The sequence below is a fragment of the Oryx dammah genome, unplaced genomic scaffold, assembly GCF_014754425.2.
Source record: "Oryx dammah isolate SB20612 unplaced genomic scaffold, SCBI_Odam_1.1 HiC_scaffold_29, whole genome shotgun sequence".
Lineage (NCBI taxonomy): Eukaryota > Metazoa > Chordata > Mammalia > Artiodactyla > Bovidae > Oryx > Oryx dammah.
In genome coordinates this window covers 91123556-91263285 of record NW_024070213.1, presented here as the reverse complement: position 1 = coordinate 91263285, position 139730 = coordinate 91123556, and the positions used below count along the sequence as shown (strand labels likewise).

The following is a 139730-nucleotide window of genomic DNA, read 5'->3' as shown; positions in this document are numbered from 1 at the left end:
AGCTCTGGGAAGTGCTCTGCATCTCTAATGAGGACATTTGCATATATAACGAAGAGCCTTCACAGGTGCTGGGGAGGCCACCCCTCCTCTCTTTCCCTTTCTTCTCTCCCACCAGCTGCCACCATGACCTGTAGCTCTGGGGACCGGCATGAGGGTCTCTGCCCACTCAGCTGGGGGATGTACCAAGGGATCCCAGGCACAGGCAAATTGCGGGAGGGCTCCCCTCTCTGGGTCAGAAATTGGCAAGGTGAAAGCCCGTTGCGACAGTGTACTTGGAGGGGGCCGGATACTTGTGGACACGAGTGGACAGAAGCCTGTGCACACGCACAGGGACAAGGTCAAGGTCAAACCACCCATCTCTGCCCAAGGGCACTGCAGCAGGCGGTAACGTACCCAGGTCAGCGCAAGTATGCAAGCCACGTCCCAAGCTGTACCCACGCGAGGCGCCTGCACATGGCTGCCAGCACACGCTCCTTCACACTTATGTCCTGGCACCAACACAGGCAATTAGAGAAAAATGCACCTGTACCCACACTTCCTCCATCCAAATAGCACTCGCTCCCTCCTTTCCTTTCTCCCTTCCAACCCTAACCTCAGTGTTTCTCATAGGGTCACCAGCCCTGTCCAGGCCAGAAAACGACCCCTCCCACTCCTGCATGCTTTTACAGATCTATTAAGCACACAAGAGGCCATTTTCCTCTTAAAAAAAATACAAGAGTAAGAGGGGCCCTGCACCCTAGATAAGTGGTACTGGAGGAAGAGCGGAAAAGGCAGGGCAGGGGCGGCTGGGAGGGTTAAGGACTGGGGGAAAGTGGAGGGTATCTAGGGAGGAGCAGAGGCTGGGGGCTGAAGTCCCCACAAGGTCATTCTCAGGCTATATCCCCTATAGCCCTGACTCTCCAGCTGCTGATCAGCCAATCCCCAGCCCCCACAGCCTCCCCCCACCCTCCTGTTGGTCCGGCTGAGCCACGTGACCCTCCCCTTCTCTGGCAGCTGCCCTTGATGATGGATACAGCTGCTCAGCTGTACCTGTTGGGGGACAGGGACCGCACAGTTCCTAATTACCTCCTTCTCGAGCCTGGGCTGGGGGCAGGGCTGGGCAGGGCTGATGGCTCCACACTTGCTTGCTCCACTGGGGCTGGGCTGACATCCTGAGCCAGAGCCAGGCCTGGAGGCAGGCATTCCCAGAGCCATTCTGGGGTGAAGGACGTGAGGAGGCACTGGCTGGGAGTGTGGTGTGGCGGGGGGTTTCTGGAAGGCTGACAGAGGGAACAAAAGCACATCACCGCTGTAACATCGTGACTGGGATAGGCCTTTGGATAAATGACCTTTCTCCAAGTCCACCCCACTGAGGGCAAGGTTCAGGTTAAACATGGAGGAGAACTTCCTGGCAGGCAGGGACAAGGGACATTTGTGCACAAGTCAGAAATGTGGAGGCAAAGGTTTGGAAGACTTCTTAGAAGGCGAATGAGATCATCTTTTTCTGGGCTGGTGGAAGGCTCACAGCGAACAGCTGCAGGAGAAGATGGCTAGAGTTAGAGCAGCAGGGTTGGAGGTAGAACTTGGAAGGGCTTCTTGGAGGGGTGGGGCTGGGTGACCTTGGACTTGGACATTTGAGGAGCTTGTCACAGATCAGTGGGGGAGGCTCTATGTCTGGGCTGGCCTGGGGAGGGGTGGGGAAGACCTTGGGGTTGTAAAGAGGGCAGAGCTCCAGCAGTCTTCACAGTGTCACCAAGGTCTCGGCAGGGTGGGGCACACCTTTACCGGAGCACCGCTGCAGAGCATGCCTGGTGAGCGCTAGCGCCTGGGCTGGAGGTGGGCAAACAGGTGGTCATAGAGGAAACAAGATTTGTCTTTTCAAAGTTGTCCTGCCTCTAAGACCCTATGAATCCCCAAATTAGGATTCTTCATGGGATTCAAGAAAGGAAACCAGGCCAGCCTCAGCAGAGCCAGTGAGTAGCCCCAGGAATCCTAACTACCAGCCCCCTCCACCTTGGGGCCGTGGATATGATGGTGTGGCTGTGATGGTCTCTGATCACTATTAATGGATACTGCAGGTCTCAGTAATGACAGCCCCACCAAAATCCATTAATCACAGTCCCCCCACCACTGGGGGTCTCTCAGCTAAGGGAAGAGAGGGAAGAGTTGGCCTGAGTCTCTGGCGCTCTGGGTCCCAAAGGAGGACAAAATAAAATATCTGTCCTGGTCCTGGTTAGACGGCTCTTCCCCTTGCTCTCCTTTAGTGCCTGCAGTGAGGACAGTGAGCAGAAAGGTCAGGGGTAGGTGGGCTCCCAGTGCCCCCAGTGATCACTTTTCTGAGTGGTCTCTACTTCTGTCTCTCTGGGTACTTCCCCGCTTCACTGTGTTTACATGGGTCCTGGTTGGCTGAACTGTACCCCACCGCTTGATTCTCACTGCCCTTCTGAGTTCATGGGTAGCTGAGGAGTCAGCTCTAGCCCTGCTCTGCCCTTTCCTAGCGTCCGGGGTGGCCTTCACTACTGTCATGAGACTCCGGGGAAGTCTCAGGTGAGGAGATGCTCCCTCTGTTCTCGAGTATCTCCTTCTCCAAGGGTTTCTTCCTGGGCCTGCTGGGTGCAGGCTCGTGGAGTGTCTGGGGGAGGTGGCCTATTTAGGGCAGTTACAAGGGAGACAGAAGGGGTGGGGAGCCGGTGATCTATCATCTTCCCAAGAGCAGACCAGGGCGGTTTTTGAAACCAGATTTTCCTGATCTTAGTATCACACTAACACGTGCACTCATGCACACACACACACACACTCACCCCAGAGACAGCACGCAGATACACTGACACGTTTTCTCCAGTAGTCTGGCGTGTGAGCTGCTTCCTGGGTAGATTCCCTAAGAAACTCCTTTGTGTGGGTCCCCTCTCCTGCCCTAGAGGAAAACCTTCCATGACTTCCCAGTGCCCATGGATGGAGGCTCAGACTGTCTATCCTAGTGTTCAAAGTCTGATCTGGTTCCAACCTGACTTCTCAACCTCAATGTCTCCCATAATCCGCCAACAGGAACATCTTCCTAAAGAAAGACAGGTTGTGTGAACTTACATTTCCTCCTCCTATGTGGATCACCAGGGCACAAGCCTTCTTCCCACTCCCATTTCTACTGGGTTAGGCCCACCTCCTCCGAGAGGCCTTCTTGACTGCCTCATCTTACAGCAACTTCCTTCCTTCCCATGTCCTTGACATTTAGGGAAGTTTTTCTGCAGATTGGGGTGGGGGGAAGGGGCCCACTTCTGAGCCTCTCCAGGCAAGGCCTGTATTTATTCATTTTTATTTCTCTGGTGCCAACATGGCACCTGGCATCTGTATGTGCAAACAGTTCAGAACCTGGCTCTGGGAAGAACATCTCTCTGAACTGGATCACGTCCCTGCTCAGACTTCCTGGCTATGTGACCTGAGCAAGCTTTTCCTTTCTGTGTCATAAGGAGGTTAGACCTCCTTACTTGAGGATTCTGTATTTCTGTTGTGATGAGGATGGAGACAAACATCCTCAGGTAGATGCAGGTATGGGCCCTTTCAGTAGAGTGGGTGAGGAGACGGGGGTGGTACCTAGCTCAGTGGCAATTAAACTCAAGGGTCCAGAGAGTTCCTGACCCAGGGAGAAAGCAGATTGGTGTCAGGTCTAGACAGATTCGTGCAATCTTGGACAACTTCCTCTACCTCTCGCACCCTCAGTTTATATGAAAAATAGGATGAATGTTTCAGGCTTCTTTCAGGCATTAGAGAAGATTAAGTAGGTGGAAGCTTAATTCATGCACTCAGAACGTCTAGGAACTCGGTTATCTGGGGAGTTGTGTGTCTGGGTCCCCTTCCCTTCTCCTGTTCTCTCATGAGGGTTCTGCTGTTTCTTCTTTCCTTGATCCTAGGGAACCCTGCTCATATCTCTTGCAATCAGCCGGGGGTACATGGCATCAGGCCTTACTAGGGTCTTAGTCTGGGCTGCAGAATGCCCTGGGGAGCTTCCAGTTAGCTCCTGGCCATGGGCAGGGGGTGAGGGGGCAGGGGGATGGGGGGGTGGGCGGGTATGGGGGGAGTCTCCTAGGCACATGCGCTATGCAGGGATCACGGGATTTCCCTCACCCCAGGTTCCCATAGTCCCCCGGCCACCCTGCCCCCAATCTGACCTGACCTCTGGGATCTCTCCCAGCCTGAGAAATGTTCCCCTTGCCTCCTCACCCTTCCCTGGGAATACTGAGGCTGGAGTTGTCCACAGTGGCCAGGAAAATTCCTCAGAAATGTGAGGAAGGGGGAGGGGTCTTGAGTGAGGACAGACCCCTGTCCTACATTATGGCCTCTGGCTCCCCTTCGCTTCCCACGTCACCCCTGGGAGAGGGTTGGATGAAGGCCCCAGAGTGCCCCCGCCCCCAAGCCCCCATGCCCAAGCCTCCACAAGAACTTAGAGGCATGAAGCTTTCTTCACAGGGCACTGAGAAGGAGCTGGGGTATGTTCAGGAGACCCCAGGGTCTGGCTTCCCGCTCTGTGATCTCCCAGGACCTCAGTGCATCCAGCCCCAGGAGCCGCTGCTCTGTTTATGGTGTGGGAGGTTTATTCTTACTGACATCTCTCCACCCAGGGCTCTTGAGGAAAGAGGGGATGGGACTGTGGGAACACTGAGGAAGAGGAACCAAGTTCAGCTTTGGGAGGAGTTTGGTTAGTGACTTTTCCCCTCCTTGGAGCAACTGGCAGGATTTAGTAAAATCTAGCACTTTCTCCTCGGGAAAGAGGACCCTGGAAAACAAGTGGCGGGTGGAGACCAAGGCGGGGAGACTGAGGACAGAGAAGGGTCAGTAGTTTGCGCGGCTGAAGCTTCTGGGAGTGAGAGCTAGTGAGCAGAAATGCCAATCAGGACACAGCGGAGGTTGGTTTGGTTGTGAATCGAGTATCCGGATCATTGTGAATAACTGTGCGAGGGCCCTCAAGCGGGTGGGGAGCTGAGTCACGATGTTTCATTTTTATGACCAGGACTGGCCTCTGCTTGTGGGAGGCCCAGAGAGGGTGGAGGGCTGGGCAAAGTCACACAGCACTCACCTCCGACCAGGGACTGTCTTGCCCTGGCTGTCTCTTGCTTTTAGTTGCCCAGCCACTCTTGATCTGATTTTTAAAATACATATTCCCCACTCTCCACAATCTCCCATGCTCTCTCCAACCCCCTTCCCCCCTAAATAGTTATGTATGAACTTTGACCCCGAGAAGCCGCTTGGGGGAGCATTTTGGGAAAACATGATAGAGACTCGTTAAGAATTCCGACAGCTTGCAAACAGCCTGTGCTAAATTGCCCCTCCAAGTGAAAATTAAAGCAAATGTCTGTTTTATGGACATGTTTTCTTGGGCTGCAGCTATGGCAGGAGTGTAGGCGGCTCAGAGCTGGGAAGCCTGGAGAGGGTGGAGGCGCTTGAGGGCGGTGTACACCTGGGCAGCCCTCTGGTCCACTCCCTACATCCCTCCCTCCTTCCACCCGGTTTCTGTGCAGACAGGATGTAGAACAACCTCATCACAGCAGTCTCTTTTCCTTCTTCTTCTTCCCTCAGTGGGGCTATTAAGAGTTTTTCCTCTCTCTGAGCTCCAGCCTCCCAGAGTGCCAGGGGCAGAAGCCCTGAGGTCATGGCCAGGGGCTTGTGACACCCTGGCAGGCCTCTGGGGTGGTGGCCAGGGCAGAAGGAGGGACCGCTGCTCGGGCTCCAGTCCACCTCCAGCTCTTCCACTATTTTCTCTAGACCTAGTCCACCTTTGCACATTAGGCATAGTGTTTGAAAAGTGGTTCTTAGGCAAGAATAGCAATAATAATAATAAATAAAAGAAGGAAACCAGTGGTCTACTCTAATACCCTCACTACACAAACGAAGACACTGAGGCTCAAAAGAACATTTTATGGAAGATCCTTGGAGATCGGCCCTGTGTGTTCTTTGGAATGAATGATGCTAAAGCTGAAACTCCAGTACTTTGCCACCTCATGCGAAGAGTTGACTCATTGGAAAAGACTGATGCTGGGAGGGACTGGGGGCAGGAAGAGAAAGGGACGACAGAGGATGAGATGGCTGGATGGCATCACCGACTTGATGGACATGAGTCTGAGTGAACTCTGGGTGTTGTTGATGGACAGGGAGGCCTGGGGTGCTGCGATTCATGGAGTCGCAAAGAGTCAGACACGACTGAGCAACTGAACTGAACTGAACTGGATTGGCTAGAAGGAAATCTGGGCTCTGACTCTGACTCAAGTTACTTCCCCTCCCTGGGCCTCAGTTTCCTCACTGGTAAAATGCAAGGATCAGATTCCATGAACTCCAAGGTCCTTTTCAGGCCTGTGAAGGCCTAGATAAATAAGTACACAATAATGTACTAGGATGTGCCAGTTCCTAAGTGCTGTGCATTTTCCATTTAAGACTCAATAATTTTATGAGATGTCATTATTCCCATGAGATCACTAAGGGACAGCGAGGTTAAATAACTTGGCTGAGGTCTTTCCATGGCAAAGTCAGATTGGACCCCTGGCAGTCCCTCTCTAGGGCCTGGGCACTCAGTTCACTACTCACTTGACAACTGGATCCAGATCAGCCAGCCAGTGAGTGGCAGCCCAGCCCCACTGAGCGCTGGACCGGTGTCAGTTCAGCTGGACCAAGCCACCTGTTTAGCCAAGGTGGTAAAAGCCTTACACTGTCTAGAGGCTGCTGGAGTCTGCTGAGCTCAGGCTGTGAGCTAATGCTCAGTGCAAGCCTTGCAGAAGGGGGCTTCAGGGCAGAAGGGGGCTTCAGGGCAGAAGAGGGCTTCAGGGCAGAAGGGGGCTTCAGGGCAGAAGGGGGCCTCAGGGCAGAAGGGGCCCTCAGGGCAGAACGGGGCTTCTTGAAGGAGGCTTTGAAAGGCTGAGAGGAGCTGTTAGATTTGTTGCAAGGGACTCTAGGGTTCTACTGCTGGTGACTCAGATGGCAAAGAATCTGTCTGCAATGCGGAAGACCTGGGTTCAATCCCTGGGTCAGGAAGATCCCCTGAAGAAGGGAATGGCAACCCACTCCAGTATTCTTGCCTGGAGAATCCCATGGACAGAGGAGCTTGGCAGGCTACAGTCCACGGGATCGCAGAGAGTCAGACACGACAGAGCAACTAACATCACAGTTGATTTACAATATCGTGTGAGTTTCAGGTGTTAGATTCGGTTATACATTTATTGTATATATCTATATTCTTTTTTGAAATTCTTTTCCATTGTAGTTTATTATAAAATACTGAATATAGTCCCCTGTGCCATGTAACACACCCCTGCTGTTGCTGTGAAGTCCTTGATCAGCACTGTATAATATAACAGAAAATCCCCTTCTTGCCTCTCACACAGTGGTTTGCCCACCTCGGAGATCTGCAATAGGCAGTCAGACTGGTCCAGCCTGCAGAAATTCGGTGACCCACACCCCTCCCCATAACCACCTGGTTATTCTAGCCTCTTCTCAGAAGCTTCACGGCTAGAAGCTGGATCTGGCTTCTTCCTCCGAAGACAATTTATGGCGACATGTCGGAGACTCTGTTTTAATGAAGTTGCAAAAGTAGGTTAATGGGCTGTGGGTGTTTTTCATTCCCCTCCCGCTGCCCCATCTCCACCCCTAGGCGGATGAATGATGCCTCTCCCAGCGCGATGCAGAGCCGGCCTGAGGATCTCAGGCCTGGACTCACGTGCTCACACACCTCTTCCTTGGCCTCCTGCTCAGCTCCTCAGATCTCCTCCTCCTTATAGCTGGGAAGGCGCTCAGAATGTCTAACCCCAGTCCCTCCTGCTGTCGCTGTGGCTCGGAAGATGCTCCAAAGTCTGCCCAGACTAGCATATTTGAGTGGCAGGGCCTAAGGCAAGGGCTTGGGGAGGGGTGAGACCCTGGGGAAGAAGGAAGCTAAATTTATGGGTGATGGACATCTTTCGGCTTGGAGAGGCATGGAGGTAGAAGCTTACAGAACTCTGCAAGTGTGAGAGGAGGAACCGAGCTTCTAGGAACCTCTCCAGTGGCTGTCCCTGCCTCCCTAATTCGTCTGTGTGTCCTGGTGCCTTGCGTGGAACATGGCTGCCCTGCGAATGGTTGCTGAGTGAATGATGGACACAGTGACGACTCCTCTCCGCTCACCAAGCCTCTGGGGCTAGAGCTCCCCTGATCCTTGCTCACCTCTGAAACGGCCCTCAGCCTGTTCCTGCTTGGAACCCCCTCCTGCCCTTCCCACCTCTCTGCCCAATCCTTGCCCCACACCCCCATCTCTCAAGAAGTTTTCTGTCACTAAGCTGCAAGAACAGTTTTCTATTTATTTGCCTGAGTCCAAGGTGAGGGGCTATCACCCTGGAAGACTGGGGTCTCCAGGAGGAAGGATCTATATCTTTTTCCTCCAGATTTTCCCTGCCTCAGTAACACTCAGGCATGGCCCTTGGCTTGAGAGAGGAGCTCAGAACCTGGTTGTTGTTGGGGACAAACACCCAGGAAGACTATCCGGTTGCCTGTGTCTCTCTCCTTGGTCCTTCCTCCCTACATGCCCTGTCTCTGGCCAACAATCACTCCTGGCCCCTCACTGTCAATAAATAAGGCTGTTGACCAGGGTTTGGGACCTGAGCACCCAGGTGGAGTGGGGAAGGGCCTCACTGCCTGCAACCTCAGATTACTCCCATCTGCTGGAAACTTGGGCCACCTCTGCTCCCTCACACCTGCCTTAAATTTTTTTTTTTAATAGCCTGAGTTCTCTGCCCTGTTCAGGCCCAAGAAGAAGCACGGGCTTTGTGGCCTTTTAGACTACCTTATAGAAATCCCAGAGGAACCCTACTGTAAAGCCCAGAGAACCCACCATAATCTTCAGGGAAACACCAATATCATTAGCCTTACACCAGCATCCAGAATCTATACACACATCTCCAAACCCATTGTAACACCAAGGACTCCCCGGCCCAGGCAGTGCTACTGTGCTGCCCCAAGCGTGGCACACCAGCGCAGGCCCCTGCAGGAGCACCTGAGCCTCAGGCTGGCCTTCTTGCTCCCCTGCACTTGTTTTCTTTCCTGACCCAGACAGGACATTCTTCTTGAAGACTCCAAAGTCTTCACTGGACCCTGCAAGCATAGTTTCACTGTGGCAGAGGGAAAGGTGGGTACGCAGGGCATGGGTGTGGGTTGGGTGGCTCATGGAGGATGTCAGGACTCAGCAGAAGGACCCAGTCATCTGCCAACTCATCCGATGTCTGAAGAGCTCAGGCAGGAGGCCTAGAGGTCGGACCTTGGGAGGCCTTGCCTGAATCAGTCGGGCCCAGGTTTACTCCCAGGTGGGTAAGCAGAATGAGGATGTGGTGGAGGAGGCTGCTGTTTTCCTTGCTCTCAGCTAAAGGACCCTGCTCCCTAGAGACATGGGGGAAGTAGGGGGTCTGGGAGGACAGCAGACCAGATGGCCCCGTAGGGCCAGGGAAAGCCAGAAGCCATGGGCGTTTACACCTGGGGCTTCTGTGGACACATCCACTGATATGAAAGGAGACAGGGCTTCTGGGTCCCCTGGACAGACATCTGTCCACATGCCTGCTGTACAAGTGTTTTGGGCCTAGACTGGGGGCAGGCATGGGAGGGCAAGATGAAGGGAGAATTGGGAAATGGCAGTTCAGAGGGAGGACACACAGGCCTGGTCTGTTAGTCTGGTGACAGGGGACACTCACATCTAGGACCTGATTTAGCAGGAACTGGAGGGAGGTGTTCAGTGCAAGGACAAACAGAGGAGAACCACGGGTTTCAAATCAGGAAGCCTTCACGGAGGAGGAGAGTGGGCAGTAGGGATGGAAAAGAAGGGAGGGGCAGAGCTGGGGAGGGTTCTCAATGGGAGTGAGGGGGAAGCAGATTTCCTGGCCAGGCTGAGAGTCCAACCTGCAGTCACCAGAGGTTAGAATCTGGAGGTAAAATTCTGAGAATGAGTGTGAAGGTGGAGGTGTTGGTACTCTGGGCTCTGCCCCTAACCCTTGACCTTGAGCAATTTACATGCACTAACAGAGTCTTCTTTCCCTAATCATAGGGGATAAAGCAAGCATTCTCGATATTTAAAAAACTTCTCTGGTGGGCGAGAACACCATTTGGGAGGAGGCTATTTAGGCCCTAGTTAAATAGATTTCAGCAGTCTCAGCCCCTCCTTGTAAGTGAGAAGGCGCGTTCTGAGAGGGCTAGGTCAGCTCTGCTGCTAGCCAGTCACTTCTGCAGCCCGAGTTCCCCTAAAACGAGGGGGCTTGTTCTGACAGATCACTTGGGCCCCTCCCTCCATCTGATATTTGTTTAATAATTTTCAAGGTCCTTACAAGAATCAAATGAGATCGTGAATGCCGAGAAGCTTTGCAGAAATATAATGCGTGTTCTCAATATGAGGGGTTGAGGGGCTGCCTGGGCTGGAGGGAAAGGTGCTTACTTTAGAGTTGGGCCATGGGCAGGGGTCCATCACTGGGGCTGGGACCCCTGGAAAGAAAGGCAGGGCCCCTGCTGGGTGTATGCCCCTCCCTTCCCACAGCCTCTGGACACCTGGTTCCATTCCCTTCCCCCTTCCTAGCCCAGCCCCAGGCTCCAGGGGCAATGAGCCCTGCTCAGGATGGGGGTGGGGCTCCCAGGGGCAGGGGCAGAGGGGTGGGCACCTCCCCTCTGAGTGGCTCCAAGCTGGAGCACAGCAATTACGCAGGAGGATTTATGTCCCTTTGCCTTTAATCGGAAACTCCGTGTCAAGAAGAAAAATCTGCACTGTCCTCTGGCCCAGCTTCCTGCTTTATCATTATTATTGGAGGAAGGTTGATTTGGAAACTTAAAGAAAAGTGGGGTTGGGGGTGGGAACCACCACGGAAGGGGAGGTGTGGGGCAGAGGGTAGCCTTCCTACTGTTTGTTCTGGTTCATCCCAAGAAGGGGACAAAGGGCGGGATGCTGGGGATCCTGGAGGGCAGGGGAGAGAGACAGCAGGTTCATTAGGGGACAGATGGGGTCTGGGGGTCATGGAAGGAAGGGGCATCTGGGGAGCAAGGGAGACAAGACGCCAGGAGGGAGGGAAAGGGTGGGCGACCATACGAGGCAACCAGGAGTTAAAGGGACTTGGGCAAGAGGACAAAGAGAACTAGGGTTCACGGTGGAGGGAAGGGGAGACCAGGTACTGGAAAGGCATTGTGAGGGGGTGGGAAGAGTGTGGAATAGCCAGCAGGGGGACCAGCTCTCAGGGAGCTGTGGGAGAGGGAGAGTATGGGGTGCCCAGGGGGATACAGCGTGGAGGGAAGAGAAGGGCTGGAGCCATGGAAGGAAGAGGCATCCAAAGCCTGGGAGAGGGTGGGGCAGGGTGGGGATTAGGGGTAACCAGAACCTGGCCTAGGGGTCTGGAACTCTGGCCAGAGCACTATACTCTACCTCCCAGAGAAATTGCTCCCAAAGCAGAAGTGGAAACCTGAGGCTTTGTGGGAGGGCAGCACCCTCCAGCCAGGAGACCAGGAGACAGGGGTCCAGTCCTGGTGGGGCGAGGGGAGGAACGGCTTTTATGGGGCCATGCCCGCAGGTATAGTGCTTGGGAATTTGCTGCAGAAATCCCTAGGCCCCAGGGAGACTGGGACTGAAGCATTGGACGGTGAGAGGCCTGCACCCTGGGGAAGGAGAGGGGCCCAGAAGGCCTCCCAGCACCCACATCCTTGTCCGGAAGGCCCCCTAGTGTCTTACCTGTTGCCCCTCCTGTTACCCGGATTTCATCTTCACCTGTGGAAAGGACACCAGCTCTGGGGTTGCTCCCTGGGAACTGACCCCCGGTGTGCACCTCTGAATCTGAGGTTTCTTATCCAACAACGTGGCGATGACAACATCTCCATGGCAGGCCGTTGTCAGGATTAGAGATGATTAGGCAAAGGATCCAGCACACAGTAGGCCTTCCAAACACACCATGCCCACCTGGGGTAGTGCACAGCATATGCAACCTCCTTCCTTTACAAAGACCAGGCTAATTCTCTGTGGCTCCTCATCAAGCCTGGGTGTGTGTCACTGAGCGACGTGCCCGAGGCCACACAGCACATCGTGGGAGCAGCCAGATGAGACAGCCCCATAACACCACCCGAGGGGCTTGAAGATCTTCTCTGGGTCTCCTCCTTCCCCCAAGGGCCCCACCCCCAGCCCCTTGTCCTGGGGTGCTCAGTGGAGTATCTCAGCTTCCGATCCTACTGCTGCCTGGCCCATGCCCACCCTCAAGTGCCTCCTCCCCAGCTCAACTGAGAGGTTTTATAGCCGTTTACGAGCAATTTCTGTCCATATATCACCGGAGATATATAGCCAGGCAAATATTAGGGACCCAAGCGGAGGTTTTAAGAGGTGAGTTTTACTGCTGCTGAAAGCAGGCGTGATAGGCAGCGTGCGGAGACCCACCTCCCTCTCGCGTGCTCCGCGGCGGCCGGGCGGTGGCAGCATGGACTGGGGTTCAGCGGGGAAGACTGCCTGTGAGCCTTGAGTGTTAGGCTGGCACCCAGGGGTGGCTGGCGGAGGGCAGTGATCACAGGGTGGAGTTCTGTTCTTCCGAGAGCCGTGAATGGGAGGAGGTGGGGGTGGAGAGCCGACCTGAGGTGCCCATCTGGCTGGGACAGAACACCTGCTTCAAAGCCGGGCAGGAAGACACTGATTCCAGTGGGTGCAACCCATGAACGGTTGTCAGTGAGGCACCAGGAAAGCGCTGCCCTGACACGGGGCCCCGGAAGGGGCTGCTGTGCGGCCTTTCACTGCAAGTCCTTAAAAACTGGATCTGAACAAGGAAATGGCTGGCTCGAGGCAGAGGGCCGGACACGTGGCCTCTTACCCTCTTGGGCCCTGCCCGATTGACCCTGGGGGAGGGCCGATAGGAGGCCTACCTTGACCCGCTCTGCGCAGGACCCCAGGCCTGGCCCACCTGGCCCCTGGCCCGTGTGGGCGGCTGGGTTGGGGTGAGCGCAGAGGGGTGAGGAGAGCCTTCTTGGCTTGCAGCATATGGTGAGAAGATGTCCCGGGGAATCCTCACTCCTGATTTAAGCAGCTCCGACAGCTTTATGGCGCCTCCTCGAGTGAGCCCCCAACGTTGGCCGTTTAACTTTTTAGCGTCGTTTAACGCTGAGGCTCTGGCGGAGAGGCAGGCCCCTCGGCCCCAGAGGCAGCAGCGCTAAATCAGGACACTCTGAGGCCCCGATAAATAATTTTTACAGGGCACGCAGCCCATAGATCACCAATGGGGTGGGGGGAGAGCGGCTGTGATATTTCAACCAAGTGTCATATATGACTACCCCGAGCTCTGATCCAGGTCGTCCGCATGGCAGCCAGCTTCATAACCACAGCCCCAGGGCCCTCCACGCAGGGCCTGGGAGGGGTGTGGGGAGATGGCGCCTCTGATAACCCCACAGCCAGCTGGTGACCTGGGGATGCAGGTCTGCTCAAACCTGTCCTAGTCTGCAGAGCACAGGGCTCTGTCCAAGCTGCCTCGGGCACTGCGAGAAGGAAGGGCTGGGGGCCGGGTGGGCAGAGAGGAAGAGAAGGAACTTTTTGTAACCAAAATGTCACTTTTCAGACCACCTTCCTGGTTTCTGCATCCAACTCCAAACCTGAGGGGCCCGGGAGAGAACGGGCAGCAGGCCTGCAGCCAGAGGGAGGGCAGAGCTGAGGGCTGGAGGGAACAGGAACTAGGCACCGTTGACACCTCCATTGATGGGGACCAGGGAGTGGAAGAAGAGAAGGGAACAGTGGGGAGGGAGAAGGCCAGGGAAAGAGGGACAGAAAGACGAAGATGCAAAGATGCATGCAGACTCGGGAAGAAAGAGAGAGTCAGAGGCAGGCAGAGACAGACAGAAACTTACCCAGAGAGGATGTTCCAACAGACAAGGTCTTTTCCTCCAGCCTGGTACCCAGCCAGAGAGATGGTGGTGCAGACAGACTGGGGAGGCTAGTGTCTGTCAGGCTGGCCCGTCGTGCCCTGGGAGGGCACCTCCAGCACCTAGGGGCCCGTTTCCCAGCACCAGCTCCATGCTGCTCCCCACCTCGCCCCCTCCCCCCCAGTGCCCTTGCCCCGTCCCCTCATCTGTAAGATCCTGGGATTTGTGGGGACACTTAATCCATATGGAGCTGATTCATTTCCATCTAAATCATCTCCATGAGCTTCCCTAAGAGCCCTCTGATGTGCCAGCCGCCATTCCTCTCCCCGGCGATGGCGGGCTAGGGGCTGCCCGTAAACAAACCTCAGCCGCCATCCATCCATCCTGGCGTCGTCCGTCAGTCCAGCCAAGACCATTCATCTCTCCAACCCTGCTTCCCTACCCGCCCCCTTGGCTCCTCCAGGCCTTCCTTCTGTCTGTCCATTTGTGTGCCCCTCCCCTTCATGCCCCTCTTCTGGAACCTCCACTTCTCTGCCTTGCCTAGGATCGCATCTTGAGGGGTCAAGTCGGCTATACCCCTGCCTGCAGACTGGAGACTTACCTGATCCTGGCCCATCAAGATGGGGGTCTCCTGGTTCACCACCTTCCAAGAGAAAAGGCCTTCTGATGATTTTACCGAACAGTGTTGACAACCCAGGCTCAGGGAAGTTCTTTCTTCCATCTAGTGCGCGTGTGATCACACGTTTGAACAGGAGTGAGGGTAAGATCGCACAGGGTTTGGTCTCCAGTGTTCGTAATGTGCGCCTCTCTAGGTCTCCTCCAGCGTGTCAAGCCCGTGCCGAGCACGTAGTAGATACTCGGTGTCCACTGGCCACGGTCTTCTCTATCAGTTTCAGTGAATCCAGGGCCCTCACATATGCCCCGCTGATCCAGTAGGTCTGTTCCAGGGCCCCGATCGTGGCACCTCTAGCCTGGCAGGGTTTGCAGGAAACACTAAGGAAATGTCTTTCTCTTCTGCTCTCCCACCCAAACTCCTTAGCCCCGTCCTGGGGGTCGAGGCTGCCCAAACAACTCTGTCTTGGTAAAGATGGTACTGAAGAGGAGGAGGGTGAGCAGCAGGTGCTGGGGGTCTTCCAATGCACCAAAGGAGAAGCCTCACATCTGGGTTTACACGCACTCATAAGGAGATCGTGGGGAGCACTGCTGCTCCCGGCCCCAGTCTTCGGCCTAATGACCCTTCCCTTCTCAGGTTCTTCACGTCAGCCTGGGAGGTGTGATCCTGGGAAGGGGCTGGGGATCTGCGGGGCTCTCATGAGAGGAGAGGGGAGCATTTCTTCTGGTCCCATCTCAGTTTCTCCATCCACAGCAGCTGTGGAGTCGGGGACTGGATCTGTCTCTGGAGTAAGAGACTCTAGCGGCCCTTCAGGGGCTGGTGCGGGCACGCATTAAAGGGTTTAATGCATGGTGGAAGTGGGCTTAAAGGTGGAAGTGGAGCCGCAGGAGGGGATGAGGGCAGCCTCTGTCCATTTCACAGTAACGGCAAGTGGGAGAGGCAGAGGAGGTGGGGGGCAGGTCTTTGGATGGCCTGAGCAGGCAGATGCTCCAGCCTCCCCCCACCCCCTCTGTTGCACCGTCAAGATCCGGGATACCTTGCTGAGCACCTGACCTCCCCCAAGGTCAGACCAGACCAGGTAGAGCATCCCACTGCATGAGTCGCTTCTCCCCAGGCGAGTGCCCAGCACGTTTCGCACTTGTTGTTGGTCCTCTCCAGGGAGCTGCTGTGAGTGCACAGAACAGGTGGGGCTCTCCCAGCTGCTATCCAGCTGGGAGGATCCTAGCCCAGGCCTCTCCCACCCTCTGCAGGGGAGAAGGCTCTAATTCTAGCTGGAAAGATGAGAAGGGTTGTGGTGGGAGAGAGGGGCCAGAGGGGGGCCATGGGGAAGCTAACCACTTGCCCCAGTTGTGTGAACATATGTGTGGGAGGGGAGGGGCCCACAGGTGGCAAGGCCCAGCTTAAGAATGATGGAGTGTTTCTTAGTTCTCTGAGCTAGAGACATATGGGGTATATAAGACCAAGCAAAACGAGAAATTATTGCTTAAGAGAGAGAGGACATGGGGGAATAAGAAAAAGTTCAACCCAGTGCCACCTGCCCCCTCAACATCATGACCTGACCCATCTGTGTTTGGCTGGATCAAAGTCCAAGGGGAGGGGGAGGCCTGAGAACTGACCCTCAGGCCTTTGGGGGGGCAAAAGCTGGTGCCCAAAATGTGCATTTCCCTGTTGTCACACAGAGCAAGGGGAGCTGGGAACAGCTGCCCAAATTCTCCAGGTGGGACTGTGGGTGGAGCTTGCCACGTGGCCTCCTTCCTGCGCCCGCCTGACTCCCCATCCCTCCCCCTCTCTGTCCAGTGGGGAACCAGTTCTCTCTTCTGTTGCCCTGTCCACTCATTGGCTCCCACCCTCTCTTTTTTCCTTTTTGTCTCCCCTTCCTGTGCCAAGCCTCCCAGGCTTTGTCTCTTCCCACATAGGCCCCGCCCCCCAAATCAAGTCCACTTACCTAACCTTGCGGCTGATGAGAGTTCTTCAGGGTCCACTCGTGGGCTGGTGTCTTGGTCCGGCGGGGTTGGAGTTTCTTTGATCCATCTGTCCTTTGTCACTCAACATCCACATGTCCAGTTTAGGTTGTGACCTCCACAAAGCCAGCAAGGATCCGAGTGTTTATGTGGTCACCAACATAACTCCGGGAGCAACCTGATTTTTGATAGAGTTGAGAGCTCTTCTTTTGATTCCATGAGGCAGAAGTATCTAGAAGGCTGTGGAGGGTCTTAGAGGACCACTGAGTATGACTGATGCACTGTCCCTGGGGAAGCCACCTCCCGCTATTGCAAGCAGTGATGGAGGCTGGACAGTGGGAAGACCTGAAGACTCTTGAGGCGGAAGGAAAGACTTCCAGGGTTTCCATGAAGCCTCTGGGGAGGGACAGCCTTGGCCTTTTCAAGCTTGGAGGGAGTCAAGGGGCCTGTGAATGTGGAAAGGTTTACTTCCAGCCTTATAGGATTGATCGAAAAGAGGGCTGGCCACTTCCTCTTCAGGACTCATTGTTCTCAGTGCAGTCCCATTCACAATTTCTCTGATAACTGTCTGTTCTTTGGCCAGAAATCTGGTTCTTGAATTCCCTCTCCTGTTCTTCCCCTGGTTTGGGAACCAACTCCAGCTCCATCTTATGGTGCCGGAAGAACAGAGAGGTAGAGCCCCTTCTGGACGGTGGCACAGCAAGCCTACAAGGGGCTGGGGGAGTGAAGGGAGAGGATGTGATCCCCAGAGAGGAAAGGGCAGGGTTGTCCAGAGCAGGGTTTGACATCAGCCGGAAGAGCACCCCCAACCAGTCACTGAGACCCAAATGTGCACACGATGGAACTGTCTTCACAGCCAAGGGCCCCCTCCCTCCCAAGGAGAAAATCCCACAAGTGGGAAACATCTGGATCAAACCACAACCATGAAAGCACAACATCAAACGAGGGCTTCAGAGTGACCCTCCCCACAGGCCCTGCTCCAAGAGAAACTGCAGATCTTTCTGCTCTAAGCTTTTAAGTGTCACTGAACCACTCAAGTTTGGGATCTCCCCTTATTCACCGGAGACAGATGTCCCCGAGTGAGCATGGTTGGGGGGTTGGGTTCGATTACCCCAGCGGGAAAAGGTTTGTGTGACCCGATCCAGGCCGCGTTGTGGTGGCGGGGGCGGGGGGGGGTAGCCTGGGAGTCAGAGCCGTGAGGAGGGGCACCAGCAGTTCAGGCTGGGGGTGGGGAGACAGAGGGGACAGGTGGGCCTTTTAAAACGTGCCTACATCAAAGGTTTGAGCAGGCTCCCTTCCCAGCTTCGGCGCCTCGGGGCAGGAAAGCAGTGATTTCACCACATAACTGCACGTAGTCCAACGGATCTCAGTCTGAGAACTTCTGGGGAATGTGGAGAGGGGAGGGAGGATGCTCCCCAGAGAGGAGGACAGGGCAAGGGGGGTTCCCCTTTCCAGATAGCCTACCCAGGCCAAGGAGAATGGGGCCAGATGCTGCCTCCCTCCCCCTGGGCCCCTGTGGAGGGAGGCAGAGGAAGGACATTCTTCTAAGGTGCAGGGGAGGGAGCAGCTGCGGCTGCGGGAGGTGGGAGCTGGATCCAGATGGAGAATGAGCGGGAAGCAGAGGCATGGGCTCCAAAGGCCGAGGGAAGAGCACGTAATACCAGGAGGCTGGTGGCTCTTCCCTTCCTGCTCCCAGGTTCCATCCACTCCTGGGACACTGAGCACCTCGCCATGATGCCAGCAGGGAGGGATGAGGGAGGGGTAGATGGGACCAGGAGGCGCCCCAGAGATGGCTGGGACCTCAGTCCACCTTTGAATACTCTGCCAAGAGAGAGGGCGGCTGAGAGGGTGCTGACACCCCTCTGTTTGGAAGAAGCCAAAGGTTTCTTCTCGTGGTGGAAGATAACCTTCAGTTGGGAGAGTATGGGAAGAAAAAGGGTACCACTCACTCTCAGTTCACATCAGCCCCCCTTTCAGGATGCCTTCCCTGCCCCCTTCTTCTCTTTGCCCTGAGAGGTTTAGGTGTGGGCGTGGTACCCCACGATGCCTGGAGGGGGTAGCACCGGTGTAGGGCCTTCCCTCACTGCCTTGTAAAGATCTGCTTCTGGTTTCCTTCCCCATCTAGACTGTCAGCCTTGGAAACATGGGCTCCTTCACTCTCACTGGGTTCCCAGTGCCTGGCAGAGAGTCGGTGCTTGGTGATGAAGCCCCATTCCAGCTCCCAGCTGGCGTGCATTTCTCCCACCACCTGCATTCTGGGAAACAAAGGGCACCTACGTGATGGTCCCTCCACAGTTGCAGGCCCTATGAGGGTCTCCAAGGGCAGCTCCTATCTGACATCCTCTGGGGGTCCTTTGGGGGGCCCCTAGCTGAGAGCACTCTCTCTCACCTCTGAAATGGACTGTGCACGAGTCTCACCTCCATGGTTGGGGCTATTACTGTTATGTCTTAATCTGGGATGGCTGTGTCTTTTTTGATCACATGAGATCCGATGCTCTCTGGAACCAGACTCTTTTCCTCCGACTCTCCACATGGCCCGCAGTGCCCAGCATGAAGGAGTCCCGTCAGGAGAGGCTGGCTGCGGACTGGCTGACTGTTTCTTCCAAGTCCTAGCATCTCAGCCTCTGATGTGGTGGCTCATCTCAGGCCCTGATGGCTGAGTGCCCGGAGCTGCTGAGTTGGGGATGTCCTGGCAGAATGGGGTGAACTGGACATGAAGAAGCTCGGTCCCAGTGAGGTAAGGACACGGAGTCTGAGTGACCCTGCACGCCAAGAGAATGCTTGAGGGGGATGCTGTGGAAATGACTGAGGTCAGTGGGCTTTATTCAGACTCAGAGAGGAAAGCTTAAAAGAGGGTGGAAGGGGAGAAGAGCAGGGCTGGCAGAGGATGCAGAAGAATATCCAGGTGGGATGGACTTTGCAGTGGGTAAGGAGGCTAAGGCAGCTTTGCCTGCAGGTGAGAGCCCAGGAGGGAAGGGCCTGGGCAATTGTAAATATTCACTCTACACCAAGGACCCTGACCATCCACCACTCCATGACCCACTGCCATCCCTCCCCAAACTCTAGGCCAGGAGTGATCCCACATCTCACTGCAGCTTCTAAGTCCAGGCTGACCTGTGTTCCAGCCACATCACCTGACGCTGAGCTTGGGTCGGATCAGCTTTGCTCCATACGCCCGAGATCTTCCCTAGGGCTGGAGCTGCCTTTGAAGTTGTGAAGAGAAGACTGGTGAGCTCTCTTCTGAGCCTAGATCTCCCAGCTGTCAGTGAGGGGAGGGAATCTCCACTTTGAGCCCTTCTTTTGGGGCTGAGTTGTTGACCCTTTAGTTGTCAAAATGTAGATTTTTCATCTGTGAATACTGGGCAAAACTGTCTGAATCGCCAGCGTCTCTGGGCTACAGGGTGGCATCACTGCTCAGCTCCAGGGACCAACCACTCACTGCACTCCTGGAGCACAACTCTAGGTGGCGCCATTCACATAGAATTTGATGTGCATGGCACCCGTGCCCCCAACCCACCCACAAGCTTGTGCGATGGTGGGCCACCATCATGCCCAATTCTGGGTCAGGACTTCCCTGGTGGCTCAGATGGTAAAGAATCTGCCTGCATTGCAGGAGACCTGGTTTCAGTCCCTGGGTCCCAAAGGTCCCCTGGAGAAGGGAATGGCTACCCACATGGGTATGCTTGCCTGGAGAATTCCATGGACATAGGAGCCTGCTGGGCTACAGTCCTTGGGGTCGCAAATAGTTGGACACTGAGGACTTTTCTATTTACCAACCCAAGCAAGTCAAGCTGAGAACCAATAATATTCGTGAGGCTTTGCCTGGGGACAGAAAGGTGGACAAAATGATCTCCAAAGTCATGTACTCATGAGACGTGGGCACCAGGAAACCGGAGTGTCTCCCAGAACAAATGCCCATGGAGCAGGATGCAGTCTTAAATTGATTGGGTAGCAGGGAAAGGAAAGGCAGATTCCATCCATCGAGGAAGGAAAACGGTCTTCAATTCAGATAGAAAACGATAACCTAGTGGCACTTAGTAGGTCTCTAGTTACTATGAGGTGAGTCAGAATCAGTGTTGACATTCCCGTCTCTAGGTTTGGAGTTCATGAAAGCAGAAAGGCCTAGCCACCACGGTGACACTTGTGTATGGGAATTTGCTGAAATCTGAAATGAGATTCTGACCCAGATGGGGGTCAGGAATTTGTTTCCTTCCCTTTTTCTCCTTCTTAGGGAAAGCTTAGTTTGCTATTTAGGATGAAAAATAACCACCAGACGAACAAAAGAACGATCATCAGAAATGATAAATAACACACTCCAGATGTGTCCAGAAAGAAATGCAACTGAAAGCACCGCTGCCTCTAAGTAGTCACCTTGGAGAAAACCCCTTCTTCCAACAAGGCAGCAATGATACCGGTTCTGTAGCTCCTCTCTGGGAACTGTCTTGAGGGCACGTGACTCAGTACCCTCAACTTTGACTCAGTTGAGTGACTCACTAACTCAGTCTTTGAATGTCCTTATTGGTGAGAAAATCACTTGCTTTTCTGGAATCAGTCAAAAAATAATTTGTAGCTAATCATGTTTGTCTTGAGTATTTGTAGAATGGCCACAAAGTCCAATTTAAAGGAGTCTTTGCCAAAGTGGTTAAATCAAGGGAGGTATAGATGTATGTCCTGCTGAGGTGACTGTGCTGAAGGACATCCTTTGTTCGTTCTCCTGCGTTTGTTTAAAGATGCTAATCACAGATACACATCCCATATTGTATTCTGTGTAATAAAATAATGTATCAGGATGTTGAAGGCTATATGCTAACAGTCTCCTCCTCCTCCTGCTATTATGACTTCATGCCTCTGCCTACAACGCACTTTTGCGGAGGGAGGCAGGGAATAGAGGAATGGGGCAGACTCCCGGGAAGAACTGGTGCCGTTATCCAGGGTGAAGGTTCGGATCCCCATCTACCCTCAAGAGTTGCCTAACTCTGCACTCCTTTTTGGAATAGCTCTATGTTCCCTCTCCCAGGGGATTTGGTCAACTGGGCAGAGCACTTTTTTCGGGGAGAGGGATTCATGTTGTAGCATGATTCCCTGTCATTCGTGCAAAAATCAGCATAATTTTAAGAGAGGGAAGTTGCTGGTTCATGAATTATGTAAAAATGTACTTTTCACAAAAAATGGAGGGGATGAGGTCAAAACACACCCACACAGCAACCTGTTTCTAACAATGATCAGTTAATCTAAATGAAGAACTCTCCAGTTGGAGGAGTTTTCGGGATGTTTGCTTCCTTTTAAAATGCTTTAAGGATTCTGGCTACGCTGGGTCTTTGTTGCTGTTTGCACTCTCTAGTTGCGGTGCATGGGCTTAGTTATCCCTTGGCCTGTGGGATCTTAGTTTCCCGACCAGGGATCCAACCTACGTCCCCTGCATTGGAAGGTAGATTCTTAATTACTGGACCACCAGGGAAGTCCCAGGATGTTTGCTTTCCTGAGGAAAGATCTGGAAGAAATGGATGAGCCCCAGATCAGGGAACCTGGGGGTCAGTCTTGGGAAGGCGCACCCACCTTGAGCAGTGGTTTTGGGAGAGATTCCAGTCCTTGGGCTAGAGCTGGATTTGTGGGGTGGAGGTGGGTGTGCTCGCCAGGGCTGGGGGCCCAGGGCGAGATGGCATGACCTCCAGGAGGCCTAGCCCCAGCAGAACCCTCAGCACTGCTGCTCCTTTGCTGATAGACCAAGCTGCAAATCAGGAATTTATTAGGAGCTGAGACTCATTTTCCCACCCTTTATAGCCCTGATGACTCAGAGCCAGACTCTGGCAAGGGGCTTCCTCATGGTTTTAATTAGACAATTAATTTTTTATTGGGTCGTTTGATTTCCGGAGCTGATTCCACTCTCCCCCTTGTCCCCCACCTGCCTTCCAGCTGTGAAAAGCCAAGGGGAGGCCGGGGGATTTGGGGAGCATGCAGAGGAAAAATGCGAGGCCTGCCCTGGAGCTGATGTGGAAATCAGTGAGTGAGGAGGGGTGGGAACCCCTCTGTCCTCCTCAGCTGGTCCAGCACCAGAGACACTGTCCAGAGCTCAGCCCTGGGCTTCCAGGGCTGCACAAAGGCATTCCTAGCTACTCCCCGCAAGCTTCTCCCAAGCTGTTGGGCTAATTAGTAACATGGGGTTGGGGGTGCAGACAGGGAAATGTGCCCAAAATACCCTAGCGGCATTTCTGTGGTTAATCGTGGCTACGCTTGGAGGCTGTTTACCCTCTACCCAGGGATTAGGAACCTGTTTGAGTTAGAAGGGCAGAGAGAGGCCAGGGCTCCACTCTGTCCTCCACCTGCTCGTAGGAGCTGGGCAGGGGCGCTGAGCCAGCAGGAAAAAAAAAGTGAGACAAACCTGTCTTCAATCTATCTCCCTTTATTGATCTCCCTGCCGCCCAGCTGCTGGGCTGCTTTGGAATCTTGATCCTCTCCCTGCCTGCCTCACCCCTCAACGCTGCCCTTGTGGTCAAATATCAACCTGCTTCAGAAAGGTGGGGATGAAAGAAAGAGTGGCAGGTGGTGTTTTGGCCGGGGGGATGGGCTCGGGTACGGAAGGGTCCCTTATAGACCATACACACTCTCTCAGAGAAGAGGGGAGACCCCTCCCAAGATTCCTGATCATCTCCATCCTCCAATGCCAAAGGAAACAGCTAGAGTCAAGGAAGAACTTCCTTTCATAGAGTTCCGTAAGAGCGCAAGGCCAGTTTCTATTGAGAGGTACATGGGTTGGAGGCCTTGAAATGGAATTGCAGGGATCAGAGGACTGTTTCCTCAGGTGCCCTGTTGGTGGGGACATTGTCACTTGTTCCTGCACAAGGACTCCCGAAAACGTGTGGTCACATGTGCTGACATAGCCACTCAGAGTCAAACTAACAAGCCCCCCCGCCAAACAAGCCAGGACACCATTCAAAGAGGGGACCCTCCCCGCCATCCACACTGTCCTCTAGAGGGAACGAACCCTGAACTGGGGCACGTTGGGCCCACCCAGCACCACCCCCACTGGGGGCCGAGGGAGCATGGGCTTCCCTTGGGGCCCAGGACTGGAATAGGAGCACATACTTACACCAGGTTTTGAGAGGCACAAAGATAAAAGGATCCAGAGATCAAAGAGCCCCTAGGAGCTCAGTGTGCAGACCTCCGGGTCTAGGATTTGTTCTGTAAAGAGATTCCCTTCTCCTTCTGCAAAAACTCACATTGAGGGGTCCCTCCGTTAAGGCTTGTGGTGGTTCCATGCTCAGAGCAAGGGGACAGCATGAGGTGGGCCCTGCTGGGACACAGGCCTGTCTCCCGCTGGGGCTCATCTCTGATCACCCAAGCCGTGCAGAACTCCACAGAAGGCGGGACAGGAAAGTGTGTATATGGGATTTGGGGGTGAAATGCAGATCAAGCCCAGATCATCCACTGACTCTTGTGCTTTCATGTGGCTCCAAGGTGGAAAGGATTCAGACCTTCCAGGACTCAGGGCACTGGGTTAAGGCGGTGCAGTGTGTGCGCATGGGGATCCTGAGCTGGGCACCTCTTGGCCAGTGAGAACAAAGGGGCCAGGGATGCAGGCAAATCCCCATCAGAGAAGTCACGTGTGTGTGAGCGTGTGTGGATGAGTGTCCATCTGCAGGGAGAGGGGAGAAAAAGAAATGGTGAAGAGCATAGGAGAAAGAGAAGAAATAAAATCAAAGGCACTGAAATACAGAAAGAGAGGGCAAGCTAGCAGACTCGCACAAAGAGAGGCAGAGAAACATCACAGGAGCCTGGGGACTGGGCAGTAGGAGGCGGGGAAGGGAGAGCCCCGGGAGGGTCAGCAGCCCTAATAGTTGGCAAGGCTCCTGCCCTGGAAGGTGGGCAGGGAAGGGAAAGGGAGGCAGAGAGAGCCCCCGCTTGCTGGGCAGGGCAGAGGCCATGGAACCCGCATCTCTCAGCTCCCAAGCAATCAGCCTTCTCCCCCTGCCCTTCTCCCCCAAGCCCAGGGCTGATTGACGGGCCTGCAGCTTCTCTAGGTCTGGGTGGATTTGAATAATTAAGTCATCTGGATTCTTATGATTTACCATTTTCAATGATAAATAGACAGCGCCCAAGCCAGCCAGTTGGCAAAACTCTGGCTGCTAGTTATAATTTGTCAAGCTGCCAGTAGATTCATGTTTCATGCTAATGGAGAGAGACTCATTGACTAGGGGGAGGCGGTGACCCGGTCAGCTCTTTCCTCAGGCACCCCAGAGGTCGAGAGGTCGGGGGAGAAAGACCGGGCGGTATGGATTTTCTGTAAGGGTCAGTGTAATTTTATAATAATTCAGCGGGTACACACGCTCTCACATACACAGAGGATCATGTATGCGGAGATGTGTTTGGATCTGTGCACCCGCCCCCCCCAACATGCACCTGCTCCAGTGCAGGCGTCTGGGTCCAGCAAACACAAGGCTGCTTCGGGAACGCTCGTCCAGCCCCTTGCACATGCACACCCTGCTGTCACCTTTAGGCATGTGATAACACCAAGGCAAACCCACAGACCTGTTCAGACGCCCAGAGAAACATGACAGCCCACCCCCCTCCGCCGACATCTCAAGGATGGGAAGGTACCTCTGGGTGACCCTTCTGCTCACCATCCCACACCCTTTATTCCACGGCTTCCATGGTTGCTGATTGCAGAGCACGACTCTTGCTCCTTTTCTAATTTTTCCAGTAGGGGAAAGAAATGAGCCCTAGGGCCATCTTGTTTTTCAGCAGACCGACTGGGTCTTGGTAGCTGGGGGCTGGGAAGACAGAGGCTCTGAGCCCAGGCACATGGAAGGTGGCAATCAAAATCCAAGCTTTCTTTTCCATCAGTTTGTTTATTTATATATTTGTCCATACGTATTGAAGCCTCACAGTGGCAGGAATCCCATTATTGACTGTCATGACAAATCTGAGATGGGGACGATGTTTTGCACATAGTAGGTACGAAATAAACATTGGTTTAACGAACAGCCGCCGTTACAGACTGATCTCTTGGTACAGCAAACTACCTATTTCCTTTCTCTTCCTCCACCTCAACAAACCCTTTACATCATCACTGGTTTGAGAGGCCAGAGAAGAGGTGTGGGGCTGGGTGAAGCCTCCTCGGTTCCTTGATTTGAGAAATCTGGGCCTTTCGTGTGATAACAATGCTGATTTTATACCAATGGAAGCAATCTGGTCTCAGTTTTGACCCTCAAATGCCCTTCAAATGGATCAATGAGCAAGGAAGGACTGAGGAAGGAGCTTGTGTCCTTCCTCCAGCCCAGAAGAGAATTTGAATTTGCTTGGAGTAGCTTGTGAGCAGGGCCGGAAGGTGCAGCTTAATACCATCCATCGGCAGCTTTAAGGTTTGGTGGGGGCGTGGGGAAGGACTGGGGGACCCAAGGAGAAACATTTCATTGCCCTGTCCCCCGAGATCCCGACACGACACAGAAAAACACAGTAGCAAACTGAACAGAGCAGAAGAGGAGGCGGCAGTGAGCACCCAACGGCAGGAGCTGCTTCCAGCGTCAGGCTCAGGCAGGAAGAAGTGGTCGCAGCTGTCGGCTCTGCCCCGGAGAGTCAAGATTCCGGATCCTGCGAAGTGAACTGGGCTCCCTCCTTCCCAGGGGGAGCCGGGCTGGGGGCAAGGAGGCTGTTCTGGACGGACAGTCGGCATTCCCTCCACCACCGCCAGGAATAAGAGGCCTCCTTTTTTTGCTGAGCTGCTATGGATGGCTGTGGGCCTAGCTAATCAGGGGGCATTCCTTGGAAAGACAGCCAAGAGTCAGAATTGACCAGCTTCTCCATCCAAGGGAAAGAGGCCCCCTAAATGCATCGGGAATAGGGAAATAAGTTTTGCTTGTTTAATAGTTTGAGGCTCTGATCTGGCATTACTGACATCACCAAGGTGAGCTCTTGTAGCCCTCACTCACCCAGGCAGAGCGACGGCCTCAGGGGCACTAGCAACTCCACCCCCATGGGCAGGGACAGGTTGACTGTGGCCTGCAGATGGGTGAGGTGGGGAAGGGTTTTCTGGGGGTAAGCCACAGGGACATGACAGCAATAATCATGATTGATACAGAAAATGAGTTACTTCAGTCTGCACTTGATTAGCAAAGCTTACTCCCCCATTTTGCCTTTCATCCTCCAATCCCAATATTTGCATCTGAGCAATGAACTCTTGAGGTCAGCGTACATGTTAGCTTGTCTGAAGGTCTCAGAATAAAGCCTCTGGGTATGAAGACACTACAAGAGCCCCAGCCTGGAGTAGATGAAAAGGGAGAGAAAGAAAAGGAAAGTACAGGAAGAAAGAAGGAAAGAAGCAAGCAGGCAGGGGTGGGGTTTGGGGGGGGAAAGGGAAAGATAAAAGAAGGAAGGAAGAGCCTTGAGGAAGCGGAGGAAAGCTAACAGAGCCACACTGGAACTGCTGGACTGAGGCCTCCCTGAGGGGAGCTGTAAGGTTTTACTGGGGATATGGCTTTCCTGTAGGTGGTTTGAGGGTTTCATCAAGAGTTGCGCTGTCCATGGAAGATGTGCTGAACTCCGTGACCTGCCTCATCTCACTTTGGGGAAACAAAGGGGTTACCTAATCGGCTTTAAGTGGATGGTTGCCACTCGATCCCATGGACAAGGTACGGAAGCACAGGCCCAAGAGGCTGCAGACACACAACCACCCCATGTCAATCTCTCCTACAGGCTGAATCTAAATCCATTTGCCAATTAATCTGTGTGTGTAAGAGTTCAGTGAAATATACTGCACACCGAAAGTCCAAATGCCCTGGGAAAGCATGTCCTCATTCTCTTTCTAGCGTGAGATGCTTTCGCTGGCTCCTCCAGTGTCTGCAAACCTTACACCAAGCTCCTTCTAAATTAATCTGACCCCTTCTGGCATGGAGAAATCCCTTGCCCTGAAAGGTAGCTTTCTGGGGCAGGGCTGGAGATGAGGCTGGCAAAGGAGGACGATTTTTCTTCTCACCAAGGGAGAAAATGAAGATGTCCCTCCTGGAATGGACTGGGCCTTACCCTCTCTCTCCTGTGCGCATACAGGCAGCCTAACCAAAAGGACAGAAGAACCCACCAGTGCAAAGGGTTTGCTTGACATAGCGACGAAACTGAGGTCCAAGGTCACAGAGCCAGAGCGTGGCAAAACAAAGCGGCCCAGTCTGCAGACAGCGGAGGTGGGTCAGGAGACAGAGCCAGGGCGGATCTGCAACTCGCGCCTCTCTGCAGCGCTTCTTCTGCTTCTGGCACTGCTTTGGGAACCAGGTCTTGACCTGCAGAGCCTCAAGGCTGGCCCAAGGCAGGTGCAAATGCAGGAAAAACTCCAGCTCTGTCTACTTCGGGGAGAAGCTAATCACAAGAGGCTGGCCTCCATCTCCACCTCCCCTGTGGCCCCGGCTGCCACCTTGGTGGGGAGGCGGGCACTGGGGCCCGAGGAGCTGGAGAGGTGCTGGGAGGTCAGGATCCACTCCCAGGAGGCCGGGGTACCTGGAAGCCCCCACCTCAGCTCAGGCCTCTCTCCTCACCCCTTCCTCTCCACTCCTTCCCTCCCTCCGCTCCTCCCAAGTCTGGACCTCCTTTCTGTTGACCCAGTTCCCTCTTTTCTTTCTTTCCCCTTTCTCTATGTATTTATTCTCGATTCTCCTTCCTTCGTTTGTTTTCCTCCTGCCCTCCTCTTTCCACTGTTTTCTCTTCTGTTCCTTCACTTTTCCTTCCTTCTTTCCTTTCCCCTAGCTTTCCTCCATTCCTCTCCATCTCTTTCTCCCATTCATTTTTCTTTTTTACTTTTTTAAACTTCTCTTTTCCTGCCCTTTTCTTTTACTTTCTAGCCTCCTCCTTTTGTTCGTGTGCTTTTCCTTCCTCTCTTGCTTTTCTTCCCTTCTCTCATACAACAAACAAATCTTGCTTCTTCATTCTGTCTTTTATAAATGTTCCTTCATTTCATCTCTCTTCCCTGCTCCCTCCCAAGTCCCCTCCTCTGCCCTCACTACTGGGGCTTTCTCAAATCTCTTCCCTCACCAGTCTTTTTGTTGTTCTCAGGTTTTTTTCCAGTCCTTTGTGCAGTTTCCCCAGCCTCCTTTCCATCTTCCATTGTTTATAAATCCTCTCTCTGAACAGGCAGAAGGCATAAACGTGCCCCCTCCTCAGGTCAGGGCTCTGTCCTGCATCAGCCTACCCACCCTTCACACCATTCTTTCTCAGCTTCCCTCAATGCGGGGTTCAGTTTCAAGGGCTCACAGACGAGGCTGTTCACCCCTAGCTGAGAAGTCAGGGCAGGGTCCACAGCTCCCCAGTACAGGCTTAGGGGATGCTCTGCCAAACTGTCCTCACTCCATCAATCCTAGTATAAAAAAGAAAAAGGAAGAGAAGAAAAGAGTAAAAGAGAGACAGTTCTACAGACTGTGTGCGTGTGGGGGGCATGTTGGTGGAGATGGGGGAAGAGGTGGGAAAAGGTCTAGATTCATCAAAGAGGGAGGGGGCAAAGTCCAGACCCAGGCGCCTTCTCTTAGCTCACCCAGAGCTGGGACAGCCGGTAAAAGAAGCCTCAGTCGGCTCCCTGTTAATTTTGGGATTGGGTGGGGATAAGACCTTCCATCCCATTCCTCTGTGCTAGAGAGGTGCACAGGGCCACAGGGTGGGAGGAAAGAAAAGGGCTTAGACTTGAATATCAGTCCCTTTCACTTCTGCCCCAGGATATGTCCCTCCCAAGGCCCATGTTCTGGAAACCTCTGAGTCCCTAGGTCCCCCTGTGGCTCTCTCAGACCTCTCAGCAGGCCCACTTAGGGGCTCCACCATGAGCAGTGTCGAGCAGTCCCTGGACTACCCGCAGAAAAACCTCGGGTGCAGTGAAAACAAACCTGGGCGGTTTGGCCACTCCCGACCAAAAGATGCGGGCCAAGTAGAGGCCAGAGACACTACTCGCTGGAGGTGGGAATTTTCTCTCCTGGGATCCACAGCCTCTCCTGGCTTTTTCCAAGAAGCTGTTCAAATGCTCCAGCCACATCCTGCCTGGCTCCTTGGGTCAGACCGGTAAACCTCAGCACCATGAAGACCCTCGGCCCTGGCTGGGCCTCCCTTTGGCGGGCTCTAGAGTTCCCTGGGTCCTGCTAGTGCACTTGCCATAGCCCCCACTCTCCCCGGCTTTACCAGACTGGGCTTGCCCACTCTCCACCTGGGCCCCCAAGTTCAGTCCTACTCTCTGATCCTACCGTCTCTGACTCCCTTTTGAAGAGTCGTTTCCTCCCGGGACTTCTCTTGGGGAGGTGGGCTGGAATCTCAGCCCCAGGGAAGGGGTAGGGGGTCTTTTCCTGACCCTCTTGCGTGGGCTGGAGGAAGTTGGAAGGTGGCTTTGCTGGCAGTGGGGAGGGGCGCTCCCCGGATTCCATCTTGGGGAAATGGGTCTCTGAGTCAAATTGGAGTTAAAAGGAGAAGAAGAAATCCATGTCATTCCTAACTTAAAATCAGCAAAAGGTTCCCGGGGGCAGCAGGGGCCCCGAGAAGGTCGAGAGCTGATGCTTTGGGTCGATACCCCGCCCCCTACCCGGGCAGACTACCGTTTGCGGCTGGTACTTCTCTAGCTTTCCTGGGAAAGCCCTTTGGGGATCTCTAAGCGCCTCTAAGAGTTTGCTGGGTGAGCAGGTTCGGGACCTGTGCGGGTTTTTATACATCCGTAATCAGCCGTGATGGAGAAATAAATGCATCCTTCCTCCAATATAAGAAGCAGGGGCCCTCTCTCCCACTTCAAACCTCAAAACCCAACCTCTGCTCCCATCTCCATCTCCTCAAAAAACTTTTCTGAAGTTCCTGCAAGTTGCGTTTGGGGAAAGAAGTGATCACCTTCAGACTCTACGGGTCTCCGAGCGCCCTGTTTCTCCCATTCTCTCGTTTCAGAACCATCCCCTTTCCTCTGACATTGCCACCTTAGTCCCCAAACTCGGGTGAGGAAAGCTGCTCTGGCTCCACTCCTCTGCCAATGGCTCCTCCACCTGCAGCCCAAATTCCACCGAGGTCGGGTAGATCAGGATCTGCCAGGAGGGGAGCCGGGATGAAGTGAGAAGGAGAGAGGCAGAGATAGGGGAAGACAGTTTTCAGGCTACAGCGCACCCCTCCCAGACCCAGCTCACCTGTTCCGGCGGGGCTCCTCTGGATTTTAATCCATTCAAAAGTTTGTCGGTCTCTCACATTGTCTGAGGAGGGGCGCAGACTCGGCGGTCGGGATGGGGTGGGCGCCCCCTAAGAGCGCAGGCGCCCGATTCAGAACGAGCCCCTGAGAAGCAGGACTCGGGTGCATCTTCCCCAAGGTGGGGGCCCAAGCAGTGATCCGGAGAGAGGACGCTCAAGTGCCCAAGGTACCGGGTCAGACTACCAGCTGGGGACCGTCCGGGGCAGATTGGGCGCTATAGAGGAAGAAGCCTGCGGGGCCGGGCAGGCTCGGGGAATTGGAAGGAGAGGGCCCTGGGTCCCTGGCGTCGTCCCTCTCTTCCTCCAGTTTGCAACCTCCCCGGTGTGTCCCAACCCACAACATTCCCCAAGCCCCTTCTGGGGCGACACTCAGGACCCGGACAACGCAGAGAGGGAGGGTGAGGGGGAAAAGTGACCCCTTTTCTTAGCCCCTCCCCAGGCCCCGCGCCACCGCTCCCCGCCCCCCACCCGGCCCTGCCCAGAGCCAAGGGACTTACAGAGAATTGCAACTAGAAATTCGATCGATTGGTACGAGGGACCACGTGGTCCGGTGTTGGCCAATGACCAGGCCGCCCGGGATGAGCTAATAATGGAAGCAATTTGTAACTTTCAGTAGCTCTCTAGGCCTGGGTACTGGAGGGAGGGAGGCGGGCGAAGGTAGGGAAATGGGTGCCCCTAGTCCTTCCACCCTCCTCATTCATGCGGGGCACCAGGATCCCAGAATCCTCTTTTTCCCCAACCCCGCAGGCACTTGCAAGGTCCCGCACCCACTTCTGTCCAACAGCCGCTGCTCGAGAGCAAGGTAAGTGGGTCCTCCATCCTTCAACCACCCTCTCCCCCATCCTTTCTGGCACCTGCAAAAAGCGTCGTCTTGCTTGCCCCGTTAGACAGTTTGAATATGATTTTGTTTTTCTCTTAGTTGAAAAAATATATAATCCTTTAGTATTTTTTTATATATAATTTCAGATTTGGGGAAGGATTAAGTTCAGGTTAATATACTTTCCTTAGAGGACGACTAGTACTTTTGGGATCAATTTTCTATTCTCTTCTTTTGGAGAGGAACATTCTATTTGAAGAGAGTTTACTTTAGAGATGAGTTACCCTTTTGTTTTTGCAAGTTTCACTTTTCTGATGATGTCAAGTTGGTGCTTTTCTCCACCCCATCTTCCAATTTCAGTATTTACAAAGAACCAGTTAACATATTTCACATTTATTCATTTGTTTTTCTCCTCCCTCATTAGTTTTCAGCTGCTACTGAATCGACCCAATGCTTTTTTTCCTCCTAGTGTGGACCAAGGGTTACTTTTGTGTTGATTTCTCTTTTTGTTTTGTAAATGAATTTATTGTTTGGGAAACTCTATGGGGGTGTGAATGAGGTCTCTTTGATTCATTCTGACCCCTCTTTTGAAGGACAATTTACTTCAAGTGTTGTATGCATTGTCTTCAATTTTTATCTTTCAATTTTGATGTAGGTTACCTCTTCTATTAATAAAAGCCTGACCTGTTCTTGAAATTTTAAATTTAGTTTGTTAAACCATCTTTAAAATTTTAATTTTATACACTTCACCATTTTGTGTATTTCCTTACCCTTGTCCGGCCCCCTTTGCCCTCCTGCCTCCTCCATTTCAGAACTCCCACCCCCAACTTCCACAATTCCCAGCATCAAATTCGATTCATCCTTGGGCAAGGAGGGATGTCTGATAAGAAAATGTCCTACTTGTGTCAGAGCTTAAACTCGAGGCTCTGGGCACCTCTAGTTCGACTCCCCAAGCCAGCAAAATCAGGGAAAACAGAACTGCTATTTGACTTTTTAGTTTGGGACCAAGCTCTTTCTCCTTGGCTCTATTCTGGGCAAGTCTTTGGGACACAAAGTTGAATTTTTAGTTCTCATCTTGACCCTGAATTCTAAGCAAAGTAGCAACAGAATTTTTTTCCTCCCTTAAATGTAAACTGTGAGCTCAGGGTCAGCCTCCTGGGACTCCTGCCTCCTGGGAGAGAGTCTCAGAAGAGAGACAGAACATGTAGTTCCCTCTTTTACTTCTGATTAAGGTGGAGGGGGCAGGATTGGGGGACCCCATTTTGATCTCTAGCTCTAGCTTTGAATGGACACAAAGAATGAGAGGGCTGGCCTGGGGACTAGATCACTTCGGGTCAGTGGGGTCTGATTTAGGAGAGTTTGGGGTAAATCCCAGCTCCGAGGACATTCTCTCTAGCATTACTGTGAAGTAAATCATCAAAGTAGTGTGATACAGTTGCAGCCTATTCCGATCCATTGCAGGTACCAAAATCAAATGATGAGAGAAATTTCATTTCCCGAAGCCCCACCTCTGCTGACTTTGTCTGTGCCTCTGAGGGAAACAGCCCAACTTGGCCAAAGTAACATTGTCATTGCTCCTCCCCACTCAGTCCCCAGCTCTGCCGTCACATTGACATTCTGGACACATTCGGCCCAACCCCCGTCTCTGCTTCTCCCAAGTATGAATCTAAATTACTATTAATAAGGGGCCGCTCCAAGTTAATTGGCATTAAAAGAATTCATTTCAATTTGTTAATATTAAATGAACGCTCTGCACTTTAGCTCCCTTCTTCGCCCTAGATTCCCAGATGAGTGATGGGAAGTGGGGGGCGGGAGAGGACGAGGAGGATTTTATTTCTGACTCCAGCGCAGTCACCGCGGTGCCTCCCCGGGGGCATGAGATCCAGGCGCAGTGGGGGCCTGATTGGGGACCATCTGACGGTCTTTTTAGGTGAAATTTATCTGATCCCGTTGGAGCTTTGGGGGAGGGCAGAAGGGAGTTGAAGGGGAGGGGTAGAAAGGTTTGCGATGTTGTGGGGAGAGGGAGGGCTGAGAGGCGAGGAGCGAGAGGAAGAGGCAGAAGTGAATGGGAGTAGTTGGGGCACGAGGTTGGGCGCTGGTGAGGAGGGTAAAGTAGCTTTGTGAAGGAAGGTGCTAGTAGTTCCAAAACGCCCTAGAGAAGGAGGAGCTGGGGGAGGGTGGGATGTGAAGCAAAGCAGCTAGGGGTTCTGAAGTAGCTATCTCTGTGGGGTGTTTGCGATGAGATGAAATACACGTACTGTTTCCACAATGCTTGGCACCTAGAAACTACCAAGAAACTAGTGTAGCGGCTAAAAGCACAGATTCTGGAGACAGGCTGCCTGGTTTTGAACCTCAGCCCTGCCTCATGCTAGCTGTATGACCTTGGGCAAGTTACTTAACCTTTCCACACTGCAGTTGCCTTATTTGGCAAATGGATTTACTTGTACCTAGCTCATAGGCTAGGTACAGCTCATAGGCTGTTTTGAGGATTAAGTGAGTTAATATGTGTGAAGTGTCTAGAACAGTGTTAGTTGTGTGGGAAGCACTGTACAAACTGTACAAAGCTAGTTGTTACTGATGTAGCTTTTCTGAGCTGGGGAGTTTGGAGATGGTCACGGAACCTCTTAGAGGGTAAGGGCTCAGTGGGTTCCCTGGGATCATGAATGGGTCAGCCCTCTCAGCCCCATCCCTGGATCTGGTCTAATAACGCGGGTGCATGTGGTGAGGGCAGGGGGAGAGTGAGACCTGGGGCCCTGGGAGCTGGGACACCTGAGTTCTTCCCTGGCCTCTGCTTTGGCTCTTGGCTTGGTGGTCCCCTCTCAGTGCCCACAGACTTCAAACAAAGGAAAGTCACTTCTTTTTCCTCTGGAGGGCTGTGATGGGAGGATTGTTTTCTTGGTCTAATACCTCCCTTTGGTAGAGAGTCAGTCCCCAGGAGTGTGGTTGGGGGAGACTGGGTCAAGCAGAAGGGACTGAAGTTTACTAAGTACTGTCTAACCAGGTACCAGCCTCCACATCCCTGACCCCGCTGGAGAAAGTCCAGAAAACAGAGGTCCAAAGAGATGAAGTAACGCACCAGAATCACAAAGCTGCAAAGTGGCAAAGTTGGAATCTGAATGCTGACCTGCCTGATGATAAATCTTAATTTCCTTCCATTGCTGCACATTTTCTGAACAGAGAGGTGGGACTTTCTGAAGGGTGAGGTAGGACACACGTAAAGTTGGGACACGGACGAGGCCAGGACCATGGGGCTGCTGGAAGATGAGGGTGGGGAGTGGGAATGTTTCAGTCAGGGAAGACTTCCTGGAGGAGGGAAGTACAGATCAGGGTTTAGATAAGAGGGGAAGGAAGATAGGAGGTAAAGAAGAGGGATGGCAGTGGTGCATTGGCAGAGCAGGTGGGGAAATACTGACCGTGCAAAGCCTGGGTGAGGCCAGAGGGTCTGGATCAGATTCACTTTTCTGGCACCAGGTACAATTGGTTACCGTTTCTTGGCACAGACTGTGCCAGGTGGATCTGTTACTCTTGTTTCGCAGCTACGGTGACGCTGACAAGTGAGCTGCTCATTCCTACATCAAGAGGAGTCAGCTGAGGCTCTGAGAACTGAATCCCCACCTCAGGTCATGCATGTGGTAACTGGGTCTGCCTGGCACCAAAACCATACCTGGGCGCCTGCAAAGCGCAGCTCCCCGGCCTGGTCTCTCCTTCTCTTCCGAGTTCTGGTCATCCTGCTGCCCACTATTTGTAGTCATAACAGGAGCTGGAGAATAAGGTGAGACGGGGGCGGGGGAGGCAGGGGGCAGTGGGGATGGAAGCTTTTCTCACATCTTTGTCAAGAAGATGGGTAATCTCCCTAGAGGAGGCCTCCAAGTCACTTCCTGGGACTCTGATCTTGGGGTGGATGGGGGGACTTTATTTGGCATCACACTGTCCTCTGGACAATGGCCTCGATTTCTCCTCCACAGAGGGAGGAGAGGGAGAAGAAGAGGGCCACTCAGCTGGGGGTGGTTTGAGCCCTGGATTCAGACTTGCCGGCTCTCCACTAAGCTCCTTCTCTTCTTCTTTTGCGAGGGCACAGAACCTCCCAGCTGGACACTCCACTGGCCAGAGGGGCCAGAGGGGCATGTAAGTTGAGGAATGGCATCAGAGCCTCAAGATGTTGGGGAAGTGCTTCTTTTTGTGAGCTGGAGCTGACGTGCCTGAGACTGTACAGTTGAGAAATCTCTAAGAGAGGGCGAAACCGCGGTAGGATAGGATCCCAAGGTCCTGATCGACCAGGTCGAGCAGAGCCACCTGCCGTCCAGGATGGCTCCCTTCCAGACCGTCATACGATAAATAAACATGTTTTCTATTTGTGACTGTGTTTGAGACTTTTTTTTTTTAAATAGCAGTTTTGCCATCATCCTTTTCCATATACCTTCCCTCCTAAGAACAGAGATGGAAGGGACCTTGGAGATCATCTATGCTCGGCGAAGCCCCTTCCTGTCACCAAGGGACCTAGGTATCTTCCACCCCCACCCTCACTTTAACCTAAGAAGTTCAGCAGGACACCCAAGTTAGATGTTGGGTTGCTACATAAAGTTTTATTTGGAGAAAGAAAACCAGTTTGAAACCCCCTGCAAGTTCAATCTCCTCCCCCTGTTTTTTTAATTACAGACAAGGCCCAGAGAGAGGAAGTGACTTACCTAAGATCACACAGTTTTTCTGTCATTTGCTGAATCCAGGATTGGTTCTCTAATCACCATATCAGCTTCCTCAACAAATCACAAGGACAAAAACACCCCAACCAGGCAGGGGGGCCTGCATCTCCTCGGATAAAACTCTGGGATGGCCAAGCCATAGTTCCCTGATTTCCCCTGTGTCCTCCTGTTGGATGTCTGCCTCGGAGCCCCACCTCCCTGGGCCTGGGAACCAACGGGCTGCATCTTTGCTCCAGCCGCCTTCTCACCCAGATGGTCCAACACACAGAGCAGAGCCGGGCCAGAGCCAAGCTCCCTGCCTCCCTCTAGTCTTTCCACATGTATGTCTCCCTCCTTCCCCCACCCCAGCCCCTTCCTAGTAGCCCACCAGGGAGGAGAAGGGGGAAAACTGTCATAAATTTCCCCTATTTATACAAGAAGACAGAATGTTTCTTGTGCCAGAAAAAACACAGAGAGGGAGCTGTCAGGGGAGAAGGGACCCAGTCCCATACCTCTGGGGCCAATTTATCTTCCTGAGTCGTGGCTTGGGGGCTACCATAACACTGCCTGTGCAATCTGCAGGCTTTGGCTTGAGGGGCTGCCAGGACAGACAGTGCCTGGGCTTCGTTTTGGCCTTCCTGCTCCATCTCAACTGCCCCATCTCCACTTCTCCCTTTCTTTTTTTAAAACAAGTTTCTTGGGATATAATTCACACACATCATACAATTTGCCATTAAAGTATATAGTTCAGTGGTTTTAATGGAGTCACAGATACGTGCAACTATCACCACAGTCCATTTTAGACCATTTTCATCACCTCTAAAAGAAAACTCATACACTTTAGTTAGCACTCCCCCATTTTTCTTAAAGAAAAATTTATTTGCCTGTGCCAGGTCTTAGTTGTGGCATGCAGGATCTAGTTCCCCGAATGGGGATTGAACCTGCACCCCCTGCACTGGGAGCACAGAGTCTTAACCACCAGACCACCAGAGAGGTATTTTATTGCCCTCTCTTTATCCCTCCATACCCCCTGCCAGCCGTGAGCGAACACTGATCTGCTCTCTGTCTCTATAGATTTCTCTCTTCTGGAATCTCATATGAAGGGAATCATAGACTATGTGGTCTTTTGTGACCAGCTTCTTTCACTTAGCACAGTGTTTTCCAGATTCATCTGTGTTGTAGCAGGTATCAATGCTTCATTCTTTTTTATGGCTAAATAATATTCCATTATATGGATACACGACTTTTGTTTATCCTCTTTTCTGCTGATGGATATTTGGGCTGTCAGGGAGACCTGGATTTGATCCTTGGATTGGGAAGATCCCCTGGAGAGGGGAAATGCTACCCACTCCAGTATTCTGACCTGAAGAATTCCATGGACTATATAGTCCCTGGGGTTGCAAAGAGTTGGACACGACTGAGTGACTGTCACTTTCACTTTCTACCTTTTGAATATTATGATTCTTCCTTAACTCTTATGTCTCTAGAGAGCTTGGACCACAGAGAATGAGATCTGTGGGCAAAAATGGGTATATATATATATATATATATGAACATTACTCAGCCATAGAAAAGAAAGAAGTCCCTTTACAGCAACATGGATGGGCCTTGAGATTATACTAAGAGAAGTAAGTTATATAAAGAAAGAAATATTATATGCTTATATGAGGAATCTACTACAAATAAACTTATTTACAAAATAGAAACATACTTACAGATGGAAAAACATTTAGGGTTACCAAAAGGGAAAGGGGAGAGGCTAACTACAGGTTCAAGGTTAGCAGATACACACTACTACATATAAAATAGATAAACAGCAAAGTCCTACTGAATAGCACAGGGAACTATATTCAATATCTTGTAATAACCTATAATGGAAAAGAATCTGAAAAAGTGTGTATATACATATAACTGAATCACTTGGCTGTGTACCTGAAACTAACACAATATTGTAAATCAACTCTAATAAAAATTTTTTAAAATGTGGAGGCATAAAATGATACTGGTTTTATTGTTAATTATTGGTAACAATAAAAATTGAAATTGTTCTAAAAAATAAAAACTCCAATTCTGAAAAAAAAAAAAAAAAGAACCTGGTATGTCTTACATATGAGAATCCCCAATATCCAGGAAGGCAGGATCCTGGGAACATGCCTTCTTCTGTGTTAATTACATAAATTGTAATTACATATACATGGCTCACACGGTAGAGAAACTGTCTGCAATGCAGGAGACCCAGGCTTGATCCCTGGGTTGGGAAAATACCCTGGAGAAGGAAATGGCAACCCAGTCCAGTATTTTTGCCTGGAGAAGTCCATGGACAGAGGAGCCTGGTGGGCTACAGTCCATAGGATCACAAAGTTGGACAGGACTGAACTAACGCACGCATGAGCCAAATATACATAAGCTGGCATTTTCCTCCGTCTGTAAGTGACTGAAGGAGAGCCCCTCCTTCCATTCTCTAGTCATTGTTTTCATAACATTGTTATTTGAGTCATCTGCTGTGCTCCTCAGAGTTGGGAACTCAAACCCTTCTCCGGGGATTCCAGAGACATGGAGTAGACGAATGGACTTCTACCCACTGGGGAAGAGGTTCCCTGAGTCGAGTCTCCAGTGATCCTCCAGTGTCTCGCAGCTGAAGGAAGGTGTGTGCAGGCTCCAAGATCAAAGGAACATTCTGTTCTGGGAGGAGTGATGGAGCCTAGAATGCAGGCCTCCTACCCCCACCTCCTTAGCCCATCTCAGTGTTGCACACCTGGAGCTCCACCCTTTCACTCACCTAGCAAATACGCACAAAGGATCCAGTGAACCCATGAGCCACTGCCCGTGCCCTCATGAACCATAATGGTGAGAGTAAGATAAATACAAGTGAGCAAAGTGACGAAGGTCTGTAAACATTTGTTGTAAAGCAAAGGTCTGTAAATAATTGTTGAACGAATGAATGAACAAATGATGTACTTACTATGTGCTCCATAACAAAAATGTAAACAAAGCAGAGTTGTAAATCACTTTTGCTGCCACCACATTTTGCAGTCTGGAAAACAGCACTACTTCTCCATCTCTCAGAGGGGTGGTGTACAAACAACACAAAATATCAGCTAATAACAACTACCAAATATTGGACTAGCCATGTACCAAGGGATTGATATATCTCACTGATTTCATCCTTTTTTTTTTTTGCTGCATTGTACAGCTTGCAGAATCTTAGTTCCCCAACCAAGGACTATACCCAGGCCATGATAGCAAAAACACCAAGCCCTAACCACTGGACTGCCAGGGAAATTCCCTTCAACTCTTTGAGTTACATATAATTAGCTCCATTTGGGGCTTCCCTGGTGGCTGTCAGTAAAGAATCTGCCTGCAATGCAGGAGACCAGGGTTCCATCCCTGGCTTGGGAAGATGCCCTGGAGAAGGAAATGGCAACTCACTCTGGTATCCTTGCCTGGGAAATTCCATGAAGAAAGGAGCCTGGCAGACTACAGTCCATGGGGTTGCAAAGAGTTGGACATGACTTAGTGACTAAACCACCACCATCCCCATTTTGAGGATGAGAAAAACTGACTTAAAGAGATTATGTAACTATTTGAGATCACATTGGTAGTAGTAAGTGGTAGCACATTTGTATTGGACTCTGGGATGGGTTTGTTTCCATTCCCTGCTCTCCAGGACAAAGACAAATACATTTCTTTCTGAGGCCCTGGCCCAGAGGATCTGGCCAGTCTCCCCTGTCCGTCCTCAGGCTGGCCCCTCCCCTCCCGCCCAAAGGCAAAGTGGGCTGACATGGAGGTGCCCTCTCCTCTCTGGAAACTTGTGTCCACTGGCTACACCTGCCTTGTGGGTAGGAAGGGAAGGACCAGTTTTGCTTTCAAAAGCCAAGCTCTTCCAGCTCTTGCTGTGTGGGAGGGACCGCGAGAGGTCTGGATGTTGTCAAGCAAAAGCTTTAACCACCCAAAGAGCTGATGATGTTGACAAGAAGGGGACCTCAGCAAGGCGGATAACCAGAGCCTGAGGACTGACAGCATCCCCCCACCCCTGCTCAATCAGGAACATAGACAAGCTTGACGACAAATAAAAACTCTAACAAGTTCTAATTTTCATATGCACTTGTTCACTTCTCACAGCAAACAGAAGTATCCAAGGCTGGACTTACTACCAAGAAAAAGTTTGTGAGGCTAGAACCCAAGTGTCCCAATCAATTTCACATAATGAAATTTATGTAGGGCTGACCACGGATCATGTATTCTGTTCAATATTTCATGGCTATTAAACTCATCTCTTGCCTACCACCATTCGAAGTAGGTATTAGTATTCTCCGCATATGTTTTTTATGAGGAAACTGAGGCAGAATCGTGAAGCATCTTACCCAAGGTCGCACAGCCGGCAAGTGGCAGGGCAGGCATTACGAAGCCAGCCAGCCGCCTGGCCCCCAGAGTCTGTGCTTAATCGCTCCACCAGGTGGGCCTGGTGCAGTGACTCCATTTGGGAACTTGAGTGTGTTTTCCCGGCTGCCTCCGCCCCCTTCCTCCTGCCTCCCTCAGTCTTTATGGCCCATTGGAAAAAGCAAGGCAGAGATGTGGCTCCCAGGGTGACGATCCTTCAGCTCCTCCTTGGCACTGTCACTCCTGTCTCCCATCTCTTGCCAGGGGCTCCAACCGGGAGTACCACAGACTGTTTGCCATGGATTAAGACTTCTCCGGAGAAAGCTCACAGGAAGGCTGCTGTGAGAAATGAAGTCACTTGCTGTTTCCCCAATTCCCTCATCAAGAGGAGCCAAATGAAGTCACGGCACGTTTGAATGGGGGCTGTCAAAGCACAGCCTCTGGCCAGCTCGGAGACAGACGTGGGCTCGGGCGGCCAGGGGCTGAACGGCTGCACGGAAAATCTGAGGTGGTAGACGGTTGAAATAACGCTCCTGCAGGAGTGTTATGTGTGATTCACTCACCAGGGCTTTCTGATGGGGGCCCAGGGTGTGCACATGAGCTGTGAATAGGCTTGTTCACTCATTTACTGGTTATCCCCTTATTGATTCAATGGGTTCTGATTATGTACTTCAGAGGCACCACGCTGGATGTCCAGGATGGACAAGACAAAATCCTTGCCCCAAAGGGGCTGCAGTCTGGAGAGGGGAGGCAGGGGCGAGATTACTGGTTTGTATCAAGCACTGAGTTGGTCTCATGTCACCATTTGATATCACTACCCCCAAAACTGCCCTCCTCCTCTCCTCGCCCTGCACTCAGTGCAGCCCCTTCCCTCCAGCTTCTTTCTGCCTGATTCCATCTTCCTGTGAGCTGGGTCCCTGTTGGGCTGCAAGCAATGACAAAAATGGCAGTAAAGCCACAGAGATAAGGCTTCAGTGTACTAAGGGAATCCGGTGAAGCAGGCGGGGTGATGGTGTTCGCCACCTTTGTTCTCTGGGTCGCCCTGGCCCCGGAGGCTGCTTGGTGCAGACGGCAACGCTTGAGTCCCTGACTTCTCAACCGGTCAGGCTTGGCCAGCAGGGGTCCTGGCAGGGAAGGGAGCGAGGAGCTGAGGTATTTGTCTCCCTGTCCCCTGCGATCTCGCCCGCCCACCTGCCTAAAGCTCTGGCAGGGGTTGTGGTTCCTCAACGGCCCCACCTTGGCTGGATGGCTGCTCTCCCTGACCCCATTTCAACTCTCCTTGGTACCTCACCAACACTTATTGGCTCCCTTCATTCCACCTGTGCCTTGAAAATTGTGTCATTAAAACTCTCTTCAGTGAAACCCTTTCGAGTGTGTCATGGATTTGCTGTTGGGACCTTGACTGGCTTGCCTGGGTGGAGGTGAGGGTGGTGGGGACAGGCAGGTTGGGGTTCCAGGTGAGCTTTCTTCTTCTTCTCCAAGAGCTCCCTGGAGGAAGAGAGAGTTTTGGACCAAGGAATGGGGGACGACTCTCTGTTGAGGGTTTTCACGGTTTTCCTCCGCTGAGGAATCACGGCCTGGAGCTCTCTGGAAAGCAGAATCAAGAGGTGGTGCAGGCAAGGGCAGCAGGAGGCCTGGTGGTTGGGCCAAAGGGAAGGAAATTATGACTGAGGACCAACCTTGGGGTGGCCATTGACAAGCGATTTTCTTAAGCTTTCATAGTTGTACTGAGTGCGTGCTTAGTCGTATCCGACTCTTTGTGACGCTATGGACTGTAGCCCGCCAGGCTCCTCCGTCCATGGGATTCTCCAGGCAAGAATACTGGAGTGGGGTGCCATTTCCTTCTCCAGGGGCTCTTCCCGACCCAGGGACAGAACCCCCGTCTCCTGTGTCTCCGGCACTGGCAGGTGGATCCGTTACCTCTGAGCCACCTGGGAATCACAACCCAGTGGCGGCTGCTCTGACAAGCTGTCTCCTTAAGCCTTCCTCACCACCTTAATCCCTTCAAGTGCCTTGTCCTCATTTTACAGGAGAGAAGCTTGTGGCCCAGAGAGGGAAAGAGGAACCGGAAAAGAGCGTCACTCCACTTCAGTTGCTGTCCGTCAAAGAGAAGCCTCACTTTGTAATCAAGAGATTGGCAGGGAGAAAAGTCTCGGGATAAGTGGCAGTGGAGCACTGAAATCCGGAGCCAGACTTTAATCTTGAGCATGTTACTTGACCTCTCTGTGCCTCTGTTTCCACAGGTGTAAAAATGGGGCTGATAATAACAATACTCCCTCATAGGGTTGTGGAGACAGTGAAGTAAGCTTAAGGTTATGAGGTCCTTAGGAAGAGCTTTCCTGACAGCTCAGTTGGTAAAGAATCCTCCTGCAGTGCAGGAGACCTGGGTTCGATTCCTGGGTCAGGAAGATCCTCTGGAGAAGGGATAGGCTCCCCATTCCAGTATTCTTGGGGTTCCCTGGTGGCTCAGCTGGTAAAGAATCCATGTGCAGTGTGGGAGACTGGGGGAGACCTGGCTTTGATCCCTGGGTTGGGAAGGTCCTCTCATGAAGGGAATGGCTAACCACTCCAGTATTTTGACCTGGAAAATTCCATGGACTGTATACCCCATGGGGTCACAAAGCGTTGGACACAACTGAGCAACTTTCACTTTTCACTTAGGAAGTGCAGATACATACTGTAGCACTATGTGTAAGTGTTTAAAAAAAAAAAAAGGAGCCTCAAGCTTTCTCCTTATTTTCTACCCCTTCTTATTGCCTGCCTTCCCTGCCATCCTAACAAGGTTCTAAAAAAGGGTGAACACCTACCAGGAGTCCATAGACAGGTCTGTTGTTCCCCAGCCCCTCTGTGGGCATGATTTTCCATGCCCTGGCCCCACATATCACCATTTTGGAGAGAACAACAAGAACCAGAGAGACCCAGATGGATCATCCACACCAGGACCCCCCACACCCAGTGGGATCAGCCTCTATGGGAGTGCAATGGCCTCCTCCCTCCAGCCGCCCTTAACTTCCAGAGCTGCGGGGGGCCTGGGAGCTCTTGGAAACAGCACATTAAGCCCTGGTTGGTTTGTGGGAACTTTAATTTAAACACAAATTAGAGAAGGCAAATGACTCTGGCAGCTAGATAAGCCATCCCGGGAGAGCAAGGAATAAGCCAAGAGAATCAGCTGAAGTAAGGCCTGAATTTAAACTCTGTAGACACCCAGAGGCCTGGCGTGGGCGGAGGCTGGAGGTCCTCGGGGAGGAACCCTGGAAGCCCCACAGCCGAGCTGCCTGGCTCTGGGCTCCATACCAGCCGCTTCCTCTTCCATTCTCTACATTCCTTTTTTGCACAATTCCAACCCAAGTCCTGAGTCTATCTCTACCCGCTCCCACCCTACTCTTGGGGAGAACTCCATTCCTTTATTTCATCTCTCATCCTTCTCTGTGACCGACTATTCTGAGAAAGTTCAGCTTGTTATCTAACCTCCATCTGTTCTACTACAGTTGGAGCCTAATGTATCCTGCTTAGTGGTGGCGCAGGGGTTTCTATTCAGGTGGCAAATGTAGGGTAGCAGAAATAACCTTAATGCTCAAAGGCCTGTGTTTATTTCTCTGAGTCTCCTTTCCTCATCTGTACAATGAATGTGTAAGAGGATTTCGAAGGCCCTGTGCGTTCCGATTTTTCACAGGAGAACTGGAGGACAAGAACATCCCAGGAAATATCTATTGTTCTATAACCCAGGAATTCCCCACTGTTCTAGAAACATTGGTGGATATTAGAGGTGGGTGGGGAGAGCAAGAGCAGTCAAGCCTGCCTACTGCTCTGTGGGTGGACTCTCCAGGCTTTGCTTCCATCCCTTGGCACACAGTGAAGACCCAGGCCAGGCCCGGGAGAGGGGCTGACTTTCCAGTTCTGTCAGGGCCTGCTGAGCCCAGCTCTGTGGGGCTGTGTCTGCTGAGATGTCGTCACTGTCCTCAGGGGTGGAATCGACATATGTTCCCTCTGTCACAGCACCTGTGAGGGTGGCTGAGGGATGGCAACCCCCAAGAGGGCGGAGTTCCACCCTCTCTGGTTAACCTTGAGAAACCTTACTATCCTGCATTTCTGGGAGGTGTAAAGTGAAGGCAGAGGGGGCATGTAATTAGAGCCCAAAGCCCTCCCACCACCCCCTCCCCCCGCAAATGGGAAGCTGCTGTCCTTCAGAGAATGTAGAAGAGCTCCTCTTGGCTACAGCAAGAGAGAAGAGGGTCAGACCACAGGTAGAACTTTTAGGTTGGATACTGGAGCCGACTGTGACCCCAAGAGGTCATCCCAAAGGGAAAATCCATGACCCTTGGTCTCAGAGGGTATCTGTGAGGCTTGGGTCACTGACAGGGGTGAGGCAACGACCCCAAAGGCAAGTGCCAGCCTGTGACTCAGGAGTCAGAAAGTCTCTGTAATCATCATAGAAGGACCTTGGCATTTTCTCTGGCCCAAGGTCCTTAGGCAGAGGTGGGCAGCGGCCACTGGGGCCCAGGGCCCAGCTGTGTCCCCACTTTGCCCTCCTCCCCCTTCCTGTGTGTCTGGCTGCCCCTGGAGCCCCAGGCCTGCCCGCCATCTGGGCAGCTCAGAGGAGAGTCCACTGCCAAGGGAGTGCCAGCATTGATTTATAACCCACAACCTTGGCAGGCTCGGCTGTGTGCCCGGAACCTCCTTTGCTCAGGAAAGAGGCGCGCCTCTTAAAGGGGCAGTACAGTGGAATGCGGGAAGCCCGGGGGGGGGGGGGGCGCGGGGGAGGACAAACCCCACCCCCTCAGACTCTGCTGACTGTCATCCCCTAGGGAAGCTCCTCTTCCGACCATCACGTCCCTCATCATGTACTTCTTTGTGGACTTAGCCCAGCTCTAATGATTTAGTTTGTTTAACCTCAGTCTCTCCTGATAGACTGTCAGCCCCATGAGGGCAGGAAGCAGAGCCATTGTGTTCGTCCCCGGATGAGCACCCGGCTCTGTGTCTGGCATGGGACACAGGCTCGGGAAGAATTTGTCAGCTACAGGAAAGAATAAGTGTAGGTGCCTGTCCATGAGGTGTGGAGAGGACCGTAGCCTTCCTGTTGCCCACCATGGTTTTCAAGACCCTGCAGCACCTGCCCCGGCTTTGATGACCTTTCTTTCAGGACCCTCCCCGACCCGTCATGCCAGGTGTGACCAACAAGACTAACTGGTTACCCGGATGCATTTGCCTCTCCCCTTTCCTTGTGTCATATATACCAAGTCTTTCATACCATGCTTCTCATTTTCCTTCAAGCTTTCTCTAATTGTCTATGACATCAGCCCCTCATTCAGATACTCTTTCCCACACCACTTATCATCAGGAAAGTGCTTCATTCATTCATTCATTTGTTAAGATTTAAGAGTGTCTACTCCATGCTAGGCATCAGGTGCTGAGCACTCATGTGTGAACAAGGCAGGCATGATCCCTGAACTCTGATACCTTACATTTCAGGGATGAGACTGACCGCCCCCCAACATAAGTAAGTAAATACATAAATGCAGTGGGGCCCCATTACACTGAGGCGGGGTCAGAGAAGGTTTCTTTGGGGAAGTAGAGAATTTAGGCTGATATTTGAGGGGGAAGAAGGAGCCAAGTGAAGAGCGAGAGAACAGCATTCTAGAACTGTCTCAGTGCCTGAGTGTGCATCTCAGGGAGTGGGGGTGGGGAGTTTTTCCAAACTATGCACACTCATTTCCCCCGCTCCTACTCGTTCAATAGGGGAGGACCATTGTTTGACACCTTGGAGAAGTGGCCTCACTTGGGAACTGGCTAGAAAGACAATCTCAGGTTCCAGTCTAGATCTACTGAGTCAGAATCTGTATTTGAACAAGACCCCTAGTCATGCATAGTAGGTACAGGGGTGTTGAAGAAGTGCTGATCCAGAGAACACCTCAAAGGTGGGACAGTGTGAGGCCAGCCCTGGGGTGGGCAGGGTTGGGGGCAGTTGCTGAAGAATCTGGATTTGATCCGAGAAAGAGTGTGAGAGTGTACATGTTTGTGGGTGTGCCGTGTGTGTGTGAGTCTGTAGGTAACTCCAGCCCCAATGACCATGAGACAACTGAGGTTTTATATCTCCAGGCCATTTTCTTCCCACGAATGTGGATTATAACACCCCCTCTTCGTACTGAAGCTGTAAGTCAAGAGGAATTTTCCAGCCTCCGGATGGGGGCGGGGACACCTCTGGCGTAAGGCAGGGTGAAGAGATCCCTTGTTCCTGACCTCCGGCAATCCATTTATCTGACCTGAGTCTCATAAGCACATACTGATGAGTCCAATCGCTTGCTAATGGTTATGAGCTGAGACCTGGGGATTTATGGCAGAGGCCTCCGTGGCCACAGACAGGAGCAGGGCTGTGTGCGGGAGACCAGGCTCTGCATGGATTCAGCTCATGGAGTCCCATGCCCAAGACCATAGTGGGAACACCACCAGCTACTTCATTTGGGGCAAAGAGCCCTGCGCTCTTTGGCAGGGGAGGTGAAATGATCTCTGACTGGGGATGTTCCAGGGATGAAGAGTGAGTGTCTGGGAAACCAGCCCAGCATGGCTGTGTGTGTGTGTGTATCTGTGTGTGTGTGTGTGTTGTGGGGGGTGGATGGAGGAGGGGGTCACTGGAGAAATGTGCACTGGAATTTGAGCCTGTCAAGCTAAGTTTCAGATCCTGGCTCTGTTGTTTAGCAGTGTGTCACTTAGACAAATGGCTAGTCTCCCTGAGCCTCATTTTCCCCATGTGCAGGTGAGAATTATAATACAATTCCACAGGTTTGTGAGAATTCAGTGAGATAATGTTTGCAGGAGCTTCCCTGGCAGACACCAGTTAAGACTTCCAATGCAGGGGGCAAGGGTTCAAATCCTGGTTGGGGAACTAAGATCCCACATACCTCGTGGCGTGGCCAAAAAATAAAACCAAAACAAAACCCTAAACACTAATCGTAGATCAAGAAATTGGGTTTCGAGCTCTGCCACTAACTTGCTGGGGTTCCATCCAGCATTGGTTCTGTCCCCAGAGTCCTCACACACACACCCCCCCTTTCTGGGTTTCAGCTGCCCCAGAGATATTAAGAAAGGTCTAGACCCAATGTCTGTCCACACCTTCCAGCTTTGATGTTTCATGGTTCTAACAAGGACTTCTTGAGTTGGAGAGCTGGAAGGCTATGCCTCATACTGGCCATATGGAGTATCTGCCACTGTGGCCTCAGGGACCAAGGTGGGGGTGGGAGCCGAGCAGAAACAGCACCCCTCCTTAGTGGTGCATTCCTGTGTGCACCGTGCTGGGCACTGTAGTGGGGAGGTCTGGAGCAAGAGGGGTGAAAGGCCCAACAGAGGGTAGGAGGCCAGGTGGGGATGGATAGAAATGCCTAAACCATTTGTGCCTTTTGCACAAAATAGCCTCCTCCCTTCTTCTCTTCTCACCTCCTCCCCACCCAAGACACAGAGAGCACTCACAGTCACAGCAGATTCTAACTCCTAGCAGAACTAGTCTCACACAGAGTCTGACCAAATGGGGTAGAGAACACCCACCACTCAAACGACATGGGTAGAAACCTATGGATTCCTATACCACAGTGCACAGCAGGGTCCTCAGCCCTTCCCCTATCCCTCATCCCACACTGGGAACAGCCTGGAGCCAGTCTCTGTGGGAAACAGACATTAACACTGACCCAGACTCGCAGACCCTGCCTCTCTTCCATCCTCTGGCCCCCTTCCCCAAGTGTTAGCCTCCTGATCTGCAAACCCTGGAGACCTCTAGGACAGACAGCTGTCAACTCAATGCTGTTTACTGAGCACATATTATATACTTGGGCCTCGGCCAGAGCAAGGACTGAGGAAGGAATTTAGGCTTGATCCATTTCCTCAAGTTGCCAGAGCCCAGTGGAGGACAGATTTTCAACAGTAACGGGAACACAGAGTGCCAAGGGACAGTACTGTACATACAGGACAACAGGTAGCCAACCTGTCCCTGAGAGGAGGGGTGAAGCAAGAGGAAGATATTTGAGCTACTTTGTAAAAACGTTTGTTATGGAAGATTGAGAACACCTACAAAAGTGGAACACTATGGTAAGCCACTGTATCCTCATCACTAGGTGCAGGAAGGATCACTTCCGGTTCAGTTCAGTTCAGTTCAGTAGCTCAGTCACGTATGACTCTTTGCAACTCCATGAACCGCAGCACGCCAGGCCTCCCTGTCCATCACCAACTCCCAGAGTCCACCCAAACCCATGTCCATTGTGTCGGTGATGCCATCCAACCATCTCATCCTCTGTTGTCCCCTTCTCCTCTGGCCCTCAATCTTTCCTAGCATCAGGGTCTTTTCCAATGAGTCAGCTCTTCATATCAGGTGGCCAAAGTATTGGAGTTTCAGCTTCATCATCAGTCCCTCCAATGAACACCCAGGACTTATCTCCTTTAGGATTGATTGGTTGGATCTCCTTGCAGTCAAGGGACTCTCAAGAGTCTTTTCCAACACCACAGTTCAAAAGCATCAATTCTTGTGCACTCAGCTTTCTTTATAGTCCAACTCTCACATCCATACATGACTACTGGAAAAACCATAGCCTTGACTAGACGGACCTTTGTTGGCAAAGTAATGTCTCTGCTTTTTAATATGCTGTCTAGGTTGGTCATAACTTTCCTTCCAAGGAGCAAGTGTCTCTTAATTTCATGGCTGCAATCACCAACCGCAGTGATTTTGAAGCCCAGAAAAATAAAGTCAGCCTCTGTTTCCACTGTTTCTCCATCTATTTGCCATGAAGTGATGGGACCAGATGCCATGAAGTGATGGGACCAGATGCCATGATCTTCGTTTTCTGAATGTTGAGCTTTAAGCCAACTTTTTCACTCTCCACTTTCACTTTCATCAAGAGGCTCTTTAGTTCTTCACTTTCTGCCATAAGAGTGGTGTCATCTGCATATCTGAGGTTATTGATATTTCTCCCGGCAATCTTGATTCTAGCTTGTGCTTCTTTCAGCCCAGCATTTCTCATGATGTACTCTGCATATAATAATAAGCAGGGTGACAATATACAGCCTTGAGGTACTCCTTTTCCTATTTGGAACCAGTCTGTTGTTCCATGTCCAATTCTAACTGTTGCTTCCTGACCTGTATACAGGTTTCTCAAGAGGCAGGTCAGGTGGTTTGGTATTCCCATCTCTTTCAGATCATGGGGTAACTATTCTCCTGCCCCCTCCATACCCCGGGGGGGCACCATTACTTTGGATCTTGCTGGGCTCGTTTTGATGGAGGAACAGCCAAGTGCAGGAGGAACACTGTAGACAGAAGGGAATGCAATGCCCAGAGCCACTAAGCAATTCTTCTGACTATGCATCAAATTCAGGCTGGACCAGTAGGGCCAGAGCTGTGTCGTAGCACACGTGCCCCTGAGCCATCTTTCGCAAGTGTGACTTGTCACTTTATGGAACTAGGAGTCTCTCGAGGCAAGTCTTCTTCAGAGCCAAGGAAGCGCAGAGCAGACCCTTTGAGAGCTGGGAGGGAGGCGAGTACCGGGATGAGGCCTCGCAGAGGCAAAGGCCGCAGGGCCTTGGCGGTCTGGATCGCGAGGGACTTATGCACACCGGCACTCATGGGCACGGCGGGCGCAGCCGGGCCTTCCGCCCCGCGTCGGCGCGCGGCCTTAAATATTACCCCGGAGTTTTCAATTATCTCTTCTTAATGGATTTGCAGGGGCTCTTTCATCAAGCGCGGGGTGGCTGGGTGTGGGGGTGTAGGGAGCGCGCGGCGAGGGCTGGAGCTGGGAAAATGGCCCATATTTCAATATTAAAGCCCTTTACGATCGTCAGCAGCATGAAAGATGCTGCAAATAAAACGGAGCCGCCCGCGCCAGCCTCTCCATCTCGCAAGTTTTAATTAACGCTGAGGGGGAGGCGGCTGCCGGGCGGGGTCGGAGCCGGGCCATGAGCGGATCGCGGAGCCTCGTGGATCCCCAGGTCCGAGCGAGAGCAGTAGGGATCCCGCCCGCATGGAGGGCCCGGCGGGAAATGCCAGCAGAGCTGACGGAGGCGAAGGGGACCGGGAAGAGATGGGAAGGTTTCTGGGCGTCTGACCGGAAACAAACACCGTGCAACTGAAGGCAAATGGCTCGTGGTATTAAAGGGGCGGGGGCCCAGCCCTCCTCAGCGTCCTTCCTTCTTCCTCTCAACAGCAGCCCCCAACTAGAGCAATCCCAAACTGGATCCCCACCCCCACCCTGTCCGTGCCCGCCTCCCCCCACAGTTGCCTACCGCCCCACCTCTGCTGGCCTGTGGCCCTCGTTTCGGGGAGGCGGACACGCTTCCTGTGACCCAGCGGCTCCGGGGCCCCGCCCCTCAGGGCTCCTGCGCGGGGACGTCTGCTTTCTCCATCACTCTTCTGGAGGGCCCCATTCTCCAGGCGCGGAGCAGCGCTCACAGAAGCGCCACTGTTCTGCCTTGGCAGCGGCCTGGCCTGACAGCTTGTGCCTGAGCTGCAGACCCATCCGTCAGGCGGGAAGGATGGAGCGACGTCCGGCTGCCCGCTCTGAAGACTCCCCTGGGAGCCACCTCTGGCCTTCGCCCAGACTCCTCTCTTCCCCTCTCCCCACTCCCCCAACCCCCCCTGGAACTGCCCGCTCAGTTTATGTGAGTACCTATGTCGTCTCTCCTCACTCCCTCCCACCTTACCCTCGGGGCCTGGAGGCTGAGGCCCAGGAGAACCACCTCTCACGGGTCACATTTAAAGGCCCTTCCCCTACCAGTATGTTTCTTCATCGGAGGGCATAACTTTGGCTTAAAAGGATCCAGGGATCTCAGTGGACCACAACCAAAGCTAAATCAACCAACTCAGGGCTTAAACCGAGGACTTTGGCAAACTCTTTAGAGTGGAGGAATTAGAAAAATAATACAAATAATGAGACACGGTCTTTATTCCAGGGTACTTTTGTTGTTGTTATCGTTGCTGTTTAGTCTTTAAGTCGTGTCCAACTCTTTTGTGGCCCCATGGACTGTCCGTCCATGTGACCCTCTGTCCATGGGGTGGCAGAAGAGTGGGACACGACTTAGTGACTAAACGACAACAACAAAATTGTCTACGGACTTTCCCGGGCCAGAATATTGGAGTGAGTACCTTATGCCTCCTCAGATGTTTTGCAGAAATTAAGTGCACTTATTGTACTAAGGAGCTTGCAAGCACCAGATGACAAATTTTAGGTTGAAACAAAAAAAAGAAAATATCCTCTTCCGGTTTCTTTTGGTATGTTCTGTTTTCTTCTTGTCAATTTGCAAGGATCATCTAATAAACCTGCTTAAAATAGTACGTGATTATGCAGTATGATTAGAGACAGAACTCACACAAACACTATGGGGGAACAAGTACAAACTACAGATGCTACTGGGATTAGAAAGAAGGGCTGAAAATAAAATTTCCTTGGGCTCTTTGATGATGCTAGAGATTGAAGTGAGTAGGGAGGGGCCCTGAAACACCCCTTCTCTGAAGGAGTTCACCCACATTTGGGGTGATCAGTAGGAGGGATATCGGGACCCAGGAGCTAGACTAGCACTTTCTGTTGTCCCATTAGAATGTTCGAATCTATGGTCATTGAAGGCAGGAAGGGTCCCATGGCTTCAACCACCAGCGCTAACACAGCGGGAAGAAGAGAGAGAAGCGAAGATTCTTTCCTCTACCCAGCTTGTAAGGGGAGAAACCAAGTTCCAGTCACTCAAATGGGGGAGCTCTTATTGAGCACGTACTCTGTGCCAAGCACTACACAAGGCACTGAAGATCCAGAGATAATCAGGGCATAGTCCTTGCCAACAAGATACTCACAGTCTAGTAACAGAGACCACTCATTCATTAAGAAAAAAAGTCTTGAGCATTTACGATGAGCCAGGTAAAGCTGCAGGCACTAAAGATGCAATAGCAAACAAACAGACTTGGCCTTTGCCTTCTTGGAGAGCAAGACTTGATACAGGAAGCAGGTTCAGAGCAGGCAGTTAGAATTCAGGGTGATGTGTGCTATAAAGGGGAAGTGAAAGTTGCCATTGAAGGCATATAAGGGGCACCTACTCTGGTCTGTGAAGGAGCATGCAAGGAGGATGTGGGGAAGCAACACGAAAGCTATCCCAAAGGGTGCATAGAAATCAGGGACAGATCAGCTCAGCATGACAGGGTGTTCTGGGCCAGTCTGTGTGCCTGTTCAGCATCCCACCAGGAGCTGTGGTCAAATCAGGCTCCGGTCAAGTTTCTTCCCTCTAGGCAGGGGATGGCACTGGTCTGCACTAAGGCAGCTCTTCCAGCAGCACCAGATGATAATCCTAACAAAGCCAGACCAGGGAATGAGGTTATCAGTTTTCCTTTTTCTGCTGGGAAGCTTCTGCCTCAGGGCTGGGTTATTTAGGGGAGAGGGGAGGGCAGGAAGGCTCTGTGGAGGGTCTTACTCTTTCCACCTCCTTCTCACTGATAGCAGTTTTGAAACAAACCAGATTTTAAATAAAAAGAAACAGGTGATCTGTCTCGCTAGCTGCAGTGAAATACAAACCGGGTCAATTAAGAATTGTCTTTCCCATAATGTTTCTACCTTCCCAGTCTCAACCAGCTTGCTATACCAACCAGGGGGCAGGGGTGAAGTAGCAATCAAGAAAGGGTATTCGGGAGAAGAGAGCAGCCTTGATGAAGGCCCAGGGGCCAGGGCACTTGTGGCATCTTTGGGAAACGGCCAGTCCTTCATTGTAAAGAGTAGGTTGAAACAAGTTTATGAAGGCCCAAGATAGTAGTCTTTTAAAGGGATGGGGACAGTGAAGGACTCCTGACGATTTTATGGTTTAAATTTTGAAAAGTTTTTCTATAATTTAAGAAAATAGAATAATGTCACACTCTGGTACCCAACATCCAGACTTCAGGCTTTATTAAGCTACTACTGACATTTCACCAACTTTGCTCTGGAGTTTTTAAAAATAAAATAAACAGGTCATGACATAAAACTGAAGCTCCTTTTTCCCCTCTTAGTACCACTCTCCTTCCTACCCAAGGTCCCACCACCATGAATTTTCCTTGTTTTGTTTTTTTTTAACCACATACATAGATCCATGAATAGCATACTATATTGCTTCAGTGCTTCTTAAAAAACCATCCAATTGTTATGACATAGTTTACAACTTGACTCTTTCACTCTGAATTTTTTAAAGTTAAGTCTTCATTTGAGGTTTTGGCAAAGCACCAACAAGGGTAGACTTGGGTTTGTAAGACCACCCTGGTGACTAACCAGAGGGTTCCAGGTGATGGGGAGTACTGAGGACAGTAACAGCAGGAAAGAGGGTAACACACTCTGAAAGTGGAACCCACACATCAGGTCACTGATTCACAAGCTGATAAGGGCAGGGATTTGTTTTGCACCTGGTGGTCTTCAGCACCATGAACAGGGCCTGCCTCACTGAAGATGCTCAGTAAGTATTGGCTCAGAGAGGTTGATGGGATGGAGGAATCCAGGATGACTCCCAGATTCCCGGCGCAACATGACTGACCCGATGATGGTCCCAGCCTCCAAGATGAGGGTCCCAGGAGGCAAAGCTCGATTGCTGAGAAAGGTACATCCAGAAACCGTCTTTCTGGGCAAGAGGCAATGAGACAGCCACGCACAGGAAGGCTAATGTTAGGGAACAGACCAGACTTCTGGTTCTCAGGATTGCTGGCTATGAAGGATTTGGAGGGACCCAGAAGTTGGAGGGGGAAAGTTTCAGTCCTTCTAGGGCTGAAAAAACAAACAATTCAAAAAAGTAGTTTCTTCAGAAGGCGAGGCGTGCAGGACCCAGCTTCTGCGTTACCCACAATGAGAGTTTTGCTGCCCTCTGCGTGGTGGGTACCCACAGCCCATTAGCTAAGGCAGAGGAGGAGGAAGAAGGTGTAATAAGTGATTCTAGAATCATAAAGACCTGTCAGACGCCCACACTCCTAACTTTGCTCCCACTCCATATTCATCAACAAGATGGACGGGCGGGGGGCTCACAATTGCTTCCTAGGGACTTATTCTTGACCAAATCCAATCTCTCTATTCAGAGAAGGATGTGAAATATAACCTGCTTTCCTGCTCTTAAGACCCAGAGTTCTGACCATCACTTCGAAAGGCTACCCTCTGCAGAGAGCTCCCCCAAAGCCACTGCCACCCCTCCCCTTCCTCACCTCCCCAACTCCTGCCCCATCCCAGCCATTACCCACTCTCTGCTGCCAATTCCATCTCTACACAGAGACCTGCTCAGTCTCATTTTTCTCCTCCTCTGACTCACTGCCTTCCCCTGGAAGCCTTCCCTGCCTGCCCTTTCTCTGCCCCCAGCACCAGTTTCCTGAACTGACTCTGCCAGCTCACGGCTTCATGCTTATCTGTCTCAGATCCTCTTTTTAGACCCTCACCTGGCCTCAGAGGTCTTTGGGACCTGGGTATGGCTAAGTGGCCTTTTTCCACATCATTCCTGGGTTTGGGGGGCAAAAATACTTTTACCATCCCCACTGCTCTTCTCAGGGTGGGGTGGGGGGACCAGAAGTTCACTTTAGTTTTGTCTGGTCTGGCAGAGTAAGGCATTTCCTCCTCTCAGAAATGGAGCTAAGTCACTCAATTCTCTTTCCTGAGAGTATTTGCAATTTAGACTTGTTCTTCATTCAGAGAACTTTTAATGTCATGAAGCAGTGGAGTAGGTGAGGGAAAAATCTTGACCCTGGTCCGCCCAGTTCTCTAAGAGCCTGTCATGTTATGGAGTGATGGGATCCACTGGAAAGGCCTGCTGTCCCCTGGATCCAATCCTTAGAGTCACCCAAGGACCAATCTAATGATCCTCAAACTGGGCTGTGGCCAGTCCCCTTCCACCTTAAACTTCGGCAGGCTTCTGATATTTGTTTTCTTTTTTTTTTAAAGTTTATTTATCATTTATTTCTGGCTGTGCTGGGTCTGTTGCTGCTTGAGTTTTTCTCTAGTTGTGGTGTTCAGGCTTCTCATTGTGGTGGCTTCTTTGGTTGCAGAACTCGGGCTCTTGGGCACACGAGCTTCGGTAGTTGCAGCCCTTGGGCTCAGTGGCTGCGGTTTCCTGGCTCGAGAGCACAGGCTCAGTAGTCATGGCACACAGGCTTAGTTGCTCAAGACATGTGGGATCTTCCCCAACCAGGGATCCAACCCTTGTCCCTGGCATTGGCAGGCAGATTTTTTACCACTGAGCCACCAGGGAAATCAAGGCTTCTGATTTTTATCAGAATCATGAGAAACGCTGGACTGGAAGAAACACAAGCTGGAATCAAGATTGCCGGGAGAAATCTCAATCACCTCAGATATGCAGATGACACCACCCTTATGGCAGAAAGTGAAGAGGAGCTAAAAAGCCTCTTGATGAAAGTGAAAGAGGAGAGCGACAAAGTTGGCTTAAAGCTCAACATTCAGAAAACAAAGATCATGGCATCCGGTCCCATCACTTCATGGGAAATAGATGGGGAAACAGTAGAAACAGTGTCAGACTTTATTTTTTTAGGCTCCAAAATCACTGCAGATGGTGACTGCAGCCATGAAATTAAAAGACGCTTACTCCTTGGAAGGAAAGTTATGACCAACCTAGATAGTATATTCAAAAGCAGAATATACCTTAATTTGCCGACCAAGGTCCGCCTAGTCAAGGCTATGGTTTTCCAGTAGTCATGTATGGATGTGAGAGTTGGACTGTGAAGAAGGCTGAGTGCCGAAGAATTGATGCGTTTGAACTGTGGTGTTGGAGAAGACTATGGAGAGTCCCTTGGACTGCAAGGAGATCCAACCAGTCCATTCTGAAGGAGATCAACCCTGGGATTTCTTTGGAAGGAATGATGCTAAAGCTGAAGCTCCAGTACTTTGGCCACCTCATGCGAAGAGTTGACTCACTGGAAAAGACTCTGATGCTGGGAGGGATTGGGGGCAGGAGGAGAAGGGGACGACCGAGGATGAGATGGCTGGATGGCATCACCAACTTGATGGACGTGAGTCTGAGTGAACTCCGGGAGATGGTGATGGACAGGGAGGCCTGGCGTGCTGCGATTCATGGGTTCGCAAAGAGTCAGACACGTCTGAGTGACTGGACTGAACTGAATACTCCCTACAGAAGTTGTTTTTTAGTTGCTCAGTCGTGTCCAACTCTTTGCGACCCTATAGAATACCACGTTGCCACTCTGAACAGAGAGTCACAACTATTCGGACTTCCACCTTAAACAGGAGGTGACTCAGCATCACTCCCAGAGTCCTTTGACTTGCCTAGTGGATTAAGGATCTTCCTTAGTGGGGAAACTCTGGGGACTTTTTTCTCTCCTCTTTTTCACCTGGACTCTTAACATTTCTCTACAATCAACATGTATTATTTACACTACATGGCAGAAATCAACACAGTGTTGTAAAGCAATTATCCTCCAATGAAAAATAAATAAATTTAAATTTTAAAAAGAAGAGAGAAGAAGGTAGGATTTTAGAAAGAGCAGAAGTTAGCCATGGTGGCAGCAGCTGCTGGGTTGGTTACAGAGCCCTAGGTAGGTGTGACCTGTGGGTGTTCTATAACTGGTCAAGGGACACTCCAAGGCCTTTTGGGAATATGAAAGCCCTGAACCCTGGGCACCCCCAAGGCTGGGCCAACAGAGGGCACCCGCAGAGGACTAGAGTGGGGCTCAAGAGAGGAAAGAGTCCATGAGACCTGGAGGGGCAAATCCCTCCCATGGTCACAAAACTTAAAAGTATCTAAGTGTTTGGCAGCCCCTGGGTTTTTCCTTAAGAATCCAACCAATGTTAAGTATTCTGCTTTGCCATCTTCTATAAAGTGTAACTTTTCACAGGGTTTATGGTTAGTGGTTTGGCTTGTAATTATTAAGCAGGAAGGAATCAGAAATAAGTTGTCATAAATTTAAATTGAATACTTCATGTTCTTAATGCTAAACTTGAAGGTTAAGCTGTGGAAACAATTGTGTTTGTTTTACTCTTTTAAAGAGTGACTAAATCGGAAATCCTGGCTCTTGTCCAGGCTCTGTCCCTGACAGGATTCTCAAGCTTTTCTGCCAAAGTCCTTTTGATACTAGAGAAGAATGAATTGGACCCCAGTGGTCTGGGAGCTCAGGTTTCCCTGGTGGCTCAGCAGTAAGAGAATCCACCTGCAATGCAAGAACTGAGAAGATAGGGTTTGATCCCTGGGTTGGGAAGATCCCCTGGAGGAGGGCATGGCAACCCACTCCAGTATTCTTACCTGGAGAATCCCATGGACAGAGGAGCTTGGAGGGCTACAGTCCAGGGGGTCGCAAAGAGTCAGATATGAATGAAGTGACTTAGCACACACACATGGCCTGGGGGCTCAGCTTGAAGGGTCCTTACCAAGGACCAAATTCTTTTGATGCTTTAAATTTTAGCTTTAAAATTATGCAAAATTTGCATTCTATTACAGAGTATATATATGTTTTTTCATAGTATATTTTTTATGTCTTCATATAAAAATGATATTTGCCATCAAATAACCTCTGTGGTCCTCAGGGAGGCTTCTCATGTATCCTGTGATACTCCCACCAAGTGGCTTCTATACCCCAGGTGAGAAATGCTTCCGTGTGTGCCCTGCTCCCCCAGGAAGTCCCTTCTCGATTTGATTTTTCATTTGTCACACTCCCTGCCACTGTCCCAGGTTATAGCACTAATGACTACATTTAGTGAGCACTTACTGTGCACCAGGCTCTGGTGCCAAATGCTTTATATGGATTACATCATTTAGATTCTCAAACCACCTGAAACTCGGAGAGGTGAAGTGACTTGTCTAAGGTCACAGAGCTGTCAAGTGGCAGAGGGAAGATTCAACCACCACTTGCTTGGAGTCAAGCAGACCGAGGCCACTTGCCACCTTCCGGCTGCAGCACCTGGCCGAGTAGCAGCCTCCTGAGGAAGGAGACAGCTGCGGGACACCTGGGAAGAGCAGAGGTTTAGTACAGGAGTCAGAAAAGCCAGGTTTAGGTTCAGCTCGGCCCTGACTAGCTAGGTTCTTGAGGGATCCTCTAAGCTTCGGGGTCCTCATCTATAAAATGGGATGAAATGGTTTGTGAAAAGGACAGTGAAAAAAACAAAGGTGAGTCTTGGAGTCTGTATCTTAGATTCCTTTCTTGCTCCTTGCTTCCTTTGGTGACTCTCTGGAAGACACCAAATCTCTAAGCCTCTAAATGTGGAAAATGACTTTCACCTCAAAGGACTGCTATGGGGGTTAAAAACCATATGTGTGAAATGCCTGGGACAGAGTTTGGCATGCAGTAGTTGCTCAATAAATGCTCTCCAAGATTAAACCTTATCATAGTTATCAGCGGTAGTATCCATATTAAGAAATTGTGATTATTAAAATGAGGGGGAAATGTGAAAGAGAAACAACAAAACAAAAGATAAATCCCTTAAAAATAAGGAACTGGAGAAGGGTCTGCCTTAAGGCGCCCTTGAATAGCTCTGCTGGTTGCAGGCCTAGAGCTGCCTTTCACTGAGAAACCTTTAACATTAGTGAAAACCAGAGAAGGAGACACATCATGATTTTGAGCAGGGGGGCTTGGTCGGTTTTTACCACGTTCTTTTCCCATGTCTACTCCATGATCCCAAAAGGAACATGCCTCTAACTCATTCCTACCACACCGGTGCCAGGCGCCCAGAACACACCCGTATACGGGCCTCTCTGAGGAAAGACACTGAACCTCCCTCTGCCAGCCAGCCTGCAGGACAAAGCCAGACTGTCTGCCAAGAGAGATTCTCAAAGTCTCTACCAGGTTTAACATTGACTAAATCTGACTCTGTGATTTGACCAACAATCCCTTAGTGTGGGCAGGATCCCACAAGACCACTCGAGGGTGTCTTGACTCCCGTTAAAGGGGGCCCCCGACTTGGCAGCCACACAGGGGCACTTCCCAAAGTCCAAGTGATGGGGACTCTCTCTGAAGGGACCCCAAGCTTCAATCCAAGACCACCATTGCATCTCCCCATCAGGCGCTCACAGTCTTGGCCTTCAGGGAGTTTGCCAAAGCAGGTGTGGCTTCCTGGGTGGCCAAGATGCTGTGGAGGGGGGCTCCGCTCTCCCTGGGCCTTTTCCCCTTAAGCTGGTGTCCCAGGCACCTCTCCCAGTTTGGAAAGCAGATTATTTATGGTTTATTTTTGACACCAGATCATCGCTGCCCAAGTTTCATCAATTTGTCACTGTTTTTATTGTCAGCAATTGCCCATAACTGGAGCACATTTAAAATGTCATTGATCTTGGTATTACAGTGTCATAATCTGACAGTAATAGGTGTAGCCAGCACAGGAAGCCCAGGCCCTGAGATTGATGGTGTTCAGCACACCAATTATATTCTGTCCATCTAAGTGATAAAAGAGTACGTAGGAGGCATTCAATAGATAAATTAGATATCGCTCCCAATTATGTCCCTTTATTTTATGGAGTTATGTGTTCCCTTTAGAACCTTTTTTCTTCATTTGGCTTGTAAAGGGGTGCTACTTGATCCCCAAAGACGAGGGTTGCTCCCCTGCCTGCCCCACTTAGGGTTTAACCCTGAATCCCTCCCTACCTTCTAGAAGTTTCTCACCTGGGCTCTCCCTGGAACTCAGCTGGGAACCTCCCCAGCACAGCAAGTGGTCACAGATGTGAAGGGAAGGAGTTGGAGGTACTCGAGTGTCTGGTGGGGGGGTGGTTGGATCAGGCCTTCGGGAAGGACTGGGAGAGCTGGTGACGTTTTTTCCTTCAGGTGATTCTAACCAAATAAATGAGATTGGGAGAGGAGCATTCAATGGGTTAGGGTCCTCCAGCCCTAACACGAGTGCCTTCAGATTAGGGCAACTAGTTAATTGTTACGGCTGAGGAGGAGAAAGTCACTCAGGAAGCTTTCTGTCTTTAGGAAGTGAATTCATCCATCCCCCTGCCTCCACTCTAGCTCGAGTTGAGCCAATTCAAAGTTTTCCTTGGAAGGAGACCCCAGAATCTCCCACACCCCATTCCAGTCGAGATTAGATGCCTTCCCCAGTTTGACAGGGGAACCTGGAGTGCTGCAGTCCATGGGGTTCCAATGAGTTGGACACAACTTAGCGACTGAACAATAAAAACAAGTCTAACTCCTGGGCAAGCAGTGGGCTCCCTGCTGGAGAACACACCCTTAAAGCGGCTCAGTTCCGAGAGGAGAACTCACCTGAGGCCCGAAATGAGAGGCAGGGGACAGAGAGAGAACAAGGGTTCACTTTCTTTGGGGCCTGGCTTATAAGAACCTTAAACTCTGAGGACAGCCTTGACCTGGCCCAGGCCCCTGTTCCCCCATCCCCCCATATCCCCCTGAAGCCAGCGGGGAACACAGAGGAGACCGAGACACCAGGTGGTAAATAGCGATCCAAGTCCATTTATTGAGCTTCATAAGAGACAGTGTCCATGGGCTGGGTTGTTCCCTGTAGCCTGTTGCCATCTCAACCGTTATAAATAATCCTGGCACTAAGCGCGCTGTTACACTGAAGAGAAGTTGTTCTTAGGGCGTGAAACCTGAGAGTATGGGTCAGGGGAGGAGGGGTGATGGGGACAGGAGGAAGAGGTGGGGAGCCATCACCCCGAGGCTCCTCAACTACAGTCCTGAGCTGGTGATAGATGAATTTCTGGAGCAGTGGATGGCATTTCAAGTGAAATGTTTATAGGAAATGAGTGTGATTTAAACAATGTCTTGGCCGATAAACACCAGCCAGATGGGGGGGAGAGGGCCAGGCGAAGGGTGGAGAAATCAAAGGCCCAGAGGGCCCCAGTATTAAGCAGTTGTCTGAAGCGCTGCTCAGACACACACACTAGCTTTGGTCTTAACATGTTTTTAAGAGCTGGTTATGATTTCCTCGAGGGCGGCTCAGATTAAGACTGGAGTGGAGCCCCCAGCTGAGTGCCTTCAATAACTGTCCATCACATCCTCTTTAGAGTTAGCAGCCTCCTCCCCTCGGCTCAGGGAGCCTGGGACCGAGGAGGGCTGCCGGACTGCCCTGCTCACCAGCCTCCTCCTGGGCAGCCCTGAGGCCTGCTGACCTTCACACCTAGATGCTGGGCAGATCCGGGGACGGGCACTGAGCTCTGCCCCCAGGGAGCTCTCAGTCTTCAAGGCAAAAGAAAACATACAACCTAGAAAAGAAGAGAGAACATGAAGAGAGCAGAGGATGGAAGTCGAGGAAGGGAAAACTGTCACCAGACTCAGAATCTGGGCCCTTCTCACCACCTTGACTGCTGCCACCCTGGTCCAAGCCACTCACCTCTCACCTGGATTAGTGCCAGAACCTTTCAACAGGTCTCTGTGCATCTTGACCCACCCTCCACCCTTGCAATTGATCTCAACACAAAAGACAGAAGGCCTATTTAAAATGTCAGTTCAGTCAGATCTGTCCTCTCCATTCAGAATAAAAATCAAACTCCTTAAGACAGCCTTCAAGGCCCTGTGTCACCGGGCCCCCTCATTACCTCTCTGATATCATCCCTTCCCCCTCTTCTCCTTGTTCCCTGGCCTCCAGGTTCCACAAACTTGCCTGGCACATACCTGCCCCAGGGCCTTTGCATCAGCTATTCCCTCTGCTTAGAGTTCTGTTCCCCAACATAGTTGCGGGACTAACTTACATCCTCATCTCTAGGTCTTTATTCAAATACTATATTCTCAGTGAGACCTCCTTGACTAAAATATTTAAAATTGCAGACTTCTCCTTCATCTTGATCCCTCTTTCTCTGATTTATTTTTTTTTGGTAATAACTTCCACCTAATATATAATAGAATTTACTTATCTAATAATGTATTGTTTATTATCTGTCTCATCCTGCTAAAATGTAAACTTGACATGGGTGGGTGTCTTTCTCTGTTTGGGTCACCAGTGTATCCCAAGAACCTAGACTAGTGCTCAGTAATAATAACTGCTTAATGAGTAAACACAAAAGATGAGATTTGGAGGGAAGGCAGGGGAAGCCATCCTAGGATGGGGTCCACTTATGCCTCATCACACTGCAGGCCATGAATGAGGACCAGAGCGGGAGGGGAGGGTCAAGGTGATGCCCACAAGTGCAAGAGTTGTGCTGGGCCATCACTAAAACTGGAGGGATTCTGTTGGCAAAGAGACTGGCCTGGATCTACCCCCTGAATCTGGCGGAAGACTTGACTTTATGTTGGAATATCATCACCTCAGTGACCAAGAAGCACTGTGGGATAATAATACCAAAGGGATGTACCAGGCAAGAACGAAGTGATTGGAAATGATGGGTGGATGGGAATTCAGAGGTCTTCAAGGTGGGGGAGGGTGTATGTTATTGTGTATGTTCATGGAGGGAGGGAATCGAGTCATCATCTCAAAGAGAACGTTGCATCTCCACTGAGGGCAGAAGCCAAAACCATGAGCTGCACCAAAAGTAAAAGGAGTTGGAGTTAGACATCCAGGAAGACTTCCCAACAGTGCAACAGGTAGGAGAGGAAAGGTATGGAGACTGGTTCTCTGGAGAACCTGAGCAGGGCCCAACTGGGTGATGCCTCAGCCAGGTGAACACTGAGGGTCCTGAGATGGCAGAGTGGGGCCTTAGAGCCCTGGAAAGGGCTCCTGCCTCGGCTGGGACCCCTAACCCCTCCCTCTCACTTGCAAGGCTTCTGAGCTCCCAAGGCATGCAGTCATCTCAGCAGGGAGGGGTGGGAGGAACTGAAGGTACTTGGTCCTCCCAGACCCACCAGTCCAGGTGTGTCCCTTTACCCCTCTCTCCCAAACCTCTGTGCTCAACTCAGCTTTGTGGTGACTTTAGGGTACAAGCCAGGAGAAGAAGAAAATATCTTTGGAGGGTTCTACAAGCCAGTGGTTGCTGTGGTTAGAATGGAGAGAGGACCTGGGTGCCCTGGCAGTCCTGAGCATGTGGGAGGGAGACTTACTTGTCACTGTATAACTTTTGATGCCTTTTGAGTTCTCAACCATGTATATGTATTTCCTATTTGAAAAAAATAAGATAATTAAAATCAGACAGAAGCAATGACAATAATAATAACAACAACAAGAATAGATCCAGGGAAGTGAGACTGCTACAGCACCGAGGGGCATTAAGGGGTCATGTGTCCAGACTGTCGGTGTCAACTCCCTCTCTTGGTCTTTAATGGACCAGTCGCCCCCTCGACCTCTCCATGTTATGCGCAGGGCTGTGTGTATGCTACCAGTCAACCTTCAGTGAGATAATTCTAAAGCTGCATGGTCTGAAACGTCATCTTTGTCCAGGGAGTCATCTCTTTATGCAGCTCTCCTCTGTTCCCCCCCCACCCCACACCCCCGGTCTGGAGTCTGATCGTTTATCCCTCCCTTCCTGCCTTCCTCTTCTCCAGCACCCTCGACCACAAAAGTAGCTCTCCCCTGAAATCTGGCCCTGCCCCAATGAGACACGTGACCTTGAGCAAGTCATTTAACCTTTGTGTGCCTCTGTTTCTTCATCTATAATTGAGGATCGTGACCTTCCTCCTAGGGCTCTTCATGAATCTATTTGTACAACAAGCATATTTTCTGTGCCAGGCGCTGCACCCGGCGCTGAGGATCACATGAGACAATGTATGTGGAGTTAGTGCAGAGACAGAGTTATTGCCATGGCTTCCTTCCTTGGATGGTTTTCTGGCCCGAGTGTTTCAACCCCCTTGACTAGCATGCCCTTGGAAGAATTCACTGTATACTCCCAACCTCTCAGCTTCCAGCACTGCTCCTGGGGTGAGGCTGAGATCCTCCTCTGGATAAAGCATCAGCGGCTGCAAAAACAACCTCTTTCCCAGGCTTTTCCACTTGGAAGAGTCAGACACAACTTAGCAACTAAACAAGTCCTGAGGGCATCCCTATCTATGGCCTTTAGACTGGAGCGTCAGGAATATCTCTCTTGTCCTGTAGGGGCCCTGTCACTGGGAGTAGGGGCTGGAAAGGGGGTACTGAGAATCTGCCCCTGTCCCAGCTCTGTTCATTTCTCTCCTCTACTGAGCCTCAGGCCTCTTCAGGGGCCAGACTCAGAGGCAGAGGCTGGGATTGGAAACTCCCTCACATTTGCCTTCCTCTGAGTGTAACCTGGGCTGTGGAGAAAGATGAAACCTTCTCAAAAGACAATCCCTACCTCAGCACATATAGGAGCTGGTTTCAGAGAGAGAGGAAAGAGAAGTTTCCAGAGCTCTCAAAAGGAGGTTGTCCCCACTCCCTGCCTGGCCACTGAGGGTTGGGTACCCCTGGAAAGGAGGAGTGTTTACTTGTAGAAAGAATGTTCTGTTTCAGTCCTGGTCATGACAAAATCCCACCAAAGTGATGATGAAAGACCACAGGGATGGAGGGATCAAGTTGAGACGTAAGGGGGGACTTCATGATTGTCAGGAAACAGGTTGAAGGAGAGAAGCTGGCTTGGGTTAGCAGGAACCACTCAGATACAGTCCAGAGGCAGGAGGAAGGATGAGATGATCTGAGGGCTGCCAAGGATTCAGGGATTCCATGATATTGCAGAGCTGGCAGGGACGGGAGAGGAGGCCAGAGAGATGGGAGTTCATCCATGTCTAGAGCACAAGCCCCATGGATAGGAACCAGGCTCTCTGGAGCCCCCCAGTATGTCAGCACCAAGGCTTATACAGGCAGACCAGGGAATCTGACTGCAGTGGACAAGTCTTTCCCTGGCAGATGGTGCCAACTCCGCACTCAGGGAAGGACAGCTGCTTTAGAGTCTCAGCCAAAAAAAGTGGTTCCAGACTGTGGGACCAGGAAGTACTTCTTCATGTTCAACCTCAAGCCGGCTGGTTTTGATCTTATGGCAACCAGTGAGGTTTGCCCATCCCCAGAGGACGAACTGAGCAGGGAAGGCTATGGGAGAGCTGGCCAAACTCTGGGCCTCACTTTATCCCTCTGTAGAATGAGGGGGCTGCGCTAGATTATTTCTAAGGTTTTTTTCACCCCTGCGTATCTGTTCCTCTTCCATTCTCTTTACTTCCTCGATTTTCTCCCCTTTTAAGTCCCTGTCTTCCACTTAACGGGGCTTCCCAGGTAGCTCAGTGGTAAAGAATCTACCTACCAATGCAGGAGACTTGAGTTCCATCCCTGGGTTGGGAAGATCCCTGGAGAAGGAATTGGCAACCCACTCCAGTATTCTTGCCTGGAAAATCCCATGGACAGAGGAGCCTGGCGGGCGACAGTCCATGGGGTCACTTAAGAGTCAGACACTGAGCAAAGAATAAACAAGTCCCACTTAATCCACTGCCTTCCCTATCTCAGTCTCTCCCCTCCCCAACCAACCCTTTCCCATTTTCCTCTTTACCCGTAAAGAGTGAGAGAGGTCTCCTGAACTGCCTTGCCTGGTCCCTGGAGCCCTGTGTGTTCTGGGTTGGGGGGGGCGGGCTCCCGCCCCCGTGTCCTACTGCCCCCTTCCTCGACCTTAAGACGCCAGAGCCGGGAGACTGGAAGACCCCCTAAAGCAGCCTCCGCCTTGCCCCTGCAGCGGCCCCACTGCGGGAGCCCAGGTCCCCAGCCCCCCAGCGTGGCCAGCCCGCCCCTCTCCCAGCAGCCGGTGCCGCTGCGCGCCCTCACCCCACGCTAATGCGATCTGGAGAGACCCGGGCGGGCGGCGGGCAGTCTGGCCGAGCGTCCCGGGCAGCGCTGATGGATGGTCCCCTGACAGTAATCGCGGAATGAGGACGCGCTGGCGACGCTCTCGCCCGAGGCCCCGCTGTTCGGTGAGCCCTTGAGTCCCTCCCTCCGCAGCGACGGCCTCCCAGGCGCTGTCCCCATCCCACTGGACTTTGGGGAGGCCTGGGACCTCCAGGTGAAACCCAAAGCGGGGCTTTTCCTGCCCTGTCTCCTCCTCAAGGCACTGGTTTCTGTTCGGGGTTCAACCTTGTATCTACTGCTTCTGTGACTCAAGCTACCCATCTCCTTGAGCCTCAGTTTCCCCTTCTGTATAAGGGGAAATATGGTCTTTATAAGACTGGAAGGAAAGTGTTAGCAGCAAAGGAGGAAATGCTGTGGAAAATTATCACTTTTCCGGAAGTAGAAATCGATTTTTACTTTTTATTTCATGTTGCTCAGAATCATCTGGGCTAATGCAGGAAGCTGAATGAGAGTTGGGCAGATATTCACATGTAGACTGTATGTTCATGCAAGAACACAGGTCACAGTGCTTCGGGCTGTCTAACAAGTGTATCTGAACGTAAAACACAATAGTATCAGTGTTGCTTCCATGTCTTAAGAAGCAGGTCAGCACAGATATTCCTTCTGAGGTGACCACCTCAAGGCCCACCTACCCATTTAAGCCCTAATCCTCTCCAGTCTTGGGATCCCCTTCAGTCAAGGGCTGGGCTGACTGAGGGCCGTGAGGAGAAGATCCCGCTTGGGGAAATGTTCCAACCCCTTGCCACTCCAGGTGACCTTGAGCTCTAAGGCCCCTCTGCTCCCCCACCCCAGGGTATCCCCCTCAGGCAAGGGCCCTTGTGAGAGCTGGGGGCAAGGACCCAGAACCGATTACCATTCTGAGAGCACACCCAGACGCCTCCTCACTCCCTTTTAACCTTTCTCTCTCGTAGGAAGCCAAATTGAGTTAGTCTTGAGTTTTGATTTAATTCCCGAAATGGAGTCATAATCTGTTTAGTGTCCTTTTTCCCAAGTCCTGAGTACTGAAGTGTGTGTGGGGAGATGGGGGGAGTTAATGAGAGAGCAGCTCTGTGGCTTGTGGAGAACCTCACACACTTAACCTCCAAATACCACTAAACAGCAGGAGACACCAGGGCTGAGCTGCCGAAGGCCACTTCTGGTATAATGGGGATCAAAATGAGGATGACTGATACTTGGTGGGCACCTGGGAGTGCCAGTACTGAGTCAGGCACTGCCCGTAAATTTCACACTTAAGTACCACAGTTATCTTCCAGGTAGGTACCATGAATCCCTGGAGAAGGAAATAGCAACCCACTCCAGCATTCCTGCCTGGAAAATCCCATGGACAGAGGATCCTGGCAGACCACAGTCCATAGGGTTGCAAAGAGTTGGACACAATTGAGGGGCTGAGCATAGGTACCATGAATAGTCCCAATTTACAGATGAAGAAACTGAGAGAGGTTAGTAGCTTACTCCGCCCAGCATCCTATAGCTATTATGAAACAGCAGAGCCCAACTTTGAAACTATCAAAGACCACAAAGCCTCTGCCCTTAAGCCCATCCTGGGGTGACCCTGGGCTAGATACTCAACTGCTACAGGTACCACTTCCCTTATTTGCATAATACAGATAATAATGGAGGTAATACTATACTCCCTTCACATAGATGTGTTGATTAAATGAGGTAAGGTATTCACCCCATTCACAGGAAGCATTCGATTAAGTGCCATAAACTTTGGGATGGGGTTGGGCAAGGGAAGAGATACAATGCAATGTGATGCAATGGAGTGACTAATCATTTTCCATTGTCACTGTTGATAACAATAGTTATCAGGTGTAATACTTCTGGGCACAGGCAACCCTACAAGGAAAAGATCGCTATGCCTGTTTTACAGATGAAGAAACTGAGTTTCAGATAAATTGAGTAAATTTCTTAAAAACCAACTGGTTAATAAATGGCAGAACTGAGCTTATATTCAAACACTGGGCCCTTGGACTCCAAAGCAGGCAGCTCCCAGCGCCCTGGGGTCACCAGAAACTGGCCTCTTCTGGGGGAGGTCAGGGCTAAGGTCAAGAAGCCCAAGTTACATCTTCTGCCACCTGGGACCTACCTGATTTTCTCAGATGAACAATGTTCCTTTAAAAGAACAGGAGGGAAGTAAAGAAGCAGCTGAGACAGTTTCTCCCTCCCTCAAAGCCAATGTGGGGCCTCCCTCCCCTCCCCTCTCCTCCCTCTCTCTTCCCCAGTTTCCTCTGTGCTCAAGTTTGTGGCCATTAAATAGAAGAGGAGAAAGTTTGAGCCAGGCATGAAATATTTATCAGTTAATTACAATATGCAGATTCTGTTCCTGGGGGTGATTTGTCTTTTTGGAAATATAGGAAAAGATCCTGGAAACTTGTATCCTAATTGCTTGGCCTATTATTGTAGCAACCAGGTAGAAACTCCATTTACTATGTAACTACAGATTTTCCCCACTAGCTGCCTCTACCTCTGTCACTGGTGGTCTGGGGATCATATGCTTTTCTGATGAGGGAGGAACCTTGGAGGGGTCCATTTGTCCATGCCCCTGTTTTCTCTTGGCGTGGCCCCTTTCTAAATCCCAATAGTTGTAAGAAATGAAAAGGATCAAAGTCTGAAATTCTGCGATCTCAAGTCAATCCTAAGTGACAGCCCCTTGCCAATCCCACCTGAAGCAATGTAGCTGCTGAGGGGGCCCCAAGTTGAGAAGAAGTTCTAGGCTGAGTACCCTTCCTGCTGTACTTCCCATTAACACACCGGAAAAGGGCAACATGGCAGCTTTCTAGCACCTCTCGTGTCCCAGGGCCCGTACCTAATCCCTGGCTACAAATTAGCATCACCTGAGGGGTTCTTAACAATCCAGAAGCCTGGGCACTACTCCAAATCAACCAAATTAGAATCTCAGGAAGTGGGACTCAGGCATCAGTATTTCTTAAAGCTCCCGAGGCAGTTCCAATGTGTGGCAAAAGATGTGACCCTAGAGAGCTAACAGAAGAGAGTGGCTGCTGGTGTAGGGTGCTGCCTGTCTGCACGACACCATCATCGTTTTCCCTCCTGTTTAGATGCTGGAGGAGGCGATTCCTTCACTTTTATTGGAATCTGAAGAGCATCTTTTTCCCTCCTTACAAGAAGCTTGATATTAATAACCACCATTTATCAAGTTCCTGCTGAATGCTTGGATCCATGCAAATAAAATTTAATCTGATCCACACAACTGTTCCATAAGGTCAGTGGGTATGTCCATTTTGTGGATGTCTAAGACAAGTTAGGGAGTCTGCCTAAGGTCATACAACCAGCCAGTGACAGAGCTGGGACTTGACTCCAAAACCCATGCTTTTAGCTACTCAGTTTCTCAAAGCTGGAAGGGAAGTGCTTCCCAGCTGGTATCTGAAGGTCCCAGGGAATATATTGGGGGAAAGGGTAGAGAGGGGCTACACGTGGATGGCATGAAGGAAAGAGTGGTGGTGGGTGGGAGAGGCTGGACAGGGTCTGTGGGGAAGGGCTGAGGTGCCTGAAGGAGGATGTGGGAAGGAGCTGGCAGTCGGAGAACAGCAGGACCAGGACCGCTGAGCAGAGCCCATCATCAGGACTGGGTGGCTGGGACGGGGAGGGAACTTGTGTCAGAGGAGGGGTCTTTGTGAGGCCTGAAGCAGTGAGGAATGCCCGCCATGAATACTAAGGGCAAGAAGAAGAGAAAGGGCCAGAGGGGGCTGGGTGATGTTTAGCTGCTGGGGTGATTAATGGGGGTGAACGGAGGGTGAAACTCAAACCCTTCCAACAGAGATGGTGGGGAATGGTTGTCCAAGAACAACAGTGCACTGTTTCGTGGAGAAAGCCAATGTCCAGAGGAGGGGCCGCTGGGGAGGATGCCGGGCACAGTTGCTCCTTCCCTTTTTTCCCAAGGTCTCTTTATTTGCCATCAAACAGTAAATTAAAATATACTTGCCAGCTCCAGAGGACTCTCTGGATGGGATTCCTACCTGCCTCCTGGCTTGTGAGAGACCCAGGGACGCTAGGGTGGCCTGAAGGAAGAGCGAGTGAACTTTGGGATGGTGGCTGAGATTACTCTGTGGACCAGCTCCACTGGGACAGGAAGTGGTGATGCACTGGCTGGGCCACTGGCTTATCTGGGACCAGGCAGCATGGAGAGATGCATGGGGGCCGGGTCCCCAGTGGTGGTGTTCTCACAGCAGCCCTTGCCTGGGGAGGAAGAGAGGGCTTCTTTTCCCTGAGAGAGAGTCAGGGGAGGGAGGTGGGAGGGCCCTGGTACCAGATGTTAAGCTGGGTTTGAGGAATAGAGGGACAAGTCATGGGAAGTAGGAGGTCTGAACCCCTCTCCTCATTTCCTTACTTCTGTCTCTCTCTAGGTGCAGCTGGGGGAGCTGCCTCGGCCATCCCATTTCCGGAGGACGGGAAAGGCAGGAAGAGGGGATGAAGAGAACTGTCTCAGTGCAGAGGGAGGTGAGCTGCAGGCAGGGATTTAAAGGGAAATTATCTCTCTGGACAGCTTTCTCTCTAGGCCATTACAGATGTGAAACAACTGATGGATTCTACTTCCCCACCCCCAAGCGTCCCAGGGTGTGGTGCCTCCTACAGGGGAGTGAGGTGGGGGAAAGGGAGGTCAGGAAAAGGAGCCCAGTGTGTCTTCAGGGGTCCCCAGAGGGCTGACAGAGCCATCATCCCCTCAGGGCAGGGGAGGCAGACCACCCATCCTTGATCCCAAATCACTTGAACATTGCACCTGGGAGTCCTGTCGCCAAATCTTAGTTCCTGTCTCCACACACGGTTGGCCAAGATGCTTTTCTTGTTGGAGTCCTGCGTCTAGTCCCCACTCTGTCTTTCTAAGAGCCAAGCCTACAAAGCACTTTGAAATCTGAAGTTCCTGGGAGGTGGTTTATTGAGTGCAAATACTCTATGTGGCGCACATTGAGGCCATCATTCCACATAGAGGCTGAGTTCAAGGGGCTGGCCTTAGTTTGCTTGTTCTGAGGGCAGGGGCTAACAGAGGCTGCCCTGTGCTTCACAGGGGAGAAAGAAATCAAGGAGCCCACTGGAGGGCAATGGTCAGCACCAACAGTCGTAATTATGAATTAATAATTTATAATTATTCCCCACTTGCAGATAAGCACAAGCCCATTGAAATGATTTCCCAGGGAGGAATACAGTTGGAGGGGATGGGAGGGGGACTTCAGTACAGCCATCACTTCCCTAGAGGCCCTTAAGTTCATTCCTTTGCTTCCCTAGCCAAACATGGAAGGCATTCATTAGCTTCCTTGGCCGGTTCCTCCCAACAACTGTCCTCACCCCCTCCCCAAGCCACTAAACAGTACCACACTGCCTCCAGCTCTTCCAAGGCCAGAGGGCCATCCATGCCAGAGAGACCTAAGAACTGGGATTCTGGACTTCTGGAGTCCCTCTGTTCCCTGCTGCCTGTTCTACTGTTTATATATGGGGTGTGGGAGAGGCTGATGTGGCTAGCCTCTGGCTCTCTTCCTTCTTCCTTCCATTCTCCTGCAGATTGCCTAGGAGCCCTCAGAGGGTGGCAGAAGACCTCTCCAACTCTATGCAGGAAGGGAAACAGGAAGCACCCCTTCTAGTGTGGATGCCCTTAGTTCCTGCTTCTGAATTAGAGAGCCTGATCCTGACCTCCTAAGAAGATATCTGCTGCTGCTGCTCCGGGGAAGTCTAAGTCACTTCTGTGTGGCATCAATTATGGTGAAAGTGTTAGTCGCTCAATCAAGTCCCACTCTGTGTGACTTCATGGATTGTAGCCCACCAGGCTCCTCTGTCCATGGAATTCTCCAGGCAAGAATACTGGAGTGGGTAGCCATTCCCTTCTCCAGAGTATCCTCTCTACCCAGGGATTGAACCCAGGTTTATCTGCATTGCAGGAGGCTTGTTTACCATCTGAGCCACCAGGAAGCCCAGCTATAGTGGCGGGGTCTAAACAGGGATAGGGAGGCATACCCAGCACCAGACCCAGCTCTCTGCTGCTCCTCTTCCCAACACCTACAACCCCAAATTCCCACTTTGGGGGATTAAAAAAACCCTTAAAGGAACCTCAAAGAGCTGCTCAGAAACTCTCAGCTCCAGGGAATCTTCCCTCTCTCAGGGAATCTGAAAAGGAGAGATTGGTTCTTTTATGCATTCACTGCCTTACACCACGAAGGGGCCTAATCTTTTGGTCCTTAGGTGATCGTTGACCACCATCTCTGATGTGGAATCACCTTCAAAGTACTGGAAGAAGGAATGAGAAGATGGTGGAGGTGCATAAGGAGATATGGTATTAGAAAGGGTTTCCAATCCCAATTCTAGAGTGTTCCCATCAGCTTCACCATGTGAACGTCAGGCTAAAATCTACAGGTTGAAGGGAGTTGGGACAGAAGGAACCTAAAAGCACCCTTTTCCAAATCTGTGGTACAAGGGTGCCCTTGAAAAACTGCTACAGGCAAGGTGGACGGTCAGCCAAACACACCGGGTGGGCATCACACACCCACCTCAAGCTCTCTCCTTCCCTGATCCCAGTTTTGGTCTCAAGAGGAGGATTAGTTAGGTGTGATCCAAGTTATCCAGATAATTAACTGTGGAAGCACGAGTTTGTGTGTGTGTGTTTTAATGCCACTCCTTTGGCCTCCAAAGAGGCCAAAAAAAAAAAAAAAAATCAATCTGTTCCCTAGCTCCTCCTACTTTCCGTGCACCTCCTCAGCTTATACCCCAAATCCTAGTTCCGGAAAAAAATCCTAGAGGGGCAAACTTTCCTGATTTACCATTTTCCCCACCTGCAACCCTGTCCCCTCCCCCTCCCCAATTTTTTTTTCTCTCTTCGCTTCTTTAAAAAAAAAAAAAACGAAGAAGAAGGAATTTTCAATAGTCCCACTTGTCAAGCGAAGACCATCTTTTAACCTTCAACAGCAGCGAAAGCCGTGTGAACTCTCGGTGAACCAAGATTGAAGTCATAAATCACGCGTACAAAGGCGGCTGCGGAGGCTGGCGCGGGCTGCTGCACCTTTAACGCTTTCTGGGGCTGACAGGCGGCGGCCCAGCTAAAGTTCACAGCGCCCGGGGAGGGCCCGCCCCCGCCTCCCCTCCTCCCGCCGGCCCCGGCCGGCCCCGGCCAGCCCTGGCCCGGCCCGCGCGCGGCCGCCCCAGCCCCGCCAGGGAGGCCCCTGAGTTGCTCTCGCAAGGGGAGAGGGAGGCGTCTTCCCTCCCGTCAGCCGGCTCCATGCCGGCCGGTGGATCTCCGTCCCCCGCGTCCCCCCGCCGCCCGCCGCCAACTCAGTCCCCCCTCGTTCCTCCCTGCTTGCTTTATTTAAACAGGCAACTAGATCCACACGGACACGATAATTCAGCTGGGTTTGTCTTTGGCATTTTCTGCAGGACCCCAAGAGAAAGAACTTCCACTGCCGTTCTCCTCCAGAAGTGGCATCCTCCGTCTCTGTCTGTCCAAGCCAATTATACAGATCCTTGGAGTGCCAGTAGGGTCTGAGTCATTGGAACCGAGAACACCTGGCTGAAACATGCCCTGTAATTAGAAAGGATTTTTTCCTTTACCGTTTCTTTCTTTTCTTTCTTTTTAAAAGAGGTCTGGAATGACCGCCCTTGACTAGGGCGGAGAAGCTGGGGTGAGGAAAGGGAAGACCATCACCAGGGCCCAGCTCGCTGCCCTTTGCAGACAGATCTCCCCAAGTCGGACTTGCTTCCTTTCCTCGGCCTCTCCGCTGCCTCCTCCTCCTCCGTTCGTTTGGTCCTTCCCCCACTGTCTTCTCCTCTTTTTAAAGTTCAGCGACTCCACTTGCCTCTCCTCTCAGAAAGCCGAAACCAGACAGCCCAGCAACCGCGGGCCGAGCGGTCCCAGCACAACCACCGGCCCAGCCGGCTGGGCCTCCGCTGGCCCGCCTCCCTTCACCGGCGCCGATCTCTGAGACCCCGGTCCCTGGGCCATCCACCGTCCCGCAGGTGTGCAGCCGTCGGCCTGGGGGATCTGAATGCTGGGCCTGGGACAGGAGTATGCTCTTACCCTAGACCCTCATGTTGCACCAGAAAGTTAAGAGGGTGGGTGGGTACACACCGACTCAGGCATCCCGCTCCCCAAAACCCGTCGCTGACTAATCTGATATGACAAAAGCCCCGTGATGGATTTGGTATATGTTAATTCACAATGCCCTTTCCTCCAGAATTTAACTATAAGTTAATACACACCGGAAACCACGCGCAAACACGCTCGTTAATGGGCTTAGGTATTAGCGAGTCCTAACGATGCATACAAATGTGCTCTGCCTCTGTAGGCCCCTCAAGATTTATGGGCCTTGAGCTCTCTGAAGCTGTAAACAAGGAGGAAAAAAAGAGAAAGAGAGAGAGACTGGGGTGGGGGTGGGGGGGTAGAGACAGAGGCCTGACTCACCCCTCCAGATTCTAAGAGAGAAGTGATCTCTGCAAGTGGATTCTTACCTATTTCCTTTCCTTGCAAGCTTCCTGTGTGGGTTTTGAAACTGGTCTGGGGGTGGTGTTTGCGGCTGAATGCTGGTGTGCGTGGGCAATGTTTTGTTTGTGCCCTAGGGTAAGAGCATGCCAGCCTACTGTGAATTGCTGTTCCAGGGCCTGACTATAACAGGCATTTGTGGATATATACCTGTGTGTGCACCATGCTAGGGGTGTGTGTGTGTGTGTGTGTACATGTGCACGTGTGACAAGCAGGCCTCCCTCTGGGCCAGGCTGCTGCTCCCCCCACCCCCAAACCCAGTGAACAAATCTCTAACAACAATCATAATAACGATAAATAATAACAATAAAAACAGTAGTTAACAGTCCCTCCCTAGCAGGATAACAATAAAATGCAAGAGGAGATATTTTGAGGAGGGGACAGGAGGAGTCACGATCACAGCAACCCAGGGAGAAAGAAAGGAAGGAAGTTAGCTTCTTCCTATGCCCTTGTGGGGCTGGGTTTGGGAACCCCCTCCTCAGACAAGGTCCTCCCGCCAGAGAAGGCGAGCCTGCAGGCCGCTCTCTCTTGTTTCTCTTTCTCTGCTTTTGCTTTGTTTAATCGGGGAGGAACCCCACGTAAGAGGAGGGTTAGTAGCTCTGGGAATTCTTTGGAACCCCTGTTTCAAAGAGGAATTAAAGCATATAGGGTCAGTCCCTACAGGAGCAGAAAGGAAAGAGGCGATGATCACAGCCAGGGTCCAGGCCCAGCGAGTGAGCTGCCGAGGTGCCCGAGCTGGAGTTGTCTGAGAGGACCAGCCGCGGGCAGAGATCTACGCTGAAAAACATTTATGGCCTTGTCGGAGAGAAGGGAGAGCGCGAGGCAAGACCAGGGAAGTTGCCTTCCTGGGGTCTTAAAAAAAAGAGAGTGAGAGAGGGGGACAGTGAAAAAGAAAGAAATGAGGGTTTGAGGCACGCAGAATTTTCCTTCGCGGGCTTGGAGCGGAGAGGATTTCCACAAAGGAAGAGAAGCGCAGGGTCCCGGATACGTCCACGTCCGCCTCATTCTATGCAGGTACAATTTTCTGGTCATCTTATGAATTTATGTATTGGGGGGAGGATGGAATCAGAGGGGTAGAGATGAGACCTACGCTCTCTCTGGGGAGGAAGCCGTCCCAAAGTTTCGGGTCTAACGAAATACCCCTTTAAAAATAATCGTATGCAAAAAATAAAATAAAAAAAGGAATACAAAAACAAATTAGCCAACTTTAAAAACAGAAATAAGATAAAATGATAACAAGTGATCTTTAAAAAATGATCATAACAAGAAAACTTTAAAAAAATTTTAAGTCACAAACCTTAAAAGGGGTTTGGATTCTTTTTTTAACAGCCGGTGACCCATCTGGTCGGAAAAGAGACGGAGAAACACTTTTCACTGAGTCACTTCTTTAAAGCCAGTGTAGACACACAAAGATTCGAAAGAGACCCTCGGGCGTCCTAGCATTTGAGAACCGTGCGGAGTGGAGGACATTGCCATAACCAACCGGGCAAAATAACAGTAAGAGGAAAGAACTATGGTCTGTGGAAGCACTGAGCACGGAGCGCGCAGAGGCCCAGGTTTGGGCTCCAGGCAGCCGCCCGCCGAGGCAGCTGCCCCGGGCGACCGGGCGCGGTGCGGGCCGGCACCGGCAGGCGACCCCGCTGGGTCTCAGCCTCCCCGGGTCGGCCTGCAGCCCTCTTCTCCCAGCCTCCGCGGCTCTCCTGGCTCTCTCGGCTTGGATGCCCGGTCGGTCGGGGGGCTTCCTTGGTGCGAGGATTTGGGGCCTAAGACTGGGGACAGTGACTCAAGCCAGACTCTGCTTCGTTTTTTCTCCCCCAGGCCTCTCCACTTGCCCAAGCTCTCAGCCACCGGTCGGCTGACTTAGAAGGGGCTTCTGGGCTGCTCCCACCAACTCCTGCCTAATTTCCCAAAGTCCAGCGACTTCCAGTCCTCTTTAGGGGGGAAATAGCACCACCCAGACACCTCTGCACTGTGTTCTCAGCAGGAAACTTACGAAGAAGAAGAAGAAAGGCGGCTTAGAGTCCTGTCTACATCTTGGTCTACACATCCCTTGGCGGCTGGAGAGTTTATTTATACTTCCCACTATAACTCTCTCTGTTTGGAGGCGCTGGTGGCTCTATTGACAGACTGATGTCTAGAAAATATTGCTCTATCTCGAACCATACCTAAATGTGCTGTGGTTGTGTTTACAGATTTATGCTTGAGGAAAATATAATTATTTCCATTGTATTTGTGCATATACAGTAGTTGTAAGAGCAGATTTATATATAGGAAAATATACGACTCTCTTCTAGCCATCCAGCTTTATGGACATTTGATATCCTGACAGATTTACAGCTCTGAGCAGCTATATAGATAAATGTATATCGTTGGAATTATGTATCAGGAGATATATACTTATTGATTGTGATATAGAGTAGTTAGAGCACTCACTTAGAGCCATATATGGCTCTGGAGATATTTCTATATTATTATCACTATATATAGGCATATCTATTTATAACTACATAGTTATAAAAATAGACATAAGTAATTATAGTCCTATATGTACATGCTGCTATCTCACGAGAGTTATAGACACTTGCGAATATAACTCTATACAGATATCTGTATGTATATAAGGGTGTAATTATCTCATGATGTGTGTGTATTTGGGCTTAGGTCAGTCTATCTCTGTTCAGGCATATTTATACGCAGGGGCTGGGAGAGACTTGTTCAGGAAATGTTTTCAGAGGGCCAACAGAGCAGCTGTATCTGGCCAGCTAGGAAACCAGCTAGCAGAGTTCTTTACTTACAGAGGGATGGAGTTACAGGAGAGTAAACAGAGCATGGGAAGTCTCCGGGAAAGGAGGCAAAAGGAGGGACACTGGGGCTCAGCAGGGATAGTCAGGGAGGAAAGAGGTAAACAGCGAGCACCCACTGAAAGTGGGACCAGTTTTGTGACAGGCTGGCATAGGTAGCACGGAAGGGGAGGCAGTGAACTGTCCTACCACCCAGATGGAGGTAGGATGCCCTACCATCACCACTGATGGAGGCAGGGAACAGATCTTGAAGGGCCTTAGGTTTGGCTTTTGATGAACCAAAGATTGGCTACCATTAAGCGCCTCTCATACGCCTGGTGCCTTTCTCTTGAATCCTAATTTTGGGTCTCTAAGGAGTAGGCTTTAGAGATGAAGACATTTAGGAGGGATGGAGCAGGAAGTGGGTACACTTTTACCCCTGCTGCTCTCCAGTAATACTGCCAGGAAATCAAGGTAATGTGACCCCATAAAGCTTGCTTTAGCCTGGGCCTCTTGTGCTCCTGAGGAGTCTGGTGGATGGAGGGGTGAATTTTTCAGTATTTCCCCACCCTCCTTCTCTGAGGCCTGGGCTTTTGGACCTAATTCTCCTCCTTTGGGGCACTTCTGATTTGTTGGTCCCCAAACTGGGATTCTTAGGGGCCCCTTTAGCTACCTAATAGCCCTGCCTTGAGCTTTATGAGGAGAATTTGACCTTAATGAGGAGGGAACATGGAACTGAACCTCTGTCCCTCACTTCTTTTCATCCACACGGCTCTCCAAGCAGCCCCTTCCGGATGCCACTGAGCCCAGGCTCCACAGTTCTTCTGCACCAACCATCCCCTGGGAAAAAAGATACCGTCAACCTCATTTCATTATTTTTTGAAAACCTGGGAGTTGCAGGCATGTTTGCTGAATGGTTTGCATGAAGGAGTTTCCTGGCTCTTAGTTTCAGCGGCCAGCAGGGCTTCCAAGATCTTTAGGATGCTGGAAGGGAGTGGAGATCCCTCAGCTGGAGTTAAAAGCCAAGCACCAGCCTCCACACACCCCTACCCACTAGACTGGAGCTTCAGAGCATGGACTCTCTCTGACGCCTGGCACAGAGGGGTTGCCCAATAGGTACTTGTAGTAAACTGAATGGCAACCAATTCAAAGGCTTTTGGCAGAGGGAGTCTCACCTTTCCCAGCCACTGGCCACCACAGGCTAGGGCATCTGGGTGCATGGACTGGAGCCTGGCTAGGGGATCACATGGCCGCTGGCCACAGTGAGCTCTGCTGGGGCCAGTGGTTAGTGCCAGGGCAAGAGAGTAGCTCCAGCCCTAAGATGGGAGGTTAGGAACTGGAGTGAGGCACCTGGAGCGAGGAAATAGGGGAGGGGGCAAGTCAGGCTCTGCCCTCTGCCCTCAATCTCCTGATTTTCCAGAATCCAAAATATATATTAAAATTAAACCAGAGTCAAGACCTGGGCTGGGCTAGAGCTGCCAGTGGGCCTGAGAGGTCCAACGAGGAAACACCACCTGATCCATTAGGAAATATACAAATGAAATAAACATAAATCAGCTGGAGGCAGTTAGCCTGGCCGAAGAAATGCCGGAATGCCTCAGCCCTGCTCTGTGGAGCTACCAAACTGATCAGAATTAATGTTTAAAAAAATCTGAGGTGGGGCTTCCTGGGTGGCTCAGTGGTAAAGAATCCAACTGCAAATGCAGGAGACGAGACATGGGTTCAATCCCTGGTCTGGGAAGATTCCACATGCCACAGAGCAACTAAGCCCGTGCACCACAAATGATCGAGCCTGTGCTCTAGAGCCCGGGGGCCTCAATTACTGAGCCCAAGTGCCACAACTACTGAAGCCCCCACGCCCTAGAGCCTGTGCTCTGCAACAAGAGAAGCCACCACAATGAGAAGCCTGTCTATCACAACTAGAGAGGAGCCCCCACTTGCTACAACCAGAGAAAAGCCTGTGCAACAACAAAGACCCAGCACAGCCAAAAATAAAAATAAATAAAGTTATTAAAAAATTTTTTTTAACTTTAAAAAGGTTCAGATTTTCTGCTGCAGTCACATTTAGGTTGTTTCATATAGTTATTTCTTAATTGTCATAATCCCCCTGCTTCCTCCTGGGAGTTGGGGGCAGGCAGTCACTGGCATGGGGAGAAGGCGATGGCACCCCACTCCGGTACTCTTGCCTGGACAATCCCATGGATGGAGGAGCCTGGTAGGCTGCAGTCCGTGGGATCGAGAAGAGTTGGACGCGACTGAGCGACTTCACTTTCACTTTTCACTTTCATGCATTGGAGAAGGAAATGGCAACCCACTCCAGTGTTCTTGCCTGGAGAATCCCAGGGACGGGGGAGCCTGGTGGGCTGCCGTCTATGGGGTCACACAGAGTTGGACATGACTGAAGCGACTTAGCTTAGTAGCAGTCACTGGCATGGGGTGAGATAGTCAGGTTCAGAGATCCCCGTCTAGTGAGGATCCAGGTCTGCAGGATCCCTTCAAGACTTGAAGCAGGGAGGCCCCTGCTTTGGTTTCTATTTCCTCTAAGAACCCTTAGAGGCAATCTGCCTGGGGTCTGGATAAGGGACTGAAGTCTGGAGAGCGGGCTAAGTTAAACCTGGAATCTCATTTCTAGTCCCCCAGTTTTTGACAGTTTCCTCTGCAGACAATCTGTACCCCCACCTTCCAACACCTAATGCCCACCGATGGATTGTGGCTACTTTCTTTACGGAAATGCAGAGAGAGAGTTGAGGGGCTGACATTTACATATGTTTGCCTAAGCTGGACTCTGGGCAGGTGTCTCGAGGCTCAAGCCAGGAGGTGGGGACGGTTTGCTATAAACCTCAGAACCTGCAGGGTTCAGATAACAACTGTCTTTGGCCAAAAGGCAGGAAACGAAGAGACCCAGGCAGTCAACTGTACACTGTTGAGCCTGGAGAGGTTGGGTCCCTTTACCTGGGCTGGAATGACTGTTAGCTGTTTCTGGGTCCCAGAGCCCCTTGAGAAGCTGATAAAAAACAATCTGCTCTGTCCCCAGCAAAGGCACATACACAGTGTGGACGGTCGCCAGGATGATAGGGAGCTGGGAAGACCAGGATCTCTGGGTTGGGTGTCCCTAATTGATATATTTATTTACCCTTTCTTTCTGTGACCCATCTCCAGTTGTCTGCTTGTTGTCCTCTCTGAGTCCCCTTGCTTGGGAGTCAGAAAGTTCCTCTCCAGGTACAAGCCCTGCCTTTCTTGGCACATCCCTTTTCCTGCTTTCCAGCCTGATCACAGGCACCAGGCTGAGGCCTTGCACGTTTCTGCAAGCTCCTTATCTGCTCTCCTGCAGAAACCAGGCAACTGGCTGTTAACTGAAGCCTGGTCTCCTCTGCCCAATTACTCCAGTAATTCCTGAGGGTGGGGAAGTCTGGGGGCATCTTGGCAGAGTGGAGGCCTGGCTATAAGGGGACCAATTCCCATCTCTAGTGGAAACTTGGATGCAAGGAGCAAGTTGCAATTGCTATAATAATAGTCATAATAATAACAATAATAATTTATTTAGCATATCATTAGATGTGTATTTACTGTCTTCCCTCTGCTTTTTTACAAGTGTCTCCTAAGGAATTCTCACAACACCCAGGGGAGACAATAATAAGCTAATTACCACCCTTCAGCTCCCTCTCCTCCTCCCATCCACAAAGTCACCCTCTCTGAGATGGAGTGTTTACAGAACCCCTCCCCCAGTGATTTACACCTGCTTAACAGTCTCTCCAGTCCCAATTCTTCTCTCCTGTTCCCAGACTTTTCCATTCCCATTGGGGAAGTTTCCCAATAACAAGGAGGAGAAGAGTTGTAAGTATTAATATTGTCTCCCTGACATCACAGTGATATTTAGGATAATGTGGGAGGAATCCAATTCTTACTTCTCTGATTGCCCTTTTAGGGGGCAGAAACTGCCTTCACAGTTTCTAGGCAGATCAGGTTAAAGAGAACATGTGCTGCCATGATGCCAAAACATCTGAATCAAGTGTAGGAGGATGGCCAGTCCTGCAAACCTAGCAACATCAGGGGCCTTCAGACCTGTTCAGACCAGATCTCGGAGGTGCCAGGCCCCACATGCCTACTGGCTTTTTTGGCAATAGAAGCCATCAGGGTTTCCTTGGTGGCTCAGATGGTAAAAATTCTGCCTTCAATGCAGGAGACCTAGGTTCGATCCCTGGGTTGGGAAGATCCCCTGGAGAAAGGAATGGCAACCCATTCTAGTATTCTTGCCTGGAGAACTCCATGGACAGAGGAGACTGACAGACTACAATTCATGGGGTTGCAAAGAGTCAAATACGACTGAGTGACTAACAATTGTTTTTTTATCTTTTCACAGATTATAATTAATATACAAACCAGACACATGTTTTTGGATGACAGATTCTAAAAGGCCCCCAGGAATCCCAGTAATGTGCAGAGCACACTCCTAGTTACTCAGTGCTCAGCCCCAACCCTGGGTGGAGAACTGACACTGCTGTCATGGTAGTCTTGGTCAGAGACAAAGCTGCTCGGCCAGTCATCGAGATCCTGGGTGTTGCTGCTTAGACAGCCGGAACGCTGAGGGCAGCCCTCCACCTCTCCCTCCACCCAAGTACACAATTGCTCCTGGAAAGAAGCCAGTCCAGGGTGGAGGGTGCAAGACTCAGATAAAGTCAGTATCAAGGCAAACTGGAAAAGTTAGAATTGCATTTACTTTTTGCCTCTTTAAACCCTAGGTGACACAGTGGTCCTTCTCAGCAGGTCCCCTAGCTCACTGGGTGTCTTTTCTTCTTTCTCTGGTCCTCGTGTCTTTCTGCTGCCCATACTTTCCACTGTATGCCTCTGGCCTTTCTATATCCCCAGTCCTATCAAAGCTTACTTATCCTGAGCCCCAGCTCAGTATCCACGGGGTAAAAGTCAGATTGCCAGATTAGGAAACCTCAACCAATGTGTGCACATGTACATCCTCCCAGGAAATTGTGTGCTTTTAGGTAGGGGTCTGCAGGAGCCATTGCCCAGGTGGAAAGAAGTAGCTGTGATGATGGAATTTCAGATCCATGGCAGGTGGCATAGTACAGATCTGTGTGAGGGTGGTGTACGATTTTTCTTAAAACCATATCATGGAAACACCCACCCATCCTGTCTCTGGGGAAGACCATCTTTGCTCTAAACCTAAGGTTTCCAGGCTGCTTAGAAGAGTCCAGAAAGCATTCTTCCTCTTTTATCATCCATTTTTGAGAGGTCAAATTAAGTTGGGGAAAGACTGGATTCCATGCAGTGAGAAGATTATGCATGAATTATCAGGGTTGGGGCTTCTGATTTGTTCCGAATATGGTAATTATTCATTCCATGACTCAGTTCCAATTCATGGGTAGTGTCCTGAAGCCCTCTCAATACTCATAACTATAATAGCTCCCATTTATAGAGGATTACTATATGCCAGGTGCTTTATACTGAATTTGATGAGGAAATGTAGTCTCAGAAAGGTTAAGTCACCTGCCCAAGGTCGCTTAGCCAGGTTTGAACCCTGGCTGTGTGTTTCCCCATCTGCTAGGTTTTCATAGTTCCAAATCATGCCTCCTGGGTTAAAAACAAACAAACAAACAGAATATAACCAGGGAAAGGAAAAAAATTTTTTTAATAGTTTGACCTCCTCTGGACGTGCAGAGGCGGCCCTGTGAGGAGCTTCTATACCGGCTTGTGCAGTGGGAGATCCAAGTGCACATACACTCAGAATTTCCATCTCCCTGAATTCTACTTTATTGGCAGTCTGTAATTTTTTCTTTCAGCATGATGACTAGCCTTACCGCTTAAGAGTCCAACCCTTTCCCAAGACTGGAAATAGACCCAGAGTTGAAGCACCTCATCTCTAGTGGAGTCCTTGAGTTCCCACTTCCCCAGGCAGAGTCTTGCTTTCTTGTAAGGCTCAGCCAACGTGAAACTGAGAAGCATCTAGAGATTAATCTTCAGAGCCCCTCGTCTCCCTGAGCATCCCCGCTAAGCACTACTTTTCTGGTTCTAGCCTTGTTTGATAAAGTATCCCAGCGGTGCTTTTGTATTTTAAAGGATGTGATGTGCAGAGGACTGCACTTAACACCATGTGCTCTAACGGTGGAACTTAAGGCATTTCCGTGGCGGGATAATTGGGGAGGGGGAAAACAGAGCTTTCCCAGGGGCTTTATACTGCATCACTGCATAAGGCTGATCCTGCATCTCATTATCCATTAACTTCAGATGAAAGCTATAAAATTGGATCCCTTTATTTTGATTTTTGAAGCTAAGCAGAGAATGGGCTGATATCTCTGTTTTTACCTGGCTGCTGGCATCCTCCAGACACCCTCCCCATTGTCCTGCCCCGTCTTGTCTTTGCCTCCCTCCCCTCAGGGGCAGAGTCCTCAAGGGAGACAGCTCCCCATGGTGTGTCTGCAGGGGCCCTGTGTGGAAGGTTGAGTTGTCAAATGAGGAGACACCACAGCTAACACCCCCACTCTTCCAACCCCCACCAACTCTGGAATGAAGATGGAGAGTTTTCTGTGCCTGGTTTGGTTCACAGAGACACATAGTCCATCATTTGATTTGCTACAAAGAGTATTCCTTCCCTGCCCCCCAGCATCCTCTAGTTTTTGCTTAGAGTTTCAGAGTTGGAAGGATCTGAGTGATAACCTAGTCGAACCACTTCATTGTAAAGGAAGGGAAACTGAGGCTCAGACAGAGACCAGAACCCAAGCATTCTGATCCTCAAACCATCCCTCCCAGTATACCACCCTGTACCTGGCTCTCTTTGCATTTCAACTAGATACTTTTGTAATTTCTTCCTCCAAAACCCAGAATTTGAGCTTGATTCCCATGGCAGAGAACAGAGACCAACCATCATGATAATGTGGACTTTCTTGTTTGGTTATGGCCACTTTTTTGGCACATGCCTTATCATACCCACACCACACTCCACAATCCCATTGGAGCCCATCTGTGATTTCTGTGGAATTAGAAAGTGTTAGTCACTCGGTCATGCCTGACTCTGTGACTCCACAGACTATAGCCTGCCAGGCTCCTCTGTCCATGGACTTCTCCAGGCAAGAATACTGGAGTGGGTAGCCATTCCCTTCTCCAGGGGATCTTCCTGACCCAGGGATTGAACCTGGGTCTCCTGCATTAAAGGTGGATTCTTTACTGTCTAAGCCACCAAAGAAGCCCTGTGAAATTAGAGGGCCTCTCTAATAAAGGGGAAGACCCTGTTTCTGTGCCACCTTATGAGTCAGTGGCCCTCAATCCACTCTCTAGAGCTGCCCAAGACCTGGAGAGGGGCTGAAGGTCTCAGGGCAAAGAGCAAAGGGATAAGTGCACATTTTTTTTTTTTTGCCTCTGACATCCTACCTGCAGCCTCAGATAAGGAAAAAGGCTATCTTGAATAGAAAGTTTTTCCTTAATATATCATCAAGCCTTCCTTAAGCTCCCAAGGAAAAACTCTTATTGTCCAGTTCTGAGGACTGGAGGCAAGGGAAGAGGGTTGAACTTAGCACAAAGAATGCTGATGATATATAAGAAGAATTTGCCAGTCATGAACACTGTTAGACACCTGTGTTCTCTGAGCATATCAGGTAATTCTCAGCCCCCCGAGACGGTCAAGTTAACCTCACATGGTTCCTTCTAGTCCAAGATTCTGGCTGGAGACTTCCTTTCCCCAGTGTTTGGTGGTCTAATTCCAGAGTCCTCAGACAGTGCTTACTCAGTTTACCACTGGGCTTTGGCTCCGGAATACATTTTTAAATCTCATGTTGGCCCCAACCAACTTTCCCACCTCTAAGGAACCAAACAAAATTAAATCAATTCAGGAAGAAAATTCACCAGATCACTTTTCAGTTTGATGTGGGCACAATAGCACTGGACTAGGGGGTCTAGGGACTTGATGTCTGTTTTAGGCCTTGTGTCACCCCAGATTCCTGTGTTGAAGTCTTAACCCCTCAGTACTGGAGAATATGACGGTATTTAGATCTGGGGCCTTTAAAGAGATAATCAAGACAAAATGAGAACATAGTGGCGGACCTTAATTCAACTTGGCTGATGTCCAAGGAAGAGATTAGGACACAGAAAGACCAGGTGGACCCCAAGACCATGTGTAAAAGACCATGAGAGAGGCCTCTAAAGGATTCAACCCTACCAACACTTTGGTCTTGGACTTCTAGCCTCCAGAAATGTGAAAAAAAAAAAAGTCTTTTGTTTTAGCCACCTACTCTGTGGGTAGTTTGTTATGACAGCCTTAACAAACATGGTGTCTAGATGTGTCTCAGCTGTTCATTCACTGTGTGACTTTGGACAAGTCATTTAAAACTCTCCACACCTTAGGACTTCCCTAGTGGTCCACCAGTTAAGACTCCGAATTTCCCATGCAGGTGGCGCATGTTTGATCCCGGCTCAGGGCACTAAGATCTCACCTGCTGTAGAGTGTGGCCAAAAAATAAATAATGAAACAAAAAAACGAAAACAAAAAGCTCTCCAAATCTCAGTTTCTACTTGAACTCTAAAGGTTCCTTCAATACCTAACATTCTGTAATTTCACATGAAAAGAAAGCGCCAGTTATGATATACAGTTTTACTGTCTTGCCAGTGTTATTAATTATAAGTAGACACAGCTCCAGATACAAGCACTCATGCAATCACACACAGCCTTGCATCACAACTTTTTTCTTCCAAGTGTACAGCCATGAACACAGCCCTTTCCTCTTTTAGATCTTGGTATACATCCAGCTTTCAATGCAAAGCCTTTTGGGTTCCCTGACCCTCAGGTTCTGCTGGTACATCTTGCACAAATTGGTTGAAATGAGAACATTTTAATCAGTTGACTGGTTTGGGTGACCATAGTGCCAAAGAGCCCCACTGGTTTCTTTCTGTTTAATTGATGGATCCTGTTTTTAAACTGTCAGATTCTGCCCATCGTTTTTGACTCAGAATCACTGTGTGGCCATGTGAGGCCTAGTCAACCACCTGATCAACTCAGTTCCATCACCATTATTCTTTGAATTGATTGGTAAGTTCACTCAAAAAAATCAAGCCCAGACAACTGACAGCCTCACTCAGGCTCAAAGAAAGCACTCTCAGTCATGTTTATAAGATGCCAAAATACCCACTTGGGTCAATCAATTCCCCAAAAATATCAGTCTAACCTATAGCTGCAGCACAGAGTAGGCAAAGCAATGTTCACTCATCAGCCTGCAGTGACTTGCAGTCTATACGTGGCTAGCGCCCTTCTGTTCTCATCAAGCTGACTCATTAGAACAAAGAAACACACGTTCATATGGACACATGCACACATACATACCATGCCATACTACCCCTAGTCTTTGTCTTTCTGGGAGAGAGAGGATTGAGAGATAGAAAACTTGTGCTAGCAGGAGCAATGGGAAGCCCTTGGGACAGTTTCTCTTAGGTGCACATTTGCATGAATGTGACTCAGAGTGTAGCTTTGGCCAATATTTGGTAAATTATAGGCTGAGAGGGAAGGAGCCAACTAGAATGGGGCTTGGCCACGTTAACTGCTCCTGTGTAAAAATGGCCCAAAATGCATTTGAATGTCTCTGGGTTTTTGTATTTGGCTTTTTGTATATTTTTTTCCACGACTTGCATGTTTTTGTATCCCTGCATACTCACATATGCCTGAATGTTTGCGTTGTGTCTGTGTTTTCCCACACACCTGGGTGTACATCTACTTGTACATTTGCATCTGTCTCTGAATGCTTGCATGTGTTTGTACACGACCTGTGTATGAACGGGTGGATTTGCCTGTGCCTCTGTGCATATCTCCTTTTGGGTTTCTGTATAAGGATGCTATTACATGTATCTGCATGTCTTTAGAGATCAGTAACTCCAGTGAGACTTCAGACATCTCTCAAATGCCTGGCAAGCCAAAGGTGAAATCTGATGCTGGAATGGTTGGGCAGGCCCTCTGCTCAGACTCCCTCTGGCTCAACAACTATTTTCTTCCAAGATGAAGTCTGCAGAGTCTTCCAAGGGCCCCTTCTGGCTGCTTCTAGCAATCCAGACCTCCACAGTCCCCTCTCAGTCCATTTTTAATGGCCCTAATGAGTAGAGGGGAGTTTCTGGAGGTGAACTGGGATTTTAAGAGAGAAATAAAAAAGGAAACTTCATCCTTTCCTTTCCATTTTCCTCCTTTTCCCTTATTAACATTAATCAACCCTGAGCATGAGGCATAGGGAAGGCAGCTGCTCTACATTTTTTAGACCTTTCTCACACTTTAAAAGTGAAAAAAATTTGCTGACATATTTCAGGTCAGTGTGATAATCATATTGTAGTTAGGTTGTTAAAAATGATTTTACCTTTTAGAGATATTTATTGAATTGTTTACATAAGAAACAATGTGATGTCTGGGGTTTGCTTAAAAGTGTATGAGGAAGTGTTGGGCTCAAACTAGGTGAAATTAGATTGATCATGGGTTGATCCCTGTTAAAGTGGGGTGATGAGCATGTGAATGTTTGATTATATTATTCTCTCTTGATTTTGTTTTGATTTTTCCATAGTATGAAAGAATCACATTCTCACAGACATCTCCTATTCTTTCCCCACTGCACTCTCCATCTGGAGATGTAGCTGAAACTCTCATTATTCCCCCCATTATGTGGATGAGGAGGTGGAGGGCCCTCACCAGGTAAGTGATTTGTTTAAGGCAACTGGGAGCAGAAAGCCCTGACTAGAATTCCAACAGCCTGCTCCCCACCTAGGGTTCTTCTCATTGGACTGTGCATAAACATGAACCTCATGCAGTCATAAAACAGAATTTGTGAATAAATCCCTATCAGATTAATGAAATTACTGAGGCTCCAGTTGCTCATACATTTGCATGGTGCTTACCTAGACAAGTATATGGACACCCAAGGGTTCCACATTTGCATCTGCAGAGACACATACACACCTCCGTTCATACAGCTATGCGTCTCTCGGTTATACACTTGTAGATCACTTATTTTGAAAATACAGGAGGTTGTGCATGATGTCCATGGTAAAAAAAAAAAAGAAAGGGAATCAGATTGTTACCTCCAGGTGTGCCTGTTCTGTGTATTCATATGAAGAACTAGGCTATCTGCATACCCTTTGTGAGAATGTACCAACAGAGGATTTGAAAGGAGTAAGTGTCCCTAAAATTAGATCAAGCCCAAGACCACAGACACACAGTGAGTTTTGTAAGGAAGGAAAACCATTGGCAAGCTGGTGTCTTGTGCCTCTCAATAAAATTGCAACTTCACACACAGGGATACAAAATTTTTTTTCCTTTTCATACATAAATATGTTCAGATAACTAAAACCATCACATATACTTTCATAAACAGTGTATGGCACCCAGCTACCTTCATGCACATGTTATACAGCCATGTCTTCAGAGGGAGGATTCCTGCACAGTGAGCACAAGTGCTGGAGTCAGAGGACAGGAGTTCTGATCTCCTGTCCACCACATACTGAGCATGTCATCTTCAGCGAGTCACATCACCCCTCTTTGGCTCAGTTTCCCCCTTGGAAAAACAAGATTGATAGGAATAGCTAAGTTGCCCAGGTCAAACTATGCTAAACATAAAAACTATTTTATCTATAAATCTATATTTTACTCTACATATTCACAATAAAATAATGAATGCCCACCAATAACATGTATAACATATAAATATTTGTTTGCATGCATGGCAATTTATTTATCTAATTTAAAATATGGGATAGAAAAAATGAGTAATTGCCTAAGATAACGCAATTTGAATACAGCCCGAACTAGTGAAATGACGATGAGTCTTGGAGTTAGAAGCAACAACCAACAGCGAAAAAGATGTTCAATATAGTTATTATGGAGTGAGTTCTGCTGGTTGTCTCAGTTGGTTAGATCTGTGGTTCTTAAAGTGTAGCCCAAGGATCCATGGGGGTCCTGGATATCCTTTCAAGAGTTCTGTGAACTCTTTTCTTTTCCAATATATATCTGCATGAGGCTATGTACTTCATATACTTCAAACAGACATTGTATCACAACAACTTGAAAGGAGAAACAGGTGTGAGGATCCAATCACTTTCTATTAAGCTAGACATTTAAAAGATATACTTCAATGTAAAACAATGATATTCTTCTCACTAAATTGTTTTTTAAAATATTTTTTTCAAAAAAAGTTATGACATCCAATTAAAATTTTGTTCAAAGTTATGACAACATGTGACAGATTATCATTGTTTTAAAAGACTTTTTTTTTAAGTTCCAGTTTTCATTTATAGCAAGGTAAATATTGATAGGTATGACCCATATAAAAAGAGCTCTTGGAGATTCTAGTAATATTTAAGAGTATAAAAGGGTTCTAAGACCCAAAAGTTTGTGAACAACTGTCAGAGCCTGTTGCTGCTGGGGTCAAGAACCTAAGGCAAGACCAAGGCAAGTAGCAAAGCCCAGGTTAGGTTCTGCTCACCCTCAGGCTGCTACTGTACCTACATCCTCATCAGTGCTCCCTGCCAAACTCAGTCCCAGCCTAAAGCAGTGTCCAAGTTCATCAAGAGCAGAGAAATGGTTCACAGTGCCCGCTCTGGGGTCAGGCAAGTCTGACTGGAGTCCTGGTTCTGCCAATGGGGCATATCATTAGCCTCTTGGGCCTCACTCAGCTTCCCCTTGTGTAAAATAGGGACACAACTTCCTAGCAGTGTTATTGTAAGAGTCAAATGAAATAAATTTAGCACAGCACCTGGTACATAGTAAGCACTTAAGAAAATGCCTATTATTGTTAATAACAGCTAGCACTTACTGAAACCTTACTATATGCCAAGCACTCATCTAAGTGCTTTTCGTACATTTATCCACTTAATCCCAAGGCAATTAAGAACCCTAGGAGACAGTTACTGTGCAGTTGCTGCTGCTATTGTGGTGGTGGTGGTGGTTTCCCAGGCCCTGCCTATGAGCAGAATAGTGTAGATTGAAGGGTTAGATAAATGTTTGTGGTTTTGATTTAACTTTGACATGTAAGTGAGAGCATTAAGTGAGGAATCTGATCTTCCAGATGTCTCTGACTCCTGTCTTCCTCTTATATAACCACCCCAGGCCTCTGGAGCCAAGTTGTAGGATCAAGAGTGTGTCCTCAGGCCACATGGCCTTCAGCCGAAGGGGCAGGCCTTTTAAAGCAGTGTATGAGCAAGAGAGGACAGCAAAAACCTCTGTCACCAGTAACATCAGTGATAAGTCAAAAAACCTACTTCATAGGTGCTATACTTGGGATGTTATTCTTCTCTATCACTCAGAGCCTCTCGGCACACACGCACACATACACACATGCAGACCTTCAGCAAAATCACCTCCCATGCATTTATAAACAGAAGAAATGAATGTGTTGAGGTCCATGCCTCATGCTTGTTTTGATGGTGTACCTCTAGGCAAACACGTATGCAAAGAGAAAAACTGTATGAAATTATAGAGTGCAGAGAGAGACTCTCTCCCCAGTTTTCCCTCTTCCATCCTGACTAATTAGCAATGATGCTGTAACAAAATACAGGCTTTCATCTCCAGTGTCTTTCTTAGATCAGGTTCCCCCAGAGACCTTCCTGGCTGGTCTGGGTCTATCCAACCACCTGGAGTGGGTGGGGAGTTCAGTTGCCTCTTATTGTCATGGTAACCGAGTGGCAGAGCAACGGGAGCATGAATCTGGGGCTTTTGGCCAACCACCGATCTACAAAGAGAGAAGAGGGGCAGAATCCCAAGCAGGGCTGACTCTCAAGACAGAGCTAGAAGGAAGGGACGGAGAAGGATTTAATCGCTTCTACTGGTTTTCAACTGTGGGTACTAGAGCAAGGACCTTGGGATTATTCCAGTCTGGTGCTTTGGGATATAAGGTGGGTTCTTGCTACAGACAGGTCTAGCAGACAGAGTTTAAGAGTCTTGGGCTGGCATTATCCAGACTAAAATCCAACTGGATTGACTAAGAGAATAAGACAAGCTATTGTTCACCTTGATTAAGTTTACCACCCTCTCCATCAAGCTTAGAAGACCACATATTCCTGGATATGAGTGGAGGCAAGGAGGATGTGAGGCAGTCATTCTTGGCTTCTTTTTTATTTTTTGGAAGACAGAGAAAAGAGACCCTTCCGTGTGTATAATATGGACAATGCCTTGGCCTCCTCCATTAGATTACAGAATTCTGGGAGGTATTGAGGGAAATGCTAATTGCTCAGAAAATGACTTTGCAGTCAAGGGAAGGGGCAGGGGAAGGTAATAAAGAATGACCAGATAGAGAGGTTAGAAAAGGCCATCTCCCCTCTATGGTCAGAATATGAAGATATGTTCAAAATCCAGAGTCCAAAAAAAGCCCAGCAGAGAATTGGGGCAATAGTCTAAATAATTCAGCACCAAACCCTTTGACTACAGTGCTTCTGCCTGAATTTAATGGATAACTGACCCAGTAAGAGAAGAGACTGGTCCCTGGGGGCCAAGACTCAAACTGTGCAATTCCAGGACCCTCTCCAGCTGAGAGAATGAAATGAAAGGGACCGGGGGTTGGGAGGGGTCTCAAGGTTTGGCCTCAAAGGTCTCTGGGCTCTGAAGTAGCAGAACAGGCTAGAGGCCAGAGGCCCTCCATTTGGGGGCTTCTTTGCTAGAGAGGGAGGGAGGGAGAAGGAGGGAATGAGGGGAGGGGGAGGGGCAGGCAGGAACAGATGCTTCCAGATCTAAAGGAATAATTTGAGGGGGAAAGGCAGGATCAAACGGAGGAAGAGGAGGGGGAGGAGGGGGAAAAGGAAAGAGAACAAAGGTGTGGTGGGGATTGGAGCCTCTTTGGTGGAATTCGGGTGAGACGGCTAAGCCAACATCTGCCCTGGGGCTATAAAATCTTGTTCTATTTGCTGCTGGCCCAGGGGCCACTCTGGAGCAGTCAGATTGGTCCCTGAGGTGACCTGGACTGGAAGCTCAGCCAGGAACCTTTGAACCTCAAATGTCCCTCCCAGATTGCCGCCCCCTACCTTTTGGTTCCTCTTCTGCTTTCTCAGTGGAGGGGAGTTCCAGGAGGAGCACTGGAGCTGGGGGCTGTCCCAGAGGATTATTGGGGGATGAGAGGGCAGAGGAGCAAGAACCAACTGGAGGAAATACGGAATATAGAAAGCAGCAGGAACACTAGGCTTCCTTGAAAATGCTGAGCAGAGACAGACAGACCCGGATAGAACTTGAGGCAGTCACATCCCAAAATGGTTCAAAATCATCAGAGAGACCAAGTCCAAGAAGAGAGGTTTCCAGCTGGAAAGCTCAAATCTCCCCGTTTCCCCTCTGAGCGGGGTCAGGCAGCAGAGGGATGAGGTGAGGTGTGGAGAAGGGCCGGTAAAAGCAGGAGCAAATGCCCATGGGGAATATTCCCTACCTCCTCCATTTTCTCCTCTCCCCAGCTCTTCTCTCCTCTTGCTGGAACTCAACCCCTGTTCTGTAACCTTAATTATCAAGGTCTGTTCCAGCTGAGTGGAAAAACTCCACATGTAGAAAGTTACAAACACTGTGTTCCTGCCCAAAGGGACAGAGTCAAAACAGAAGGCAGGCAGTCATGAGAATGGGCCGACACCTCAGAACAAGAACAAACTGGTTGGGGGCCATCTCCCAAGTGACTCATTCCCACACCCCCATGGATAACCCAGCCCTGTCCCCTGTCCATGGGATTGGAGAAGGTGCCTCCCGTTTTGTAAGAGCCCTAATCCTAACCTGGCATTCAGAGACAAAGGCCAGGGGAGGAGGGAGGCAATTCTTCACAGGATTTGGGGCTGAGGTGTGGGGTGGACCCACTCTGGGCCTGGAATTCCTCTGACACAGGAGAGACTGTTGGTTTGATGACCTGGGATTCTTCGGGGTTTGGAAATGTTTCTTCTACTGGCTAAGATCTCTCGTCTCCATCGATCCCCACAAAAATCTTGTGAGAGGGTCTCATTTCCTGCTCTTCTAAGTCAGAGAAAACTATCCTTTCCTTTCCAAAGGAAATAAAGTCTCCTTATTTGGTGGTGGGGAGTTGGTCGGTCGAAGAGCAACCCAGAGGCCCGCTCCATTTTCCACGAAAAAATGGAAGGTGGAATGGGGGAAGCAAAGGGAGCTTGGGCTCTGAAGGGCGAGTCCCGGGAGGTGGAGCGGAGTTCACCGCTCAGTGAACCCGCTCGGCCGGCCACGCAGCCCCCGGCCCCCGCCCCGCGCCCTATTGTCCTCCGTGAGAGCTGGGGGTCGTGACCCAGCTGAAGGCGACACCGCGCCCGCAGCGGACACGGTGTGGAACCCCGAGCAGAAGACTGGCCGCCGGTCGGCCTCTCGTGGTCTTTGTCGGGCTGGTCCCATTTCGGCTTCCTCCAGACCCTGGCCGCTGCCAGGAGGGGAGCGAGGACCCCCGAATGCAGGCAGCTGCTTTGTGCCCTGTTCTCTTAGGCCCGGCTTCCTGGGAAGCCAGAGGCACCTCTGGAAGCAGGAACCTAGGACTGAGCTGTTTGGCAGAGCCTTCCACATGCTGTGATTTAGGGTTTCTCTGCCCCAAGTTCAAATATACTTCCCTCTCCCAAACTCTGACGCTGCAAAGACAGGGTCAGAAAGGAGTGAGTAGAGGTGCACTTCTTTGGACTGGGCTCATTCCCATCACGGTTGCAGAGATCCTACAGGACCCTACATCTCAGGGAATCTGGCAATTGCTGATGGGGACTGGGAAGTTAAAACAGTCCCTTTAGGTTTATTAGACTCTGTAGCCCTTACTCTTCCTCAAACATCCTCTGAGACTCTTCCTACCCATCCTTGTCTCCCCTGCCTCCTAATTCATCAGTTAGCTGGGCCTGCAGGCATGGTTGTGGTTGTGGGCTTGGCTTCTGGAAGGACCCTGTTGGTCAAAGAAACTACAGAGCTGACACCAGAGAGAAGAGCAGGAAAATCCTGAGGCATAAAGGAGAGCCAAGCCAGAGAAGAGGCTCCTGGACTTGGGAGGCAGTGAGCAGACCTCGGTTTCTCTCTGCTCCCCAAGTCCAAAGGGGATCTGAGTTCCGGGAACCGCACAGATTTTAAGGCGGCTGAGAGAGCCCTCCAGGTGTCCGGTTCAAACAGTGCACATTACCCTTTTTAATTCTCAAAAAGCAACTAAAACTTTGATACTCAAAGCTGCCACATGCTGCAGGAGAAAAATTAAATTGGGGCTAGTGAGATGGGATGCATAAAAAGCAGGCCAAGGGGGGTGGTCAGTTCCATCAGAAAGACTGGTCACAAGCAAATACTTTTTTTTTTCCTACTAAATCCCCTAAATGTTTATTTTGGGCCCCTACCCACCCAGATAAATCAAGCTAACAGATTAAGAAGTTCATAAAATTGTATTCTTAGGTAATGATATCCAGAGAGGTAATAAATATTCCCGCTGCGCTGATGGCCGCTGAAGTTGGGGGTTCCTCCATCTCTTTTTCCAAGCCTAAGAAGAATTTCTTGAAAGGGGAACATTTTCATAAAAATTAGCTCTCCAAAGTTGGGGTGCAGATAGAAGCTGTGGAAAACCATGAGAAGTGGCTTTGTGAACCACACTTCCCCAGGACTGGGCAAAAAGCTGAGAAAAAGAAGGTAAAATTGCCCCAGCAGGCTTCTCCTCCCCACCATAGCACCCCTTTCAGAGTCAATCTCTCTAATTTTAGAAAAGCAGACAAACCGTGCCTAGCTTGTTGGCCCCAAGCTCCGGAGAAACCCTTGACTGTTGTCTTCCTTAGCGGTCCCCCAAATACACACAGATACATACATCTAATAGCGGGAAGGCGTCCCTGGATTGCAATCCACCAAGTCTATGCTCAAAAAAAGCTAATGCATAGATTGCAGAGAAAACTTTGTAGGAAACTTCACACAAGCGGCAGTGAGAGGCCCTCAGACAAGCAAAGTTCCTCAGTCCTTCCTCCACCCCCGCCCCCACCCCCAGGCTCACTTTCTCCACTCTTTCTCTCCTTTGGGAGACAAGTTTCTTCGTTCCCCAGGTACACTCTTTGGCTCAGATACTCCATTTTTTTCCCCAAGCAGAAGTTCACCGCTCCTGACTGGATTTCCCACCTTCCCTCCCCAAGATGCAGAGTTGAAATAAAAATTGAATGGCAAACAGAGATAGAGTTTAAACTGCTGTGCTCCTCGCCCCCAGAGCATATGAGTGCAAACTACTTACATGTCAAGGGGATTTTTGACCTGTGGGGATCTCCTGGTGCTTGGAGAGAAGGACCTTGGAAGATTGGTGTTGCCGATTTCACCCCGTCTTCTTTTTACTTAGCCATTGGAGAGACACACACAATAAGCTAGCAGGCATTCATGCGCCTTGCCTCTCCCATTACTCGGGGCAAGAAATCCCCAGCCCCACAGAAGCTGTGGCATCCTGTCTGGAGACAGGGGGCTGAGCTAGGGCTGGCTTGGGAGGGTCGGAGCTGGGGGTGGGGGAGAGGTCAGAGGCGCTGCCGAATATAAAGGCGATGGGAGAGAAAATGCTGTGTCCTCCCCGTGAACCTGGGCTGCGTCTTCCCCACCCTCCCCCAGGCTTTCCCCACTGTTCAATCCAACTTCAATAAAAGCCCAGACCCTCAGCTTCCCAGTGAGGCTGTAGCAGCATCCAGTGGGTCAAGGCAGCTAGAGCTAGGGGCTCAGGTTGGCCCCCTACACTGGACATCCCGCTCATCTCCGAGAGCCTGATCTCATTCCAGGTGGTCAGGTCCAAGGCAAAGGAGAGTTTTGGGGAAAGAGCAAAGAATGGAACCCACTGGAGGGAAGGCCAGAGGCCAAATTTTTCCAAAACTCAAATACAAGAGGGTTTAGTTTTATTTGTCAAACTATGGATGTCTGATGTTTCTGCTTTTCAGACCGAGGACAGAGAGAGATACACAGAGAGTGACTACATGTGGATGTGTGAGAAGAGAAATTTAAAAGGAAGAGGAATTTAAAACAGAAGCTCCTAAAGAAGGAAAAATAAAAGAGCTGTCCCAATCCTTTTATACTGCTTTTCTCGAACAAGAGTGTGTACCTTTAGCAAGTTCATCTTAATTTCCCTCCCCTGTGTTCATCCCTTTCACTTTAGGGAGGAGAAAGAATACATTCCCCTGAAACCAAGTGAGCAAAGTTAGGAAAAGATTATGAATCTTAATTTCCATTTCCCCCTATTTCCATCTTAACTTCCTTAAGGGATTGGAAAGACTTCCAGGTCCCCCTCTCACACCTTCCCTTTTCCTAAGAGCAACTAGACCCCCTTTTCCTGCCCCAAAGCCAATTGCATCAAGATGATGGGAGTTACAGTCAGATTTGGCCCCTAATTCACTTGATTACATAAAATCACTCCAGATAATTGTTGGCCCTGCTTCCTCACACTGTAGGCAGCATGTTTTGCTGTCCCCAGGGCACCATTGAGGGAGGGGAAAATAGACCTACAGGACCCCAGCGCACATACACACACACCCAGCAAGTGGTTCAAGAGGAAATAAATCCAAAGCATATCAAACAGATATTCATAACTTGGTTCCTCTGTTGCCTTTCACTCCAGAATTTGAGGAGAGAGGAGAGCAGTACCCATGGCTTCCCTACTTATCCCAGATCTCTTCTCCCTCTCTCTTCTATTGCTGACAGCCCTCCATCCTGATATTTGGATAAATTGTCGGAGAAGCTCACCAACTACCTCTTCACCTTCTCCCAACAAACAAGCAAAAATTCGAGCAGGCCTTGCTCAGAGCCTGGTCTCCAGGACTAGAATTCTTTGGAGACTTTGACTTAAAGTAATCATTCAGGCAATCCAAATCAGTTTTTTGTTTGTTTTAGCCCCCAAGGAAGCAATTAAAAAAAAATTTTTTTTACAAGCGGGAAGCCTTGTTCCTCCAATCTCCAAGCCCTATGGAGACCTGGGAGGTTGTAGGAAGAAAGGTGATCCCCCTGCCTCTCCCTGTGTCTTTTCTCAACATCTAGCAGGTCCATGATAAAAGTTGGGGGGGAGCGGGGAATAAGAGTGCTTCATTATCTCCAGGCATCAGGCTTTGAGGCCTACCCATGCAAGAGGGCCTCCCAGGCCTCTGGCCTCCACTTCACCCTTCTTTCCAAGTCTAAACAAACAGAAAAGCCATCCTGACAGGTCACTTTGCTGCTTTAGAATCACCAGCTCAAAATGTTTCTTCTTTTATGAGAACAGGCATGTTGAGAGGCATCTTCCTAATCCCTCAGCCCCAAAGAACTCCCCAAAGATGAAAACTCTTCTTCATCCCCACTCCCTAAACTTGCCTTCTAATCTGCAAATTAGGCAGGCCTATTCACCACAGGGAAGGGAGAAGAGAGGAGCCAGGAAGAGACAAAGAAGGCACCGTGCTTAACTCTAGAAAAGTGAGACCCCCCAGGAGAGTTTGGCCCCTACAGACTCAGGGAGGGAGTGCCCTACTCTTCCACATCCCCTCTTCTGACATGTTCTGCCCCAAACCTTTTGCTGGATCTTCTAAGGACCTAGGGAAACTGGAGTTGAGAGTTAAGATTTGTGTATTTGCTTAGAGTAAACTTCAGCAACTCTAGAGAGAAGGTGGGATGTTACCAGGTCAGAAGGAGGAGGGGGAGAAAAAGAAACCATCAGACATTGACGTAAAACTAATTCACATCCACTGGTTTATTATTGATCACGGGGCATTTCACATCGACACTAAAATTCTTTATTGCAAGTTTTACAATAATCAAGTAAATTCAGTCCAAAAACACAATAACCACGATGGGGGTGGGGTGGGGTGTTCTACCTATAGACTGCCTCTCTGAACTGAAAGTTCATTTTTATTTTCTTTTGGCTCCTCAAACTGAACAGCTCTGAGAGGCTCTCCAGATGCATTTAGCTTTGTCTGCGGTCTTTCCCCTTATCCTCCCAGCTCCCCCCAACAATAATACAAAAGAACTTCATAGCTTTGTTCTCCTTAAAATGACTTCCCCCTCACTAACCTCCCCTGGTGCATTTTCAATGCAAAAGGCCTAAGGAAAGAGGGGGGAAGGAGGAGGAGGAGTACTGGCTTAAAAATCTCTTTCCTTTTTTCCTTTCCTCATTTCCCCTGAAATGCACCCAAACCAGACCATCACACCTTGCAATATATAATTTTTGCAGTTTTTTTCCCTTAAAAAATAAATAACCCCCCAAAATGGCCTTAAAAAAAAAAAAACAAACCAGCAGGTACCATGCTAAGACAACATCACATGCTTAAAAGGGTCCTTAACAGTGGAAAGGAGAGAAGGGCAGGGGGCTTGTTTATCTGTTTTGTCTGTTTGGAATTGACAAGGGGAAAGGTGGGAGGAAGAGAGAAAAGAACCAAAATATATATATATATTAAATTCTATAAATAAGAGTCAATTTGTGTGTGAGGGGAGGATGAGGGGCCTGGGATAGGGGCAGGGTGTGAGTTATGTTTTATAACCTGGTAATGTCCTCTGCCCGTTGCTGCTCCGGCGGCGTGGCGCTCTGGGAGTGGTCTTCAGAAGTGCCCGGGGTGGCTGCGGAGAGGGTGCTGGGCGCAGCGCCGGCCGGGGGCGCTGACCTGACTTTGGTGTTGGGGAGTCGGTGGTCCTTCTTCCATTTCATGCGACGGTTTTGGAACCAGATTTTGATCTGCCTCTCAGAGAGGCACAGCGAGTGGGCGATCTCGATCCTTCTCCTTCGGGTCAGGTAGCGATTGTAATGAAACTCTTTCTCTAATTCCAGGACTTGCTGCCGGGTGTAGGCTGTCCTCGAGCGCTTGGGTTCCCCTCCGTTATAATTGGGGTTCACTGAGGGGAGGGGGGGAAGCAAATAGTGGGGTTCAAAGGCAGCAGGCTCCCCGCCCCCCACCCTCACCCCATCCTCAGCTCAGTTGGAACAGGAGGAGAGGGTGATGGAAATAAAGTCATCAAGCTAAATGGGTTATAAAGAAGTTGAAGGGAGCTGGAGACTTTGTAGTGTAATAAGAGGGGAATCCTCATTGTAACGACACTGAATTATTTATGCGCCCTTAGAAAGCGAGCATAGTTTTCACACATACATAACAGATCGTAGCACATGGCTCGGACTGCCCAGAGTAGCTAAGCCATAAAATTTATGGGGGATGTAATTACCCATTCTCGCTCGTAAATCCAGTTCAATTGTGCTAACCCAGAGTCGCTCCTGGAGAGAGAGGGGGAAGGAGAGAAAGGAGGACGGGGCCGGCGGGGGCCGAGGAGGGTGGGGAGCGCTGGGGAAGAGGGGAGGGGGAGAGCAAAAAGCAAAGTTGCCTACCCGTGCTAACGTGGATTTTTTTCATCCATGGGTAGACTATGGGTTGCTTGCTGGCGGCGCTGGAGGGATGGTCAGGGGCTGGCTGGCTGCAGGCTGGCGGGGCTGGGGACGGGGAGGCGGAGGCGCCTGAGAGAGGCGCCGGCTCGCAGAGCGGCTGTGATTTCTCGGGGTGGTGGTGGCCCGCCTGGGCCGGCCCGTGGCCTCGCGAATTGCCCGGCCCCTGGAGACTGGTGCAGCTATACTGGCGCTCAGGGTAGCTAGGGCGCGGAGGCGGTGGTGGGTACAGCTCCTGGTGGTGATGCTGGAATCCCGATTCCCTGGTCCGGCCGTAATATTCCGGACTGTGTTCAGGGATGTAGCTATTTTGCGAATATTCTTCGCATGGAGGAAATTTCGGATCGATGTAGTTAGAGTCCATCAAATACGAGCTCATGATCATTAATTTCTGGAGTGGAAAATAATTTTTCTCGCTTTGTCGTTTTTCTGCTCCATAAAGCCCTCCTACTAGCTAGCGACCCTGTAAAGTTACTTTCACCATGTGACTCCGCCGGCCAATCACACGGAGCAACCCAGTCCCCGGATAAGGAACCGAATCGCTTTATTCAAAATGTATCCAATTTTTTTTGTGTGTAGTGGTGGTGGTGGTGCTGGGGGGTGGTGGTGGTGATGTGGGGTTAGCTGCCAGGGGCTGGGGTGCCCCCAGTACACACCCCTCCGACTGACAACGCTCCCCTGCAAAAGGAGATGGGAAGCCCCCAGCTCCTTTCCAAAGCCTGGGCATTGCGAGGCTGTTGGGAGGCTGTGATTCAGCCCCCTCCCAGAGTCTCCCTTTGAACCTCCGGTGTACCCCTCGGGCCTCGGCTCCCGAGCTTTTGCAGAGGTCCTCATTCATGGCGATTCTGCCTCAGTCTGTGTAGGTCATGGGGCAGCGCCCCTCTTTCGCAGGAAGAGGAAGTTGAATGAGGACTGGAGTGGAGGTTGGATGGGGAGGGGCCCAGGCTGAGCCCAGGAAGCTGGTGGGCCTGTGGTACCCCCCCCATCCAAGGAGACCAGAGTCCAACCCTCTTCTTCATACACACTCACCCAACCCTCTGGCCAGGGGGCCGGCGAGGCAGGGTCCCAGGTGGACCAGGCAGGTAGAGGCAGCGGGATGCAAATGATTCTGACGTCATTTCTGGAGGTCTGGGGGTTCAGCCCCCGCTGAAGAGAGACAGGAAGTGGTTGGCAAAAGCATAGTTCAGAAGCCTTGCCCTCCCCAAGTGCCCACTGACCCTCCCTGCCCAGCCCGGAGCAGAGGATCTCTTCCGCTGGCAGTTGTCTCTGCTCTCCATTCTGCCTGGCCCGCCGCTTTCTGACAACTACCTCCAAGGCCGGTTCCCAAGGACTTGGGGCAAGTAGGAGAGCACTCTGCCAGGGGCCAGTCCCCTGGGATGGTGCCCAGCCAAGGCCCTGGGAGCTCTTCCTTCTCCATCCCCACAGAGGGCAGACCTAGCTAGGAGGAAGGCCTGCGTGAGTAGAGCCTGCTTCCGGCCAGGGATTGTATCCATGTAACACATGTGTTTACATGTAAACACGAATCCCCAAGGGTCAGCTCCAGGCTGCCTTCCAAAAGCTGAGGGGTAAGCTCACGATGCCAGGGAGGCTGGGCGGGCCTTGGGGGTCTCCAGTCCATTCCTGCGCCCTCCCCTCTCTCTTGCCACCCACCCACAGGAATAGCCTTGATGGTGGGGTGGCAGGGCCATGGAGGAGGGAGGGGGCGAGAAGAACTGCTTTCTGACACTCCCCACCCCCACAGCTAGGGGTGGCCACGTCATGCCACCAATTCTAATTAACTGATCCCATAACTCAGAGTTGGTGGGGGTGGCAGAAGGGAGAGCCCAGGGAGGGAGCTGGGTCCCCTTGTTGCACTTGATAACAATTATAGTTTAAAATCATAGCTTGCCGGGGCTCGGCTATATTTTACTTGATAACAATAAAAGTGACACATAAAGTTAACTGTTTATGTTTTATTTATTAGACTAAATCTGCCAGCGGTGGTAGGAGCGCTTGCCTCGTCGCTACAGCTTTTATAGGGCTGTAAAACGTCATAAATCAGTCTCGCGGAATCGCCCGCACTCTTTGTGTCGGCGGCGGCGCAGGGCTGGCGGCCGCTGGCTGCCTGCTCCCTCCTTTCCACGAAAAGTCGTAATGTGATTTTTTTCCCCTCTGATTTTATTATTATGATCGCCGCTGTGATTAGTCAATCTACCTTTAATTCGCCGCCCTACGCTGCCTCCTCCCAGCCCAGCCTGGTTGACACTTGAATAAGTACCTTTTAAAACGGCATAACAACTATTTGAGGGTTTAATTAGAACATCTGCAATTAAGGGAATGAGGAGGGGAAAGGGAAAAAAATAAAACCGTTGCGAGAGGGAGGCTGAAGGCAGGAAATTCCCAACCTGTCTCTCACCACCTTTGGGATGCCAGAGAGGGTTCTCACTTCCAAATTAGGGCTCACCCTGAGGCTGGAGAGCTGGGCCACAGCAGATGCCCCAAAAGACGGATCCCCCTGCCTGGGCCCGTGGCCACCTTTCTTCCTGCCATGTTCAAGCCCCCCACCCTCACCCTAGGCTCACCAAGAGCCAGTGCTCGGGAGCCCCTGGAAACCTCTTGCCCAGAGGTCAGTGCCCACTCGCTGCCACTAGATGGGTGAGAGAACCGGAATTCCCTGGAGGCTGACCACCTCTTAGAGGCGATTCTCAAATTTCCAAAGTTGGTTGAGAAAGAACTGCCCACTCTTATCCGGGACCCTCTGCGTGTGAAGATTGGCTGGTTTGGTTGGAAGAGGAGCTTGAGACTGTGAGAAGGTGAAGGCTGCTGCTTAGTTGGTAGTGATTCGGGGTTTATTCCTGGTGCTGGGGGGTGGGTTAATTACAAGTTGTTAGAAGTGCCGAAGGGAAACCAATGCTGACTGCTGTCCTACATAAAAATTCTGAACCCAGCCCCAGCCCCCAACCTGGGGAGAGGCAGAGCTCCAAGAGCTCAGGTAGGGTGGGGGAAAGGTTGCTGAAGGAGAAAGCCTTCCAGCCCCTCCCCCATCCTCCCTTCTAGGCCTGCACCTGGATCAGGCTGCCCCACCCTATGCTGGCCAGGAATAGTCTCACCTCCACCTGGCTCCCCTCCTCCCAGCCCTCACCAGTCACCTTCTACCAGCCCTGCCCCCGCCTCAACTTGCTTTTCTTCCTTCTTTTCACCCTCTTGGGCTTGCTAGGAAGTCCTTTCCAAGGCATGGCCCATCTTACACCCCCACTCCCCAGGATTCTAAGCTCCTGCAGGTGGGTCGAGGGAAGGGGAGCACGAAACCCACTTTGGGCCAGTGTGTGTAGGTAGATCCAAGAGAGTGCAGATGCCTTCAACTGAATGTCAAGTCCATGTGCATTCATACTATTTATATTTATTGATGTATTAAGTGCCTCCTTATGCAGCCATAAATACATGGAGTTTTCTTTCCAGGTTTGCACAGCTAATTTGACATTCAGGTCCAGAAAGTGAAATCTGGGAGATTTCCCCAAATTTGTCCACATGCATCTACATCATTTACCAAAAAAACTCTCTTTGGGCTCCTATATCTCAGTAGTAAGAAAGTCGCCTATCACATGAAGAAAACAGCAAGCCAGAGTCCACTACACAGACACACACATACCAACATTTTCACCTGGATATTACTGCGAGCATAGAAATAAGATCCCTTCTGAGGGCTCCTGTACTTAGCATTAGCTTAATGGGTTGGGGGGGCACTAAAGCAGCTCTTGTCCGTGATGAATCCTTGTATCTCCTTTTGTGTTTTGCCCTCCTGCCTCATCAGCCCAGGGATCTCCAACCCCTGCTCTGCCCTCTACCTCTCTCAGCCCCAATTTTATTTTTTTAAATTTTTTCTGATCACCTTTTGCCAGCCTCCAAACAATCACTCTCTGAATGTTACCCGCACCCCCCCTCCATATTCTTTCTAAATCTCGATCTGGTTTCTCTTTCGGAAACATGTTTTAGTACAAAGCGCTTCCCTTCTGACACCGCTGAAGAAAAATATGTGTCCATTGTGTGCGAGGCCTTATTGTGCCCGCATTACCATACTGACCGTTGGATAACCCATATTCCTCCCCTCCCCAGTAACAAGCTGCCGGCTGAGGGACCTCAGCGACTCCACTGATTTTCTGCTGCATTAAAATCTCACCTCTCAGACTCCCTGGATTTTCCTAGGGAGAAAAATAGTGAGAGCCAACTCAGGATTTGGCGGGCAAAGAGAGGGAAAATGAGGTGTCATTCCTTTCCCCACTCTCAGAAGGACAGGATGTGACTGTGTGCGCGCGCGTGTGTATATGGTTTTTGTTGTTGTTTTAGAGATTAAACATTGCAACACGTCTCTTTCCTCTTCCTCAAATAAATTTGACTTTTAGATGGTATACCATCAAGTAATTCATTCCATTTTTTTTTCTCAAGCAACTTGCAAACCCCAAGATAAAGCAAGGCTCCCATTTTCCCCGCTGTGTGTGTATATGTATATATGTATGTGTTTTGTCCCCTTCTAATGCCAGCAGGCAGGGCTAATGTATGCAAAAGAATATGCAAATGCTTAATTGATTTTTTCTTAAATCTCTTGTCAGTAAAAGTAATGAATTGGTCTAAAATGATTTTAATAACCCAGACGTGTCACCAGAAAATACTCAACCTTTTTTTTTCTCCTGGAATCGCTTATAGTCTCAAAGAAAAAAGCAATCATGGAATGTTAATTTGCCCCCCTTTAAAATATTAAAGATGAATTTCTCCTGTTTGTTCGGAGACCATAGGCAGGGTCCTCTCGTGAATTTCCCCCTCCTTGCTTTGCCTTCCTTGGAATTCAATTTTCCTCAAATCTCATTTAAAGTGGCTTTTTAAAAAGTGGCCGCATTTTAATATTGGTTAGACAGAGTGACCTGCATTTCACCTCGGGTGTTTGACTTGTTCCAATAGGTCACTGCCATGGGGTTATTGATGGGGAAACTCCATTGAAATTTGTCTCTTCGCAAATGGCCTTTAGATCTTCCAGTGAGTTCAATAACTAGTTATAATGTGGAAGGGGAAAAATGAAGGCCCTGGGCTAACGAATTTGATGTTTCATTTTTATGCTGGAGAAATTGTTAGTTAGAGGTTGGGTTCCCCATCCTCTTCTTTGCTCATCCTGGCCTCACTGACCCCTGCTCCCTACTCTCATCCAAGGCTGCAGGATTATATCTTCTTTAAAACTGGGGTGGGGGTGTCCCTTTCTCCCCTTGATGAAAGCTTTAATTCTTATTTTTGTTGTTGTTATTGAAAAATTCTGACAGTGCTGTAGGAAGCTTGCGCTGCTGAGTATTTCTAACTTGAACTTTCCTGTTAGAGGGGGGTGAAAGGACTTTTACTTTTAAAGCACTCTAAATGTGGTTTTGAAAGATTTAGGAATTAGGCTGGCTTAGGGTAGCTTCCAGAGAGCTGACCTGGTGCTCCCAGAATTAAGAAGCCGATAGGGAGGTGGGATTCCTTTTGGGGTTGATGAGGGCATCTCAAGATACTCTAATCTGTTCTTGGCCTCCAAGCTTCCAGGGACTCATGGGTTGAGGCACCCTGGACCAAGGAAGGCAGAGACAAGGATAGAGGGAGAATTCCATGGAGCAGGCAAGAGAATCCTGGGTCTCCTCCAGAGTCAGAAACAGAATTCATTAGTGGGGACTTGGCCCGGTAACTGCTTGCTGAACTTCATAAGGGTGCCTGGCAAAAGCCCAGTGCCCCCAAATGATGAGTTTTCCTGGAGAGAGCAGAGGGGAAATGAATGGGGTGGGTGATGAAGATTTTATAAACTGTCCCCTTTTTTCCTGGAGTTCTTAAGGAGTGGGGGAGGAAAGGGCAGGGAAAGGGAGGAAAGGTCTTCATTTTATTCTCCCCAATTACAGCGGGTTGGAGAGCTAGTGACTTCTTCAGAGAAGCCTCTGTGAGAAAGGGCTGTGGAGAGCTCTTCTTTCAGGCTGACCCAGCCATACCCAATCATTACCATCATTAACCTCAATAATAACAAGAACACCATTCCTGCACAAACAGAGCTCCCTGTGTGCCTTCTTTCCTTCCTCCAGAAACTGTTCCCTTTCCTTCTTTGGGGTCCTTGGGACCCCTAAGGGATCCAGTTAGCTCAGGCCCAAGTTTCCCCTTGGTAAGCCTACCCACATCCCTTCCAAGCCTCCTTCCTTAGATAAGAGTCATTCCAAAGGCAAGCCTGGATTCCCAGGTTGGGGGAATCCAGACGAGGGGAACATGTAAGTGCCTGAAACTAGGGTACCACCTTCCTCTATCCCCTTAAACCCGGAGGCAATGTCTTGGTGCCACCTGCACTCTCAGACAAACTTGCCTGGACAGATCCGGGCACTCCTGGGATCTGGGGAGCCGTCTTTCACTGCGTGCCGCAACCCCATAAAAAATGAGGGAGCCCAGGAAAGGCCCATCGGTCGGTTTCAGGATCCGGCCTGGAGGAGGACACACAGCCTGCTCTCCCCAGACGAGCGGGAATCAATAGCGATCTGTGATCAACCTCCCCGCAGCCCCTCGCGCTCCGGGCCGTGGCGGGCGAGCCCCATCCCCGGGCCACTCACCCGCCTCGGCCCATACCTTGGCAGCCTCCTCGGAACCCGAGACCCCCAACCTCGGGCCTCGCCCTCTCCCCGTTTTAATTACGTGATTGATTTTCGCTTTGGCCGCGCCGGGACGCCTCTACCTTCAGACTGTTTAAATTTTTCGGCTCCCTTTCTGCATTTCCGAGTCCTCTTGAAAGGCCGACATTTAGAGACTGGCCCTCGGGCGGCTGGGTCGGGGCTGGGCTGCGGCCTCGCTCTACACTCCAACGAAATGGTCCTCCGGGGCTGGGCGGCGCGGCCGCTCTGCAGCCGGCCCAGCGCGCGGGGCTCCCACACTGCGCTCCTGCCCATCCGTTCTGCTGAATTATTTTGTGCTCCATTATTCTCTGATAGAAAAATATTCCGGGTTGGAGTGAGCACTCCACGCCTAGGCTCGGAGCCGGGCTGCTCGGCTTTTTTGTGTTGTCTCTTCACCGGCATGAAGTGTGTATGTCTGGGAAGGTCAGGATGGAGACCCGAGGAAGCGCGATGCCCAGGCTGCAGGCTCGGCGGGGAACTCCAGCCGCTACCCCCAAAGACCTGGCCCGGCTGGCGGCCCAGAAGCGCCGGAGAAGCGGATTCGGCTGCAACTTTCCGCCACTCGGCCCGCGTGGAACCGCAGGGCCGGCGACCCCCAGCCCGCAGTGGGCTGTTGGGTCTGATTTTCTCCCCACCCCCAGGCAGAGGCCCCAGCACTCCGGCAGCCCCAGCGGGCACCCCAGCGGCCTCTGGGAGGAGGCACCCGGGTCGGCAACACGCGGGTCATCCCTACACCGGAGGGACCGAAGGTGAGGCGAAGAAAGGGAAAAGGGGGAGGCATTTTCACGGACGGGAAGACCAGATTTGGGGTGGGGAGAGGACGGGGAAGACGCGAAAATTTAAAAAGGAGCCCCTTCTCCCACCGTGGCTGACTTTCCCTGTCTCTCCTCCGGACAAAAAAAGAAAAGAAACCCTCCTTTTTCCTCCCTAAACTGCTGGTCTCCTGCTTAATCTCTCATCTATTTACAAGTAATAAACACTTCTCTGATTATTCTCCCATGTCCTGTTCATTCTTTGATCTTTTCCAACGATGCAAACTATGAGTTACTATTTGCCCTATTTTATGATTGTATTTTTCCCTCCGGGAGAGGAGGGAGTTGGGAATGTCTTTCTCACTGGGGAAGAAGTTCAGGGTAACTTGAATTGATCACAACCTTCTCCCCTGTCCCCCACAACCTGCAACACCCCAATCCTTGCTCCCCCAGCCTCCCTTCCCCCGCAGCAACGTTGCCGGGTAAATAAGAGTCCGCCTGCCTGGCTATTAGGATTCTGGAGACGTTGGCATCTGTAGCAATCATTAGTCAAAGCCGCGGAAGCTGAAGGAGCCGAGGAGTTGGACAGAAAAAATCTTGGAAATGATATACAGGAGCCGCGGAGGCATCAATCCCTGGCCGATAAGAGCTCGGCTGCCGGGACTGAGGCAGCCGCTTAATTGGGCCCTGGGCACCAAGAACAATTGGGGAAGAGGCATTTATGGGTAGGGCAGAGACCTTGGCACCATTTGGGCACCCTCCAAAAATAGGGGGAGACTTAAACATCTTTCCCCAAATTTCAAAGACCCAGTTGTGTTGGGGAGACTCATGCTTCCCTCCCTCAACCTCTCCACCCTGGGACCCAAGAGGGGCATAGTCCTAGGACTCTTCCCTTTTCTCTCCCTTCTTAGCTGCTGTTCTGGGAGGTCCTGCAGGTTGGGGAGACTGGGCTGGGATTTCAAGTCACAAGGAAAGCCTAGAAAGAGCTGTGGTTCCTAGAGTAGGTTTTCAGGAGGCAGCTAACTCCTTTGGACTCTATTTGGTGGGAACCTTGAAGACAGCAAGAGAATCACTCTCTTTAATAAGCAAAACAGCCAGAAAGATATTTGTTCCCTATCCCCAATAAAGACACTCACCTGGTGTCTTTATTGACACAGAGATAGACAGAGATGAATTAAGTTTATATCCTTCTGGAGGGAGATCTATGCCCCTACATATAGATACATGTATTATGGAACCATCTCTAAACATACTTGCAAATATTTAAGTTTGCAGCAAAACTGCAAAGACTATAAAGATCTCCAAATATGTAGCTTCAATATGTAGCTATTTTATGAGTTGGGGCTTTTGCATAAATCTAGATAAATTTTTCAAAATAGAGATTGAGCAACACACTCGGAGTTTTTTTTCCAACCAAGGGGAAAGAAAAAGCTCACCAAATATTCATCCAGATATTTAGGGAGTGCTGTACCAATACATCCCAGCCTATACATCCAGCACTATAGAGAGATTGGTAATGTGCACACAGAAATCTGACAGAGGACTGTTATGTTCACTGTGGATCTATAAATCTAAAGATCTATAAATCTGCATTTAAATGTGGAGTAGAAAGAGATGGAAAACATACATCCTATTATACACGGAGCGATCTATAAATATATTTTCCCGTATACAGCTATGGAAGTGCTCAGCTCTCTTTAAAGGCAGTGTATCTGCATCGAGCCTTAGGAATGAGGGAGATTCTCTGATGCTTGAGGGTTTGGGATGCCCCAACCCAGACTTCTCTGGGAAATGAAGGAGCGTAAACTGGAGCCTGTGCAAGTAAGTGCTAAGAGGGCCCAGGAATTCATATAATCTATGGCCTCATTTCCAGCATATGGGGCATTTCTCTGGCTATGGATAGGAGCCCTGATGTCTGGGCCTGAAAGCATCCTAACTTGCAGCCTGAACTGAGACAGAGGTAGAAGCCTCTTTACTTCTTTTCCCTTTAGCTCCCTAGCCCAAAGCTGGCTGAGAAGCAGGGGTGTCTTTAGGAGGGAAAGGGTCATTAACATTACAAAATGGAGCCATTTAGGTAAAATGCCTTTTTTTTTTTTTTTTGCTACAGTTCAGTTAGTAAGGAGGCTGTGGGCTTTCACTTACACCCCAGCATGCATCTTAATTACATAAAACCCAGTCACTGACTGCAGAGAGTTTCCTCCATTCATATAATGCTAGACGAGGCCTCAGTCCCATCCCCTCTTCATGAGCTCTCTCTTACACACCCGAAGTCCCACCTTGTCAAGAAGGGTTTGGGGCTCAGGAAATGCATCACAGGGAGACGGCAGCCCCACAAGAGAGTAATGGCCCCAGGAGTCATGGTATCTACCACCAGGCTCAGAAGCTGATTACCTTCCATGTTACTTGTTTTTTAACTGAGGGGTTGGGGGAACCAAAATCTGCATGGGCAAAAGAAAATGAAAGATGGCATGATTTTTAAATCTGGAATTTTAAGGAGAACTATGGCCATACCACCCAGAACATGCTGAATTTACAGGGGTCAAATCACCAATGAGCCCTTTTCTTATTGGACGCAGAGGATTTGGGGGCCCCTGGACTTCCTTTGATTTTTCTGCTTTGGTTTACTGGGGAAAGGGAAGTAAGAAGGGCCCCAGGTGGGCTTGGGGAAGTGCAATCCAATCTAGTTGGCCAGTTTGGGGGAGAGTGATTTACAAAGCAAAAGCTCAAATGCTACTTCCTGAGAAGTCACCAGATCAAAACAACCTCCTCCAGGTTTTATGACCCACGACTACTCCCAACAGGAAAAGCACCCTCAATAAAGCCTCAGCCCACGCCCCCATCCTCCACCCAGAGGAGGGGGAGAGACACAATCCAAAATGAGGGACCTGACCCTTACTCTCTTCATTCACACACACACACACACACACACACATACACACACACACACTGGGTTTTCCAGCTAACTTTTTAAAGAAGCATTTTCTAGACAAGAATTTTCTCCATTATATGAGCAAAGAAGCAGCCCTGAGATATTTGGAGTTTGAGGCTGAAGAGTGGATTTGATCAGATAAGGATCTGGCCTCATGGTCCCACACTGCCTTCCAACCCCCCTACAACTCAACAGGCCAACAGGACACTAAAGATCACTGAGAGCCTGGCTGCCACCCTCTGTGGGGGCTGCTCCAGGGGTTTGGTTTTCCAGGGAAGCAGAAAGGAAGAAACTCAACAGTTGCTTGGGTCTTGAGGGCATGAGTGTGGAGGGGGAGGACAAATGGTCTTCAGGCTGGGCTGATGGGAAGAATGGGGCAGGACAGGGAAGTTAGTTTAAGGCTGGTTTACTGTGTCCCGCCTGGGCTTCTGACCTCTTTAATTCCATACTTGGCCATATACATATACTTTTGTGTGTTCAGGTGTGATGTTCTGGGCCGGGGGCTGAGAGAAATGGGAATCTTTCAAGGGCGGAACCTAGCCTCCTCTAGCTCTGTCAGAGCTGTGGCACATGCAGAACTAAAGAGATCCCAGGGAATTAAGCCCACACATTCCACCATCCCACCCCCCAATATGGGGCTGCACATCATGGCAGAGCTTTGTCTGTGTTTGAGTCAGCTGTAGAGAAGTGGCCTCCTTCCTGTACTTGCTCCCCAGCATACCCAGAGCCTTCTGGTCAACCTTTCATTGTAGCTTCTAAGGCCTGGTCATCAGAAGCCGAACAAGGTCCTAGACAGCCCAACTTCCCCAAGTCCCAAATTTCATCTCCCTCTCACTCCCATCCCCACACAGTGGATCTTCCTAGCAGTGGAAGAAGAAAATGGATCCCAGAGTTCTATAGGACTCAAGGACAAAGAGATCTCTATTACTTCAGCTCCTCAGTACAGACTCCTTGGGCTCCTGGGGCCCTATCAAAGCAGTGAAGGGAGGTATCAGAACAGGTACACCATTCAGGTTTACAAAGACCTAGTAAAAAGGATGAGATATTCCTGGCTCTCTAACAGCTAGCCTCTTCTTTAAATTGAATCTCAGAAAGCCAAAGAGCCCTAGCTTGGGGTCCTGAATCCAGATTCTCTCCCTTCTCCACAGCTAAGGGCTCCAGGGTCTACAATCCCATTGAGGAGGAGGCTCAGAATAGCGCTTGTCTCTTCAGGAAAAGAAAGCACAGAACTCAAGGCCTGGACAATGATGTTTCCGCTGAGAAACTCAACCCAAAGTAATTACACAAAGAGAGGGAGAGGCAAAGAGACAGATAAAGTTGACCTGGATATTAGGAGGGGCTGAGGCAATAAAAGCTCTCTTCCCAGTGCCTGCTTAGAAGGAGCCAGCCACGCCCTTCCCCCCTTCTTGCCTTACTTTCATGGAATCTGGAAACTCCAGCATGAGATATCCACACTAGAGGTGAGGGTTGGTCTTAGACAAGATTACCACACCATCTACCAGGGAAAAATAAGTTTGTGTGCCCTAATTCTAGTTCATGAAAGAAGTCAATAGAATGGTAGGATTGAAGGTAACTTGGGAAGTGAGGGCCCAGTGGTTTCTGAGAAGAGGTGCCCTCCCTCTGGCTTTTCATTCTAATCCTTCCCACCTGGCCTGTGGCATTGTCCCCAAATCAGCCCCACCTAGAAAGCAAACTACCAAGGGGATGCTGACAAAGCCCAGCTCAAACTGGGCTATCCCTTGACACCCCCAGAGGAGGGCTTGGAGGTCTGGGGGCACCACCCATCGGAACTCCTGCTGCTAGGTCAGCTCAAAGAGGGCAGGAGATCAGCAGGGAGAAGGGGAGGCTGCTGGTGCAGTGGGCAGGGGGCAGGGGTGGTGGTGGAACTCAATCAGAAAACTAACCCGGCAACAAAGCCCTGGAGACTGAGGGATGGGGGATGAAATGCCTGGGTCTGGACCTGAAAAGCAAGTCAGTTGGCACAGGGCCCAGTCCAAGTGTTCAGGAGACAAGCACTCCTGCCATACACGCACACTGTCTGCACCATCAGATGTTTTGCTTAGAAATAGTTTATCACCCATTGCTTATTGTGACCTGACCCATGTAAATATAAACACTAAAACCTCCATCTTCAGTGGCTGTGTCCTTTGATAGCCAGTGGCCAGCAGCGGCAGCAGCGGCATATCTTGTAAAAAGAATGGAAAGGAAGGGGACTTAAATCCATCAACTGTTTCATATGAGGGCAGTGAGGCAAGGGTTCTGGTTTCCTGTGCTGATTCCCTTTTCCAGACTTGAAGTTACTCAACAAACTAAAGGTACCAAACACTAACTGTCGAAAAGTCTCCGCTTTTGCTACCTTCCCCAGTCATGCCAGAGGCACTTTGATAAAGCTAGTGACTTCTGGAGCATTTCCAGGAAGAAAATTGAAAGAGATCGCTTTTAATCACTCCACCTGTGCTCAAAAGGATCGGAAGAGAAAAAAAAAAAAAAAAACACGAAAAGGTGTGCAAGGTAAGTGTCTAGGGAATAATCACAGAATTTGAATTCAGGCCTGGAGTTTGCATCCACACCCACTGTACAGCCTAATCGAAAGGGCATATCTATAAAGTGCAGGGAGTTGGGTAGGATCACACAGGAGAACACGGGAGTAATGCAGAGGGTGCCCACACAACTTCCACTCCCAGTACCATTGAGATTGACCTCGAAATACAACTTGTTAGAACTAGAGGACAAAAGCCGAGGACTCCTGAGAACTGGGTAAGGGACAGAGGGAAGGGGCTAGAATATTCTCAGCATCACTTATTCCCTTCACATCATAGAGAGGGAGGACCCAGAGGGTGGTGGGGAGGGAGGAGGAAGAAGAGAGCAGGGAAGGGTGAGACCCTTTTTGGCTGATTGGTTAGTGGAGGCCATGTGACCCTGCTTAGCACATTTCTGATTGGTTGCTTGACCTCTTCTAGGGTTAAAGACCTAGAAACAAAATTAAAAGCTTTCCAGGTTAGTTGGGGCACCTGATGGACTGCCCATCCCCCTACTCTAGAGAAACCTCAGATTCCAGTGTGGGGGAGGGGTTGGAGAACCAAAAATTTAAAGACCTGTTGTACTACTACTTCCGTTTGTATTAGTCCTACAAAACAAAAGAAGAAAAAGAAAAAGAAAAAAAAAAAACGCTCTGGCAAATTATTTGAGAGGAAGGAGGATCTATTAAGGGGTGATAATTACATGGAACTTTTGAGCCTAAGAAACAGGAAAAGAGGACGAGGAAGTTATAGAAACCCTCCAAGAGATGCTATGTAAGTCTATAAAACAGAAACACGCTCACCCCCCTACTTGGAGCTGACAGAACTAGGCCTGAGATCTCGCCAGGAGTGAGGAAGGTGGGGAGTCTTGCCTGGGTGTGGAACTTTGGCCCTGCTTAAATTCTTTATTGAAGACCATTAGATTTGCTCCCTGAGGTACTAGGGAGGCCAGAGGGAGGGGAAGAGTCAAGTTATAGACCAAGGGAAACTCCCATCTCCCTCCTGCTTGAATGGAAAGTTTCCAGAAACTCTCCAAATTGGACTAGTGGGGAGGAGGAGAAGGGAGGAAGGCCCATAAAGAACAGGAAAGTTAATTCTCCACTGGGCCACTGGAAAGAGTCCGTTGGGATCCTACCACTTTCCCGGAACATAAAGGCGTGGGAGGCTGGTGGGGCAGGTGGGTTGTGAGGGACTGAGAACCCAGAGGGGAGGCTTCTGGACTTCTCCACCAGGTTGCCTGTGCTCCTCACACAGGCGACAGTCCCCTGAAGGATGCAGCTCCAGCTCTGACGCCCAGTGCCCAGTGTCTTTGGGTCTCTGTCCCCTTTCACCCTTCCAGAATCTGCCTGGGCTCCCTGCCTCTGCTTGATTGCCTGCTTCTGCCTCAGTCTCTTGGGTGGCAGGGGCTCAGTAACAGTATCCTCTTCCAGTCATCCAACCGCACCTCTCCACACCGCAGGCACCCAGAGTTGCTAGCCCCCAAGGCAGCCAGTCCCTCCAGGAGGCTCACTCCCTCTCCCCATCCGCTCCCCTTCCCTTTCCCAGGACTTAGACTCTACACCCTCCGAAGGGCCACCTTTTGGCCCTGCTTCGGAATCCCTGGCCCCTTCAGAGAACCTGAGTTCCTAGGTTGTCAGGTAGGGCACACACTCGCATGTGTGGAGGACATGTGCCTCCATGTCTGACGACACCTCTAGGAAGGAACATTTCTAGAAACTTGAAGGGAGCCCAAGCCTGAGACTGGCCCCAGGGCGCAAACCCATATTGGGTCCTGAAGGCTCCATCCCCCAGAGGCCACTCTCTCCTCCGAGCTGAGGGACTTCCCTCGCCAGGCTTAATAAAGATGTTGCCTCCACTCCCACACCCATTTATACTACACTCACAGCAGGAGCCTCCTGGCCTCCCAGGCCTAGTTTTACCTCAGGCCAGTGCTGGGCACACCAGGAAAGATCTCAACAGCTAGAGGGAGAGAGAGGCATGAAACCATACTGGCCCCAGACCGGCTAAGACCCCCAGACTGTGGAGACTGGGACAGCTGTCCATTTAGGCCTGGTGGTGAAGAAAGAAAGAATGTTTGGGGACCCCCTGGGCTCCATCCTCTACCTTTAAAATGCTTCTGCCCTTTCAGGTCGCAGGCTCAGTGGTCTCACACTCTCCTTCCCTGCCCCCCCTCCCCAGCTGCCGGCCCTGCCTGGACTCTGGGCCACTGGCCAAGGCTGAACTGGCCCCTCCCCAGGACAAAGGCCCCCGAGGCCCTTTGCACTTGCGCCTAGAGTTTACACAGTCCTACAAACACCAAACATCTCTGTGTCTGCCGCTGTCTTTCTTCCCAATTGAGAAGGGAAAGGGGGTCAGGGAGACCCAGTGAAGCTCTAAAGAATCCAAGTCTCTCTTTACCCCAGTTAACTTGCATTTGGAGGAACTAAGGGGCTGGGAGTGGGGAGGGCTGGTCTGGGGAGACAAACTCCCCCATCTTTCTACCTCCCAGCGGCTTCTCCTCTTTCTCTCCCACCATGGCCTGGGGAGGCCTTCTTCCCCTTGCCTTAATGAGTGGGAACTGCCTCCTAGCTGGAGCAGGGTGGCGGCGTGGGGGGGGGGCATTAAGGAAATGGGAGAAAGGGTCAGAGAGAGAGAAAATTAACTTACAGCGTTTGCCTGGGATTCATTTGCGAAGATGTAACCTCTCTCACCATCATCCCCAGCGCCGTAATCCCCTCTAACTGCCAGGCCCTCTGTCCTAGCATTAAACCTCACCAGCAGCTGCGTGGCTGGACAGTTAAGATTATATATGATGTAAATATATTGTGGGTTTGTCAGCTCTCCCTACACCATAAAACTTGGTTTAATGACATCACGTGGTCCCCCAAGAGCCACTCACGGGCTTGCCTTCAGGCCATTCACATAAATAACCTCCAAAAGTTTCAAACTCCTAAATTCACATAGAAGCCATGAGTATTTCTCTAATACTCAGTTACACTAAAAAGCCCTTTTGCTGCTCCTTTGCCCCACCCCCACACCCCCCTTGCAGGGTGGGGAGGGGGGGAGGAGTGGATCCTTATTTATTTATTTACTTACTTATTTCCATAAGGACCTGTCGCCTTCAAGGTCGTGTTGATATTTTTCTTCCTATTTTTTTTTTCCTCCTCTATCCTCTAATTGTTCAGAGTGGGCCGTGTACCCCTCTTCCCACTCCCCCGGGAAGGTAAGTCATGTTTCTTCCCCTTATTTCTCGCTGCCAGAGGGGGTGGGTTCCAGGGTAGAGTGGAGAAGCAGGCTCCGTGGTCTCTCTGGCCAGACCTAGAAGCCCCTCCATTAACTCCCCAGGAGCAATGCCAAACCCTGGTACTTGAAGATTGTTCTAGGAGGCTGGCTGGTAGGGGAACCACCCCAGACTCCAACGCAGAGGCCTCTGCTCACGGTGAAAGCAGGGGTCTGGGCTGCACCCACTCCCAGTGCAGGGGAGTAGATCTGTGGCCTCTGTCTAGGTGATGGTCGCTGATGCCGCTGAAGCAGAAGCTGGGGCCTGAGCGCAGGCCTGCAGACTGTGACAGAGGGTGGAAAACTGGCTGGCACGGCTCTGTCTACCCAAGTCCTCCACCTCCTGCAGGGAAAGAGGCCCGAACCCTGCTGGGGGAAGGCATCTGTGCACCCTGCTCAGCGGGTCTGTCACACTGCCTCCACCCCTGGTTTCCCCCCTGGGGTGGTGCATCCCTCTCCCCGCCGCCAATGGGGAGGAAGCACAGAGCCTCTCCCCTGGCAGTCAGGGAAGCTGGGGTGGGTGCTGGTGGGTGCCACGGCCTCTTTCTTAGTTAACTGTTACCCACTGGAGACGCCAGTGCTTCTCCACGCTTCACTGCTCGCCCAATAGTTTTACTCAGCATGGAGAAAAAATTAAAATAACTCCCTGAAGAAAATCACACATTTTATTTGAGAGGAAGGGGGCTTGAGAGAGATGAGTTAGTGCTGGGCTGAGTTGACTGCTGTGAGCTAATGGAAGAGAGACATTACGGGTGCCCTAACCTGGTGAGTGCTTTGAGAAGACGAAGGGTGTAGCCAGGGGTGCAGTTCAAGAAACTTGTGTAAGACCTCCTGTGTGTTAGGCATGGAGTGAGGCAAGGCTCTTGGATCTTTCAAAAAAAAAAAAAAAGACTGGCAGCTTAGGCAGTAGGATGCAGAGGAGTCCGTCCTTATAATAAATCCAAGTAGCATCAGCATTAATAATCATAAATATTCCCCTTCCTCCTCCCCAGATCCTCTCTGCTCCCTCTCCCTCTTGGCTGCTAGAACAGCTTCGGAGCCCAGCTCCCGAACTGGCCCCTGCCCCCCAGTGTGGGGGGCCTAGGCTTGGCTCCAGGAAATTACCCCGTCGTGGGAGGCAGGAGAGGAAATGCAGTAAAGTTTTATGGACCCTTCCCACATTTGTTTCTCCGGTAAAGTACTTCTTTCCTTCATCCCATCCCAGGAGCCTGGGGCAGAACAGTTCTGGGCCTAGGCCAGCCTCAGGCACCACCGGAATTCTCCGCGTTTCCCCCTTCTCTTTAGCTCCCCCTCCCCCTCCAAACAAAATCTCTGAGGCTGAGATAAATGATGGTGGACCAACAGATGCGACTCAGGCACTGGTCTACGCAGCTCTTTTCCCAGCTAATTGTCTGCATAGTCCTAGGCTCTAGGAGGTAGGGAAGACAATCTGAACATTTCCGGCCAGGCAGGTACAAACTGCAGGTTGCCCCACTGCTCCCCCACCCTCACCCAAAGTTCACACACTTCCTCCTGCAGTGCCCCTCTACCAAACAGTACCAACTCTTTCTGAACATCGTTTGGGGGACCAAATAGGCCCCTAGACTGAGAGGTCAGCCCTTCCTCTATGTCTAGCGAGGTCCCTCAGGGACCACCTAGCCTTGAGAGAGCTCTTCGAAGGCCCAGGAGGGCCTGAGTTTGAGCACCTCGGAGCCATGGATCCCTGGTCCCTGCAGATTAGCTCTGGCATGCAATGTGTGCGGCTGCCAGTCTAGAGGCCTCAGATTCACCCAGTCAGGGTGGGAGTGGGTACGGATGCCTGAATGCTTGGGACAGCTACAGCACAGGAAAAGGCAGTAGAGATGGTCTGGGTGCCCTCCGCTTCCCCAAGAGGTTCTTCTTGGAGCCAGGGTTAGGAAAGGAGCTCAGTTTCACCTGCCTCTACTCAATGCTCCTAGACTCTCCTAAAATTCTTTTGAAGGAGCCGCTTGAAGGCTGTGGGCCTCCCCCAACACCCCGCAGCCCATTTAGACACTTTTCCCAATACATGCCCCCCAAACAGAGAGGAGCCACTGTATCTTTCGTCCTGTTCTCTCTTTGTCTTTATTTTGATATGACAAAATATAGTTTCAGGAAAGATGTGGAGTTAATAAATAGTTGGACAATAGCGATGGGCAGAAGGACACCGAAAGTCGTGGCAAGGACTACTGGGCAGCCAGGTGCCTCTAGGACCTTTGTGGGGTCTAGTAGCAGGGAACCCCGATAGTTGAGCTAGCTAGCGGTCTGAGGCTGGGGGCCTGAGAGGGCATGCAGAGAGCGCAGGCTGGACAGGTTTCCGGGTTTTGGGGTTGGGGGGCGCAGGTTTAGAGAGCATAGGGCAACCGAGGGGGCCCTAGGCAGACAGTCATCTCCCCCTTTCATATGCAGATCATTTAAAAAATGAGCATTCAGTTGAGTGGCTACAAAGAAGCACCCCGAGATGGTGCCGGGGTTTGCCAAGCACAACCATGCTCTCACCAAGCCGGCAGCCCGCCTGGCCCGCCTAAGCCGGAACAAAGGAGAGGGCGAGGCCGCAGGGTCTGGGCATGGGGCCTGCCGCGGCCGCAGCGCCCACCTGAACCCCGGCGGCCCACGCTGGGGCAGGAATTCTGAGAGGCGGCCCAAGCCAGGTTCGCTCAGCACCAGCTCCTGTGCCACAGCCGTCTGGGGGTCCCCTGCGGAACTTGCCCGGGACCTCGGTGCTGAGCAGAACTGAGGGGAGTCCGGTCGGCGCGGGCAGCCCCGCGGGAACCTGGGGTCGGTAGGGATGCGCAATGCCAAGGGAAAGAGCTTTTGTCTGAGGTGGGGAACCGGCGCTCCAGCCCCCGTTCTTGCCCCCAAGATATCTAGAGAGGAAAAACCGACAGGGAAAGGCGCGGGACCGAAGCGGGCTCGGGGTGCTCTCGGCGGGCCTCCCCGATGCCTCTAGAGAGCCTCTTTGCTTTTCATTTTGGAATCTTTCTTCCACTTCATCCTGCGGTTCTGGAACCAGATCTTGATCTGTCTCTCGTTGAGACACAAGTTGTTGGCGATCTCTATGCGCCTGCGGCGAGTGAGGTAGCGGTTAAAGTGGAATTCTTTTTCTAGTTCCAGAGTCTGGTAGCGCGTATAACTGGTTCGGGACCGCTTGCCATCCGTCTCTGGAATATAAACCCCCCCAAGCCAGGAAGGGGTGAATAGCGTGCAGCACCCCAGCGTCCCCATCCCAGCCCCAGGCCCCCACCCGCGGCCAGAGGGAGAAGACGCGAGTGGGGCCGGACAGGCCCGGCGGGCCGCAGGCGGGCCCGGCCCAGCCCAGCCTGGCCCCGGGAGAGGAGCCTCCGCCCAGGCAGGAAACTTTCCGCCGCAGCCTTCACTCAGCAGCCGGAGGGGCTGGGGGTGGGGGGAGAGGGAGACCCAGGCTCGGACCGAACAATAAGCACCCTCGAGATCCGAGCACCGGGGACCCCCCTCCCGCCCCTCCCGAGTAGCTGGAATCCTCCGGAGCCGCAAGCGGCGGCCGAGCCGGCTCCGCAGGGGAGGGAGGAGGGACCGCGGGGGGATCCCCGCTCTGGAGCCCCGCGCTCCTCACCCTTCAGATCCCTCTATTTTTTTAACTCCCTCCCTCTCCCCCAAAAATTGAATATTGCCTTTTATACACGTTTTGTTCCTATGATCCAATTATGTCGTCGTAAATTTGGGCGCACACAGCCTCTAAGCCTTTTAGTGGACAGTTTTACGAGCCATTGATGCCTGGATCGTAAAATTTATGGCCGCAGGTTTTTTTTCTTTATTTGCCCCGCATGGCCTATAAAACCCAGGCGGACCCGAGCGCGCAAAATGAAGTCCTAAAGTTTACCGTGGCTCATGTGCAGTTTGGTCATCCACGGGTAAATCTGTGGCGCGGCCGGTGGCTGGCTCAGTCCGGCAGGCTGCCCTGTCTGCGCCTGCTCCTCTTTGATCTCCCCACTGCTCTTAGCTCGCTCCTCCAGCGCTGGGCGAGCCGCCTTCTGACTGTACATCCCGGGGTTCAGAGGAGCCGCTTCATCTCTGCCCAGAGCGTGTCCCGGAGCGGCTGCGGCGCTGCAGGCGGGGCGGTCGGGGTGAGCCCGGGGGTTGGCAGCCATGTCTACCCCGTGGAGAGAGTTGGAAGGCGCAGGCGGTGGGAAAGTGATGCTTAAGTCCAATCCGCCGTAGCAGTACCTGGATGCCTGCACCTCTGAGGCCGATCCATAGTTCCCACAAGTTTGCATGTTATAGGCAGGGATATTGGGGCTCTGCTTATAGAATGAATTGGCTACGTAGGAGCTCATGGCGGGGAGGGCCCAAAAAAAATTTCTGCACCCTTTTTGATTAAGGGTGATTTGTGACTCTTTGAAGTTGAGGGGTTTTTTGTTCTCCAAAGTGCACAATTTATAGGTGGAGATATCTCTTTCTTTATCCTATGCGCTCTTCCCAAATAAGGGAGCCTTAAATAGAGTCACGTGACTCGAGCGGCCACTCATAAATTTGGCTTGATGACCTCCGGGAGGTTAGTGATGGAAGCCGGCGAAACGCATCTTGATATGTTGGCAAAGCCCAACCAAGGGGGAGAGGGAGTGAGAGAAAAAGAGAGAAGGGGGAGAAAAAAAATGGTTCTTGGAATTGGGGGGTAGCCGGGACAACAAGCCCACAGCGACACCTGGTGCCTACTTGGAGAAATTGCATCCTGGCTCGCTGGCTGGCCTTCAGGCCTCTCAGGATTTTCTACCCTGTAGAGAAGCTGGGTGTTGCTGCAATAAACTCCTGAAATGGCCTTTTAAATTGTATTTAATTTTAACGGGAGATACGGCTTCACCAGCATGCGCAGAGCGTTTTTTGATAACGGATAGCCCCATCCTCCACAACCCCAGGGAGTTTCAATATTCAAAAATGGCTGAGAAGGGGATTGAGGTAGGAGAGCCCCAACCCAGACTGGAGGAGTCTTATCACAGGTTCTCTAAATCAAGGGTCCAGGTCCCTTTCCTTTGAGGCCCCGGAGCCCTGATACTGCTGAAGAGGTGCCTGTCAGACTGAAAAAGTGAACCCAGCCTCTGGAGAGGTAGACAGGATGCCCATGAGGAGTGGTCCTGGGTGGACAGAGCTAGATAGAGGGCTCCTGGGACTAAGATTGCTGGGGACTTTGGGGTGAGCCTGGAGGTAAGGAGCCAGGGCAAGATAGGTAGATCTCCTCATCACACCAGGGACTCCAGAGTGACATCAAGGCAATTTTCAATTGTGTGGGTGGGTGGGTGAGTGGCTAGCTGCTAGGTAAAGAATCAGACATAATGAACTGGAGGACTGCTCTGCATCCCTGTGTATGACCCTCGTGTGGTACCCATGCCAAGTATTTTGGATGGAAATACATATGTTCATTGAGGGCATGGAGAAGCAAAATTCAAGCTTCCACAAATATTATATGAGCAGGGCAGAGGAAAAAGCCTGTTTTGTGCCCTTTAGGGAAAAGGCCTCTGAACCAGGCTTTCCAGGGACTTGGGTTCAGAAGGTCCAAGGGAGAGCAATTTCTGAGCTATCTGGAGGTCTCCCAAAGGACCTGGCTGGGGGCAGGGGGGTGGGGGTGGGGGTGGGCAGGGCAGGCGCCTAGGCTACCTTCACAGCCTGAGACCAGGGCCTCGGCAGCCATTCGGCCCCTTTCCGACCCCCTCCCCTAGCCCCAAGCCTTATTCTTTCATGTCTGTCTCTCCCCAGGAAATCTCCGCCCCTGCCACGAGAAGCCCCCCTTCGGCCCCCCCGCTGGTGGAGGCGCTGGAGGGGGCGCTGGCGGGGATCTGGAAGGTCTGGAAAACTCTGGCGGATTTTTTTCCCTCCGGGAGACCCCCTCAATACCTCACCCCCTACATCCACTCAGGTTTCTCTGGCTGGGCTTAGGAAAGACGGCCTGAGCTGGGGAAGGGCTAGGGTCTGGCTGCGCTCCTCGCTGGCCTAGTTTGAGGGGAGAAGAAACAGTAAGGAAAAGACGGGCTGGAGAAGTAAGGGAGAAGGAATTTGGTCCCGGCCACGTCAGGAGTCCCAGAGCAGGCGAGAGCTCAGTTTCCAGGCTTTCTTTTCCGAGATGTCCTTGAATCGCTCAGGCCCTGCAGAAGGGCTCAGATCCCGGCGGTCTTCTTTTTCCCCTCGGCTCTCCGCCTCCGCCTCGTTTCGCAAGAATCCTGGCGCGGGCCGGGGGCTGCCCTGCTGGCTCCGGCGCCTCCCTCCCTACTCCCGGGAGTGGGCGGGGGCGACCTGGGGCCTGGATGATGCGGCCTTTCTGGCCTTTGGGGGTCCGGGGTTCAGAAGCCGAGGACCCCAAACTACCAAAGACAGGAAGAAAGGCCTGTGTGGGGCCGGAGACCAATGCGGCCAACCCGGGGTCCCACTCTACCCCCAACCAAACCCATGCGGCCTTTTTTTTTTTTTGCGGTTTGAGTGCGTTGCTCTGGGTGGGGAGCCCAGAGAGGCCTCCCAGCCCCCAGTGCGACCCCCGGGAGAACCACAAGGCCGGGATCGGCGCCGGGCCTGGCCAGGCGCGTGCAGGGGGCCGGGGGCTCGCAGGCGGCGGGCAGACGCGGGAGCGCTCAGAGCCTGCTCCAACTTTCAGCCTGAGGCCGGCGGGCGAGCGAAGTAACAGAAATCCTGATATAAACTTTTAAAAATAATATCAGTTTTATTAAATATTCGAGAACGGATCCAGAGGTCGGATTTATACAGGAAGGTAACACGAGGGAATTTTATTTATTTATTTATTTTCTCCTACTGGCTAAACAAACGTCGCTCACTTTTTTTTCTTTTTGTAATTTTCCCTCTTTTTTTTTTCCCTTTTTAAGATGGGATTGGAACACGGACGGTGCTAAACATAAATATAAATACAGAGACCACAAATACAGCTAAAAATATTCACACAGAAACGGTCACAGTTTGTAATATGCCATAATGACCCCCAGGATTCTTTAAATACAATTCGCCTGGGCTGGGCATTTGCTGGGGCAGAAGGGCCGGGCGGGGGCTGCGGGGAGGCCCTGGGGGCTGCTGTGGGGCCCCGACGCGCCCTCCTCGGGCCTCCCGCCCTCCCCGGCTGCGAGGCCGGGCCCCGAGGCCCGGGAGCAGAGGCCCCCGGGCCCGGGAGCCGGCTCTCTGCGCGGGGGCGGGGATGGGGGGCGCCGAGGGGGTGGGAGGCCAAGTCCTCGTTCGGAGGGAGATCTGTGGAGTCTAAAGCGAGGTTCAGGGACGAGCCCCAAGGCCTGGGCGGGGGGGAAGGGGCCTGCAGACGAGCCGAGAACGAGCTAGCGAGGGAGCGAGGAGGAGGAGGCGCCTGGTGAAAAGAGTTTGTGCGGTGAGGGAGGGGGGCGTCCAGAGTTGACTTTTCAGGTCCATATTTGACTCCCTAATTTTGTCTCAGGGAGTCCAAACACATCAATTGTGCCAGTGATAAATATCGAGTGTGTGATTAGGAGGGTATGGGGGGAGCGAGGGAGCAGGAGAAAGAGGGGTGGCAGGGACAGTCCTGGTCACTCTTTCTGCTTCTCCTCCTCTGTCTCTTCCCGCTTTTCCTCTTTTCCGCCCAGGCTGTCAGCCGCGGCCCCTCCGCCGCCCCCTGAGAGCGTGGACGTGAGATTAGACTCTTTTTTCCACTTCATCCGGCGGTTCTGGAACCAGATTTTGATCTGTCGCTCGGTCAGGCAGAGCGCGTTGGCGATCTCGATGCGCCGGCGCCGCGTTAGGTAGCGGTTGAAGTGAAATTCCTTCTCCAGTTCCAGCGTCTGGTACCTCGAGTAGATTTGGCGACCGCGCCTCCGGTCCGCTCCATAGCCGACCCCTAGAGATCCGGGCACAAAACACACTACAAAGAATCAGCAAGGCATCCTCTGCAGACGATCTAGCCTAGCACAGCCCTGACCCTCCCAACTTGGCCAGCACTCACGGGCCCCTCCGGCTCCAGCCTTCTCCCCTCTGCTCTGTCCCCACCCCCACTGGGGGTACAGCCAGGAATCCTAACCTCATTCAGTCCCCCCCGCCCCGGGTTGGTAGGTGTGTCCCAAAGAAAGGTGTGTGGGGGGTGGGGGGACAGAACCAAGCAGGAAGCTGTGAACTAAAAGCTGATTTTTCAGAAAAATCTCAAAACACTGGGGATGAGGCCCCATTTCTCAAGGTCTGGGCTCCCCCATCTCCCCAAGCGCCCTAGCTCCTGGGAAACTTCTCCCCACTTCTCTGTCCCATTCTCCCCCCTCCCTTCTCCTAGTCTGACTCGACTTTGGGGGGCTCCCCCACCCCCTCCCCTCATCCCCTGCCCTGTTCCTGCCCCCTCAACTCGTCTTAGAGCCCTCCAATCCATCAGGGGCCGAGGGGGCCAGGCCCCTGCAAGCAAGCAGGAGGCGAGCAGAGGGGGCAGAAGAGGGGGCCCTGTCTCGGCGTCGGCGAGGAGACGAGCGTGATTGTTTTTATGGGGCCATAAAAAACTCTCTCCGCCCGTTCTTCTAGGGAAGCCGGTCATAAAGCCAGTTCAGTTTATTTAATTTATATCTCGGAGCTGTAAAACTCACCACTGTGCGAATTCATTCGCTGCATCCAGGGGTAAATCTGGATACTGGCTTTCTGGTCCTGGGGCGCAGTCCTGCCCTGCTCAGAACTAAAATCCTGAGCGATTGAGGTCTGTGTGTTATGTCCTAAGGTGTTTTGTCTGCAGTTTGAGAGCATGTCTTTCTCCTGGTAAAAGGAATTAGATCCATAGTCATACGGCCCTCGGCTGGAACTGAACACGACATTCTCCTGTGGCGAATAAAAGGGAGTCGAGTAGATCCGGTTCTGAGCCACGGCCGCTCCATAGGTCGAGAAATGCCTCACTGGATCATAGGCGGTGGAATTGAGGGCGACGTTGGGGAGGACGTCCTGGCCCCCGGCGAGGTGGCAGGATAAGGAAGGGTTAGTGAAGTAGGAATTCATCCCTTTGCCTTTACCTGGTCGGGCTATGATTTCTTTAATATTTATTTCTGTCTCCAGTTTGTACTCGGAACTAGATGGTTATAGGGACGGCTCCAATCCAGGACAGACAAAATGACAAAGTCAGCTGACCCCCTCCTAGCCAATCGCAAGCCAGATGTCAAGAAGGGGGAAAAAAATCGCTTCTGCTTCTGTTGATTCCCTAGTTGAGACTAAGTGTGTGCTTTGAAAGTAAGACTTGGATTTCTTTTAAAAATATATATGTAAGGGAACTGATTTGAAGGTGAAGGAAGGGTGAATGTCCTAGAGCAGGGCCTTGAGGCCCAGAAAAGGAGAGTTGCACTCCCAGGAAATCTCTCAGCCCCAGCTAACTTTGCTGTACTGTGACCACAGGAGAAATCTCTGTATTTTCAATCTGATTTCATCTTTTATATCTGCCTTCTTCTAAAATTACACTTTGATTTCTCCATAGGAGGAACTCCTTCCCAGCTCAGGGGGTTCCCCAGCAATCTTACAGGAACTCTGGTTTGATACTCCAAGGAGCAAGTTCCCATCTTTAAACCAGTCTATTTTTACCCGAATAATTTTTTTTAAAATCAAGAATGGAAAGAAATTGCATAAGATATGGTGCTTAGAGGAAGGAGAGTGTATCTGAGAGTTGTGGGTGGCAGGGGGCATGTGGGGAACTCCTAAGTCTAAAGAGGGAATGCTAAGTCTTCAGGGTGCAGTGGCAGAGCTGAGGTGTGCAAAGGAGCCGTGCATCTGCTTCCTCTCCCTCCTAGCCCTCCTCTCCCTCCTCCTGCTCAGGAACCCCTTTTTGGGGAAACTCTTGCAGCATTTTTGCCTAAAAGGGAAATTGTATTTAAAAATACAATAGGAAAGGAAGAGAAAGAAGTAAAAGGTGGGAGAGAGAGAAAAAAAAGGAAGGACGAAAGGAAGAAGAAAGAACTCTGAGAGTCTTTCTAGACACATCAACTCCTGTTTATGTTGGTGAGAATTTATGATTTGGAGCCAGCCAGGGCCGTTGGGGTAATTCACATAGCATCCAGCCAAAGAGAGAAGGCTGGTGGGGCTCTGATGGACACAGAGACACAGAACGTCTTGCAGCCTCAAGCCCCTGCCCAGGACAGAAACCCCTGCCCCCCTCGGATGCTGTCCTACCAAGGGAAGTGCCCCTGGACCTGAGCTCTGGGGCTTGGAGATTTCAGCCAAGGTTTCCTGGGGCGCTCTCTCCCAAGGGCCAGCCACACCTGGTGGGGCCAGGCCTCTCAGCAGCTCCCTACCCCCCATTTTCTTCCCACCTGGGGGCTGAGAAAAAGGAAGAGAAGGTTAGGAAAAGGCAGCTGAGTCCGAGGCTTCTGAGGAGCTGCAGTGGGCGAACGGAAACAGCGGAAGGTGTGCAGATGGGCTTTTTCCTCCTGATTAATCCAAACTTCTTTTGATATTGTAACATAGGCCGAAAATGCTCTGAGTTGACAAAGAGGAGGGTGGTGGGGCAAGCGAAGGGAACAGTGGAAGCTCATATTTTCCCCTCACCATTTTGGGGAGGGGGAGAACTGGCTATAACAAGAACCCGGATGTCGCCGGATTTTATGATCTTTTCCTTCTGTGTAACAAAGCGGAGTAATCAATGGGTAGCAATAAAGCCATAAACGGGACTACACTGGGAAAAAAACTCGTTTATTCATCTTCTGTAACGTTAAGGTTTCCCTGGAGTGTCGCTAGGGGGGAAAAATAAAGTTTCGAACCCAAATGCAGACAGTATGTAGGAGCTGATGGAGACAACATGTTAGTTAATACATGAACCTCGTAAGAGGATGGAAGAGTCTTCCTGCAGACAATTTGTGTTGGCTTTTAAAAATACAGCCCCAGTCCTTCAGAGAAGAGAGAAATGTGTTGGTGTTTAGAAGGGCAGGAGGAAGGCCCCTATAATTATAAAGGCTCCCTCTCCTGGACCATACTTTCCTCTCCCCAAGGAAATGAAGGTGAAGTGTAGAGGAGGATTCTTAAATTAAGAAAGAAATTTTGAGATGAGTTGTCTCATTTTGGGGTGTCATGGCAGGTACACAACAGACACCAGCATGAGCTGCTTTTTGCTCTAGAATCCAGCTGTCCTCGAATTCATGGCATGCCTGGGCAGGGGTTTCCAACAGCTGGCTGGGGCTCCAGGCCCCCTGGAGGGCAAGAGGGAGAGGGAAAGAGAAGTGGGGAGGGGGTGGAAGGCCGAGGGGGCTGAACTAAGGAACAAGTCAGTGCCCCTCTGGACACCAGTAGCCGCTCTCCGAGTTCCCAGTCTCAATTTTGCCCTAAGGATAGCAGTGTTACACGTAGAACAGGCCGGAAGAGAGAGTAAATTCCCTCCCCGCCCCCCCTTCAGAGAGAGATTGCTAGAGGGATAAATCATGTCAGTGATATTTCCTTCAAGATATTAAATTGTTGCAATGTACAACAAATTGAATGATGGAAGATAGGATGTCTTAATGAGGTTTCGCTTTCAATGACTGTTGATTTTCTATGTATTTTAAAATCTCTTTTATAGGTGGGTGGGGGAAGGAAGGACCTTGGGAGAAAGAAGGGGCTTCTGGGGAACCATGTGCTGCAGCTCCCCAGCAAGGATGCCTGGGTTTGTTTTCTTGAGCCCCTTCTAAACCAAGTGTGGAGAGGAAAAGGGTGCCTAAGTTGGTGAGAGTCCCCTTTGGGGCCTAAAGGCAGTGGGCGCGGGGGTGGGCGCCCTGAGGAGCAGAATGTAAGTCTCAGCCCCGGAAAGTTAAGTGTTTTATTACGTCCCTAAACAGAGGGCAGAGACTGAAAGGTCTCGCCAATTTATAATGAACAGGAACCAGCTGCTGGGGGGGGGGGCGGTGGGAGGCAGAAATGCTGGAAGAGGGGAGAAGGGGAAGCAGAAATACAAATAAATTCTAATACTGCTTAAAGACTTTCGGCAAAATTAGTTTCTAACACACTTTTCCCCCATCACCTTTCATTCCTCAGGAAAGAAGCCTTCTTTCTTCAGTTAGATCTTTAACTATGCAGCTGAAATTTGCTGGAAGGATTCGCTCCAAGGGGGGAGAGCAAGTCAGATGAGCCGAATCTTCCCTCCCTTGGATTATATTTTCCTTTTCTCATTTCATGTTAATTTTATTTTTTTGGCAAAAGAACAACTGTCTATGGGGGGAAAGCTGGGACTTGGGTTTTTCTAAATATATTTATATTTTCCTGTTAAATTTGTCTGAAAACAATTATGGAAACTCAGCAGAAGCAAGAACAGATGTTTTATTAAAACTGCAGTTGAGCTCTTGTAAATATGCACAAGTCCTGGGAAGGAGGGGGGAGAACTAGTTCTTTGTTTCTATAAAACAAGCCTAGAGAAATCAGAGAACACCCCTTCATCAGGCCCGTAGGTCTCCGACTTGCTCTGCCCCTTCAGTCTCTGGAATCAGGAGGGGGGTTGGCGGCAAGAACGGATTTCGCTTTCGGGGGCTGGAATCAGTGGATTCAAAAACAGAATTCAAAAAATACAGAAAAAGAATAAAGGGGGAAAGTTGCCGCTCCCTGTCCCAGCAACCAAAACACATGCTTTTCATGAACACTAATTATAGGAGAGAACTCACTGTAGGCGCCCTGAGCCTAAATGGGGGGCAGTCATTGGTCGGGAGTCCCCAAGGGTTGCACTGGAGGCTGGACACTGGAGGGTTTCCCAGGGCAAGTGTTAGGCTCCTATTCCAGCCTTATCCTGCTCCAGACTGGGGGTTGGGGGCCTGTGTATCTCTGAACTGGGGAGAGGGTGGCTGGGACTGGCCTCTGGCCCTGGAGGGGTTCATGGGTGGGCCTCACCTTTCCTGCCTTTGCTTTCCACTCTGCTCTGGGAAATACATTAATTTCTTGGGGAAGAATATGTGAAGTGAGAGGCATGAGATCTGGAATTTTTATCTGGGGCCAGTCTTCTCCAGAGGTCCTGCTTAGTTTGTGTTCTGCCAGTCTTCTCTCTCTCCCCAGACCCCCCAACTCTGCGCCGCTGTCTGTGACTGAGCCAGCCTCACACACAGATACATATACACTCCATTCCTGGCTGCCGGCGCCGCCAACTGCAGCCCGGCGCCTCCGAAGGCTGCTCAGGGACGCGGGCACTGGAGCCGCAGGACTCAGCAGTCGGCCTGAGTGCCTGGCTGCCTGGAAGCCTCTACAGCTGCCCGGCCCACCCCCTGGATCCTCGACTTCCAGGGCAGGAGAGGAGCGGTTGCCCCACTGGCCCCTTTTGTGCCACTGGGCGAGGGCTGAAATCCCCCTTGCAGAGAAAGCTGAGTTTCAATAATTGTTCAGCTCACCTCACAATAGCACTGTTTGGTTAAGGCTTTGCTGTTCTAGAGTGACTGCTCAGTTGGCCCGACTGGCTTATGATAGGATTTTTTTTTATTTAGAAATTAAAAAAATAAATCCTACTCCAAATGCCTAATGTTTTGTTTAAGAGATCCTTTGATCTCCACAGAATGCAGAGTAAAAGGCTTGCAAAGAGAATTTCCTAGTCCGTCAGAGAACCTGAACGCAGGGAACTGGGTCTGCTTGGGGACACCCCAGCATAGCTGACCCAAGGAGCCCCCAGCTTCTCGAAGATCCAGTGGGGAAACTGTCTGAGCTCATACCTCTCCATACATGCGTTGTACTGCAAAAAAGAATGCTCTTTCTCCTTTCAAAGTTGAGGCATGGAGACACTTGGAGAAAACTGAAATTTGACACACCCAGCCCGGAAGTGGATCCCATTTAGGGGTGCTGATATTCTGGGGACAGGGCCCAGGCTGGCTAGCTGAATGGAGTTGGGGGGCAGCAGGGAGGCGGGACAGAGGAAAAGGCCAGATGGGGCATGTCAAGCTCCTGAGAACTGCCCCAAACACCTCAGAGGCCTGCGCTTTTGAGCTGAGAGGTTGAGAGGCTGCCCAAGCTGCTTTTGCTTTATTTGCAATTAAACAGAGAAGAAAGGTACCTGGAGGGGCTCAGCTAACTCATATCGTATTTTCTCGTCTCCTTCTCTCTTTCCAGATTTCTGCCTGACCTTTCTTTACCACCACTCCACGTAATGCTGCTACCATCAGGAGACACAAACTCCTATACCGGCATTTGTTTGGCTTCTCTGGCTGAAGGTTAAGAAGTATAGTAGGTCTTCAACATCTCTGTCCCATCACACTCAGCCCTTTGGGCCCCCTCTGGAAGAAATCATTTTTGGCTTTGGGGGCCTGGCCCCCAAGCCTCCCACCTCTGTCCCAAGCAGCTGAGTATCAACTGAGGAGGGGGCATACAGAAAGCCTTCAGACATAGTGTCTCATCCCCATTGGGAATGGGGAGGGAATTCAGACCCTGAGTGACATTTCAGGGAGGGAAAGCAAATAGTCCTGCTTGGCCCAGGAGGGAAAATTAAAATCCAGAACACTCAGAATATTTTTGGCCTCCAGAGTGAAAACAAAGGATCCCCAATTTTCTGACTTCTCTTATATCCCTGCATGCAGAGTACTGCTTGGATCCATTTTGAAAGTTTTTAGAATTGTAAAATTCAAGAACAAGAACGCAGCATTTATGACGTCACAGTGAGTTGTCATGAGGAAATTGTAAATGTCATAAAAGTTACTACATACAGCAGGGGTTTTGTGTGTGGGTTCCCTGCCTCCCCTCACTTCCTCTCCCCCTACCTGTCCCCTTCTTCTTCCCCTGGTCTAAGTTTTCCCACTTGAAAATAAAATGTTATTATGTTCTGGAACAATAAGCCAACAAGAAACACTGTCCTCATTTCTCTATAAATAATTTGATCCTTTATTGTTTGCAGATCTGAAAGAACCATTTAATCTGCGCTGGCGAAAAGAGGGAGAGAGATGGGGAGGGGGGAATTAATTTCAGAAAGGAGAGAATATTACTTACTTCGATGATACTCTTTCAGATTTGATAGCCAGGAGCAAAATTAGAGGCGAACAGCGGCCTCTCCGACTCTACACCTGGCGAGATTGGAGATTTATAGGATCTTTAGTGAAGGGGCAATTTAATTTTGTAGGATTTGCTTAAATTCACTGCTATTTTGGGGGGCTGAGGAGAAGGGAGGGTGATGAGGAGAGCGACATGCTTTATCTAGCTTTATGAATCCACCAACATTAGCCTGATTTAAAACCCAACAACCTGTGTCTCAGGGAAAACTCCTGCAGAAAGGAGTGGGGTGAGGGGGATTCGGCTTTCTCAAGGAGTGTGGCCCCCTTAGCAGTTGCCAGGGGAAAGGAAAAAAAGCTGGAGGCCAGGGGAGGGCTGCTCTGTCTCTCCACCACCAGGACACCCGGAGGTTTATGGTATCCCCATAATTCCCCCGACCCTATAAACAGCTGCCCTATTTTAGGACGATTTCTGCTTCCTCCCCTCGGAAAGGGAGAGTGAGGGAGGTGGGAATGGCGGGAGCAGGGTGCCGGAAAGGGGAGGGAGTTCAGGATAGGGCCGCACTTTGTTCTCCTGGGTGAGTTTGCTGTTTGGCGGGTTTCTGACGCAGGGTGGCAGCAGACAAAACAAGTAAACAACTCACAGACACAATAAACAGGGGCGCCAGCAGCACCGTGGCAGAGGCCGTGGGCCGTGGTGAGGGGCACACTTTGGGGGTAATGTCACCCTGGCACTCGGGGCCGCCAAGGCCTAAAAGCTCAAGGCTGCCCTTGGTGCGAGAGAAGATGGCAAAGAGCTGCACGCCTCGCACCGGGGCAAGTCTGGACAGGACATTCTGGGGAGGAACCTGATCGCCTAGGGAGTGGAGTTAAACACCCCCCCCCCCCCAGCCCACCAGCTCCTCTCCCATCCTTACTTTCTTTCCTGGGGGTTTTAATGGACATTTATACCCCAGCCTCTGTCTTTCCTTGGGCCTAGAAGGGAGAAAGAAGGCTAGTTAATTCTCAGCCCTGGCTCACACTCAGTGCTCTAGGCCCACAGGCGGTCAGACCAAGCTTCAGCTATCTCTACGGCTTAGGTAGCAGAGAGGATTAAAATAAAGTCCCACCAGTAACCAGATCTAGGTTTTGGGGAACTTTGAGATCCCCTAGTCCGTTCCACTTATAACAGAGGCAAAGCTGAGACCCCGTGAGCAGCCAGAGCGAGCAGGAGTGGGAGATATGCATTCACCGCACCCCCATCCGTCTGGCTGGCTTTCTCCAGCGGCCTCTCCAGGCACCTTAGTCCGTCCACAGCCGCCCCAGATCATTGCCCAGAGGCCACCTTATTAACCACTCCAATCTTCTCTGTCGCCTCAGTGAGGCTGCGAACACCAGGGCCCAGCGACTGCTCAAAACTGCTCACAGGCATGCCTCACCCACCAAAGTTTCCCACCGAACTCACTTTCAGCACAATTGGGCTCGCCTGCTCAAACAATCCTGAGCTGGGGAAGTCTGCAGAGAGGTGTGGAGAGGAAGCAGAAGGGAGTCAATCTTTCCCCAGCCCAGCTGCTTGGACAGCGAAGGCAATAAGGTCTGAGAAAACCTTTGTAGCATCTCTTGGTTACTGATACCCGCATACTCCGATTCCAGCATGAACACATTTTCAGCAGAGCACGCACAGAGGGCACCCAGTGCCTCCTTGAGCCCAAGCCCATCTAGTGAGGGCTAACAAAATTTCGCACGCACATAAAATGGTGTTTGAGCGAATATAGGCATGGTAATACACAATTAACCACTGAGGAAACATGAGTCTGTATTTGTGCAGAAGTCTGCGCCCGTACATTTGAGCCTCTATCTAATAAACATATAAAGCTATCAAGCCTGGTTTCCGAACATAGCCAACCCAACAAGGCCGCCTTCTCCAAACAAGGTCGCATTCTTCGTGGGGATCACAACTGTCAGACCAGGGAGAGAAAGGGGTTTGCTCTGCCCATTTCTCCTTAGCTAGGAGCTGGCACATGAAATACAGCCCGTGGCAGGACTGACAAAGCCCGGTAAGGGACAGGCCCAAGGTACCCAAAGAGTGGACTCAGTGAAGACTGCTGGGGGCCCTGGGCTCAAGGCAGTGTCACCAGACCCTGACCCATTGATTCAGGGCTTCTGCACAGCCTTAGCTCTGGGTGTGCAGAGTCCTTGAGCCCGATTCTATTCTCAGCTGCTCTGGCTATTATTAGATAATCACAGCAGTGTCCTCCTGCTCTTAGGACCTTGTCCACAGGGAATTTGGCCTGCAAGGAGGCTGAGGGTTGCCACGGGTGGCCCCTTTTGTGCTTCTGTTTGAGTGCCATCGAGAGAGAGAAAGGAAGGAAAATTGAAAGTAAGGAGGGAAGGAAGGGGCTGGCGTTTGGGGCTGGGTTTTTCCCCTGGCCAGACTAGAAAATAGAAAACTAGGGCCAGTCACTGTTGCTAGACTGTCTCTGCATCCCTCTGGGTCCTGAGGAGAGTCTAGGGGTGAAATGAGTGAGCCTGCAGGACCCTAGCCAAGAATGGACAGAAAATCAATGTATAAAAATAATATATAAGGACATTTCAGGATGGTGTTGCTAACCCGACAACCACCAACCCTACCACTGTAAAATCTCCCCAACCACTTTCGTTAGGTTAGATCCCTGTAGGCCGATGGTGATACCCCAGCCTAGCCCAGGCCCACCCCTCCAAAGGGAGGGGGCCCCCTCTAGTATTCCAGGTGAATCCCCACTGGACCGAGTGGCCTTCTCCGGAAACTGTTGTCCTGGGGGGGCGCGGTGAACAAAGACTTGTCCCCCCTCCCCCAGTCAGTGCGGCCATCTGCTGGGGCGGGGGCAGACAAAATACAGCGAAAGAGAAATAGAGGCCTCACCGATCGGCGGTTCCCAGAATACGTCAGGAGAAAAGCTCCCATTTTCAGGCCTCCGGGGCCCCTCCACTGGCCCACGGTACTCCCCTCGCCCTTTGCAGGTCGCACGGACTCGGGGTCTGAGCGGCCGCGGCCTGGCTCCCCGGGGCGTCAGCCCCAGGGCCGCGCCGGGACGGCGAGAGAGCGCGCGGCAGCCGGAGCGGGCGGCGGGCTGGGCCCATTTGGGGAGAGCCAAGCGCTTTTCTCGATCGTAAACAAGGAACGCGAAATTAGCCCCTCGGCAGACGCCTCTGCCGACACACACAAGTCCTATTGCGGGGGGTGGGGGGAAGGGGGAGAGAAAATGCCATTTCTTCCCCCGGGAGAATACCTCCCAGGCCTTTATGTCGGCTGCGAAAGGGGAATTTTGGGGGGGCAAGAGAGGAAAGAAAGGGTATTGTGGGGGGAGGGGAGGGAAGATTCACCGTCAACTCGGGCCCAAGGGGTTTGATTTGAATGTAGCAGAACTAAATTTTTAAAAATTTGATAAAGCAGGTTATCTCCCCCCCACCCCCCAGGCGACTAGTCTGTGTTTAAACAGGAAATCGAGGAGCGGTCCCCTCCCCCACTCGGGCTTGGCGCAGAAGCCCAGTCGCGCGTTTGGGAGAGGATGGGGGGGTGCTCTTGGCTCCGGCTGAAGGGGACTCTGGCCCCCAGACTCTCGGATCTCTCTCTCCAGAAGTATGCACCCTCCCCTCCCCCAGCTCTGGGGTGTGTCTGCCTTGGGTGTGTAAGCGAGTGTGTGTGCGTTGCCCTTTATAAACAGAAGCTCACACATATAGGGGCCGCCTCGGACCCAGGCCAGGGAGCAGGGCGGGGTCATATATCAAGCTGCAACACATTCAGGGCCACGTACATTTGGAAGAAATTAAGCCACTGCGTTATGAAACCATATGTGTTGGGTTAAGACTATACAACACGCCATTAGCACCAATTATTAGGAAGATCCCCAGTGCCCAGGACCCTCCGGGCCGCCCAATTCTGAGTCCCGACCCCATAAGCCAGCCGTGCCCCAGCCGTGCCTTGGGATATCACTACCTCTGCTCATCCAGGAGGCCTTGCCGGCGAGGCCTGGTCCCTGTCCCCACCCATTCTAGGGCCTCTTCAATTCCCACCTCCGCCCCAGACAGGGCAGATCACAGCCCAAAGCAGCCAGGCGACGCGGGTGAAGCATTCCAGTTGGTATCCTGGGTGGGGTGGCCGCGGTTGGGGGTGGAGAACGCCGGGCCGGGGGTGGGGGGGATAGAAGGCAGATTGGCCCCCATTCTCCAAGCACAAGATGGCTTTTGAGTACCAAGCGCCCCCCCCCACCCATCCACCCGCAGTGCAGAGCACCTCCCATCTTTCCATCCGCTCGAGTGGGGGTGGAAGCAGGGGGTGGGCAGACGCTCTCCCCTCGGCTGACGCGCACCAGCCACCAGCCTCCTCCCTAATTGCCAATTAACAGGCCCCGCCGCCCGCCTAGCTGCGCTCTCTTCCTGCTCCGCGGCAGGGCCCTGGGCCCGCACTGCGCATGTGTGAGCTCTAGCGGTCTCGCTCTTCGGGAGGGAGGGGGCTGCGGAGCAGGGAGGGGGCACTGGAAAGTTTGTTTGGGGGTTGGGGGGCTGACTCTGCTCGGAGGGCATTGGTTACATCTTACAGGTTCTCTCTTCTGCCCTGGATTTGAGCTCCCGAGCCCCCTCTGTCTCAGCCCGTTAGGCAAGAGGCCGCCGATCTATAACAGGTAAGGACAAGGTCCGCGCACTAGACCCCGGCCTTGAGCCCCACGCAGTCCTCTGGCCCCCCGACCCCCAACTTCAGCGTACAGTGACATAAGGACAACATACTTCCCCCACTACCATATTCCAGTTTAACCCAATTTCTCCCCCACCCCCACTTTTCCTCCCCATAATTGCCACGCGCCCACCCTCTCGCCCCCTCTCCTTTCTAACCAAGACAAGCCGCTGCTGTCCTTATCTTGAAACCGCCACCCAGCTACGGACCATTAGTTACATATTTGAACCAATAAGGAAACACTTACCGGGCGCTGCTGTCACTCTCCCTCTCCCTCTCTCTCTCTGCCTCTCTCTCCCACTCTCTCTTTCTCGTCTTTGCTCATTCTGTGCCGCTGCCGAGCCTGTCTCAGCTCCACATACATATATATGTATACATATATATACACTTTATAGAAATTTTAAAATAAAAAAGAATAGTCCCAATAATTAAAAAAGCCAAATAAAATTAAGGAGAGATGCAAGAAGGGGGCAGGAGGGAGAGCTTAGGAGAGGGGAGGGGCGGGAAGCATCTGCAGCTCCCTATCTCAACTCCTGCTCCCGCATTCCTCCTGCCCCTTGGGGGGCTAGAGGGTCGGGAAGGGAGAGAGGGGTGCCCTCTACTCCAGCCTCTCCCCCCGCCCCCCTCCCCAGGTGCTCCCAGCTTCCGGCAACTCCAGCTGGGAGGAAAAAAATTAAATGAGGGGAGAAAATAATTATTAATCAGATTAATAAAAAAAATACTAGTAATGAAGGGAGCGCCCAGCGCAGGTTTCCCTGGCAATGGTTAGGCTCTTACAGGGAGGACTGTTCTGCGGAGCGCTCCGAACGGACAAACCACAATAAAAAGTTCACGTTCATGGATGGAATCCACATGACTTCTTGTGGCCAATCCAACTTGTGAGTCGATCGTAAACTTTTATTACTCAGCTGTAAATTTTCTGCAAACAACCGGGAATGCGATGCATTTGTGTAGCGTGTGCAAATGGGCGCCGCGGTCGCCATGTTTACCCAATTCTCTCGGAGAGGAGCATCCCCCGACCCCCACCCTACCCCCACCCACCGCCCACTCCCCACGGGCAGGGTTGCTCCTGGCTAGCGCGGAAAGGGCGAAGGGGGGACCTGACAGGAGACAAGGAAGGATTCTGGCGCTGAGTCGGCTGCCTCCCTCTGCCATGCCGAATTTTACATATTTTCCTTAATAAATGGGGTATTAAGGTTGGCTCTGGGGGAACCACAGCTTTGCAAAGATTTGTGGCATTGGGGCAATGACGGCAGGCCCGGGCGGCGTGAAGGGGATGCTCAGCATACTCCTGTCATTTTTTTTCTAGGAAGAGAACAGCATCCTTCCCATTGGGGCATAGGGGAAGCCCCCCACTCCACCCCAGATGGGAACAGGAGGGGCAGGCCGCTAGAAGCCTCATAACCAAGACTGACCTGGCCGTGGTCTGAAGAGCAGAGAGGGTTTAGGCCTGCGGAGGCAGCTTGGGGGGGTGGTGGTGGACGAGAACGGGGAGCAGCCTGCGGAACTCCCAAAGTGCCCCTCGTCCCCGGATTCTTTTCTCTCCACTCCCACCCCCCAAGACCATCCCTAGGTCTCCTAAGGACTGCAGGTCTCCTCAGTTCCTAGGTTCAGATGGCAGCTTCCTCCTAATCTTTTTAGAATTAAATATAAAATTAAGGCCTATGATCGATCTTAGTTCCCAGTTCTTTTTCCTTTGGGTGCCTGGTCATAGGAAGCCTTTTTCTGTCTGGTCAGGTGGCCCAAACCCATCTGCCTTTTTCAGAAAAATTCCAGTGTCTGGGCAACTAGGACACACCTTGCAGGCCCTGAAAAAAGAATCGATTCTTTCCTTGAATTCTACCTTCCATGCTAAACACCAGAGCACAGGAGACTCCAGACCCCTGATTTTGGCAATGAATCCAATGTGAGGAAGCCCAGAATAAATCCCCCCATAGAGACTATTTGCCAACCAGTCACCACCCAGCCACTCTCCCCAACAAGCTGGAGATTTGAAGGCCCAAAGCTCTTCTCTTGGTTCCCGAGTCATGTTGGCATGGGGACTTCCATGGCTGGGTGCCCCACCCCAACCAACAGGGGGTCCCCTCATCCCCTCCCCAAACTTCCTCCACAGTAAGTGAAGCAGTTCCCTCAGCCGGATGCAGGGACCTTGTTTCTTTTACAAACCCACCCATAAATTTTATAACAGGTAGTTAAAAATTACGACAAGGAAGCACTGGCCCAGCTTTTCACAATGGGCCTCGGGGAGAATGGGACAGCTCTGCGGGCAGTTCAGCGGAAATTTTACTTCTAGTCTGTGGCACAACCTGTCTTAGAGTTTGCGTTAACTGGCACAGGGTGACTTTCTCCAGCACACAGCCGCTGGGGCATCTCATTTTGGGAAGCTGAGATGGGGAGGCCAATCCACTCTCCCATCCTAGGGTCCCCCAAGGAGCCTTTTAGGGCACTTATTACCTCCCTCATCCTCCTCCCCCAGATCCCCTACAGGCCCGGAATTCCCTTGGCCTCTACAACGAAGTGGGGAGGGAGAGACAATGCTGAGTGTGTGTGTGTGTGTGTTTTTAATCCTGAGAAACGAATTTGCCCCCCAACTTAATAGCTGCATTATCCTGTCTCTACGGTTGAGATTAGAATAATAAATTCAAGGCGAAATGAGCGAGATGCTTCAACTCAGCATTTTGAAAGACACTATTTTTCACAAATCACAAATAGCTTTCGGAAGCCACTTTGATTGGCTAATAAAAAAGTAAAGAATGGGAGAAAGCCCTAGCTGCTGCTGCCGAATGGTCCCCATTCCGGTAATGGGACGGCAGGAGTATTTGGGAGGACGCGTTTCTAAAGAGAGCGCATCCCCGCTCGCAATTAAGTTCTCCCATAATACGGGTTTTGCTTCCTTTTCTCTCCAAACGAGAAAACAGAGGCGGTGGGCACCACGGGTTGGGGGGGGCTAGCGGGTGCTGTAAGAGAGGGCGGCTGGAGCTCTCTGGGTCTGGCCCACCCGATGCCTTGCATCTCAAGCGACGCTGGGCGCCAGACGCACCCCGCCCTCCGACGCCGGGCTTGGGGCCACGGGCATTGCTGCGCACGGCTGGGATTGAATGGGGCATTGGGTGTGGGGAAAATTCGGTGAGGTTCTTCGAAGGCATTTAGTGTAGGGTCAGTGGCTACTGGGCCAGCGATTTTTTATTAATAGCAAGCATAATTCTACATTTCAAAATGAAACGACCCTCGCCGGCCCTCGGAGTCTGGACGGCCGTGGGAAGGCCTGAAGTCAGAGCAAAATGCTCTCTAATCGGGCCTCCCCGGCGGGCAGCCGGTGTTTCCCCGCAGCAAACGGGGTACCTGGCTGGCCCCGTGGCTGGCAGCTGGGACCCCAGGTTCCGAAAGATTTCCCCCAGAGCTGTTCAAAGCTGTTCCCGACTGCCTGCCCGCAGCCTGCGCTTCCAATCGGTAGCCTCGCTCGGGCCCGCAGAAGTCCCCTATTAACGACGCCTGATCCAATCCTGTATTCAAGACCACTTTGCGTGGGAGCCAGGGACTCAGACGCGGGTGAAATTACACAAAACTAGAGTCGTCGACTTACTAGGCGTAAGTCTGGGGAAATCACTGAACGGGAGAACAGAGAGTGAAGGGAGTGAGAGAGAGAGGTCTGGCCTCAAAAATATGTCTTTGGGGGTCTGGGTTTTTAAGACCAGAAGATTCCTTCCCCTCCCCTCGTCCCATCTCTTGACTGAATCAGACGGCTTGTATATGTGGAATTTGGTATTATTTGACCAGAATCTTACTGGCATAAACAGATTTCTCTGTCTAGGACTCTCTAGGGAAGACTGAGAGACTTCTTGCCCCCTGAGTCCCTTAGCCTTCAACCCTTTATTTTGGGGAATGGGGAGTCCAATGAAGACTGTCCTTACCCGGCTGTGGCTGGAGTGAGAGACTGTCCACTCAACAGGCCCACCCCCACCCGAGCCAATGACCTGAATTATAAGGGCAGGGCAGGCTGCCCAATTGCCAAGGTGAAGCTGAGAGGGCTTGAAACAGCCAGAACAGAGGCTGGAGTAAGTGCAAGCGGGCTGGGTGACAGTGACGGCTCTGTGCTGGCTGAATTTGAATTTCAGACAGTGGACTCAGGCTGCTTGCCTTACCAGTCCCTCCACCTTTCCCTTCTCTCCTCTCCCCTAGGCTTAAGCTCCCTTATCCCCAACTCTCAGGCTTCTTGAAACCAAGTCCTCCAGACTGCCTTGAGCCTCACATCCTTCTCACCCTGTCTGCTTTCTAGTGCTGGGTGTTGAGTACTAAGAGTTGACCATGAGAGATCAGAAAGAGTCACACTGCCTCATCCTTAGCCCCAGCCCCTGGTTGAAAAGGGCCTAGTTGCTGGAGGGGCATGGGAGGGGGAGCAGATTTTTGATCTGGGCTCAGCCCAGGGCCAAGAGGAAGAAGATGGATGAGTGGAAGAGAAGATGCTTTCTTCCCACTGGGACC

The 139730-nt window shown here is 51.1% G+C and overlaps 3 protein-coding genes and 6 long non-coding RNA genes across 17 annotated transcripts; 3 read left to right on the top strand and 6 right to left on the bottom strand.

Moving 5' to 3' along the window:
* Nucleotides 1-7115: 7115 nt before the first annotated feature.
* LOC120858361 lies at nucleotides 7116-8901 on the bottom strand. Its single transcript, XR_005719843.1, has 2 exons — nucleotides 7688-8901; nucleotides 7116-7526 (listed from the first exon to the last, which is right to left on the bottom strand). It is a non-coding gene; the product is annotated as an uncharacterized LOC120858361 (long non-coding RNA).
* Nucleotides 8902-25233: 16332 nt separating this feature from the next.
* Nucleotides 25234-31053, bottom strand: LOC120858353. Its single transcript, XR_005719835.1, has 3 exons — nucleotides 30525-31053; nucleotides 30238-30425; nucleotides 25234-26165 (listed from the first exon to the last, which is right to left on the bottom strand). It is a non-coding gene; the product is annotated as an uncharacterized LOC120858353 (long non-coding RNA).
* Nucleotides 31054-31185: 132 nt separating this feature from the next.
* Nucleotides 31186-35757, top strand: LOC120858356. Its single transcript, XR_005719837.1, has 2 exons — nucleotides 31186-31384; nucleotides 34401-35757. It is a non-coding gene; the product is annotated as an uncharacterized LOC120858356 (long non-coding RNA).
* Nucleotides 35758-60797: 25040 nt separating this feature from the next.
* Nucleotides 60798-92867, bottom strand: LOC120858357. The gene is made up of 4 exons (XR_005719838.1): nucleotides 92702-92867; nucleotides 88691-88852; nucleotides 63341-63396; nucleotides 60798-61572 (listed from the first exon to the last, which is right to left on the bottom strand). It is a non-coding gene; the product is annotated as an uncharacterized LOC120858357 (long non-coding RNA).
* On the top strand, nucleotides 74464-82925 carry LOC120858359. Its single transcript, XR_005719840.1, has 2 exons — nucleotides 74464-75564; nucleotides 76369-82925. It is a non-coding gene; the product is annotated as an uncharacterized LOC120858359 (long non-coding RNA).
* Nucleotides 84482-96252, top strand: LOC120858363. Its single transcript, XR_005719845.1, has 2 exons — nucleotides 84482-87993; nucleotides 96165-96252. It is a non-coding gene; the product is annotated as an uncharacterized LOC120858363 (long non-coding RNA).
* Nucleotides 96253-97912: 1660 nt separating this feature from the next.
* Nucleotides 97913-116093, bottom strand: HOXC4 (homeobox C4). 4 transcript variants are annotated; one of them, XM_040234360.1, is made up of 4 exons: nucleotides 115095-116093; nucleotides 100640-100756; nucleotides 99557-100001; nucleotides 97913-99072 (listed from the first exon to the last, which is right to left on the bottom strand). In XM_040234360.1, the coding sequence occupies exons 3-4, from the start codon at nucleotides 99993-99995 to the stop codon at nucleotides 98717-98719; spliced, it is 795 nt and encodes a 264-aa protein (XP_040090294.1). In that variant the 5' UTR covers nucleotides 99996-100001; nucleotides 100640-100756; nucleotides 115095-116093; the 3' UTR covers nucleotides 97913-98716. The 4 variants fall into 4 exon arrangements, with proteins under 4 accessions (XP_040090294.1, XP_040090292.1, XP_040090293.1 ...); XM_040234358.1 differs by lacking the exon at nucleotides 115095-116093 and adding an exon at nucleotides 100919-105899; XM_040234359.1 differs by lacking the exon at nucleotides 115095-116093 and having other exon boundaries at nucleotides 100640-100904.
* Nucleotides 116094-117760: 1667 nt separating this feature from the next.
* Nucleotides 117761-122349, bottom strand: HOXC5 (homeobox C5). Its single transcript, XM_040234371.1, has 2 exons — nucleotides 119563-122349; nucleotides 117761-118864 (listed from the first exon to the last, which is right to left on the bottom strand). The coding sequence occupies exons 1-2, from the start codon at nucleotides 120014-120016 to the stop codon at nucleotides 118650-118652; spliced, it is 669 nt and encodes a 222-aa protein (XP_040090305.1). The 5' UTR covers nucleotides 120017-122349; the 3' UTR covers nucleotides 117761-118649.
* Nucleotides 122350-122360: 11 nt separating this feature from the next.
* Nucleotides 122361-135583, bottom strand: HOXC6 (homeobox C6). 6 transcript variants are annotated; one of them, XM_040234369.1, is made up of 4 exons: nucleotides 135496-135578; nucleotides 130560-130633; nucleotides 124259-124604; nucleotides 122361-123534 (listed from the first exon to the last, which is right to left on the bottom strand). In XM_040234369.1, the coding sequence occupies exons 3-4, from the start codon at nucleotides 124410-124412 to the stop codon at nucleotides 123227-123229; spliced, it is 462 nt and encodes a 153-aa protein (XP_040090303.1). In that variant the 5' UTR covers nucleotides 124413-124604; nucleotides 130560-130633; nucleotides 135496-135578; the 3' UTR covers nucleotides 122361-123226. The 6 variants fall into 6 exon arrangements, with proteins under 6 accessions (XP_040090303.1, XP_040090302.1, XP_040090304.1 ...); XM_040234368.1 differs by lacking the exon at nucleotides 130560-130633 and having other exon boundaries at nucleotides 135496-135583; XM_040234370.1 differs by lacking the exon at nucleotides 130560-130633 and having other exon boundaries at nucleotides 124259-124484; nucleotides 135496-135535.
* Between the last annotated feature and the right edge of the window lie 4147 nt (nucleotides 135584-139730).

What these genes read in the sequence shown, in the direction of transcription:
- HOXC4 (XM_040234360.1), bottom strand. Translation starts at nt 99,995, where the DNA reads ATGATCATGAGCTCGTATTTGATGGACTCTAACTACATCGATCCGAAA. An exon ending in AAAAATCCACGTTAGCACGG is followed by an intron (nt 99,073 to 99,556) that starts GTAGGCAACTTT and finishes CCCTCCCCTCAG; the next exon opens with TGAACCCCAATTATAACGGA.
- HOXC5 (XM_040234371.1), bottom strand. Translation starts at nt 120,016, where the DNA reads ATGAGCTCCTACGTAGCCAATTCATTCTATAAGCAGAGCCCCAATATC. An exon ending in CAAACTGCACATGAGCCACG is followed by an intron (nt 118,865 to 119,562) that starts GTAAACTTTAGG and finishes TTTATATTCCAG; the next exon opens with AGACGGATGGCAAGCGGTCC.
- HOXC6 (XM_040234365.1), bottom strand. Translation starts at nt 124,658, where the DNA reads ATGAATTCCTACTTCACTAACCCTTCCTTATCCTGCCACCTCGCCGGG. An exon ending in GCGAATGAATTCGCACAGTG is followed by an intron (nt 123,535 to 124,258) that starts GTGAGTTTTACA and finishes CCGGATCTCTAG; the next exon opens with GGGTCGGCTATGGAGCGGAC.